The sequence below is a fragment of the Aythya fuligula genome, chromosome 6, assembly GCF_009819795.1.
Source record: "Aythya fuligula isolate bAytFul2 chromosome 6, bAytFul2.pri, whole genome shotgun sequence".
NCBI classification, from domain to species: domain Eukaryota; kingdom Metazoa; phylum Chordata; class Aves; order Anseriformes; family Anatidae; genus Aythya; species Aythya fuligula.
In genome coordinates this window covers 38,600,378-38,722,705 of record NC_045564.1, presented here as the reverse complement: position 1 = coordinate 38,722,705, position 122,328 = coordinate 38,600,378, and the positions used below count along the sequence as shown (strand labels likewise).

Here is a 122,328-nt window from a genome sequence, read left to right as displayed (position 1 = left end):
ACCGGGTTACACCGCCGCGGCTCCCTTCAGTTTGTGTCAGTTTTACTGATCAGCCTAATTACATTTACATCAGTTGGACAAACAGATTACGGTATCTTGGTAAGACAGAGCCAAGTTTGCCTTATTTAGTTAAATAAAGCCCATGGAGAAGAACTAATGACAGATCCAGTTGCAGCGCTGCCCCATCTCCGCTATTTGCGCTGGGGCTGAGCAGGCGCCTGCCACAGAGCGTGGTGCTCCTCGGAGATGCCCTGCCAGAGCAGGGCGTGCTTGGTGCGGTGCTACAAACCACATTTGCCATGGAATAACAACTGCCTGACCTGCTGCAGTCGGGGAAGCTGTAATCGAGTTACGCTCACCACCTCGGGCTGCAGGAGGCAGACAAAGCACCGAGCCTGGCATTGGCATTTGCCTAGGATCAAGTTCAGTTAAATGCACAGGAACAATAAAAAAAAAAATTGGGGGAAATGTTTATTTATTTATTTATTTACAGAAACAAGTCCCTCTGCTCATATTCAGCTGGGTAATCTGACATCATGACAGTTCTCGCAGAGGACTGTTGTGAAAAAACAGCAAGCTGCAGGCTTCCTCAGGGGAGCAAAATTTAATCTCTGCCTTCATTTGCAAAAAAAAAAAAAAAAAAAAAAAAAGCAAGATTAATCCAGCACACGCCTGCATTAGTGGCATCTTCAGAGTGAAGAAAGTATCGATTCTGCCATAAGTCTCATCTCCCAGCCCCAGCAGCGGCGCGCTCGCTTTGTGCGGTCCGTGCTGCGCCAGGATGCAGGCAGGCAGACCTGGGGGCGGGGGCACAAGGGGACAAGGACAACAAGCTGGAGGCAGAGCACAAGTCTGAAAGCCCCTCATTTTCAGTGAGGAGGAACAACACTTAGCAGCCAAGAGTCATCCTTACAGAAGACTGTTTTCTCTCCTCAACAGATGCAATCAGTTCATATTTGACACGGGAAACACCCAGTTCAAGCATCAACGCTTTAATATTAATGTCGCTATGATATTCTGTATTGTATTTCTAAAACGGGCTGCAGTGCACAAGTGAACATAAGTTGCAATAGATCAGGATTTTTAAACACTGAATGAAGAAGTGATGCAAAGACAGGGAACCCAGTCCCAAAATACTGCTCTAGAGGCTCCATTTCAGTACAAGTTTGGTGTTGAGTAGCAAAATTCAGGAGCATGACCCAAGCACTGCAAAATATTTGAGACAAAGATGACTATAGCCATCATTTTCTGACATATTACACACCACAGATGAGCTAAAATTCATAATCTTTGTAATTACGCTCCAGAGGTATCAGCCCTTTTTATTTCTGGGGGTTTCTGGGGGGGAAGGGGGGGGGGGAGGATATGGAGGGGAGCTATTCTGGCTGCACATACAAAACCCCCTCTGCTCAGCACAGCTACTACAATCGTGGAATATCCCTATTAGAAGTATAAATTAAAACCTATAAAATAATATGGAGATTATAAAATTTGTGTTAAAACTGATAACAGCTTTACTGATTTACTGACAATGAAAATATATAGCATTTTTTCTGTTGGAACATTTATCAACACATGGCAACCCTGGACTAACTTGACACATGAAATGATCAAAATGGATTATGAAATCTCTTCCATTCATTTCTATTGATTTTAGTTATGATAAAATTCATCAGTGTGCGAAGGAACACTTGCCTTGGATTTTGTTGCAGGAAAAAAAAAAGCCAGACACAATTGGCTGGCTGTAATTTTAGTACAAGACGGCCGTGCAGAATTCCTTACCCTGCGTGTCATCAGCAAACGCACACAGCTTCTACGTCCCGAGAATGCTAAAGTGCTGTGTTAACTCCTCATTTTCATTTTTAAACTACAAAGTGCTAAATTCTGAGCTAAAATGGGAAAACACGAACACAATCATGTCATGTTTCCTAAGAAGCATCTATTTGAATGTCTGGCTTTTAAAAATAAACTTTTTCAAGGCTAGCAGAAGTTGTTTCTGTAACTGCCATAAACTGCCAGTGAACGGACCATTTTTATTCAGTTTTATTGATTCATGCTTTCAGTTCTTACTCAGTTAAAAACAAGGCACATTAAATACATCCTCTTATTGCTCTATAAATGCATGCGGCTCATTCTGTATATCAAAAGTAATAAATAATGGCAGTAAAACACCAAGACAGTTATAAAAATGACAACCCAGCCTCAAACACAGTATTTAACAGTTCAGTCTAGAACAATAACTTAACAAAATACGTTAAGTGCCACATGTAAAACATGCAGTGTGCGTATGTGTATTTATACACACGCGCATGTACCCGCACTCCCCCCGTCATGCAGCTTATTGCATAAACAAAACGCCCCCTTCCACAAACCCAGCTCCCTCCTCAGAAGTCACAACACTATTTTTCCACCTGGGATCCGAACAATGCATGACAGTGACATCTACAACAACTGTTTCAGCAGTACATTCACATGGAAAAAAAAAAAAAAAAAAGAAAAAACCAGAAAAGCCAACGAACAAGAAAAGCTTTCCCAAAAACAAATGTGAAGTGATGAAATAAACGGTTCTAGAATTTTTTTTCCATGTATATATTCAGTTGTTTTAAGCAACACACACAATCTTCTCGTTACACAAGGCAGTCATACAAGATCTTGCTGTGCCATACAAAAGAGATCCATGAGAGTAAAGTGCCTAAGATGCAAAGCACATTCATATCGGAGGACACACATATAGCCAAGAAAATCCCAAAGTCACGTTCTGTGTGCAGTATTACTAAAACAATAGAACAAAATATACTTTGGGTACAAAGCAGAAAATCCTGGCTTCACAGGGAAACTCGTATTATTAATTCTTAACAGTGCCACTTACAGAGGAGTGGGAGAGGAGTTTTCTTTATACAATACAAGGGATGTTGAAGATTAAATATTTTTCTTTTTGTGGCCTAGAAAAGGTCTCATTACAATTTTTATTTTTATTTTAAATTAACAACAGTATCCTAAACCACTTCCCTCCTTACCTGGCTCCTGCTCACTGAACCAAAATAACCTGTGTATTGTACATCCATTTCCATCCAAGCCTGCAGTGTATGTAAAATCTTATTGTGTTCTTATTTGAGAAGGGTTTTGGTAATGTGAAGCTGTGCCAAACATTAGCATACTCACTTGAATAAACTAGAATATATTTCAAGAAAGTTTACAGTACCACAGAAACAAACCCTTTCATTCATAAAAATGTTTCTTATGCTGTCAAATGTGCTAACTCGTCATTCACATAGACTGTGCCTAACTTGTACAGGACTCAAAGCAAGAGTCAGAACCCCTTAACAACATCTGCATTTTCAGGCAGCTGAAATTTCAGTTAAATTTAAGTTAACATGCAAAAAATCAGTTAAAGGCATTTTACCCAATATTTCCAGAAATAAACCTGGAGAGGTTTTACCAATTGTTTGGGCTAAAAGAAATACACTAATTCACAGAATTACAGATGAGGCTTGCCCTCACTTTTTTTTTTTTTTTTCTAAGGTTTCAAAAACATTTGACTTTTTTAAAATTATTTTATTAAAAGGACTCTGCCTCTACAGCCACAAACATCTGTGCTTATTATACTATATACTAATATTCCTCAGCCTCTCCATTTCATTTAGACAATCATTTTCCCTTTTAAATACAGAAATAATCTTTGCTGTGTTATTGTGCTGATGTTTTTCATTAGTAAAAGTGGTGACAGCAGTTCAAGTATCAGATTTCACATAAGCAGAAATTCTGACCCCTTAGAACGGAGGTTTTTGAGTTGTGAACTGGTATTTATACTCAAACATAACAGAATAAGTTGATCAATAAACCACTCGTGTTTTTCCTTCCTTGTTCTACATCAGGCAAGAATCTTCCATCTGATCTTGAATTTAGTCGACCTAGCAGAAAGGCAAACAGCCAGTTGCAACACTGTTGAAAACAGATCAAGTGAGTGGTCCTAATTTTTTTATTTATTTTTCTTAATCTTTACATTAATCTGCAGAAAAATAGCCCTTTCACTTTTGCAGAAAATTTAGCGGAATGCAAAACAAGTTTCACTGTGTGACTTTGAGTTTTTAAATAAAAACTTGCGTTATCAAAACTGCCATGTTCTACATAGGACCAGTGTTTGTCTCAAACTGGAAACAGTACAAAGCGCTTCACAGCATAAAATGCCACCTGTTAGACAATGCTATTTATTAAAGGAAGCTTATTCTTATTAAGATGGGAGAAAGGAAAGCCATCCTCTAGTATTAACTGAATTATTAGTTTGGATGATCAACTGAGGTGTGTTGTAGTTTTCCAGCTTCATACTGCTGATACTTGTGTCTTGCTAAGTATAGATAGCACAGAAATAACAAAACACTCAAAAAGAGCAAAACCTACCATCAATGGAAGGTAGTATAAATAATCCTGACAGTTCTTTACTGAATTGTTCTGTTCCTTTTGTGATATTGTCTCGAAGCCAGAACATCAGCTTTCCCTCTACTGATCTTTGTTGAAGTGGACAGCCCTGCAGCTTTTAAGTACTAAAAGCATATTTACAAATCTCAACGCAATGCTTTCCTTAAAGGCAGGATTCACTTTTTCTTTAAAGGTAAAGGTGGTATAGAAGTTAATGAACAAGGCAGCACGTGCACGTGTTTGTGTGCACCCAGATCTTTCTGGACTGCATTCCAACTTCTTGTTAATAAACTTCTATGACTAAAGCATACCCAATCCGAAAGGCCACATGTTGGAGTGTTAAGAGCCGTACAGAAAATCATTAGTAAAACAAGTGCACCAGTGTATTTTTGTAAATGCTACACCAATGGACAAATACCAGTCACCTTGAACAAGCAAGGACAGTCGAAAGCACTGGAATGTTTTCAGCAGAGATGCAGCCACGCATACCCGTTAGCCGCGGCTGTGAACAGAGGCTGTGCTCGAGCTACAGCCCTCCACCACTGCGGTCCACCGGGATCACCACTCTCTGGCCCAAGTTCTCTTCGGCAGTCTTCATGAGGACAGCCAGCCGGCTTCCAGACACATGGCCCTTCTGAATGGCACTCATGAGCTGAAAGAAACAACACGGAGAGCATCCCGTTAACTTATCTGCAAGACAAAGAGCAGAGGCAGATGGTGCAGCCTCAGCCGTGCTACCACCTCCTCCACGCGAGAGATGTGCAAACATCACGGGATGTCCTGCCCCTTGGGCACCAGCACAGCTCCCGGGTAAACCATGGCTGAGCTGATTAGTTCATCCAAGAACCAGTGGCAAGTGTTATGTAGATACAAAACTGATTCTTCCACATATAAAGCAGAACTGTTGCATAGTTTCAGACTCCCCTCAAAGCTCAGCTGATATTTCTGGAAAATGTAAATAAAGTTTTGGCCAGGACTCAGTGGCAACAGAACCACCAGTTGTGACCCAATTTGAAGTAATAGTGCAGGTATCCATTAACACCATTTTTTTTTTCAGTGGCATTTAAAAAAGTAGGATAACCCATCTATTTCACAGGCTCCTCCCCCAACTTTTTTTTTTTTTTTTTTTTTTTTTTTTAAATCTGATGGAAACTTACAGAAGAACACAGTTCCTGATCCACTACTGACCCTGGACTACACCCTTTCACTCACATGCTCTTCTTTGTAGAGGTAGGGTACTTGACTTCCACAGTTCTTTCAAATCCAAATTTTTATAGACTTTTAAAAGTAATTTGCCTTTAAGTCCTTGAAACTGGACTCAGCTCTACCTTACCGAACACACACTAGCGCTAAGATTTTAGTTAATTCTTTTTTATCCCATGGATAAAGTGAGCATTAGACTTGAAATTACATGCAGTCAGCTTGTCAAAGACTACTGTGGAAAGCAATTGGCACTAACAAAATGCAATTTCTTACTCCCATTGAGTGCTTGGACTCCTTCAGATTTCTTCCCTTCTATAGGGAAGTATTATATCTGCAGCTGGACCTGCAGATAATCATTCAAAACAGGAATGTTTTGGATAATCATGTCAAAACAGGAATGATTACTCAGGAAGGGGAGGCACAGCCAGGTTGGAAAAACTTCCATGCCTTTTGGAGGCCTTTTGGTTACCCCGTGCGGCCTGAGGAAAGGCAGAGGTAGGAGGATGGGAAGCACAGACCAGCTGCAAGAGAGCAGCTACAGGCAGCAAGGGCAGTCCAGCATCGCTCAGACTTAGCATTATTCTCCCCTGCCTCCCTTCCTGCTTCTGAAGTGGTCCCTGCAGATGCTAACAAGGCTCTAGGAGTGGCGTTGCTGTTACACCTAATCCGCTCTGCTTCACAGACACTCCATGACCAGCCTTGGGGGTGGCTTGTCCAGCTATACTGCATGCTCTTCAGGGAAGAGACTGGACAAAAATATCTTAGCCCTCTGGCACTGCCATGAAAACAAAATTTTGGTATGCAAGCCTTCAGAAAAGCAATCGTTGTGGTAAGACAGGTGGTACAATGGTCAAAAAAATAAGTAGATGCCAGCAGGAGAAAATTCATTGCTAAAACTGTAAATCGGAACGACCTGTTAGTGTTAGATACGGATCAATTTGGCCTGCTTTCTATTTGTGAGACCCCTCCAAACACCAGTGGCTGCTGAGAGCGGTTCCCCACGACCAGCATTCGGGACACGCTGGCAGCCTGCAGCTGGGCTAAGGAAGCCACTTGGCATTGCTCTGCTCGCCACCTGGAAAGCAACGCCGCCACCCCGGGACAACGTGTTCCTATACTCTAATATGAAGGTCCACAAATATTTGCACACTGCTTTCCACAAGCATTCTGGCAGTACAATGTAATTACTTGAAAGTTTTCAGAGAGCAAACACAAAAGTATTGGGAGCTGACTTAACAGATCCATTAAAAAATTAAACAAACATTTAGCGTATTTTGTTCCTTCCATGGCAACCTCCTGCTAACGTTGTCACTGCACTTCCTAGCTCACTCCTGCTCAGCAGCTCCCTGCGTGCTGCTCCCTGCCCCTGCAGGAAGGGAGCGCATGGGTGCAAGCGACCCTTACTGCAGCGCCAGTCATCAGCTTTAAATACAGCTTACATTATGAAATGTTTAGGAACATTTTCTTCTCAAAGAGAAGCCAGTAGCCAAATAATTGCACAATTAAAAAATAAAAAAAAGTAACTTCGAAACTACAACAAAACAGTGACTTGTCACTTGTATTTTAGAGGTATTATGACTTTGGATAGGCAACCCCTAATGAGACTGTTATCAGAGTAAAGCAAAAAAAACAAGGCCACCACAGACAAATCCACAGCAGACATTAATTGCTGGTTGCTTTGACTTAACCACAGTGTATCCAAACTAACCAAATTATAGTTTAACACAGTCATTACAGTCAGTGGTGTAGGTTTTTTCCCCACTCTAATTGTAAGTTTTCTTATGCAAAGCGATGTAAGAGGGAGACCCTTCTCAATAGCCAGACAATCAGCTATGATTTTCTCTTATATCTCAGTAAGACGGTTCTGGGATATTATATATATATATATATCCATTTTTAAAAGTACATTCCAGTTACTCAGCTGAATTGCCACATTTTAAGTAAATAAACAGTCCTTTTTTTCTAATGCTGGACACAACCTGTGAAAATTTTCTGCATTTAGATTCAACAATGCTCGTCTTATCTACAGCTCATCTCAAGAGAGACAATTACCATTTCCTTTGCCTTGATCTTGTTTGTTTAACTTGACACAGTGAAGAAAGGGCTGACATTGACCAAAATCCCCAGCATTAATTTATCTCATGTTCGGCATTCATCATTGCCACCATGTAGGAAAGACATGGCAGTCACTTGAAATACCACACCAAGAAAAACTCTACAAAAACAAAGCTAACTGGCATCCTGCATATGCTAGAGGACCTGGGTGAACAAACATTTCAGTAGCACCTTTAATTTTCTTATTTTAAATCCCTGCAAAAAGCAGATGTACAGGTTGTCAACGTAATATCTTTCATACAAATGAAGGTATTGTTTATCAACCCAGGAGCTGAAATGGAATAATATGGACTGGATGTACCTTAACCGCAAACTTCTTTAGTACTTTCTAAGCTATTTTGAATACTTTAATCATTTTAACTGGCTTAGTTAAACGTCAGGGTGCATAACCACAATGTACCTTCTGACAGACAACTGTCTTGCTTTCAATATACTTAAGTATCATTTCTGTATTGAAAACCAAAATCAGATCTGTATTGCGGTGTACTTGGAAAATTGGACCTGTTCTTTGGGTCTAATTGTTTCTGCACAGGAATAAAATACAAGGATTTTACAGTTGCCTGGAGCTGGCTGTGTGTCATTTTTGTCTTGCAATCTGGCAAACAGCATCAATACTATCATGTTACCCAAGCATCATTTACCTCCTCTCCAACCCAGCTCTTCAGAACAGAGGGGAAAAATACCTATGCCTTTGTTTGTTAAATCTACAACTTTTTTTCAAAGAAATACCTACCTGCAGAAACTCAATGAGCTCAACCTGTCCATTTTTGTTCAGATCTACTTCATTTAGAATATCATGAAGTGTTTTTTCATCAATTTGTACACTGATGCTCTAGTCAAAAAAAGAAAACAAAACACAGAAGCGTCAATTGCATTGCTCAGTATGACTTATACCACACTGCAACGCAGGTAAGAGGCTTAAGAAAGAAACCAAAAGAACACAAGGAAACTTTACCTCCAAGACACGCTGCACATCCAGTATAGTAATAAAACCTTTCTTGTCCTTGTCAAACATATGGAATCGCTTCTTGTACCTGCAAGATAACGATTATCAGTGGGCAAAAACTATGTTCAATGGTATTAACTCCTAGCAACATAGGGAACTCTTATTTTACTTACCTTTCAATATCTGAAGGCACTAGAGTGATTTCAGAGCTGTCTGTTAATTGATCTGATTTTACTTTGTAGCCCATTTCGTAATACAGAAACTTTTTAGCAGCTTCAAGTTCTTCCTACGATAAATAAGAAAAAGCTGTCTTTATATCTGAGGAATAGTAAGTCCCTACACAGTTATTTTTAAAACTTAGTACTTTATTTGCTCTTTCCACGTAACAACAGTTTACCTAAGGTCCAACAATTAAGCAGATGGCAGCTGAAAAGTATTAAAAGAAGTTCATCTTAGTCACCTTTTAGTCTTTCAAAGAAGTATCAAGCCTAAAAAAGGCTTCTAATTACTGTGTAAATGCTTTTAGGATCACGGCATGCCTTCAGTCACATATGGAGTATCTATTTAATTCATTAAGAACGGTACTTGCAGATGAGGCCAACAAAATGCCATTTAACACAGCTGATATCACACTATTTCACTTATCTTTCAAAAACCACGAGTCTCAACATCAGGCATGTTCTTTGTTTCAAACAGTTTTTCATGGTAATAATATTAATCTGTTACCTGAGAGTTCCATGCAAGGTTTTTAAACCAAATTATATCTCATGAAGTACTGTAGAGCATGGTTCTTTTCTAGAGCTATGGGTACACCAAACAGTGTTCTAAGATAGTAATGCAAGCATCTGCCACAAAGAACATCACCATGAAAAGCCACAGCACAGATTACAAACAAGTGTAAGCATACTGAGTAATGGCTGCAGTAACAGGGACAGACTCCTAGGCACATGAATATAAACTGCTTCATCTAGCAGAGACTTGCTCTTGAAGACAGTCTGGAATAGTTTAGTTGATCTTCTGATCTTACATACTTCAGTATAAACACGCAAGTTACCCTTCAGCCCCAAACCAACAGGATGTCTACATCTAGGATTGGAGACAAAGATTTTGATGGTTTGTGGAATTCTAAATAGGGATGTAGGGTGTGACTCAATGCATGGGTATCAGGTGCCTTCATTTAAGGTAAGACATCTGAACTAAGCTCATTAACTACAGAGCAGGCACACAAAGGCTATCTCAAATAGACAGCCACTTTATCAGCACGGCAAGTAAAATGAGATGAGCCAGTCCTACAGTATGTTCGAGCACTGAACCACTGGGACAAAGGAAGCAAACAGTGGCCTTAAAAATAATTTAGGCCAAAGAATGGTAGCAAACTCAGTTATCACCGCTTTTCAAAAGACACAGCAGACAGAAAGGAGTGATACGAATTGCAAAATTCTCCTCTTCTACGATGGACCTGTTGAGAAGTGTCACTGAACATACTATCCTATTCATGTTGAAATATTAACACCAAGACTGCTTCATTTTTAGAAGAACAACAGGATACAGATCTTCACTTGCTCTCCACCCCTTGGCCGATACCAATGCATTTCACAGCTATTTTTATAAAGACTTTAGAATGAAATACACCAAGTGAATCATTCTCTCAGGAAGAAAGCATCATTGAAGTTTTCTATTCAACTAATTTAGACTGTCAACATGGAAACTACTGAAGAAAAAATAAGACTTTTAGATGAAAAAGGCCCTTTGTACCTTTTTTTTCTGTTCACTCCAGTTAAGTTCTTTGCCCATTATATCTACAATTCTTGGTAGAGCTTCCTCAGCAGCCTGAACATTCAGGAAGGCCAAGCGAGTCCGTCGGGAAATCATATCCACAGCAGTGCGGGCATATTCTTTTACACCATAGATGACCTAAATAGTAAGACAAGGGGGAAAAAACACAGGTGAGCATATATTGAATATAAATGTATAATGTAATATGCAATATATTTAATATATTTAATCATTTATCTATCTATCTATATAGAAATAAGCATGCTCAGGGGAAGTGAAGAAAATGAAAAAATCTGGACCTTAAAGGAAAGGACTTATGAAAGTGCTTTTCAGAGTGAGATGGACCTGCAGTAGAACCTGCTTGTTTCCAAAGAAATTACTCAGAGTATTAGGTAGTTTTTCTTACATACCTCAGCTTCAATATAAGGAAATTCAGACACAAGGCGTTTTCCAACAATAGGCCATCTCTTTCCTGTAACTTGGGCTATTTTGGCTACCTCAAAAGCCTTGTCACCATAGGTAGAAGCTAGATGCTGAGCCACCTGTGGAATTGAAAAATTCATTATGCTTTTGTAAGCACATAAAATATATGCCTTTTTTTTCTTGTCAGTTCTCTCATCACTAATAACAAAGAAGCTGTAGAGAGTATTAGATTTTGATCATGTGGGAGGAAACAGCTAATGCTGTCAATGGGTAAAACCAGCACTAATACTACTACATAGGTATCAATATAAACGACTAGCGATACTTCAACTCTTTTGCTACAATCTGATTGTATGTAAAGTATAGATTTTGTTGGGCTTAAGGAAGATAAGCACTAGTGTGTAATAATATTTTAAAGTAGAAAAAAAGTGAAGATTAGGAGGAAGGGAAAGAAAAAAATGTGTTTTGACAGTTTAAGAGAAAAGACAAGCAATTAGTAGGTGGGTTTTTGTATGTGTGTGTGGTGGCTTTTTATTTATTTTTTGATTTATTTGAAAAGCTATCCTTCCCCTAGTCAGATGAAAAGCTCTTATTGGTCTTAAGAGATTTAAGACACACAGTATACACACTGACACATATTACACACTATGCAGGTATTGTGTTTAGTGAAAAGACAAAACCCTCTAACACAGAAGTATCAGAGCATAAGCAATAACAAGGACTCACCTCACTTTCAAGCCCGTAGTCCTGTACCAACCTAATGTAGAGAGTAGGACTCCAGTCCTCAGCCCCTTGTAGCTGCAGCCCAATAGTTTTACTGGAACCCGCATTCAGATCATGTGCCTGAATAGCAGCATCAATGGTATCCTGTGCCATGGCACGGTAGGTCGTCCACTTCCCACCTGTAATCACACATTTCCTTCTTTATTTAGGGAAAGCAAAGGAAACCATGAAGTTGCGATGTACTACACATTTTGCATACCACATTATTCTTACCAGACTCATTTTAACAAGAGAGTCACACTGCCACAGATTGATCATTACCTGATTGTAGGAATGCAAAGAATTACCCTGTTGGAACAGAGTTTTGCATAAAATACAGTGGGGAAGCCCAAAGCCATACTTGAAATGATCTTCAGGTACCTGCTATTGTGACAAGGCCACTGTCACTGACAGTAACAACGTGATTCCGGGATATCGACTGAGTGTCTTTGGAGTTGGGGTCTGTGACCAGAGGACGAATGCCACTCCACGCTGCCAACACGTCTCCTCTTCTCACTGTCCAGAGGAAAGATCAGCCAAAATCAGTCATGAACAAATGTGTATTGCTTTCCTAAGGACTGCACCAATCAATACCATTATCAGACTCTAATCAGTCAGAGAGAAGTTCATTTTTCACACTGATTAAAAATTCACCTGAACAGGGAAATTCTGGGAACTGATCAGCCAAGACATTCAGCTGTCAAATTCTCTCATCAGCTCACCATACCAAACCCAACCCAACCCCACCTTATCACCACATCTTGTCCTTGCTTTTGCTAACAGAATAGTCCTTATGTGGCATTTTAAAAACCAAAATAACGCTCATTCCACATGGACATAACATTTGCTTTTAGGACTTTAAAGGTTTTTCTACAGCAAGTAAGTTATTTTCCCAGATTTTCCTCTTGATAGGTGATCTCTTATTTAGAGCCTCTGTCAGAAGTCCAATTGCACATTTGCACCTGGTAGGCTATAGCACATCCCCTAAGCTTCTGCCTCACCCAGATCTTTGACATTTGCTACTGCACAGCAACCCCAAATGGCCCAGCTAACTTGCCACAAACCATCTAGAAGCCCTCGCTGTCCTCACTCAGCCACCTCTTCCAGTGCTACCTTCCCAACCTTATTGTTTCAGATGCACTTTCACTCCTCACAAGAAACCTGACTAAATGGCCATTTACAGCCTGCCCTTCTCAGTCATACCCCTCTGCTTCCTGCCAGTTACAAGTTACAATCCCTAAAGCCAAACCTGACTTTTCAGAGAACTTGGAGGAACAAAACCTCAGGGCAACAAGTGGTTAAAAAGAGTCCTTAACAATTTTAGGAAAACAATCTAGCCTCTGAAAGCAACTTTTTTTTTTATTATATATATATAAAAGCATGTAACCAATAATTTAATGGAATTTTCTTGATTATTAAATTTACGATGTAAAAAATTCAACAATTTACTTTATATTGAAGCTCCAGAACATTTTTGAAATAAACTTTCAAATAACTGATAATTAAATAATAATAAAAATAATAATACTGATTTTTTTTTTTTTATTAACAGGGTGTAAAAATATCCCCCAAAGAACACAAAATAGATTTCAGAAATCAATGGTGCTCTGCCAGCATGTTTAACCTGCCAAAATGAAGTGTTAATCACAGAAATAAGATACCATATTACATTTATAAACTAATGAAACTAGAAAAAGCAGCATGCGTGACACTATAATTAAACAGTTGGAACACATCCAAGCCTGTGTAAGTTGATAACCCTGGCACTGTCTCTGGCAGCAAAAAGGCAGGTCTGCAGTGAGTTGATATGGCCAGCACAGTTGTTAATTCAATAACAGGCAATCTATAAACACTGCTAATTGCATATGTGAAAAACAGCATGCACCTAGGTAGGTTTCATTCAAAAAAAAAATTAAACACTTCATAATGCACTTCTGTAAAATACTGTGCAAAATTTCTGCCTTGTTCAGTCTTAATGTTACCAGCTACCTGTCTGGCCTACCACGCTTACACCTACTTCTGCTTAAGAAACCTAAAGGTACATTTCCTGAAAACCGTTTTTTGTGAATTTTGTAAAGTACAGAGCCACCAATTATCCATTTCAGGAATCAAGTAATCCAACATTTCCAATTGCTGGATAGCAAATTTCCTAAATCTAAGATATTGCAGTATTCCTGGAAAATAGTGTTGTTCAGATTTTTTTTTTTTAGTGCTGCTATTACAACAGAAACACAGCAGCACAAATGCTTTCACAGAACTGTTATAAAAAGTCTCACTACAAAGTAAAGAAGCCTCTCACTTTAAACAAGCACTCTGCATCCAAATGAGCCAGCATCTTACAATAAAAATGCTCTCAGCTCAGCTACTGAGGTGAACCACCATCACCAACTGATTTTTAAAAAAAAAAAAATCCCATTTCTGCCCATTATACTTCCCCCTCCAACTGAAAAACTATTAGGTATTTATCATATCATTAAGAGCAATTAAGAAAAGATGCCTACAAAATGGAGATAAAGACAAAGGTGCAAGACAAAGTCAGAACAACTTTTCCTTCAAGAAAAGTGTATTAATTCAAAAAGCATATTAATTCAATGCACTTGTATTGATGTATGACTGAACTGACCCATGTCAACAGAACTTTGCATCTGCCACACAAAAAGCCCAGAATGACTTGACTGCACAGCTGGACAGCTACTGCCAGTTAGATGAAAGGTATGTGAAATCTGAATGTGCAGATATCAACTACTTTCCATTTAAATAGTCCAAGAAAAGCAAGTATATCTGGAAAAGCCTCGTTGATAGCTCTGAAACAGATCAAGATGACGCTTATGTCCCACCAGAATCAGATGTACAAGAACCAAAGCTTTAGACAGACAGCACTGATTCAAACTGAATACTGCAGGTCCAGCCCTCCCATTGAAAACCCAGAACTCAAGGCCCTACCTTCAACATCAACACTAAGGTAGTTGCGCACTTCATTCAAAATGAAGTTTATATCTTCTTCTGTTGGTATCGGATGGGACGTAACATCAGTTGGGCTGTCCGTGGTGCCTGCAATAGTCATCTTCTCCCACGGCAGGAAGAAAATCACTCTACCATCGCTGGTGGCTGGGTCAAGCAGACCCATGTTGTCCGGGCTGAAATAAAGAAGGGACGTGAACAAGTCAGGCATCACCAGAGATCTGTTCCTGTACACCTTTAAGTATTAGAACATTATCTTTGCTCTTGGATCAGAAGATTAAAAAGTCAAATCAGATCTTGTATGCCACCGTGACCCAACTTTAAAAGGTAATCCCAGAAGACGTGAGAAATAAGGCCCTTTAATGTGATCACTGGAATCTGATTTCCTAAGGCAATTAGCAGGCCACATCCTCAGAGCAATCAGGCCTCTGGCACCTCCCATCTCCAATTATTCTTGAAAATCTTGCTACTCCAACTTCAAATACAAGGATCTGGAAACTTCAAAATAGCATTTACTTGAAACTCACATTATGGAATGAATAACTACTTTTAAAATAAATAATAAAAAAAAGACAACAACATATAACGCCACAGAGGAAAGCTAAAGCTGAAACAGTGCATGCATTAAAATGGAAGAACAGAACTCTGGCTCAGTTTCAATGGGTCTAAGTATGCAACAAGAAAAGTCTAAGACCACATATTAGTAATCCAATTTATCAATTAATTTTTGTCACCTATTTAGGGAGAAGATAAGACGTGCAAAAATCCAACGACTTTTATAACCTATATTTGCAGTAAAGGTTGGTGTAGGAGGGCAACATTAATAGCAAGAAGCAGAAAAAAATGAGAACAGAAATACTGAAGTCATAAGCATTACAAGTACATTAAAACAGTAAACTTATGATTCTACATTCTGAGTTTACCAACCAGGAACTGAAGCTCAGACTCACAAGGGATTTAGAGCAAGAAGTAAATTCCAAATACTTCCAGCTCTAGCTCTCACTATAGTGTTCATGAAGTGGGAACCATGGTTGGAGTGGAAAAAAGGCAAAAGTTACCACCTCCATAAAGGCTAATTGGATACTAATATTCAGAGACTTTTCACTCATTTCCACCAATGCTACAGAACATTTCAGTTTAATGAAATACAGTAGTTCTTCGTGCAGGAGATTTTAACTTATGTATCAGTGTTTTCTGATATAGCACAAAAATCCTCATGTATGAAAAAAACATCTTCATCACTTATATAGCACTGCTTATATTTCAGGAAACAAAAGGCATCTACAAACACTTCAAAAGTAGTTTCTATATAGGAGAATATTCAAGCTGCCTTTTTTTCTATTTGTTTTTGTTTAAAGGAAAGATGCTAATTTTGATTCTGGGTGCTGAAGTCCTCATAAAAACATCTGCAGTTTTAGCAATCTTCAGGCTCTGCACCTACTCCTGATAGCGGAAGGATGATTTAGGAAGCATATCTAAGTGCTAAGGAGCACCAGTGGGGAATAATTCAGTGGACTCAAATAACTACTAACACAATAAGCTGAAGGTAGACAGAGACCCAGTTGGATATGAATTACCTATTTAAGAGAGCTACAAGCTGAATCATTGAATATTTCATTTTTAGGAAATCTAAACTGATTACTGAAGGTAAGTTTTCAATATCTGGAAAGGCTAGGAGAAGCTGAAAATTTCATATATAGCATGTATATTAGAACATTTTTTAGATGATATTTATAGACAGCTTAGGCATACAGTTGGAAAAGTACAATTTAATAGGGGAAGTCAACACAGATTTGTGAAAGGTAAATCACGTCAGACAAATGATTACTTTTTAAAATGAAAAAGCTATTGATTTAGAGACAGGAAACTAGAGGTTTAATATACAGTATCAGAATATTCAGATAGCTTCAGACATTTTCAAAAGTATGATTTTTTTTTTTTTTTAATATGATTTAAGTAAGAACCATGAAAGAGAAACCAGTAAAGACTTAAAAATAAGTTTCACCATAACACCTATGGACTGAAGCATTTACAGTTGGGTAACACAGCAAACGATGAGAGAGGATGAAGCAGTCTTCCATATGCCAATTCACTTACCGATTTAATGGCTATCCTGGTAAGTTCCCTCTCAATCTCCTTTTGCTATGTGTATTCCATCTTAGCTAAATAACCAATGAGCCACCAAAAAAAGATTCCACAAACTGCCTGGTCCAGAATCATGCTGCTGTGTACCAGGAACCTACTGAAACCTTCTGAATCTACACATTTTTACACTCCTACAATTATGGAATTGATGTGACCACATGGTACAAGCTATAACAATATCACCCACTGTAAAATTTCTCTAGTGCTCTTTAAAGACCACTAAGACTACTAATATTAGGACTGCAAACTCTAAGATGAAATTGAAAGCAATACCTTTATATAGAGCAATAGTGGCAAACAGACACTGCCTAGGAGTATAATGCAGGCAGACCTGAAGTGTTTCTGACAGCAGACCAAGCATCAAAATACTCAGCCCTTTGTGAATAATGACAGAGCAATAGTAATAGTTAAACAGTTGACTTAAAACAACTGAAGGGGTTTGGAGCATGACTACTTTATATAAGCTTCATTTTCAAAAAGAACAGCAGCTTTATCGGACAATATGCAGAGAACATGACAAATGAGGAAATCTTTAGAACAGATTATTGAATTATACATAAGTATAAAAATGTAAGACACTACTAAATTGGTTAAAACTATTTAAATGAAGGACAAAGTTGAACTTTTGAGCTTGAAGCCAGTACGCGATTCTGGATGTTAGAATATGGCATTTTAAAGAGCTGAACAGAAGCATGAAAGATTTCTAGTGGAAGAAATATTTGAGCAAGACACCACAAATCTAAATAGAAAACAGGTGAATTTCAGTAAAGTAGATCTGAAGTTCAGCACACAAATGTGTTTGGAACCTAGAATGTGAAGTAGATCAGAAGATTTAAGGAAGACTGGAAATACCTGAAATTTGTTGGGTGAGAGGGAACACTGCATATATAGACCTCCTGCCCTACATGTGCCAGTCTAAACAAAGGTAGCCAGAATCCTCTTTCATTTTGGCAGATAAAGCACTTAAACAACAGTGAGTGAAAGAAGGTTGTTGCAGCTACTAGAATAGATGTGTACACTAAAACAATGAGAAGAAGAATACTGGGACTATTGATGAAGAACAAATGAGCAGGAATCCCATAGGAGGTTAATGTGTTAATGTTAACATTGATTTTACAAAATCTTAACTGTGTGTCGTGGTTTAACCCAGCCAGCAGCTGTGTTTAGATATAAAAAACTCTACCTGTTATATAATTTGTGCAAGTTCAGGACAAAGTTCTATAACACGTTTATGACAAAGGCAAGCATGAATATAGACGTGATACAAATGAGATTAAATACCATGCGTATTTTCTATTTAGTATACAGTTCCTTGGATTAAGCTACCCCACTTAAAGGAAGTTCTGTACAGTTTTGTTTCATCAGCTGTACTGTGGAGGCAGTATGTGGGCAGATACTATTTTACAAGAAAAGTAATGCCCACATGCTGACATACACAGGGGAACAAGGAGAACAAGAATTCTCTACGTTACTAATTACAATTATTAGGTAATTACAAAATACATAAATTAGAGCTCTCATGCATACCAAACAATCTTTGACTTTGAACCTACAAAGTGATTCAAAGTTTAAAAACTGACTGTAGCCCTACACTAAAAGCATGTAATTGTACATATGCTTGTCATAGTATACGAAGAAGCAAGGATTACAAGCTATTTATTGTCACTGCTAATGCTTTAAAGCAACTATCAGGTCATTTCCTGGTTTTCATGTGCAAAGACACAAGAGACTACAAGAATAATTATATACAAGACCAAAAATGCCTCAGTTTTATAGTGTATTGTTATGTCCTATCGGCACAACTTAGACAACAATATTTTGTACGCTGGAAATCTAATTTGGTATTCACAGAGGAGGGCAATGATCGTATGGAAGGCACCATTTTCAGTGCACTATCAACAGAACTGATTGAAGTCTATAAGCATAAATTGCCAATAGGAAACTAATGACTTCAGGAACCAAAGGTATTATTTGAGCTTCAACTGAAAAGGCTTACACGTACATGTATGTGGCAAGGAGTGCCACAGGAACCTCTTCTGTAACAAGGTCAGTGGAGGAATACAGGTTCTTTTCACCAAAACAGCCATGGGAGGGCCGGCACCCCTGTACAGTTTAATGCTACTTTGCTCTACACACTATGCTGCATACAGGCTGCGCTCATATTTACTATGAGTAGAGTCGATATAGACTAATACTAGTGGCAGAGTAACAGCAGATGTACTGTTTACTGATTACATTGCCTAGAGAGTCTGATAACAAATAGGAAAGAAAATTTTGCATGAAGGTGGCAACCTCTTTGGAAGGCTTTATACACTTGTTTTCTGAGGGGGGTGGTGAACAAGCAGTCAGTACGCTCAACCCACCCATTATTAGAAAAGCTTCCTTTCACAAGTCTGTGGCATATACTCTGCCTAGATGTCCTTCTGCTTCAACAGCACATCTGCCCTGGTAAGCTTCAACTACAAACTGTAAGACTTTAGTCTTTTTTCACTAGATAAAATTGGTATGTTAATAGGCATAGTGCCAGAACCTTCTCTTAAAGGAAAAAAAAAAAAGGAAGGAGAAAAAAGCATTCCAGTCTACCATAAAAACCACAACTGCGTCTCCACAAGCTTGTTTATTACAGACACCAGCAGAGATTGTTACAAATGGGTTAGGTTTTGAATATCGTTACCTGTAATAACCAGGCATCACAATATGCACGCCTGCACTTGGCTGACAGATGTTTGGTACTTCTTGATCATCCATTTTGCGCACAGAGTCTGTGAAAGGTCCTGTAGCATTGATAACACATTTGGCTTTGACATCAAATTCCTGCCCTGTGAAAGAAAACAGCATCAATCATGTGCACCATTTGTTTTCCTGCCCACTGACACTCTGTATTATTAATCTGCCTATGAACCTAACCTACTGTAAAGTATATTGTCTTTGTCTGAACAGCTGGAATTGTTTTGGAATATATATATATATTTTTTTTTAGAATATTAACAAAGTTTTTATTTAATACCAGATTTGAAAGAAAACCTTTTGCAGTAAAATTCTGTTTTGTCTGCAAAGGCAGGGTAGGAGACAGGGTAGAAGTTGAGCTGAAATCTGCCTCCCAGACGAGAGATTTCAGTCTCAACCCATAGACTCAGTAAATGGTATTATTACTGTACAACACAGCATTTTACAATATCATCTTTGCTTGACAGAAGGGTTTGGATGTAAAGCTCAGTCTACCCTGCCAAAACACTGGGATTTGAGTGAAAAATCTGACAGAAGTTAAAGATGATTGACACTAATGCTGTGCCACTGCACTCTGGGAAGATGGCTCCTTTGTCAGTTCATTGATATTTACCAACAGCCTTTCCCATTGCTCTTTGTTTTATGACTTCTGTTTCCTTAACGAGGAGCACACTCCCTTAAGAGTGCCCTTTCCTAGCAGCTAAAGCACAGTGATGCCTGCTGGAGAGCACCGTGGTGTTCACCAGCTGCGCAGCGCCAAGGGCGCACAGCGGGCACGGGGCACCCAGCCCTCGGTCCCACACCTCCGCCAGCAGCACCACGACACACGCACCTGTGAGGACGTCCCTGCAGCGTGCCCCGCACACGCGCTCCTTCCCGGTGCCCGGGTCCGTCGTCTTGAGCAAGCGCAGCACTTCAGCGTAATTGGCGGTGGCAGCGCCGTACCTGGCAGCAGTGAGGGCGATGGCGAGGTTCATCCGCGCGTCGTTGTGCTGTCCTGCAGCGGGGACGGGGACGGGGCCGGGGGAAGGACACGAGTCACCTCCAGCCACGGACTTGTGGCGTGGAAGTGTGTCAGAACCGATCTGTCACATCTGTCCCTGTCACATTGAATAGGCGTGATGGCTGCTCACGCCTCACAGGAATTATTTACAGATCCATCCTCCGTGCGGACCGGGGCATCCCAGCGCGGCACAGCCAGCACGGCCCTCGCCTTCCTCCCCCACAGGCACTGCCAGCAGTGGGGACCGCTTAACATCCTGCACCCCTGCACGTTATCAGACTGAGAATTACTACTTTCACCCCCAGTTTAGGGGCAGGCAAATCACTTTTTACCCTTCTGTGTGTGACCATGCTGTAATTCTGGTGCCAAACCCACGTATTTGTTTGACAATCCCACTACTATTAATCAACAATTCCCACTGGAAGTTGTACCAGACTACATGCACAACCCAAGAAGCAGTCTCTCAGACTGTGCTAAGTTAGTTTTCTGTAACTTAGAGTTTCATATGCATTTTAACTTCCCAACATACAACATAGAACCATCAAAAAGAAATAAGCAGACAAGAACTAATGAACAATTCTTAACATATATCATTAAAGATTTATTACTGAAATTTCCTCGTTAAAGAAAACCAAGAGTGAGGCGGAGGGACCGTGAGGGGAAGATGATTAATTACTTTAAAATACTGGCTTCACCTGAGACTTTTCCTATTTATTATTGCCACTGAAGTTAAAGTCCAGGATGCTGGCTAGAAAGAATTACTATACATTAAAGGGGCCAGGTTCTGTGTGTCCTGAATAATTAATTTACAGAAGGGCTAAGCTTCCTGAGACATGGTTCACTTACCCACATGTTTGGACCAGTTCTATCAAAGATAATACTGGTAAAATGATGAATTTGTAATAGATATTGTTGTTGATTTATGTTGCCAGCATTCCAAATGTTTAGTACAAATGGTTTATGCAAAGTTCGGTCCTTCTGATTCTGCCTGTGCATCTTGAACCACCGTGCAAATAATCTGCTTGTAACTAAAAGGGCAAAGTTATAAAGATGGGATCAATGGCCTCGAAGGTGCCACCTCCCCTCTCCAAACTTCTCATTCTAACCCAGCGCAGACGGTACAGCACCATCAGTCTTCAATCACAAGAAAAGTTATGCGAAGTGAACAGAAACAGTAATATGATAAAGCACCGATGAAGAAACAAACAGTAACTCCAATTCAGCGCCGCAAACAATGCCCAGAATAAACTGCAGAAAAGAACAGCAAAACAGCTTAGCGAGATGTCAAGGAAAGTTGCAGATGCTCCATCACAGCAGATGTATAAGATTAAACAGCCATCTGTCAGAAGTGGCAGGCAAATCATTAAACAAATGCATCAACATTTATGCTGCAGCAGTGTCAGGGAAGGGATGAAGTGACCTTATGAGGTCTCTCTCAAAACTCTGCGTTTTAACGAAGGGTGGAGAAGGTACAGTCTCATACACAAAGGGAGCAGAGCACTAGATGAAAGAGAGACAAAGAACAGCAAGAAGCTGTGTTACAGTACAGCAGAACACAGCGCATCCAGAAAACTCTTCTAGCCCAGGGTCAGAGGCTTTCAGAAGTGCAGTGATCTGGAAACATCCCTCTTCACTCTGGTGCTTGATTTGGGGGCTGCCTGGCCTATGGGATGCTGCAGCTCGTGGCAGCACAGAGCAAGAAATCCAGCTCAACAGAAACACTACCCTAGAAGAAGAGTGCCATCTATGTACGAATGAAACCCTGAAGGCCCTGTTTCATGCAGCAGAGTTTATTCTTTTATTTTAGAAGGGACTTAGGACCAAGAAGGCTTCCTCAGTTACTTTCTGAACCTTCATCAATTTGTTCTTAAGCTGGTAGCTGCTACAAACAGGTTTTCTGCAGGGTGCGGATTCACCCCACAGCAGCACAAGCTACAGCAACAGCTCGTAGCGGTTTTAGTAGTCTGTGGCAAGTCTTACTGTTCAAGTTTCTGCAAGCTTGCCTCTTCGCAGTTCCACGACTTGTTTGCCTTTGGTCTGGACAATCTGGAGAAGCCAGTCAGCAGAATAAATAATGTGAAAATGGGTGTAATTTCAAAAGAACAAGCGATTATTAATAATTACTTGTTAAGCCTAAAATCTCGGAGTTACGCAGCATTTTGTCCAAACTCCTAATTCTCAGAGTCAGAGTGAGCTAAGGATATTATGCTCAGTGCATTTCACAATTTGGACCACTCTCTTCAAGGTAGCATTTGCATGCTTCTCATCCATTTTCCCCTCATCATTATTCTGATGCAAGGAGCCCCTTGCTATTATTCAATTCTCAGCTGTCCAGAAGGAACTCTGAGTGCCAATGTAATGTATTTGCAGGAAGAGGACTGAGAAATAACCAGTTTCTGATTAACTACACACCTAGAAAAACCAGCTGGCTTCAGACCGAGGTAACCTATGGTGTGGAGTCCTGGATACTTCAGGGTACATGTGGCAGAGATCTGTGGGGGTCTAGATTTGGAAGCAATGAGGAGTGACTTAACCAGCTCAAAAATATATCATCTGTGGAGAACAATACCTCAACAGTTTGGTAGGATGGGGTCACAGTACAATCGCTTTTCTACTCAGGAGCATTTTTCTGTTGTTGTTTTGGAGGGGTTTTGGTCTTTTTTTTTTTTTTTTTTTTAAAAAAGGGCCCTTCAACTCCCATGCACACACATTTTCCCCCCAGGCAGTGACATTAAAACCCTGTACTTCCTACAGAGTTATCTTTTTCTTGACATCTGAAGTGGTTGCTGTTCCTCCATGCAAACCAGCTATCACAAAGGTATCGTAGCCAGATCAGTTCTCACTATAGCACCAGTCACGGTTGACAAAACATTTTTCACTGATTAAAGTAAAATAGCATGACTGAAAACAGCTAGGTTTGAAATAGTAATCATTCCCAGTTCCAAACAGGCTGGAATGTGTTCTGGTACTTCAATGATCCTTACCACTCTAGAGAGAGAGAGGACAAAAAGAAAAGCAAAAATTCTGCATCTCAATCTTTGTTTTTTAAAAAAACTTTTTATTTTTTAGTTAAATGCCAAAGATTCAGGTCCTCCAGAACTAAGATAAAAGCCTCTAAGCTTAGCTTTACATGCCTGTTCTGGAGAAGGTTTTCTTGACACTAGAGCTTCTACCATGTTCAGAAAGTGACCAGGAAACTCAAGGTATAGTTGTTATAGTTGTGTGATAAACAGCAAGGTAACCAACGGCTCCTGTGCCAGGTTCTGTATTATCTACTGAGGACGGCTTTGTATCCATTGTCCTTCATTATCAGTCACTGGTGCTCCAAAGCATAACAGAAGACAATTAATTCCCCTTGCCCACCTTTCTATTAAACCATGTGTTTCTTCCAAATGTGATAAAACAAGAAGTTGTTTTATAACAACAGAACAGCTATGGCCAATTAACTTGGGATTCTTTTTTGTATTAAGTTAGCTGCCAAAGATCTCGTAACTAACCTAAGGGTGATACAGTGGATTTATAATTACGAGATGCACCACCAACAGGTGTTTGCAGACACCCTGCCCCAGACAGGTGAGTGCTGTCCCAGTCCTGCTGCTCGAGGGCTCATTTTATAGGCACTTTGCTGTATTCCTGCCAGTTGTGGTCAGCTGGATGCACCTCAAGGTGATGCAAATGGCAGCCACACTTCAGCGTCTTTGGAACAAAGATCTAAGAGCCAACCACTGCAACATGCCAAATTTTCTTCATAACTCCTCCCGAGGTATTGCTCAAAATTAAGAGTGTGCTTAAATCCACTGAATTACTTCTACTAGGAAAAAGTGAAAGAACTGCCTTTCTCGTTATTTACTATTGTCATCTGCTCATTGTATAACAAAAGTTAACTTACCACAATTTTTGCTGAGGGTAGCCCACATTGCTGTTACCAAAACTCTGGCCTAACTGCTTTCATCAAAGTGACACCGAATCCTCTTAAAAAAAGGAAAACACCTTACTCTTAGAAGGCACACTGTTGAAGACATTTAGTGCCTGAAGACATTTCGTCAATGTGTTCCACATAATTTTAAGATCAACAGTGATGCCATTTGGTTTATAATTTTTCAGTAATTTAGGAAATTTCTATTTTCATTCCTTCGTAGCAAATGCTGTATTTCTTCAAATAAGAACAGACAATGCTTCCGTTGGCACTGAAAGAATCCTCCTACAGGGTGCACATAGTGTACATTCAATTTTATTTTTATCAGTGCTGAACCACAGCCAGTAGTGGTAACAAAGCCCACAGACTGTAGAAATTTGTCTATGACTGATTCAGTCGTATTGTGTGAAAACCACCACATTAATAAGGCATTCCGGTAGTTCTGGTATATTCTGTACTGTGTCACTCTGACACCTATTACTTTTATATCAGCTCCCGCTCTCTCCTCTGCAACTCTATTCAGTTGAAAATAAACACTCGGTAGCCAGTGACTGGGAGGCTGGAACCTCTATTAATCCTACCAGTAACATTTTATTCATACTAACTTTTTTTAAGCTAAGAACCAACACTTTGTTATTGAATAGAGCTGCTGCATGACATTTATTGATGTAAACGCACAGACGCTGCAACAACTGCCCCAAACACGCTTTGCAAAAAGACATACTACAACTATGCTGTTGCAGTAGAAACCAAACTTATTGGTTTAAGGAACAGGCTAGTCCCTGCAAGGGACACGGAAGCCTTCTCACCTTTTCTCAATTTAGTCTTCTCTATTTAGGCATATCTAGTTATTGCTGTGGATGTCAAGCTTAATACAGAATTGGAAATTAGCCATGCAAGAAGTTACATGACAATCCTGATGAAGTTTTTCAAGAGGACACATCTTACCATAGAAGCACCTACCAGGCTTCTTTAGAAAGGAAAAAGACATTAAAAGAAATATTTGCATGAGAGAACTGAGACCACAGTATAGCCACAACTTTGTATCTCCACATAAAGATGTTGTTTGTGTTCTGTTCTTTTAAAAACCTTCTGGGATAATAGCAAGCTAAATGCTTGCATGTTACTCCCCTACTGTTATCACTGAGCTCCACTTACTTAAAATACTTAACCTGCAAATCCAGGGTAGCCCCCTGGATTTGGAACATATCCAAAAAACATCATCTATATCAAGATGGGATATTGCTGGATCATCAAAACATTAGTGTCCATTGTACCTCAACGCACTGATGTTCTAAAAACCATTTGAAAAGCATACTTATGTTCCTATACATTACACTCCTACATCAACATTGCATGAGGTAACTGCATTCATACAGGAAAGAAAACAGTGCATGAAATCAAACATGTTTTATGTGCATAAGAGTGCTTTTTTTTTGTATATATAAAAGTCTTATCAAAACCTTACTAAACTTAAGGCTGATTTATAATTATAGATCAATGTACATAACTAAGATATCAGAGCTGCTTGCATCCACCAATTCTTAAATAGAAAGTGCTTAATTACATGAACATTTTTATTACAAGCATTAAAACAGGAACTCAACATCTGTTGTGGATACTGAAACCAGTTATTTCCAAGTTTAGGCATTGTGAATCAGCTGGAATGACTCAAAGATTGTTCCAGACTTCTTTCAGAAAGAACACAGTAAATTCTTTTCACCAAAACTACGTAGAATAAGTTGATATGTTAACATCAAATTTAACCCATGACTCAAGTAATTAAAAATGCCCTCAGATCCAAAATATTTCTCAACTCTGAATCACAAGAAACTTAAGCCAGGTCAAACGTTCACCAAAAACTAACAGACTTTCTAGCATACATAGCATACATGCATTTGTTCTTGGACTGCTTCAGAGGGAAGAGCGTTCTGACTCAGTTAAATCAGTTCCATCAACACCCACATCTAACACAGCAATATCATGCCAGACTGCTAATACTTCTTACACAAATCATGTATAATTTTTATTCTGCTTTCCAGTTAGTTATCCATGCTGCTGAAATATGTCCTAACCAAGTAAGAAAGATGATACACATCTAGCTATGTATTTTGCACTGGAGGAAAGAAAGATGCGTGACATTATTTTAATTATTTAAGATCTAACCAAAGATGCACACATTTGTGAGCTCTAACTTCACAGCAGCATTAATGAAAAGGAAAGCCTTGTGTTTGGCATTTGCACAGGTAAGTTTATTCAAACAGATTCAAATTCAGATTTGTATCAAATTTTTAAATACTACAGTAACAGTCACTTAAGTAAGTTCTTGCTTCCCCCATTTAGTACCAACTTAAACAATAAAAAAAAAAAAATAAACTTCCTCAATCCTATGAGTGAGGGAGAAATAGAAGGAACTATCAGCACCTGACTGCTGGGTTCCCCTCCTCAGAGGCATGAAGACAGAATGCCCATTCACTAATGAAGGCTACCTTTACACTAAGGCTACCTTTACTAAACCTTAACACCCAGCCTGAGAGTGCACAGCAAAGACCACCTAAGGTGGGCTATAAGCATTATTTCACAAGACAAACTCAGAAAAATAAAATTCAAGATTTTCATAAGGCAAATTTAAAGGAACGAAGAAAGCTGTAACCAAGAAAATTGCATATATGGATAAAAACAAAACAGGATCACAGTGAAGGTTAGAAAATGAAACTACAACACATTTCAACTGATGTACAACTATAAACAATGGAATACATAAAAACAGAAGGTCCATAAAAGCTTTAAAAATAAAAATCACAAGGCAACACCCTGAGAACATTCATCTATTCAACTGTACTATCATGGTATGGTACAGAAGCTAAAACTTGAATTGAAACTAAAGGTATCAGCATAAAAAAAAACACGGCATGGTACCAGGCGCACTAGGCAAGAGAAAATTTGAAACTGTTGTTCTGTGCTACTGCTTTCTGATTATGTTCTTTCCCACTTCTTTTGTATCAGCCTTCAACTTGTCACTGCAATCATATTGCAGTGTCAGTGTAAGTAAAAGCACAGTGTTAAAATGAAACTAAACATTGTCACTGTCAGTTTGTGGAAACTGTGCTAAAGTGTCACAGCGAACAACCGTCAGGGCAGGTCTGCTGCGGCCACGCCACCGTGCCGGGCAGGAGCGCCACGATGTCAGCACAGCGTGCTGCCTGCCCACACGGTGCGACACCCAGCTAGGGCTTGCGCTGCACCAGCTAACAGCTTCGGGTGGAGGCAAGCCTAAACTAGAGGCAACTTCTACTTTGCTCACCACAGTAGCTACATTTTAGGCATGAACCAACTCTGGACTAATTAGCTGGTTATGCACATGCTGTTTTCAAAGGACAGACAACAACCACTGCTGTACGACCCAAGAGAAACCTTCCCTTTCAAGTGAACAGGAAGTTGAGAAGACCCCAAATTGTGGGGACAGGGCCTGCAGTGCGCCATGGGGCTGGGCCAACGTATGCAGGGCAGCCATGAGGCAGGGAGCACCTATGGCCACCCCACTGCCCCCACAGGCCCAGGTGCCTTTGGCCTACACAAAGTGCCACCAGCACGAGGACAAGGAGCACTGAATGGTGCACTGCCCCATGTGCAGACAGCTTGCTCGTGGCCTCATAACCCTCCAAGCCAGGACAAGAGCAGGCCCCGTGCCCCCCAACAGCCTGGGCTGGCTCCTTCTCCTCAGCAGGATGGAAACATCCACACACACAACATCTCACACAAGGTGCAGCATCACGGGAACTACACCGTCCACTTTCCCTCAACATACCTATAATCCTAGCTACAGTATGGAACAGAGTACATGTTAACTAACGACCTACTATTAAGTTCACATAAAACGCACACATAAATTACAGCAGAGTTACATGCTTCGACGGAGTCTTCCCTCTAAAAGCCCCAGCACACTGGGGAATACTAAGGTGTTTGTGGCACAATGTGCAAATAATGTCATTTTGCTCAGGAATAATCCTAAATCTTTTAGGTAAGATGATCTGAAGAATTATTCCCCGTTCACTTCTTAAGGGACGCAGAAATCATCCTTCGCTTATACGAGTATTAAAAAAAAAGAAAAAAACAGAGGCATAGAATTCACTAGAATATTCATCATTTCCAACCTTAAACCCACAGCGTACAAACAGATGAATCCAGCAAGTCAGAGAGCAAAGCCAATTTAATCTGTGGCTCCCCTGAGGTAAATGTAGTTCACAGTCCTGCCCCCACCCCAACCTCAGCCATAATCCCTGGTTCCTGGAGGTAAGAAAGCACTGGAGTGAGGAAAATTCTGCAGCGGGATATAATGATCCAAAATGACAGGGACAATAATGACAATGAATTTCATGTCTCCCAGTCATGAGCTGGGGATGCTTGACTGGGCTGACTTACACAATTAAATTGTTACAGGTACAGCAGGAGATGCAGTTATCATCTGCATGCTTTTGGGAACGACGCCTCCGGAAAAAAAAAAGTGCTCTGGAATGCTCAGCCTTTTGTTGTGAGCAAAATACCGCTCCTGTAGGTACAGCTGTACCTTTTGACAGAGGAAAACTGGGTTAAAGATGCGAGCCATTTTAAGCTATTGATTTTATTCCTTTTGAAAAGGATAGAACGGGCTCTGATGGATAAAGCACTACATGATTCAAGTCACCTTGCACGGAGATGCAAGGCAAGTAAACAGAGACCCAGCTGATTTTATCAGAGAATTCAGAAGTACCATTTATGACAGATTACCTTCCCCACTAATATTTATACTAACGTCAGTAAAGAAAAATACCATTGCTTCTATAGGTTCAGCCAAAGACTTGCATTTCATTTTGCATGTATTCCACTAGAGGCAGCCAGTATTAGCTTTACAGGCTTTCTCATAGCAGGCTGCTGATTTTCTTCGGGATTTCACATACAACTCTATTATATATAACATGGGACAAAATGTATTTGAAAGTAACTGGATATGGAGAATACCGAGTCTTTTCCAGGTTGTACCTACAGTTAGTGTGCCTGCAAGGCTTCTCTCATTCATCTAGTTTCAATTTTGAAATACCAAGAAATATGGTTAGTGGTGTATTTCACCTATAGAAAAATCTTTTTAGTGACAAACTGTCAGAGAGTTTCTGTATCCAGGGAAGGAAAAAAAAAGTCATACAGTTGTCTGCATCTGTAATAGGGTAATACCCCTATTACAGCTCATAACATTCTCAAAATATTAATTTGTCAAATATGAATTATAAAGCTATAACATTTCATAATTCAGGACACACAAATACTAGGAAAATAGCTACAAGATCCTAAATAAAAAAAAAGCATTTATTCCATTTTTGACAGTTTAATGAATGCTCTACTCTTTTGCATTGATTTTTGTGTCCGTGTGTGTATGTGTGTGCGTGCACGGATGTGTGCCTAGGAAGGATTTCTCATGGGGTTTGCTGTAAACAAGGAGAGCTAAATCCTCTGCCAAAGCTTCTCTTTTCTATCTTTAAATAACCTTCATATTAAAATATTTCAGGAGAGAATAAGCACCGAGAATGCATGAATACAAAGAACAGCTACTTACATTCCAGTAAGTATACTGGAAATTTGTAAAGCAAGACATTAAGCAATCAAATACCTTGATGTGGCCAAACAGTGACAGAAGTAGTATACGCTAATTCCTGTTTTCAGAAAGTAACAGCAAATTCAAAGAGCAGAGTCAACAAAACCCTGAAATCTTAAATTCATGACTGACTCAAGAGCACAAATTTTCCTTACGTTCCTAAAGGCTCATCTTGAAAGACAAAATATGTAAACAAAAAAGTCTGCAAGCATCTAAAGATAGAAGACTTGTGCCACTTAGAATATTTGAACACTTTAAATAGTCTGGGCAGTTTTGTTTCTATATTAATGTATTCCCTAGTTTTTAACATAATGAACTATGTATGATTTAAATGGAGATTAATTCTTCCATTTAAAATGCTTTAAAATAATTCTGCGTATGATCTTGAAATCGCAGCCCCGTTCTGCATAGTGCTGCTTTTCCAATTTTCCTTGAGCTACATAAATGAAACTGACAGATCACTGCTCAGATAGCAGCCACATTCTTCCCCCAAAATGTTGCCTTTTTGCTATTCAGGAGTATCCTAATACCAACAAATGCTAAATTAAGTCTGACATGTACCCCTAAGAAACAAACTTGTAAGTTGTGGCTTCAAAGAAAACCTTGAATAAATAGGACACATTGTGTACACCCAGGCTAACATCCAACATATGCTTTAGTTTCCTGATGCTGAGACAGAGCAAGAATAGCCTCTGGTAAAGTCTGATTTGCTATTGCTGGTACTTCCAACATTTATAATGCACCATCTTTTTTTTTTGCCTGTAAAAACAATTTAAAAAATGTAATTAAGATGACCACAGCAATGTTTCAGAACACAAAATTTCCATGAATAATGGATCATTTGACATGCCAGTAGTTTGATCAACAATTACGAAACAAAACAAAGAGCATTTCTGATCTTTCCCTTGCAAAAGAACACTGCAACCAATATGTATATTGCTGGACAGGTGGTTTTATCCAGTTGAAAAGTAACCTACATAATGAGCATTTTAAATTCTTCCCTTTGGTGGTGGTGGCAGCAATCAACATGCCCAACAGTGAGATTCTGCTAGTAGATGTTATTTAGAACTACAGAAAAATACAAGTATGAGAGAGACAGGAATAGGGAAAACCAAGAAAATACGATAAAGCTGCATTTATACAACAGCTAAGACACTGTTCTTGAAAGACTAGTTTATCTACTCATTACATGGCAAAGACAGGGAAAGGAATGGACAGAGAAAGATGACCTATTCCAAGATTCAAACATTCTGATTTTTTTTTTTTGCCATTACTTAATGCTCTGGTTTATGACTATTTCTGGTAAAAGAACTAAAAGGAGTGTAATTCAACCTCATCTTCCCCTTCTCCACTTAAGTTCAAATCCTACTCCCTTTGTCCTCCATTTCTTTGGATTTAGAAGTATGAAAGTATAGTGTTAAAATTCAAATCAGAAATTTACAATTTAATGTGCTTGCTGACACATGACTTAAAGCAGACCCACTGTTAACAGAACACAGGTTAATTGTTCAAGATAAATCAGTTAACATGTTATAATCCAATGCGAGTCCATTTACGCTGCAGACCATAGGCTGACCTATGGAGGAAATAATATGGTGCACGTCTGTATACAAAATGTCATCCTGGAATGCAGCATGTTATAAATGTATACAACATCATAATCAAAGTTTTTATTCTGGACAACAGATAGCCTCACAGTTGCAGCACAAACTCAGAGGTGTGATACCTCAGCCTTTTGGAAGCTTCTTCTACACAGTGAGGTTTTGAGGAGCTACACATTTTGTTGTGTTTTTGAACTGCAAAGCTGTAATTCTCTAAATTCTAGAGAAAAAAAAATCTATAAAGTAATAAGACTCTGGGCAACTACAGATAACAAAAGCAAAATAAGGTCAGTTATGCTAGTATAAACAAGTAGTTTCCACTGGCAGCAAAACTTGAAGTCTGCTTTTAAGATCTCTCACCACATTACTCTGAAAGTCTTGCTAGCATTGCAGCTGTTCCACTGAAGGGAAATTAAGAGCCTGTCTGATACCTGTCTTTATTGAACTTGCACGAATAAACAGTGATTACACAATACGCATGCTTCATGCTAAAATGCCCTTCACTATTTGCACATTTCCATTTCTTCCCCTTTTTTCTTCTCCTTCTATTTTATACTTTGTTTTAAATACGCAGAACGTGAGTTTGTTTCCTATTGCTTGGGAATGCAAGAAAACCAGAGACATCTCGGTCTGAATGACTTGTGCATTGTATTGCTGCACAGATGTTTTCCACTAAAAGACCACATGGTATCTTAGTGATGAATTTTTAGATTTATTGCAACACTGTTTAAAACAATTATTCATCCAACAAACTTGAAGATCAACTTTAAGGTTATCTTGTAAATGCATATCCTTAGAATGCTGAAGTAGTAAATATCTGTGATATATCCAAACCATCTATTTAATCAGAAAAAAAGCTTCAATAGATTATAGATTGCCAAGTTATAATGCTCTTATGAGAAGTGCAATTACAGTTAAGAGAACCACTTCATTGTTCTTACATACTCCTGGGATCCCTTAACAGTCTAAGGGAAGGAATAGCTTATGATAATGAAAAACTAAATCTGAATTACTTCTATGTGACAGCAGCTCTTCTTACAGTACACAAAAGTTTTCATTTCTTCAGTTTGGCACAGCTGAAGCACCACATAACCCCAGATGAGGTTATTTAAAAAACAAGATTTGTTATTTTCCTCTCTGTCTTAAAAATAGAGAAGATTATTTTTACTTTATACTAAAGAATGCAAGTCCATCCTTTTAGTCTCACCTACTCCCAAATAAGAACCTATACAAGCATCCAGGTCTGTTTTTACTCCACTGGGCTCTGTACGAGACAGCTTACCATTACCAACATGCATGTTTGTCAGAAGCCACACAAATACTACCCAAGTCCAGTGTGTTTCAAGAATCCCTCCTACTTCTTCCTAGTACAAAAGCCCTTATTGATAAACTGATGAATAGTATAAATGTATTGCTAAAAAGGGAAAAACACTACCTTTAAAATCAATTGTGTGAAGACCCTTCTGGCTTCTAAAAGGTCAAAAACCACACATGCAGGTAAAAAGGTAAAATCTGTTCCACCTACTGAAGTCAGTGTTTTAAGCTATTTATTCTTTGGAGGAATTTGCGTCTTTTTTGCCCTACTATCCTCAACACATCTGACTTTTTGATATTTTTATATTATCAAGGAAGTTTTGCCAAAATTATTTTTTTTTTTTGAAAGTAAGTGGAAGAGAACTGGAGAAGGGGGAATAGAAATCCAACGCCAATGAAAACACACTACAGAACAGCATACAAGCCTGATGCAAAATACTGCAACTGCCAGAAATGTTAATGTAATGAAAAGCATCAAGAAAGTTACAACAGTATGCCCTAGTACTCCAACTTGAGTAGCGCTATTCATCATTTTGTTTTTCCTCTACAAAATTCAGCATTTAAGAATACTGATGTTCTGACAGTTCGGGGATAAAACTTGCATAACACTACAATGTACTGAGATACTGCAATATGGATAACGCTCAAGACAGCTGTGCGTAAGCAGACAAACTAATATCCTAGACAAGCAAAATTTCTAGGTAGCTATTTGTCAAGGAAGCCAACTAATCCCTTACCAATTTTGTTTACAGACTGTCTTGTATATCTGTAGATTCTGAAGGGACAGAGATGGGGTTAAGGTACTTTCTTTTAAGAAGATCCACCAAAGCACCTGTTGCTACAAAACTTTCCTACAGACTTACCACCAGAGACTTGTCTCATAGAACAAGACAAAAAGGCTCATCTGTTCTTGCATTACAAACATGAATCACAATCTTTCAAAATGTGAGGATGAGAATAAGTGTGAACACTTCTGAACATGAAAACTGCTGTTTCAAGACAACCACAATAGTAGGTTCTATTAAATCACTATTCTGTTCTCAGTGAACATTGTAAGACTTGCAGAAAGCATTTATGTTCTCTCTCAAGACACTGATTTTGTGTAAATGCTATACACAAACATACCCTACCTATTGTATCAAGCTGCAAGCATTTTTCCTCTCATGATTTTATAGAAACCCCTTCAAGTGAAAAGATCATAAGACTCAAACGGTTTCTGTTCAAGTCTATTTGATTAGAACTACAATGAAAGGTCTCTTTGCAGACCAGAGAGATGTATTGCCAGTACAAAAAAAAAAAATTCATCCAGACCTCATCCAACCGTGTGTAAGAACCACAACTAGGAGGCAGATCATCTGGTTTGAAAATAATTTAAAACCAGATTTAGAAGTACACAACAGTAAACAATTTGGCATTATTGGAATGACCACACTTGCCTGACAGACAATTACTCAGAGTAAGTGTTCTGTCTGAGAAGAGCTCAACCCCAAACACTTGCAAGTACGGTTCTACATAGTATGCTTTATACTAGGGTCATAACTATTTAAAACAAGGCAAAGCCCAAAGTAAACACAGGATTCTGAAACCTAATGATATATAACTATTAACTGACTAAGAATAGTTTTTACAGTATAGTCATGAGGATATTTGATTCTTCAGCCTGTTTTGTCTAAGAATTTAAGTACCACATATGTAGATTTGCAGCAGAAAAAAACTTGCCTCTCCAATGCAGCAAAGTCACACACAGCTGGATAGTTGTAGGGAATCACCAGAACACTAGGAGGCTTTCACATATCACTGTACCCACCAGCCAAGAAAACAGATATATTCTCTTGTACATTCCATAAGTTACGGTAGTGAGCAATATAGGCGCCCATTTGACAGACAGAAATTCAGATGCAAAATGAATGCTTTGAGATGTTGAATTTCCCTTTGCAGAATCAGTGTAGCTGCATAGGTGTGTTGTCCTCCCATCCCCCCCATCCCCAATACAGCACAAGGTAATAATGAAAGCACTGGAAGGGAACGTACCGTCATAGTAGACAATAGCTCCAACAAGCTTATCTTTGCGTAGCATTGGGAAGAGCTCCAAGGCCCTTGACTTGCTAAGGACATAACTGCTTTTCAGACACTGACTTCCTGCCACGAGGTCATACAGTTTTATTCCAACCCAGTAGTATGGCAATTGCCACCACCTGCAGGGGAAAAAGTTCCAATGAAGTGAAATAAGAAATGCATGCGTGCACTTGTTCTAATATAGAGCACACTGAGTAACACCGTATGCTATATTACACTAGTTTTGCTTTTGTATTATCACACAACTTTACAACATCAAGATACAGTGTAAATACACAAAAAGTTATGACGTATTGTTCACTTCTATTTTCAACTAATCTGCTCACTACAGGAAGTCAAGTACATTCAAGGCTGTATTCATTCTAGAATTAAGATCATAAATTGTTTTTCTACTTCAGTGTAAAATGAAAAAATAAAGCTGTCTTGAAGGAAGAACCAAACTTTTGGCAAAAGATGAAAGAGTTCCTGAAACGCACATCTCAGTAACACCTCCCCACAGACAAGATCAACTAAATACAGTCCACTGCAGACCTACGTGAGCTCCTACTATTACAAGCCCCCAAGACAGGAATAAGGCCATACATTAAGGTTAATCAAAAATTAAGATTAATCAAAAACTCACTTTTATAAGTAGCCTGTTCTACTGAATAACTGTCCTTACAGATACAAAAACACCTAACACAAATCACTTAGTGTCTCTCATAAGACAAAATTGTTCTCTTAACAAGAAGTAGTCACATACAGCAGAAGGCCAGCATGCTGGCTTATTGCACTGACACTGGTAATTGTTAGGACTACACAGTACCTTGTGAAGAAAACCGTGCTATAGCATGCATCGAAGGCAAGGATGTACTGGAAAGAACAGTAAGTAATATCCTGGGAATTACGAGTTCACTCCAGCTGTGAACTCCTCTCCTTCACACCTATTGTAACAGTAAAAATACACCACAGAGCTCACGTCCAAGCAGTGCTACTGGGCAGCTGTGATAGCAGATTGGTGCCATAAGAGAATTTCCTCTACTGCAATACGGCAACACCTCACCTCCTGGAGGACAAAGTCTGTGACAGGTTTAAAGACATGCTTGGAAGGAGACATGCGGAAACTTCTCTAGGGAAATTTCTCTAGGGGAATACCTTGCTTGTCAAAAGAAATGGTAAAGGAGAAGTACAATAGCAGAACTTACTTGTAAACAGGTAGCATTATAGGCAAAGGAGCTGATAGGTGAGGAGCAATTTCAAGCAGATTTGCACGCTCCTGAAGTGCTTCTTTCACCATCCTGTACTGTAAGAAGAGTGTATAGGTGAATTTTAAGTTACCCAGTTTTGTCTTAACATGCAACATTTAATGAAAAATTGCTTACCAATGCAAATATCTAACATAATTTTTACAGTTCTTTCAGAAACACTACCATTTGGTGAAAATTTCAAATATTAAAAATATCTTCCGAGCAAGTTGAGCACATTCATTCTGGTATCTTGGCACATCAGCTGAACAATTTTTCAGTTGAGCACAAAGGCCAATAAGCTATGTTACTGCTAACTATGAGCAGGAAGCCATTAAGGAGGTTTAGGAAACATCCCAAGGTATTGCTTCTATGCCGATTCCCACGATTTAATCCTGTACTAACTCTGAGTTGCAAATGCAGAAGTGTTCCTCTCCAAATCAATGAGTATCAATCAATATAAAGTTGCTCTTTGGGAGAAAAAGGAATACTGATTTCTATAGCTAGATAACTGTATGCTTTTTTTTTTACCCCAATTAGTCACCTTTTCTATCTAATGACCATTATAATGACCATATTATGACCATTAAAACATATTTTAAGTTAAAGAGGTTTCAGTAAGACAACAAATTCATTTCTCAAAACAAGAACATCATGCTTCCACCAGACTAAGACAACACAAAAATACATATAAATTAACATATAATTGCTTATTTACAGTATTTTCTTTATCCATTCTAAAAATCAATCAAGACAATTCCCCTCTCCCCTACCTCCCCAAATTCTTGTCTGGACAAGTAAGCTCTTTTTATTCTCAAGCCAACCCTGTTTCTGCCCTCCCTCCCCAATCTATACACACAGACTAAAAGGTACAGCTATTTGATTGCCTGCAAGTTAATTTATGCAGAGACGGCTGCACCAGTTTCCCTATTCTGGAAAGTTCAACTGGAGAATACATTTTCCTGTTTTGTACTGCACAGCCACTGTACTCAGTCAAGTATTAAAAAATAAAGAGGAGAAGTTGGATGTAATTGGGATAAGGGAAGTGTCTACTAGCAATTTTTGCTTAACAACCAGCATAAACAATTACCTGCTCAAAATCCAACTTCATGATGGCCTTCTGAAGATATCTCACTCCACCATGGATCAATTTAGTACTCCTGCTGCTGGTCCCTGATGAGAAATCATCTCTTTCTAGAAGGGCTGTTTTTAGTCCTGTGTTACCAGAAAACCAAATTAACTTCTTAAATTACACAATTTGTATGTAATTCATTAAAGACACTTCTCTAGGGTAGAGACAATCACAAGAAAAATTACTCTGTACATGGATAAATTTGTATTCAAAGTGTAGTGCACTGTCTATATTGTAATGAAAAATTTTAGCCTTCTTCCTAAGGGAAAAGTCAAAACAGAACTTAAACAGAAGCACATTAAAACCTGGATATTTCACAATAGAAAGGCATTACAGTACATTATAGGGGCCATGCTCCCTCAAGCAAATTATAGTTTGTATTCATGGCAGGAACAGAATATTTTCATGAATACTCTTAACTCTTTGCAGCAGAGCGCTCTAAATCTATCACACTAATAATTTCAACAGCATCCCAGCCAGGCAGACAACCAGCATCTTTGTCTTCTTTCTTCAGGTTTGCTTAAGAGGTGCCCAGTGATGGGATCTGCTGGCACTGATGTGCTCACGCTCAAGGAAGAGCCCACTGGATCAACACTTTGGAGACATCCCCACAATACCACTGTGAATCCTGGCACAGCCATTATTTTGCTCCCCAAGGAGTTTGCTCAAGAAAGCTGTGACACCCCAAACCAACCACCCAAGCCTTAATGCTCTTCTGCTGAAATAAGAGATTAAGGATTGGAGGAAGACTTGAAAGGAAAGGCATGGTGAACTTCACCAGCAGTGGCAGGGCTCCAATGCAACCTTATTTGTTTAACACACACAAAAAAAAAAGAGGGAGGTTTTCCTTAACATAGAAGATATGTATTAACTGAGCTAGGAACTGTAGGAAAGTGAAAAACTAAGTGTATCTGCAGCTTGCTGTGTACTTACTACAGCAGTGCCCATACAACAGACATCCTCCTTTTACACATTATATAGGCAAAGGGCACATACACAAAATGTTAGTTACTAGACACTACAAAGCATTTCAGACACATACTCAAAATGCATGACACTGCCAGGTGCTGACAGTTTCATGAGCACAAAACAGGGGTAACCACATGGCTCAGAAACATGCATACGAGTCCAGAACACACGGTGCTTTACCATGAACACTGAGCATTATAAGGCTTGTTCTGACAAACACTCAGAGAAGAGTTTGCATGTTTGTGTCCCCAGTTACACTGAAGGACTGGAAAAAAGCTTTCTGTGGGTGAAGGCACGCTGCCTCATACAGCAGTCACTATGACCCCACACACCCCTATGCTGTCTGCAGTACATCCTGCACATGAAGTGCTGATATCCTCGTTATGAAGGAGACTGGCATCAGGTTATTTGATGAAAGTTAAAAGAAAGATGAAAGATGTGTGATTAACAGGTGTTTTTTAACGATAAGATACAGGCAACAGCCTACAGAACAGCTATCACTGACTCCCAGGATCCAGCATTAAGTAAATGCAACTAAGAACAGCACCACAGGACAAGAACATGGCAATCTTTCACTTACAAAACGTATATAAACATATGTAGAAGGACAATCTGTTGCAGAAATTAGCATAGCAGACCCCCTCCGGCACTGGAGGAATCTTACAAGGCAAAAGGAGATTCAGCGACGCTGTTTCTGAAACCATCAGCAACATGACAGTGATGCCCAGGGAAGAGAGCACTACCTGCACTAGAAGCTGTCCCTCGGGTCCCTCCTTCACCGTCTTTGAGGAGTGATTCCTATTTTCAGTTGTTGAAAGTAGATTTTAACATCTGTTGATCTCCCAAAACTTACATCCTTAAATTATTACTGGTAACTTCCAAAGATCAGAGTAATTTATTTTTGTCAAATGTGACAAAGATTAATGGATATAATCAGAAATAATTTGGTGAAGATGTATCAAACACATGAAAAGCAAGATTTGTTGTTAAGTGAAGCAATCAGAATAAAAGAGCAAGTTCCATGAATGAACAGCAACAATACACAATTCATTAACCAAATGCCTAGGAATATTTCACACTTCAGAAGTCTACTGATATGACCAGAATATCTACTCAAAGGATAAATATAGGTTACCTATAATATTTTCTGTTTACATTTACAACTGCATTTTCCACCACAATGTAGCAAAGGCAGAAATTAAGATATCAAGTTACCTTTAATAATACATGAAAGGGTAATAAACTGATTTTGTATTCATCTCCCCATGATGCATACCTTACTGCTTAATCCATCTCAAAGCAATCACACCTTCTGGACAAGTGTTTTCTAATTCAGACTCCACATGACACTCCTGGAGTCGGGTGTTGCCTCTTACTTCTGACGTGACTACATGTTAAGAACCTGAAGAATTTTACAACTATGTACTACTTTTTGTACTGTATTCTTTCCCCACTTCAGTTCCAAGAACTGAAACAAGGTCAAAACACACAGACACTGAAGTAATGATTGATTTCCTTTCATTGGCCAATTCCACTAAAAAAATGGATAGACAATGCGCTAAGATAAGCTTTTCTCACAAGTCTTTACACAGCTTTTTGAATAAAAAGTACAACATAGCATTTTAACAGAACAGGAGTTGATGCTACGGCCTCTTTCGGAAACAGAAACTGTGCATTCTCACCTCCGTATCTACAGCTCTGTTTTCACTGAACTTGTAAAATCACCAATCATCTCTGAGAGCAGTCAAGTTTGACTAGGAGCTGCTGGCTACGGTTACCGTGCAAGGTGGATGACAGAGCAGGTGTTGGTGTCCTACATTTTCACCCCATAACCAGAACTCTGCACAGGACTGACAGGCTGCAGGAGCTGCCACACCATCCATCAAACCATCTATCAGAGAACAGATGAATGCTACTACACATTCTCAGCCTCTTGCAGAAGTCAGGTGAAAAGCATCATCTTCAACTCATTTTACTTCAAGCTTTTCCTAAGTTAAGGCTACACATAAGGTTAAGATTCAATTCCTCCACTTTAAGTAGCTTCTTAAACCAGTTACACAGCTAATCTCCCACAAGAGAAAAAAATCAGAGCACAGATCTACTCTGTGCACCTGCAGACTGAATGATGCATCTTTAATTGAAAATCCAAACAGACTTCTCTAAATCCGCAATATAACAGCCAGCTATAAAGCAACAGAAGCTGTATCTATCTCACGTTACAAGAAACGAGCTTGAAAGCCACTATGCCTCATCCAGAGTTCATGCTTGCTCCTTTCAATGTGCTTGCTAGAAGTGCTGTGCAAGTGTTGTCTTCTCTTTGCTGCAGACACAAGTGTGACTACAGATAAACCTAAGTAAGAAGCAACAGAAGATGAGAAGTCCCTCCAGGAGTGGCCAGCAAAAAGGCTCATGTTAACATGAACTGCACATAAGCATCTAGACAGCGAAGACCGCTGAAACAAAAATAATGACTTTTTTCTTTGAGTTCATTTCAACTTCTAAGATCAGAAGGAAGTTTTATAACCAGGCATTCAGAGGACATGTCCTCAACCTTCAAGTGATTTTGAGAAAGCCAATCTGATTAATTTATCATAAACCAAGTAATCCAAGAACAAAACACAATTTATTGTCAAGTCTTACCCCTGGTGACTGCATCTAAAGCACAGCCACATCCTGTCGCTCCTCCACCTATAACAAGGACATCAAATTCACGTGTGGTTTGTAGTGCCAAAATCTGCTCTTCTCTTGTGGGAAAATCGTGCTTTATTGGAACAGTCACTGCTTCTGCAGCTTGGACATTCACAAAGGTACCCTACAATGATCAAAAACAAAACATAAGGATCTGTATTTATTGTGTATACAAAAATATACGTGTACATGCAACAACAAGTCACAGCACTTTTTATAAACGTAAAGGAAAACTCAAATATTCCAAGTCACCTAACCTACATATGATGACAATGCTGTATTAAAACATTATGGAACGAATAGTATTAACAACAATAAGGGTTATCACACACTGAAGTAGATAAGATGAAGTAAATATAACGCTGTATTCAAGTGCTACTACTTATAACTAGGAACAGACTTATGTGAAACATTACAGGATGCACAGGAATACACAGGTTCTCAACTTTTTGCCAATAAAATCCATCAAGCAATGGACTTAAAAATTAACGTACATTTTAAAGTTGATTATTTGTACAATGGCATTAATCTAAGCTCAAGTTTGACCAAGTTCATAAGAGCACGTAGTTTTCTGTCAAATATAGTATACTAAAACACTGAAGAAGCTATTTCCATATTCTTTTTTAAAAATCTTCTAAACAAAGCAAAACTATATCCTTCAGCATGCTAAAGTAAAACTTTTCTTTACAGCAACAAAGGGCAGCATGGCAGTTTGCAGAGCAGTTCAGATTCTTCTGAAGTGGGTTGGGAATCTCTCCTGCACACTGCTGATTTCCCGCAGGCCACCCCTGCTCCTGGTCCAGTGACCCTGGTGAGAACGGCTGACATGCTTGCTTAGTCCACCAGCATGGGCTGTGGTTTAAATGTTCAGGTTTTAACTCGTTTCCAAAGGCCCTCTTCAGTTAATATAGATTTAAAATGAATTCTGGAAGCCTTTGCAGTCACTGAAAGTCAAACCTTATTACTGAGTACGTATTTCATAAAATATGAACCCTCAGCAATGCCTCATGTAACAGCATAGAAATTGTATATACAACAGGCTACAGGCAGGCATCAGTTATTCAAACAGTTAAATAGGATGCAAGATCCTAAGTCATGTGTGCTTTCTCTTTGATTTCAGCTCCAGGTCTTCTCCTTACAACTTTTCCTCATTCACCATTGTCCCTCATTCTGCACATAGCCAGGCTGTGACTTCCTCTCTTCACTATTTATTTACTGAATACACAAAGGATCCATCTTTTCCAAAAGACAGTAAATTTGTGTGACAAAATACTACTTTCTTACTATTATCTAAAACAATCTACTATTCAAATAATCTCTTTCCATTCACTACTTACAACCAGCATTAATTTGTCACTGGTAAAGAAGGAAGCTCCCTTATTTATTCAAGAAATGTTTGGAAGTAAAAACTTAAGCTGAACTGGATGACTCTCTCAGTTATAAAATAATTTTATTGCTTATTGCACTGTTATCTGTGAATTACAGTTCCTACAGAAATTGCTCCTAAGCGCTGCCCCACCATACCAACACCACCACATGCAGCTTGCCCTGCCTTGGTGTTTCGATCACGGCTCAGCTGATCTGCTGAGCTCCCCTGTAGTTGTGGAGAGCTACCTGCTCGTACAAGCCACCTTCAGGTTTTAATAGCTCCGAGCACTTCCCCTGGCACGTGCAATGGGAAGGGAATATCCACCTGCCATGGTGAAACAGCTTGACTGACAAAAGGTAACTCAGCCACTTGCAGCCATCTGTTCCTATCTGCAGCTGAGCGGCTTTCCAGAAGCTATCTGGCCAAGTGGTGCAGCTCCTCGTTAGCAGGCAGTTCGCTGGTTGTCACAGAGCTCTGCGAGCAGACCTGCTGAGTTAAAGGTAGGTGATTCTTGCAACACATCCACTCTAAGGTAACAGCCAGTTCAGCCATGCACATGAAGCCTAAACTCAGGTTCAGTTATTGAAGAGTATTTCTCAGCGTCCCTAAAAACTTAGTGCTACTGTACAACAGGAAAATAAAGACTATACGTAGCAGTCATGTCTAAAGGAAGTGCATATTCAAGAGAAAATTAGTGATCATGTTCATCCTGTAACCATGTGTTACATTGACTACAATGCAAACAGCTCATGCAAATCAGGGCAGCCACAACTACTTCTACCTTACGTGTAGAAGTTTCCTCAACGAGGAAAACTGGGCTAGACAAAGAGTGCTTAACTTTATTTCAGGGAAGATATGTTTCCTTACTATAATAAAAGGGTGAGATTTAAAACAAGCAAGCAGAAGGAGGTGGATCCTGATCAGCCTCCCCATGGTATCCCCTCCTCACTCCTGCACATCTACACCCATGGCAGCTGGCAGAGACCACCCAAGGGGGTACAAAGCCTTGGGGCTACACAGAAGCACCCCAGCACCTCTCTTCCTCCCTCCTCCTTGGGCTTCCCATCCCGAAGCAGCACGAGGGACCCAGGAGATGTTTTCCCTGTGTACAGCTGGTACCTGCACCACTGCAGCCTTCCTGCCTGCATCGGCAGGGTAACAGCCAGCACTGCATCCATGGCTCTCCTCAGCAAGCTGTTGCATTAAGCACACGTTTTAGAGGTGTATAAATGCAGGGAATATACACAGGCCACTGATACCAGCTTCCTACTTTCCCTAAATATCACCCTGTGACTAACAGATAATAGTGCTGAGAAGAAAGTTTAAGACAGATGCACCCGTGGCTTATTTCTGCATGCATTTTGGCTGATCAAGTTCAGCTACATATGTTCCACTTTATAAGCTTTAGAAGAAAATTGAAAATCCCCAGCTCAAGACGAAGTTTTACACTAGATGTCCAGATGTGCCTGCTTCAGCAAAATAGGTGACTATTTTCAAAGTATTTACCTTAACTTCAGGAAAACAGGAGAATACATGAAAAAAAAATCAGAGTCCAAGAAGTGCTGTCGTCATTAAAAAAAAAATGAAACAAAAAAACACAACAAAAATAGTTAAACTAAACACATTATCTACACCCAACATAGTAGAAGACAGACCAGAGTCCCAAGCAAATAGCCACTGGTACAGCAAGAGCATAGAAATCAGCACACCAGAAACTGAAATATAAGCAAAGTGATTAGCACACTAGGAATTGATAGAGATATGATTCATCTTGCTGTCAATTAAATGTGAGACTGAAGAAAAGCTGCATACAGGGATTCCATCTGCAATAACGTGATTAGTTTGGCAGTGAACAAGTATGTTTACTGAAATAAGCAATTGCTGTTTATATCTACAATTTCTCAGGCAAGAGTTCCTTGAATGGTTTTGATTACACTCTTAGCGAGAAGAAATGTAGTTTGGCAGTTTGAATTCAATCAAGAAGTTATAAAGTGATCTAGTAATCCATAAGCAAGCATTCTTGTTAATTTGGCTAATGCAAATCACCAGGTAGGTTCACAGAGCCAAATTCATCATCCATATTCATTAAAGAGAAAATGGAAGTAATTAAAAACCCAAAAGCAAGCCCTGATGCATTATCATATTATCACTCCCTGCACTGGATTCCCCGTGACAAGCAAGTCCTGACCGCCCAACAATGCACCTGCACACCAGGAGGAGAGAAGGATTGCTGGGTGGGCTTCGCTAGGGGGACAGCACTCTTACAACTCCAGAGCAAAGCAGTGCTTTTCCTTGGTGACTACAGAAAGAAGGACCATTAACCCCTGAATGGAAGCAAGCACGCTAAACTAAATAATACCCACATCACACCCAGTACTAGCCCGCTGGGCTCAATAAAGGCACACAAAGCACGAACACGACAGTGTTGTCAGCATCTACAAGAATGCATCACCCTTGCCAATCCTACCTTTCAGCTATCTGAAACTGGAGGCCAACACAATTATGTACACAGCCTGCGTGTTTCAAGTCTCACGTAGGAGTCCAACTTCACCTCAGGTGATGTGATTCTTTTCAGGAGCTCCTGATCATTAGGGAATGCACTGTACACACGTTGGAGAGCTGTCTGCATTGTTTAAGATAAATTTCATTTACAGTGGTAGCACTGAAAGAAATTTAAAAGTCTACACACATTTTTGCCTTATGTGAAAGTCATTCAGGAGGGACTAGTTTCTTCAGACCTCTGCACTACCATCTGCAGGGATTTCCCCAGCTGTTTCCCTTTCTCTGGAAAGGGATTTTTTTTTTTTTTAAATCTAAACCAAAAGCCTCCCTGTCAGACCTAGGCATTTGCCCTCAACATCTCAAGCCACCAAGACTGCGCAGAACACTCAACCACCTTCCTTAAGGCTAATAGTTACTCAATAGGAAAGAACACCTCCCGTGTGTTTACTGAAAGAGATTTTGCTTGAATTAGTGTCATTCCTACTTATTCCCTTACAGCACAGCATTAAACTAAGCCAGCTGATTAATTCAGTAAATACCCCAGCGATCAGGTTACCAGTCAAGACACAGAAGTGCAATATTCATCTATCAGCTTAGGAGTTAAATTCAACAACAGTTCTGTCATGTCAACACGTTCCCATCCTCCTCCTGCTCAGCAGGAGCTGTGTGTTGTCAAAAAACAACACACAATACGAGGAGTTGACTGAACCACTTGTATGCCTGCATATGCCATCCATAATCAGAGGATGTATATCTATATTGCCTCAGTTGCTGTTGCAGAAACATTCTCCCAAATGTCAGCATTTTAATCTGTGTGTGTATAGAAAAATAAGTTGGGATACACAACCTGAGAACCAGGACAGATCTGAGTCAGTGGTGTGTTTTATTTCCGAGGTGTAAACACCCTACAGTTGTTGATATACAGGCAAGGTTAACTGTGCTAACTGTGACATCTTCCTCACAGTCCAGCTTCAAACCTTAAACCTAGAGGGAACATCTGAAATTGCCAATACTCACCCCTTTCAGTAGGCAAACCACCCACTAATATGCTTGACTAACAAATCCAAGGGAACTCCCAGCCATTCTCGAGGGCCAGAAGCTTGCAACCCATTAGCTTTTTCCCTTGGAATTACCTGGGACAGCTGAGTTTCACAAACACCTAATATTAGCTGAGTGAACATGGAAAACAAAGAGAAATCAGTCAGCTATGTTGTGTGTACAGAATTATTTAAACAGGGTCTTTTTTTCTGTCAGTGGGTGCCCCTAATTCTGGGGTGCCAGCCACTACACGGGCACCCAGACGCAGCGGGTGAGGCAGTACTTACAGACATGGGGAAAGATGGAGCATGCCACTGCTCTTGCATTTTATTTTTATCTTATGTGATGGATTCTGTTCATGAAACAACAAACAGACTTCCCACAATGTGTAGCCAATTAGTGCACACCTTGGGGCAATATCCCTCCCTGGCACAGGAAGGGAAGATCTTTGCCCTAGCATATATTTGATTGGCAGGCATTATTAAAGAGAGTACACTTAGGCTGGGGGACATGCCCACAGCTTAGATATGTCAACACTACAAATGGACTGTCCTCCTTTGTGTCAATCCCTCCAGTTATGTTCCACCTGCTGCCCTATATTAGGTGTTTAAGGCAGCAGCTTTAAGGGACATCACGTGGGAAATGTGCAAGTTAGTACAACATGAAAACAACATGCTGTTCACTTGACAGATCCATTTGCTTACACATATGCTGGAAATTTTTCAGATCCTCTGTAGACAGACACTACACAATAGGTTCAGGAATCAAGGAACAAGTGGATATTTCATTCTGACACCATGATCACCTTCTGTAAAGCTTTGCTTTTTAAACTGCCTTTAAAAATTTGTAATAATCATCCAATAACAACAAAACTGGAAACTCTCTGAATCCTGTAACACTGCATATATGACAAATTAGCTATCCAGATCAGTCTTGCCTTCCAACTTTGCTTATTTAACAGTCCTAAGATTTGAAGCTGCAGTTTCTGACAGTAATGAAGCCAGAGTGTAAAATCCTGCGATAAAGACTCCAGAGAGAGTCAGAAACGGCATTAGCAGCTAGGCGCAAGACAGGCAGTCCAATGGGAAGCTCACTTATAAAGCTAGGATTTATTTTCTGCAACAGTATCTGAAGCTATAAGGATCCTGGCTTATCTACTTTCCAGCTAGGTTCCCCAGGAATGACTCATCTCATTTGCTTTACCATTATCTCAGCTGCTATTCCTCCTCCACACAGAAACAGCCAGAAGTTTCAGATTATCATCTATTCGGACCAGAAATGCACACCTTCATCGAGCTAAGTGCAGACTGCCTACCATCACTCACTGCTTTACCCCGAATTAAACCACTGAGATCACTTGTATTCCTGGCTGTCAGTTTTCCCATTTTGAATGGGAACCTACAGTAAGCGTGTGGCAGCTGGGCAGCTCAGGGTAACAGCCTGCCATTGATAAAGGGCTGACCAGATCCATTTCTATGGTGAGAAGCAGAAAGCTCAATGCAGAATGTGCACCTGCTCACTTAGCTGCTGAAACTGGTATGGTCTGAAAGGGAGGAGAAGGTACCCCCCCCCAGGGCTCAGGCTTCTTCCAAACCCAGGTGGACAGGCCAGAGCTCTGACTGCACCTACTCCAAACCCCATGGAACACAGATTGCAAATATTGTCAGCCAGGGGCGAGGTACCAGCCTCAAAGCTTACACGTAACAGCAGATAAGACGTGTCTCTTTATATGCATCTACTGACCCTGGAAAACAGTTATTTCATAACTCTAAAGCACAGCACAACTGCGTTAAAAATAAGAGATTGATTTGGTTAAAAATAGTAGCTGATCAACACCAGCTCTGCTTAAAACAATCCACAACTTTGCTTTTACTGATTTCTTTTACTGATTTTTTTTCCTTGGCTTCTGCATAGAGAAGTAGGGGAAAAAAACATAGCTGCTCCAATTTGGCTGGAAGAAGTAGTTATGACAGTGAATCTATTTTCTACTACAGAAAGAATCAATCCACAAACTGGATTGAAATCTACTGCATCTTTCAGCTACCACTATTTTACTTTAACAGTATGTTTTCAACATCAGCCTTTACTGCTCTGGAATTTTTATCTCATCAGCACGCCTTAATTACCTGAAATACAGCGCTGACCTGTGTCATGAACATACCAGCATCTAGGTTGTGCCCACCCAGACACCAATCACCACAAGAAACGGGAGCCTTGCAACTGACTTCTTTGGCACAGAGCCCATCCTGACACAGTTTTCAGTCTTCTGAACTGGCCAAGAGCTGCCACAATCACCGTCCTAAAGCTGAGATTTTTCAGAGGTAATCCTGGTGGTGACACTTCAAGCTGCCACGTTTGAAAACACCTTCCAAGCTATTTACTAAAACTTCAATCAATACTTTTCACTCCCGCAACTAAGTGAAACCCCTAGTAGTGTCCAAAAAACATTTTTTAAACATGAAAAGTGATTTACAAGAAAGACCTACAATAGCGAAACATCATTTAATGCCATCCTCCAGATAGCACCCAGCAGATCAAGCTGAGAAGCTCTTGGCATTCCTTTCCAAAGGAAACTATTCGTATAAGCCTAACATACGCTCAAACAGATTTTAAATTTCATATTTTATCAGAAGTCATAATTAATACTTACGTGTTTGTTTCTATACTGAGAAAATTGAGAGAGGCCAAAAACTGTTGCTATGGCACCTCCTCCAATGAGAACAGTTCCTTTCACTGCCTTCTGAAATGCCATTTTTTACTGTAAGAAAAGAAGATAAAAATTAATAGGCAGTTTTGCCATGTTAGAATCTAGGCTACACAGAATAGACCATTTGTAGAAGCTAATGACAATGTTTTGACAAGTTGAAATTTAGAGCAGCAATAGATTAATTAACGATTTTCACTGCAATACTAATGATTTCTAAACAAAATGTAGAGAGCGGCAAGCCAGAACACTCTGGTGTTTGCTACTGAAGCTGACTGACAAAAGAGTATTTAGACATACAGGTGGATGTGTACGTACGTACATATTTTGTGCTGTAAGCACTTGCCACATAACCGAGTACTTACAATACCATGGCAGAGGCAGAACGAGAGCACCCTGTCATCAAGCCAGATGGCCACCAAGTCCTCACCGCAACAGAGCAGCTGATCTGCTTGACAAGATCATCCTCAGCTACCCTCCATCCCATCAAAACTATTTCTACAACCAAGTTCGCCCAGCAGCACTCTACCCTGGATTCCCAGCAGGAATTACGATTCTGCCATTCGCAGTACACCGAAGCTTGTCCTACCCAGAGCGGTGCAGAACGCCAGTCAGGAAACAGGTCCTTCAGCAAGAAGCAGCCGAGACTGTGGACAAGACTAAGTGGCTTAAAACAAGCGCAGAACTTTATCATCTAGCTACAGAGGTATTAAAGCTGGGCCTATGTAGGTCAGGCAAATTCTTGAAAGGGCCAGTGTTTGGATGCTGAATGAAAAATTTGCATGGAACTGACCTGAATCTTAAGTAGGCACAGCCTAACCCATCTTCCCAGGAGCAAGGCAGCTCGCATCCCATAGAAACAACGTGCAACAGATTTGAGCAGCTTCAGTCAGGGCTCCAAGTCCTTAGGTTACGAGGACACCTTTGTCAGTGCCCCAGATTCACACAGCAGTCTCTACATAAGACATCCAGCACCATGAAGACTTTGAGCACAGGCAGGCGATGCACACAGCCCTGCACACAGCAGGTTTGCAGGGCAGCAGGGGTGGCTCTGGGCCCTATTTCTTCTTTCAGTCTGCATAATCATTACTCTTTCTTAAAAGAATTTAAAGCAAACGTGTTTAAAAACACAAGCCAAATAAGAAAACTTCATTTTTAGATGGCGTCAATCTTAACTTTGTTATCTGTGCACTCTGATTGCAGCACATCCATAGGAAAAAACAAATGCACAAGCAATTATTGTAGGCAAATATGTTAGGTATAGATGTCATGTGCTTGTATGCACTGGTTATTGTACAGAAAGCAAAGACTTGTACCTTCCCAGAAGGTTTTTGAAAGAGCAGCATGTATGTTCTTAGAGGTTCCCACCACAAAGACGCCTCTCTCAGTCTCTAGGTAGAGTATCACACAGTCCATTCAGTTCATGCTTGAGTTTTAAGAAGTACGAGTTTAATCTTTCCAGGACCTGGACGAGTCAAAGGGAAAGGCAACACAATCCCCCTGCAACATCTCAAAGCAAACTCACCGCAGCCTCAGAAGCCACAGCAGCCCTGCAGGGATGGGGCGAGCAGCGACCAGAGGCAGGGAGCAGCCCGCTACCCCAGCACAGTGCTCCAGCAAGGGGTGACCTATGGCAGCTGCAACGCTAGCAGGCCACCCCACACCTCCCCTGTGCTACCTAGAATTAATAGAGTGCCAGAACTGACATAAAACAGACCCCTACCACCTTCAGTCTGTCACTGATACAGCGTCTGCTCTACGTCTCTGGAAGTACCTATGGTACCCCTGAAGCCACAGCACAGCACGCACCTCACAGGAGTTGAGGTGTGCCATCACCACACTTTCAGCCTCCTGCAGAATATGAAAAACACACAAGACAATCAAATCAACATCAGCTCGCATACTGCCTATGGCTGCACAAAGCATATGGCGATGCTGCACACATACACAGCATCCAAGCACTCTGTGTACTATACGTTTCCACCAGACGGTTTCTTCAAGCCGCTAGAATAATAACTCAGCTTTCAGAATGCAAACTGGTGGCGAGCACGAAGCAGCTTCACACACCTTACGCAGCGGCAGAGAATCACTTCAAGTAGGACTACGAGACCCTAGCTTACAAATGCCTGCTCTGGGAACACAACATGCTCTATGATCCAAGATTGTTTTAAAAGAACAAATTAGCATCCTCCAACGAGCCAGCTTACATGTCTGAAAAGACGCTGGCTTTCAAGAAAACAAATGGAAGCAGGTCCATACGCTGCTTTTTGTAATCAAGTTCAGCAGCAACGAGTGATCGCTGAAGCACAAGTCCCTACTTTCCCAGTTCAGCTAACAATGAACAAACTAATTGCGAGCGCTGGCTCAGCAGCTGATACGAGGTGGCAAGAGCAGCCCGCAGGCTCCCCGCCAAGCACCGAATGGCCAGGCAGCCTCCAGCAACGGGGCCGGCACCAGCCTTAGGAGTAACAGAGCCCAGAGCAAGGGAAGGAAGCCCAGGAGACCAACTCCTGCCTCCCACTCATCGCCCTGCTCAAGCCCTCTCCAAGGCTCCCTCTACCCGAGGTGAACCACTGCATGCTCACCCATTGATTAAACACCAGCTCTCCCAGATAAGAGTTAAAACAATCCCCCACAACGACCACGAGAAGCCACCCACAACGCAAGCTTCCACTCAAAAAGCATCTGTCACCAGCTCTAACGCAATACTACACCGACACGCTAATAGCTTTTATTTAACCATTTCCTAAACAAAAACCTCTGCTAGGAACCCAGCAAACCCCACTGCCATTATGTGTAGTAAGTTCTCCTCCATATGCATAAGGAGCTTCAGAAGACTGACTGTCCTTTAGGAGCCGATCAGAAGGGAATGGAAGTTCAATTCAAAACTGGTTTCTAGAAATTTTGGATGAGAAATGCAGCATCTCTGTGGTATAATAGACGCCATTCTTTTGGCATACTAACCTTTTCCACCTCCAGATTTGTACTGGTGAAGTTTTTCACCCTACAGAGCCCAGTACAAGTTGCACAGCACATGCAGAGGCCTGCAGAGCCCCACTGCTGCCCGAGAACAATGATGCTTGGCCACAAGAAGTCAGACCCAGGGAGCTGAAATTCGCTGCCTGCCTGGCCACAGAGCTGGCCGCCTTGCATGGAGCCAGACAGGGGTGCAGGTAAGGGTGGCAGGGAAAAAGCAAGAGACAAAGGTTTGAGTGTACCTGTACACCAGGCTGCGAGTCACAGCAGCAAGGCAGCTGCTCAAAAGCTGAGGTAAAAGGAGGACCTGCCCAGGCAGCGGGCTGCAGCCACCTCTGCTGTCTGAGCTTCCCGTCCCTACAGGGCAGCGTGGCTGCCCACACAGCGATGTGGTGCAGTGGGATCCAGCTGCCCACCACCTCCCACGGCCGAGCAGCGTGCTGCCAGCACACATGCCAGGATTTGGAGGGCTGCAGCGAGCCTCCTCGCTCACACAGCCACCTCCCAGCCGCTGAGGCGGTGCCAGGAGGCAGCCCACACCGGCACATGTGCCTCAGGACTGCCTCACTGCTCCTGCACCCGGACCCAACACCATCCCACTGACCACACCAAAACAACGCGTGATGTGCCACTAGGGCAGTTCTGCCATGCTTTTGTTACTCGGTGACACCAGGAGGAGCCCAGCAGCTCGGTGCCCTCACCATGGCTGCAATTAGGGCCTCTGTCAGCACGGGGCCAGCCCTCACCCGCTGGGTGGCCGGCCCGGCCCTCGGGCAGGCCCCACACAGCTCCGCAGAGGACAGAATCAAATGGCCACGAGCACCTTGTTGGTATGAACAGCTTCTTCAGGGACAGAAAGGGAAGCACAGCTTAACGTAAGCCACTCCAACACGAAGCTGGACAGGCATCCAAACCTGCAGTCAGCACCTCAGCACCCAAAACGTCTCAGTTTCATCCCAGGAACCCGTTAGCCCATGTCCGAGCAGACGTATCTGGGTGAGGCTGCTTCACCTCGCGGCAAGCAGAGCCCAGGACAAACAGCCACGGATGATTTTTTGTCTTCGTGGTGGTTTTGCTGTCGCCTGCCCCTCCTGTGAGCAGGGCCCCATGGCAGCACGCAGCCGGCTCTGGTCCAGGTGGCTGGGGCTCTGCCGAGGCACCAACCTGCCTCAGCGCCACCAAAGGGAAATTACAGGCTCCCAAAGCACCTACCTGGGAGTTCTTCAAGGTATGTCCCAGGATTGATGCTAAGGACTGCTGCCAGCACAGAACAGGATAAACCAGAGAGCAGAAGGGGAAATGGGAAAGAATGCAGGGCACATAGCTATGGCAAGATTGTACATGAGTGCTAAGGACACAGACAGGAGTCTAAACTTAAAGGCTCACTTATTGCAATGGGTAATAAAACTCTTTCAAGCTGATACCAGTAACTTGTGATCAAAACTTCAGATTTTATAGCAATATATATTGTAACAGCACAGCACAAGAAGCAGTGCGGTCAGAAATACGTCACCTTTCTATAACACAAGCATTCTGAGTAATCAAACAGCATGCAGGGTTTTAATGCTGTAAGCCATCTGATGCTGTGATCACCAGGTCAGGCAAGCCTTATCCTTTGTTTCGATACAGGTTTTGATAAACAGCACCTTTAGACCCATGCCCTCAGCTCGAGGGCTGGCTGAAGTCCTTGACAGGCTGGGGAGCAGGCTCCGGCAGGAGCAAGGAGCCCTCTGCCGTCACAGGGCCGGCCAGGGGCACGCCACGAGGAGCGGGTGCAGCACACGGCGTGATCTGCCCAGAAGCAGGCCACCCACGGGAACCCTGCTCGGGAAGCCAGCTGAGCGCCGGCAGATGCACCGAGACATCAGCTCCGACTCGTAGCTACAGCAAGGCTCCTGATGGCAGCTCGGTGCTACCTGCTGAGGTTTAAGGGAAGAGAAAGAGCTGGTCCACGTGAAGGGGGAAGCACACAGAAGGTTCATCAGGACAGACTCATACTTTCAGTTTCCAAGGAGTCAACACAAGCTATCTTCACAGTAAGAACTGCTCCCTCCTGCACCGAATTTCTCAACGAGTAATAGAGGGCACACTCACCACGATCAAGACGCGTGGTTTTTCCCAAACTGCAGTCACTGCTGCCAGAAGCACCCGCTCCAGAGTTGCTGCCAGCGAGCCCCTGGGCTGAACCCCCACACCCACAGCCCCCCAGGCTCCCACACCACAGCCCAGGGCTGCACTCCACCCCCATTAACATGCCCCCCAGAGCAGAGCTCTCCTGCTCTGCTTTCAGCCCCACGTTTGAAAAAAGAAACCAAAACCATACAGAGTGCAACTTACATCCTGTTTTTTAAAAAATTATTTCAACACCCGTCTCCACCAGAAGCTTCTGTACAGGGCGCCCCATATGACAAGTATCTGCCTCCCTGCAGCTCTCAGCAGGCTGACAGAAGTCCTAGGAGGAACTCGTCTTCGTTTCCCGCAATGCCCAGCCCAGGCAGTTACCAGACAGCCTGCCTGTTGGCTGGGATCTTATTTTGGGTTGTGTAACGCTATGCAGCCTGCCAGCAGCATGCACACACACCTACCAGGTCCCCCACCCCCTCTCAAGGCAGCCGGTATTTCTGTGCTCAGGTACCTTCTAATTATCAAGGTGTTGGGCTAGACCTAAGGAGGGCACGGGGAAAGCTGGTGGAAGAATGAGAGGAATGGAGGAGGAGGGCGCGAAGGCAGCGAGGGAGGATTCAGACGCAGCGCCGCAAGTTGGAGATCAAAGAAAGACGACTACTTTAGCAAAAATGCAGGGACAGATGGATACAAACTGTAAAGCTTTGCAATAAGTGTGACGCCCTGTATGCTGCCATCAGACATGGTGTATGAGACGCAAAACCTGTTAAATTAAGAGAAGAAATCCAATCTGTTATGTTGTATATCTGAGTGCTTTACAAGGCCATTACCATGGAATCTGGATGCTTCGCATTCCGTTTTAAATGAACACATCTAATAAAGTGACTCACTCAATGAAGACTCAAAAATAGAAAACTTATAATCACCACCACTACAGTTTGCATAACTTGCCATTTGCACACTAGCATTGTCTCATGTTTTTCATTTTTCCCAAAAGCTTCTCAGGTGAATTTCAGATGAGAGCTCCGGGCTGAGCTGGGAATCTCGCGCTGCCTCTGCTTCTCCAAACAGCGAGAGACGCTACCCTCAGCTCCCTCTGATGCTGCTTTTGATCCTCCTTGCAGGAGGACTTAAAAGGTAGCCACTGTGATGGAGTGCAGAGCTGCAACAAGCCAGTCAAGCCATAATTAGCACTCTTACTACGGGTAGTTTACAAGTTTAAAGCAGTACTGCTCGGAGTGAGATGCTGACAGTCTGCAGCATGCATCAATGGAGGAACGGCCAAAGAGCACAAAGAAAGGATGTGACCATGTCGCATTAACACTCCCGTGATAACATCATCCACCAGCTCTCATGTAGCTGCTCTTGTTTGCTTTTAAGAGACCAAAGTGGTTAGGACATTACACAGCAAGTCAGACCACGCTAACTGAAGTAAGCATCTTAGAAGCAAGTAATTAAAGCTTCAATCAGCCAGCAGTGAAGAAGCCTGCCCTGCAGCACTCCGGGCCAGCAGGCGTACCTCTCCCCAGGTTACCTGGGTCCCACCTCCTGGGCCGCCCTGTGCTCTGTTACCTCCCCAGCAGTGACACAAGCAGAACAAAGCAGCACGCTCCGAGAGGCAACCAGAGTTTGTTATCTACCTCACTGGCTGCATGGGCTCTGACACACGCCCTCGTGACTTCTGGACCTAATTCCTGCAAGCCACAGCTATAAACAGAGCCACACACCAAGATAAGCTTCCAGTGGATACATAATGCAGCTGTCACGGAGACAGTACTGAAGATGAGTGCTCCAGATTCCCATCCTCCAGATCTTCTCCCAAAGCCTCTCATGTAGACTTCAAGTTCTTAAACACAAGTTATGGCACTTTAATTAAAGTAATTACCCCAGAACTGCCTCACCAACCAAGCACAGAAACATAACCCGTGATGTACCAGGACAGCTCGCAGGGCTACCAGCCCCTTTAAGCCACAGACCACACAAATTTGTGAATTCCCACACCCAAAACTTAGAAGCCCAAAACTCCCAGAGGCCAGCTTCCACTAATTAGTGGAAGCAAAGCAGCAGTTCAGCATATGGGGAAAGGCCTTCCCACGCGCAAGTAAGGCATCCAGCACGGCTACCATGCCCAGAAGTAGCTGCTTGGCATGTCATGCATAAAAATAAAGGAAAAACAAGGCAAAAATAGTCATACTACCCTCATCCTCCCTTTGGTTCCCACTGCTTCAAACTTCTTGAAGTGCCTTTTGTACTTAAGTGACCACGATCTTCCCACCAGGCATTAGATGACACGCCAACTGCTTTAAGCACTATCCTACAAGGAATAAACTTTGACTTCTCTCTCCTGTATTTATACTTTTAGACCTAACCACTTTTTCTCCTGTGTGGAGGGTGTCTCATTGATAAATACTTCTTGGGATTTCCGATAGCGATAATCTTGCCAGAAAAGGCAGCAGGTTTCTGACAAGGAGGTAATACATGCTTGCAGATGACAATTCCAAGCACTGTACCTCACAATTAACAGGAACATTAAGAAACACTGAGGCCATCTGTATTTTGGGCTTCCTCATCACAAACACCACAATATATTTTACAAGTTTTACCAAGGAAGTATTTAAATTCCTTCCAGTCCCACTGAAACATCACTTCAAACCCCAGCCACACAGGGAGCGAGAAGCCTAGTCTCCAGCCTGGTTACTGGCTACATTTACACAACAATTCTCGTACGTTTGTTTGCCGACATAGTCTTCCAGCTTCAATAGTTCAAAATAGTCATTCTAGCTCCCCACAAGTGAGGATTTATTCCAGCCATAAGTTCCACCACGCACAGACAATGCTAACTTGCACAGACTGCCAGCCAGCTGCTGCCATCAGAACTGCTCTCACTGCAGCCAGTTACTGGAGGGGCGTTCACCCTTCTTTTTGCATATTTATTCCTCAATCACTGCATATTTGATAGAGGTTTGGTTAGACAGCCCACCAGTTCAGCTCAATCCCAATACCTACCCATACCTACAGTTCCTTCCTTCCCTCCCTCTCCCCCAAGTCAGACACTGGAGGAAGCAAGGTTTAGTAAACTGTGGTTTGCTTATTACAAGATCGGGCACAGACCTGCATACACAGACAGGTACCTGCTCAAAAATAACTACAAATTAGGTAATTACTTAGGCGTGTCAAGGAAGTAGCCTAGTTTTGTACACTGGGCTGAAGACTGAGAAACCCGATAGCACATGCAAACCCAGCCCAAGCAGGAGAGGCACGCACTCAGTATCATTTTGAAGTCAGAACTAGCACTTGGTTTGAGAAACACTTTGCCAAGCAGAAGAGTCACAATCCAAGAGTCAGTACCCAGCCAGCAGAGAAACAGCAACTCGGCATCCATCAGCATTTCAATTTATAACTCGGGGTTGGCTCATCTGGCATTTGGAAACCCCCAAGACAGAGTTACAGTCACTGGGGAACCTAGCTCAAACACAGCTACTTAGGGACACAAAATGCTTCTCCTTCTGCACTGCCAAAACCAATAAAACAAATCAATGCTATGATACTGTAAAAGAGTTTTGATTGCAAAGTGTGTGTTCAGTATGTAATACAAAAACGTTCTCTAAAGCAGTGCTTTTTGGAAGCAAGAGTACCAGTACACCTACATTAGCAAGAGCTGCGACATGGCTGCAGCACAGCCCCACAGCAGAGGGCTGCTGCTGAGAACAGCCTCCACAATACACATGTGCACATGGCTTGTCAGCAAGCAGCTCCAGTCCAGGCCCATGAACACCCATGAAGCAGCTGAGATACACGAGACCTTCCTTATTTAAAGGGAGATCTTCCCACTTTTGTCTGATCTGCTTAAGATATTTTTTTTTCAGCCCCTATTCTAATTTTTATTTCATGTTCACCTCCATCCCCAGTCTCAGTCATCTCCCGACTGCTCGGTGCTCTCCAACTTCTGAGAGCACCCAGGGAAGGTCACAAGCCCGCAGGCAGGCAGGTCACGGGCACAGTTACCCACCTTCTGGGGGCAGATCCACGCAGCCCTGCTCCCACCAGCCGGGGCGGCACACCCGCGGTGACGCAGCTAATCCCCAGCAGGACAGGCACAAACTGCAGATGGGAAGCCAGGCAACATACAGGAGGACTCAACTGAGGTGTACTGCGCTGTCAGAGCCCTGTTTTAAATAAAGCACAGCATAGGCCCACGAACTTAAAGGTAAAATAACTCTTAAATCCTGTTTGCCAGCACGTAAACACGCACCACAACAAGGCACCTGACAGAAGCAAGCTGCTGCTTAACAGGGCTAGTCACAAACGAGCCCTTGTTTCAGAAACAGAGATATTTACCTGTGAAAGCAGAAAGTAACAGTTGCAAACTGGGCATTGTGGGAAAAAAGCACATTTATTTTAAATATTTGCTAAAGTTTGTAGAGAAATGTGAAGGCAAACTAGGGAGCAGAAAGGAACCTGTATGAGCTTTCATTTGGAAAACTGGTTTGCGCTGATGGCCTTTGAACCTATCCAGCTTTCTGAACTTCTAATAGGGACAGATTACAAGGCAGTAATGGATCTCCAGAGAAATTACTGTTATGTAGTAAGGGCCTAGGTCATGAAGTTGTTTTTACTCTACTTCTGCGTATGAGTACAATTACACAAAACAATGTGGACATCCGTTCTCTTTATGGTTACTATAGAAGAGCTTAAACTGGATTATACTTAACCAGCAACACTTACTGATCTTGAAATATCAGACTGAGTCATTACTAGCTGCTTATCAGTCACTGCTCCCCATCCCTAAACATTTCTGAGGAACTGTACCTATAACCCAATGAGCGAAAGGAAAGGCCTGATTAACTTCAGTTAAAAATATACCGTGCTCCTGACGGCTACCTCACCAAGCTTGTTCCTTATCCATGGTTAGGAGATTATCTTACAAAAGGACCTCAGAGTCTTCAGGCTAATGGCAGTGTAATTACACTTGAGCAAGCTTTGCACGCAGGGAGCTCCCTGGCTGGAAATACAGAACAGCAGTAACGGTTCGCAGAGGGCTCAGCACAGAGGCACACTACAGGTACACAGAAAGAAAATAAAACATGCAGAGAAGCACAGCCACAACCTGAGAACCAGCAGATGAGAAACGCAAGAGTCCACAGCGGTAACAGATCCACACACAGACCGCTCCAAGTCTCCAAAGCACGGCAGCCCCAGACTCTGCAGCTGCCCTGCCTTTTTTATCTACCAGTTGGCTGCAAGTGGCAGGCCTGGAGATGTGCTCCTGCGGCCGCTCCTCCCATGAATTCAATACCTTTGCCCCTTGAGAGGGCTCAGCGCAGCGGCAGCTCTCTGAAGCTAGGGCCTTGTACAGCAGTGAGGAAATATTACTAAATGCAGTGAGGAAACATTACTAAGTGCAGCTTGGCACTGGGCACAGCACAAGGACACAGCGAGTCCAGGGTGGAGAAGAGGGCTCCCATCTCCTGGCAGCAGGCAGAGAGGAGCTTGCTTTTGGAGCATCCTCCCTGCCAGGCTACTGAAAGCATGGTAAGTTCAGCAGGTACCAAGACTAGATGGTTTTAAAGTCCGGGACGCCACATGCACTCTTGTACCTTTTCCCCGCAGTAATGGCCTTACAAACGTTTACTGAGGTGACTGATTAGAAGAGATAAGCACTCAGAAGAAGCTCAAGAGTTACTTGCTTCACCAGAGCACTTTCACCCAGAAATGCTCACACGAAGGCGCCCGATGTGAGGTGGTAACCCTGCCTTCCTCCTCCAAAGCTCGACGTTACCACAGCCATGCCCATGTTGCGCCCAGCATCCACAGGCACAGCCCTTACGTGCTTCTTTCACAACAGCAGGCTGCTCCAGCAGGTCACCCAGAGACAGAAACCCCGGGAGAGGTCCCGCAGACAGGCCCCCACCCGGGCTGCGCACACCACGGAGCAGTGTCAGGGTGCTGAGCCCCAGCCGGGGGGCTGCCGAGGGGCTCCGGGCAGCCCCCCCCGAGAAGCACCGCCCGCTCGGAAGCCGTGCTCATCCCCTAACCCTCCCTTCCACCCCAGGGCTCCGCGCAGAGGGCGGGCAGCGCCGCACGGTGCCCGCACCGCCACCGGCCCCGCGGAGCCCCGCGGAGCCCCCCGGCCGCCGCCCAGCCCCGCCGCGAAGCCGCCTCCCCCCGCGGTCCCTTCCCGGCCGTGCCCGGTGCCGGTGCCCGGTGCAGGGCTGTCGCTAGGCCCCGGCCCTTACCGCTCGGCCGCCGCCGGTGCGGCTGCTCCCGGAGGCGGGCGCTAAGAGAGCGGCGCGGAGCGGAGCGGGGCGGCCTCCCCGCCCCGGGCTATATTGGGCGCGCCCGGGGCCGGGCCGCGGCTGCCCGGATGGCGCCGCTCGGGGCCGCCCTGCCCGGCACGGCCCTGCCCGGCCCCGCAGCCCCTCAGCCCGGGGAGCTGCTGGGGGCTCTCCTTGGCCCCGGGTGGGTTCCCAGCTGGGAGCGGGGAGCGGTCCCCGGGCTGTGGCAGGGGCACCACAGCCGGGATCCGGAGGGGTTACAGAGGAATTCGTGGAGTTCTTGCCCAGAACAGCACTGAACATCAGAGTTCATAAAATAGGTGCTGCATGTGGGGTGTGCAGAGCCAGGCTCACATTTCGTTACTTTCAGGTCACTTTCAGGTCACTTTCAGGTCACTTTCAGGTCTCTCCAGCAGCCCTCCTGTGCCCTGAAGCTGGTGCAGGAGCTGCATCTGTGGCTGCCTCGCTGAGCTGCTCCAGCTGCCCGCCTGCTGGAACTGCAGTCCTTACAGACCCCAGTGCCGTACTGGTTGTTACTGGGCCTGGCAGCAGCACCGTGTAGCAGTTAACCCCAGTCTTAGCAGATAAGAAGGCAGACTGCCCACCTTCAGGCGTGCTGCATTGGGGCACAGGTCACCAAGCCCACCCCAGGGGGATGCAAGGAAACACCCCCACAGGCGCTGGGGCAGGGGATCACACTCTGGGTTTGCAGGACACGGTGTGCAGGCTTGTGTGTCCCTGTTGAGGCTTTCCTGAGCTGCAAGCTTCCCAATTCCTTGGCTCTCCAAAATAGCAAATCTCCGATCTTGAACTTCCAGCAATTAAATGAGGCAGTTGCCCGGTGAGGCCTGGAAGTGGGTTGTGTGACATAGCAGGGGGCGACACCTGGAGACATTCTGAGTATCTTTGTGGTGTTCTCTGCCTTCTGTTTGGCCATAGGCAGGGGCAGGCCTGGGAAGAGCACCGGTGACAGGCTGTGGTTGGTAATGGCTCTCTGCTCCTTGTGGTCCCCATGCGCCAGGCTCCTAGGGACACTGCCAGCAAACACGGCTGCGTGTTTTTGGGACTCACCCAGGGACTCCTGGCTGTTGCTTTGGCAGCAAGAAAGCCAGACACATGATTGATAGTAATACACCAGGATCTTCCTCGCCCTCCAAGACCCATTGCTGAACTTTCGGCTGGGCTTTTCCCAGCAGCTGCACATTGTAGTGCCCTGCAGCTGTGGTTCCACAAGAGTTGGGGATCTCCTTTTCCATGCTAGACCAAAGCACTGGCTGATCCCGTGCCTGTGTCCCCAAACGCCCTGCCGTGCGTCTGTCTTTGTCCAGGCACAGCCTGCCTCAGCTGCCCGACACAGCCGGTGCCACAGACGCAGGGTCCCTGCGTGCCCCGGGCACGGCGCTGCCTGCCTGTCCCTGCTTTCCAGGCACACGGGCACCGGCTGTCTCTAACCGTGCTTCTTGGCTGCCTCCCAGCAAGCGCTTTTATTGCCGTTCTTCCGTGCTCACTGCTTAGTCAACATGCTTTACAGGCAGCATGAGACGTGTTTTCTATCAGGCACAGAAAAACAACCTGCTGCCGCGCTGAGCGGTGGGGCACAGCTCCCTCCCACACGGCCTCCTTGGGGCACGCTCCAGTCACCTGTTGGCCAGCTGAATGTCAGCGACAGGTCCCATCCGAGGAGGCCGCAGGAACCTAATCCCTCCCTCGGGGGTCAGATATAACTGCGTGAGCTAAATTGGACGCTGCAATAATAAATGTATGGCTATCAATTCTCTAGGTGGCATTTAAAGTCAGTAAACAACTGCAAGGGTTGGCTTTCAGAAGTTTTGCAAAGTAAGTGATATTCAGGCTGGAAGTAGTTTTTGCACCAGACAAATTAGGAGACTTGGTAGTGCTTTTAAAAGGAAACAAGATCTCCAGTGACAGAGGGAATTAGTGTGCTCCATAGATACCCAGGTTTAGAGTCCAAATGGACTCTAAATGGGAACACCTCAATTGAACAGAAGGAACAGAAAATGAAAGAAAAAGCCACAGAAGGTTATGGATTAATTCTTTTTCTTTTCTTTTTTTTTTTTTTTGTTTGTTTTCTCTTTCTCTCTCTCTCTCTTTTTTTTTTTTTTTTTTTCATGTTTCCTTTCCTTTCCTTTCCTTTCCTTTCCTTTCCTTTCCTTTCCTTTCCTTTCCTTTCCTTTCCTTTCCTTTCCTTTCCTTTCCTTTCCTTTCCTTTCCTTTCCTTTCCTTTCCTTTCCTTTCCTTTCCTTTCCTTTCCTTTCCAGTGTGAGAAAGGAATAAGAATAACTGGGCTAGGAAACAAGTATTTTCACTCCTAAATGTTGTCTGCCTGGATGTAGCTGCCTTGTCAGCATCAATTTATGGTAAATTTTGATCAATTCGAAACAAGACAGTGTATGGGTGTAAAATGTGTCTACACCCAGTTTCCAGGTCAGCACATAACACATCCCAGAAATTCTGCATTTCATGAACTCTTCCAAAACAACAAAATCAGAAGGGGGGTAGAAAATCCTGTGCTGCTTGTCACATAAAAGGGAAATACCAAGAAGCAGTGTAAACTTTTATGAGGATCACATCTCTTTAAGGATGGGTTCTTCAGACACTCCAGACCCAGCTACCAACAAATGAGGGAAGGACGGTTCTTTCCTTCCTTGATTAGGCTTTACACCAACAGCTGTGATTTTGTCTTGGTTACTGGTTGGTAAAAACAGGTCTTCATAAGTTTGAGTAGTGCAAGATTTTTACAAGGCTAAACAAAACCTGAAATGCCTTGATGTATCACAGAATTCATCCCTCTTGGTTTTTATTTAATGTCTGGATCAAAACATTACCTCCCTGGTCTGCGTGCGTGTGGCTTGGTCCCTGGGACACCTGCCAAGACAAGAATTTTGGATGCCTGCAATCATGTGCCCAGCAGGTGTAAATTGTGTTCAGGGAGAGTTCACCTCTTGTCCTTAACCCCAGAGGCAGTTTCTCTTCATTAGCAAGGGAAGATAGAGAAAGAGATTATCATCATTTCCTGACTGCATGCCAAAGTTATGTATCATAAGAGGAAAATCTGTTCATACATTCACAAATATGTTTTCTCCTAATCTGTCTTTAGGAAAATGTCTTTGTGAGGAGCGAGGGGTAATAATCATAGAGAAGTTGAAAGAAGTGACAGAAACAGAAACAGAAATGGAATCTCTCAGCTGCGATTTTTTTACAGCAGGATGCATGGTACGTCCCACCCCTGGAAAATAAAAGTACTTAGTCACGGCTGTGATTGAACATTTTACGTGTTCCCAGCTCTGGCTGCTGCTATTGGGTGTCATTCGGAAATACAACTGCATTGCTTCATACCACATACTCGGTTTACCAGCTGCAGCAGGGCTGTGTTGCTTGTGTTTAAATATTCCCCCCCCCATACTCAGCAGATAAAAGGCCCACCGTGTTTCTTTGTGTGTGCCCGTGTTTGTGTGCATGTCTGAAAAGAGAAAGAGGCTCGTTTTTCTACTAAAACGGAAGTAATGTGTTATCATCATAATTATGTCTTATTGTTTGCTGTTATATAAAGATAACAAATCAGGGCTGAGTCACAGAAGCAAATGCAAAAATTGCAGTTTTAAAAGAATAAGGTCACAGGTCACATTATTTGTTGCAGAACAAACACAGTAATTAATTGGCCTCTCCCTGCAATGGTAGCGCAGGCATCTTAACTACAGGAGAGCCAGGACGTGGTACGAAGCAATGTGCAGGAGTGCAGGCAGAGTGCCAGTATGTTTCTGGGGCTCAAACCTGAGCTAGGTCCAATAGAGGATACTGATTTCATTGGGAGAGAGAGTAAAAACGGGCGATACCTGTAGAAAGCAAGACTCTTTGGGCTATTTAAGTGTATATTTTCTGTTGTTTATAAGGATTTTTATTGTGGTGGAAAATGTGAAAAAAAGCCTTTAAAATGTATCTTCTCTTTACATATGCCAGAGGGAGGGATTATATTCAGAATATGGAATGGAAAAAGCTTTTTGGAATTTGTGCTTTATTATTTTTTTCTTGGAGACAATGACAGATCAGCACCGCTGATGTGAATACACCCATTTGCTTTTTTATCCAGACATTTTCACTATTGAATTGTTTAGGAAAAAAAAATTAGAAAACCTGTCCAAAGACATATATGATCACTTTCAAAGCTTTAGCCTAACATTTCAGTAATTAATGAAGAAATACAAGATTGGACTCTCTTGTTCTTTTTCTAATGTCTATTTCTCTAGCACTGCTTGGCTGATAGCTTTTGTTTGTCAGCATTTACGTATTATCTGGGACGAATATTTTCAGGGTGTCCACACAATTGTAAGTGACCTACGCAGATCACTAGAAAAAACAAACAAGCAAACAAACACAAAAAACACCAATAGTAGTGTTGGAAAAAGTTGTTTGAAATATCCACATATAACTTACCAGCTTGGGTTCTGTGACCTCCTGTAATACAGAACAATTCAGTTGAAAACAAAGGGAGTTGTGAAAATCTGGAAGTTTCCATTTCTCTTCCATTTGAAACACATAAACACTGCTAGATGTAAATGACTTCTGTTCGTGTGTGAAGCTTGTGGGTTTGATATCATGGCTCAGATGTTTTTTAGCACTGCTTTGGACTACACTCGCTCTCCTCCAGCTTCCCCATAATTTAATATCATACCTTTTTATCTACAGAAATATTTTCCCTGCAGATTTTAATAATTAATTGGGACAAGCCTAGTGGGTCTTGAGAGAAACGTAAAAGAGGCAGCAGATATGTGTGACCAAGTGACCTTTTGCTGTCCTACCAGTCCCTGTGCTCTCCTTGCGCTCAAAGGGACACTGTCAAAACTGCTAGTCCTTAGAGCTGTAACCTGCCCTGACAAGTTGTTCTGCATTATAAGTCTTGCCTAAAAGATCACCACAATTCTTTTGTTTGTTTTGTTTGAACAGTCTTTGCTGAAGGCTCTACAATACAGATTCATTTGTCTTTTTAGGTAAGTAGATATATTTTAAGTGCCCAACTTACTCCCTGACCTGTTAAAATCAAGTTGATATGCACGTATTGTGCTCAGCGGAGGAGCTGCCAAGGGATGGTATAAATTTTCTGCACTTTGGAAAGAGAGACAAGAGGACACGCTGGAAGCCTTTATTTAAGGAGGCTTTTAGAAACCATTTTGAAAGGCCTGCAGTTATTTACCATTATTTTGGGGCAGTAATAAGTGTTGTCTGGATTTTCCTGGTGCTATTAGGAATTAGGTACTGGTCAGTTAAGAAAGGGGTGACCAGGCCATTTCTTCTTACAAAGAGGTATTTTATGTTTGAGGTCAGTCTGAATTATTCCCTAAGAATTATTTCTAACAAGAACTCCTTTTTATTTTTATTTATTTATTTATTTATTTATTTTTTGCATACCAATACAGGGATTGATGCAACTGCAATTCAAATGTGGGTGGCTGCAGATCCATAACTGTGTTGTGTGACATGGGAATGTATGGCCATACCAGACGGAGAAGAGGGGATGAACGACATCCACTTACCATGCCCAGGGTAATTTGCAGCCACAGTATTAAGCTTGATTTGAGCTGTTTTACCACTGCCTGTCCGTCAATCCTTACCTTATACCTAATGCAGCTGTACCCCCTGAACGTGAGCTATTGGAGGCTATAAGTGCCCCTGAGCTACAGCATCCTCCTTAGAGGTGCACAGCAGGGTCAGCAGCAGTGCCTGGAACCCATCTGCTCTACCTTGCAGCAGCAGAGCCCCGTATGAAGATGCTGTGTCAAGAAGCAGCAAGATCAGAGCCCCGTTAAAGGAGACCTGGAATGGAAGGAAGTGTATTTGTCTCTTTTGGGGGGGACAACAAGGCCTCAGAAAATCCTTTTCTTTCTTCCTATAACAAGTTTTGCCTTCCTTGTTTCTGCTGAAGGTTTATAGCATCTCCTTAACCACCTGAAAGATTTTGAGCTAAAATGAAGGGAATGATGGCCCGAGTCTCTGAAAAGATAATCCTCCTCATCTGTTCATCAGGTATTGGTTATAAATGTATCAAGGTGTATTCAAAATAATCTCAGATGAAAGTAGCTCCCTTGATGTTGTACAAAGCTGGATTCTTGATGCCATTCAAGCCATCCACTGAACTTCTAAAATTATGCATGTTTTATGGATGAAAGCTACTGAACACATGTTTTTATGAACTGTTTGTACTTACATTTGTGGTAAGATAGTACTTTCACTTGATATTCCTGTAATGTTGTGGTAGCCTTACTGAAAACATACCCTTCTGCACTGGTTTTGCTGGGAACATTCTACAAGCCTTTGTGCTGATTAAGACAATAAACTCCGAAGGATTCCTTGTCTCATTGGAATAGGATGTAGATAATTAATCAGCTGAACCAATCTCATGAAATATTCACCACTTCTGTGACTCTGGACTGTCATTTTCTAATATTATAGGTCTTGATCCTCTCCATTCAGCAGTCTCCACTATACAGCCATTTTTAAAGGGAAGTTAAGTGTGGGCCTGTGTCATGCTGCTTGAAGAAGGGTTTGCAGAGCATGTTCTGGAGCAACATTCAAGCTCCAGCAAGCCAAACTCCTCCTGATTTACTGAGCTGTCTTCAGCCAGTGTCCACAGATGCAAAACATTGTCTAACAGACATGGGAAACAGTTCTCCAAATTACTGACTATGAGAGCAAGAACTGCTTTCATTTTGACTCTGGGAATGGTGTGTTGTTGATAATTGTGCTAAGTTTGTTACTGTGGTGACTGTCTGTGTGATGATTCTCTAACAAGCAGTAATTCCACAGAAACTCAGCCTCTTCTGTTCACTGCCTCGGTGGGCCAAGGAGATCCATCCCCCTGCCTGACCACCCCCTGTCAGCTCAGCAGAAGTGGAAGGAGGTAAGAGAATAAAAGTAGGGGGGAAACCATTTCATCAGCTATTGCTATTTACCTCGGCATGGCTGTCAGATATATTGAAATAGTAAATTAGGGTCTTCTCAGTATGAGTATGTTTCACATCTGCCTAACTTTTGTTTTTTTTTTCTGGTTCTGGGAAAACAGTTTTTTAGGGCTGACTGGTGGAATTGTAAGCAAAGGCCTAAATAATAATTATTACTTGAAGAATTTACTGTGTTGCTTTCTGACAAAGGAAAATAAGTTGAAGCTGAGAGGAAAAGGGAGCTGTGATGGCCTTGTTACGGGCCTGCATTGGTCCACTGGGTCAGGGGTGGCTGAAATACTGGCCCCTGGTATCTGACAGGCTGACAGGCAAACTGGTCTCACTTTTGTTTCCAGACTCACTGAGAGTACAAGTTTTGTTCAGGTTCTGCTTTATTTGTGCAGAAAAAAGTCCATCCTCTCCACAAAGTGAGCATGCAATTGGAACAGTTAGGTACTAACTCCAGGATTGATAAACACAGCTCTGCATAGGGAAGTCTCCGTTTTGGTATTGATATATGATCACACAGCAAATCAGGATGTAATCTGCAGTGTCAGACTGCTATTAATCCAAGAAGAAAATACCTGCAACCTTTCATGAGATGATTGGTTGTAGGAGTTCATCCTCTCGGGAGCGTGTGTTTTCACAGAGCTGTTGTTCTCATGCACACACCTTCATGTTTGCCCGGTGCAAAATGCTTAATGTTGCTTTTCCTTGAGTTCTTTGTCTTGTGCGTGGCTGTTCTTGGGAACTTGTCCAAGGCAAACTATATGCCAACACTGTACACAGTTCACAGTGGAACACGACATAATTACACCACAGTGCAAACCATCTCCTACTGTAACTGGTGGCCTCCTCTGGCAACGTAAGGAACGTAGAGGAACAAACCTAACCCTTTTGCTGCTTCTGCAGGCTTTTACATGTAAAGCATGCTGGGTTTATTATGCAGATTTATAGTTTTTTTTTTAATCTGTTAGAGGAAAAACGTATACAAGTATGGCTAACTTTCTGGGAGTGTTTTATCGTGGGGGTAAGGGCTGGAACTGCTCACGGTAGGGGTGAGGTTAGGGGCAGCAGCAGCAGCAGCAGCAGCAGGGCTGTACGCGCGGTGCAGGGTGCGGTAGGACGGAGCCCGAGGGGTGCTCGCAGCGCGCATTGGTGGTTCAGTGGTAGAATTCTCGCCTGCCACGCGGGAGGCCCGGGTTCGATTCCCGGCCAATGCAACGTCCTTTTTATTTATTTTTTTTCCATTCCGTGTCGCCGCAAGCCGCTCGCTTTTAACGCCCCAGCAGAGCCTCAGCCTCGCCGCGCTTTCCGTTACCCGCGGGCAAAAAGCGGAGCGGCGGAGCCCGGTCCCAGCCGTGTGGGAACGCGTTCTGCAAAAATAAGCCGCTGGAGATGCCGGGGATTGAACCCGGGACCTCACACATGCGAAGCGCGCGCTCTACCACTGAGCTACATCCCCGGCTGCTCGGGGCCTGCGCCGCGCGCTATGAGAGGGGCGGGGCGGGCCCGCCGCGCGCTGACGGGGCCGGGCCGGGCCCTGAGGCGCCGCCAGCCCCGGGCCCGGTGCCGGGCCCCAGGCCGCGGACCCGGAGCCCCCGCCCGGCCCTGACGGGGCCCGAGCGCCCCCGCTGGCGGCATCGCCACAGCCGCCAGGGCCCCGTGGGTCGAGGCCCGGTAGCCGAGGGGGCTGCCAACACGCAGCGGTCCCGTGTGTTACCGCACGCATCGTGTCAGCACCGCCTCCCGTTACCTTGGGTTTCCCTAACAAGTCTGCGGCCTCTTGAGTCAGCTTGAGTGACCAGATAACAGCCTAGCGTAAAACGCACCTCTCCTGGGCATGTTCCTGCCTAAATGTGGACTTGGTGAAAACAGAGCCCTGATACTAAAAGGAAAAAAAAAAACAAAAAAAAAAAAACCACCCATGCTCTTCTGGCTGTGCATTCCCAGTAAAACCAGCAACTTCCATTAGCTCTACTGGGAACTGCCTGGTCCCACACGCCTTCCAGATTTGTTTTCAGGATCTGAGCGCTGTCTGTCTCCATAGCAAGCACTATTCTGCCCTCAGTATGCATCCACACTGCAGCACGTAATACCAGAGTGTGTTTAATTTCTAGCACTATGACAAGCTGCCACACGCAGCCGTGGCAGTTTCAGCACTGCCCGCTGAGCACTGCTCCTCCGGTGCCACAGTTTGAAATCTGTAACCTCAACAACTCACATTCTGCCTTGTCTTTTAGCACAGGGCACAGAGTTACAGTGGCTCATCACAGGACTGAGTTAAAGGTGCAGAGCAGGTTGACAACACTCTCTGAAATAAAAGCACAAAGCTGTTAAAAACTTTTTTTTTTCCTCCTTTAATTTAGCCTTCTGTAGATCTTAGAATAGCAGAAAACAAATGTGGTACGAATGCAGGTATTACTGTGTCTTTATGGATGGCTGCTCTGATGGACAAACAACCCACCTGTGAAACTTCCTCCTTGGGAGGCAGGTCACAGCAGAGCACATCCAAGTTGCTGAGAAGAGCAGGTACAGATCCAAAGCATATTAGCAAGCATTTAATTAATATTCCTGTGTTGCCCGTGCAAGAGTTTATGTGCAGCTTGTATTATAGTGAAGCAAAGTCTGTATCGCTGCTAGATCTAAATATCCTATAGACCACCACCTAACAAATAAGGAATAAACTGAGGCATTCAGGCAAGACTCAACACGTGGATCCTACAGGCAGAAATAATTTGCCTTACACTGAACTATACAGTAAATCAAAATGACCCATTTATAGCTATAAATCTCCTCAGTGGTGAACTCAAGCCTACCAACACTGCATGTTCTTAAAACTTCAGAAAGCAGACATCGAGAGCTGTTGCTGCCGTAGGAGCAATAAAGTTCCCAGTGATACTGCACACGCATTTCATGATCCTGACTGTCCGCACAGCCCTGGTCTTGTCCAGATGTCTGGAGGCAGCCTCTGGTTCCAGGAAACACTTTGTCATCTTGCACGGAGTAGTTTTTAATTCTGCTGTATGCCTCGGCACAAACTCAACATTCAGCTTTCTCAACAGCTCTCTCATAGGACTACATTCACCTCTTTGTGTTTGGGTTTCTATGCTGACATCAGGGAAAAACAATGTCACTCTGTTATCTGGCCGTCCCTCCTCTTGCGTTTCTTAGTGGGATTAACTCATTCCTGGTACCTCACCAACTGAACTTGCGTTTAACGGAGGCCTTCATTGTCCCTGAGGATATGGTTTTCATTGAATCTGATCAGGTTTTTGCATTTTTCATCAATTCTCATTGAACACACGTTTAAGTTCACTCCCTATTTTCCACAGAATTTTTTCTCCAGGCTGATGGATTCCATGGATCCAGCCTGAAAAGAGCTCAGTTTCAAAGTTACCAACGTACAGACTTCAGAAGAACAATTCCAATAAAGCTGTGAGGGGAGAGGCATTTTTTTCTGATAGGGTTTCCTATGATTGCACTCATTCCCAGAATTAAATGTTTGCAGTCAAAATTCCTTCTTAAAATAAACACACTAATTCAATACAATACAGAACTAAAACACAGCAGCATAAAACAAATATGCAAAGATAGTTCATGTCATTGATCCCATTCACCCATCCACGTTCATGGCTTTACACAGTCACAAAGCTGCCTGGCCTGAACAAGATCTCTAGTCTGGGTGTGGGCCATCTTTCTCAATTTTTTGGTGCTGAAGGGCTGCGTACTGTCTCTTAGAAGTCTTGACCTATTGCCAGAGCCTGTTTTAATGGCACCAGACATTTATAAATATGCAGCTAAAGTTATTTTTCTTCTGTCACACGAATGTATTGTCCATGTGTTTGTGAGTACCCAGGTGAGTCAGTGCAGACTATTCACAGATCTCTGGCATTATTTATACCTTATTTAGCATTCCTGTCCTCCTTCAAAAAATGTTCCTGTCAGAGATCAGAAAAAACATAACCAAAGTGACAAATTACAGAGCTTATGAACAACACACTGACTACTTACTTATGAAACTTACCAACCTGTTTTTAAATAATAAATGTGTTAGAAAACAAAACAAACAAAACAACAACAAAAACAGGACAGAGTTGTGATTTGCAAAATTAAACTACTCAAAAATTTGCCAACTTTTGCACTTAGCAAATAGTTTTTCCCTGGTCCCATTAGTCAGGGAACACAGTGCTCAGAATAACAATGAGGAAGTTCTGCACATGCGCTACACCGAGTTGGAATGAAGTTACAGTCCTAAGTCCTCCGAATGCAAATCACTTTTTCTCCTGTATTTTCACATCTCCGCTTTTTATTGAGTTAACTCCCTTATTTGATGTGGTGGACCGCCAGAACTGGAGGAGTAAAGCAGGGAAGTGTTTCATTAGTTCCCAGGCATGCAATGCATACTACAGAATCTAAATATTTAGCTGTCTTTTTGTTATTCCCATTCAATAGTGAGAATTATGAAAGTTCAAGTCAAAAAGGAGATAAAAAGGCAGAAAACAGGATTAAAGCTCTGAACTGGGAGATTCATTAGGGTTGCAGACGGATAAGTAAATTATAGCCCTGAAGAAATTATTTGACTGGCAAATTAATTACACAATGTTACAATGGTTTTCTCAGCCAAATTTAGCCCTCAGGAAGCAGGTGGAAGTCTGGATGACTTAATAAAAGGAACCTCAACTGTTCTTCAGCGTAATAAGAGATGAAAATTAACGTTCCAGGATTTGATGCAAATAGGAATGTTGTTGTAAAGCTCAGGAAGACAGACAGAGCGTAGCACAATTATACAGGTTTACACAGACTATAAAGCTGAAGCACCCAGACAGCTAAATGCTGCTGCTTTCTGTACGGGCTTTAATTTACAGTCCTATCTGTGAGGCCAAGACAGAAGCTGATTTGGAAACCAGCATGGCATTCTCACAAGGACAGACAGGAAATTTTATATTTGTAAATAGAATGGCCGGTTACAATGCTCTGTAAGATATTGTACCCCAATCCTGCAAAAGTACACTGGTATTGTTATTTGTTAAAGCATTGACTTAAACACTGTGAGCCTTAGTCCACGGCTGCAGTTCTCACTCAGTCCCCAGCATGCAGAAACATACATAAGAAAAAAAATATATATTTATTTCCACTTGCTTGCTAAGTATCGCATTTTTAAGGAAGAGACGTTCTGAGCTCTCTCAGAACAAATCCTCTTTGTTGTTCCTGGAAAAGTTTTGGAAATACAAATGTGTCTCTATTGAAACCCATCACCTTCTGGTGCTAAGTATCAGATGACATGCGCATAAACCCAATCTGAACTACAGTGCCATTACAAATATTAGCTCAGATCCTTTATGGTTGTCTGAAATTACACAACAAGAAGGCAGGGCTCAAGCTCATCATCTTAAATCAAACATAACTCTTACTTCAAGTTACTACAGAGCATTTCAGCTTCCAGAGCTACGTTGTCTTCCGCAAGGAGAGTCTGCTGCTTCTCTGTTATTCCTGTTCTTCAGGTTACGTCTGGAATATAAAACATGCACGTTTTTTCAGGAGAAAAAAAAAAAAAAAAGCAAATATTTTGGAAATAAATAAATTACAGTACAGGATGAGGTGTGTAGCTTATCAAAGTGTATACAACCATACTGACCTGGAGATGCTGCCTCATATTAATAAGTGCTTTTTATGCACTTAATAACACTTGTTCATCATTGCTGATTACCACAGCCAACAATTTACTCTATGTATAATGCTGACTCTGAATATCACTAAAAGGTTTGATTTCTGCGTGGACAAAAGAAGTTAAACTGATTAATTCTGTCCGACATCCGTTTTGTCTATGCTCTCCTGCTAGCTGGAGGCAAGTTGCTTCAAGCATGGTTTAAGAATCCAAACCATTGCTTGTCCTTGGTAATTCAGACACCTTTCCTGGCAAGCATCTTCCTTTGTGCCCTCAGTTAAATGACCACAGTTTGCTAATTTCTTCTAATTTCTGCTAGTAGCCCTTGCAAAAGATACAGTTGGATTTTATTTCTGGTTTTAGGTTACTCTTGAGCTGGAAGCTTTACATTTATCTTGTTTCAGTAATGTTTAAGTATATAAAAAAGATCAGAATAACCGCTTTATTCCTGTGCACTAGTGCAAATAGCTTGACACCAGTACTGTCTTAGAGCAGCAGCTACAACTCATCTATCACACCCTGCCACGCTTCTGCTGCCAGGCAGCCGTAGTACAGCAAACGAACCTAAAAATAGCTGGAAAAGCATCATACACCAGAGGACAACATGATTTTTTTGTTAACAAAAAAGTGAGCAAAGTGAAAGCCTCGCTGGCAATGGATGCCAGGAGCGTGAGTAACTGAGAAACCCCTAGGACAGGAGTTTATTGCTGTTACTGAAGTGAACAAATTCCTAAGAGGGATATCACACACTAAGGCTCATGTTAATCTCGTGGAAGACAAACCAGTATCTGTTGCAGTAACTCCTCCAGTGGACCGTGAAGTTAAACTTTCCATTGGGTACGATGCTAAGATTAGTCAGAACGAGGAAGGAGCAACAGAAACAATGCTAATTCAGGCCTCGAATTCAGTGAGTAAGGAATGGTTTTCACTTCAGAGCTTAACTTAGATAAAGCAGTAATAACATGCAGTATTTGAAAAGAGCAAGATCCTGACCCATACCATCTCACCCTACATCCTTGGAATTCAGGCATCAGCTAAATAAAGGGATTTAGAAAGGATTGAGGCACGTAGAGGATATCTGCAAAGACTGGAGCTTTGGCAGCGCCGGATGCTTTAACCTGAGGGTTTTGGTTACCAGAACAAACCCCCAGGTGAGGCTGCTGGGCTTCCTCTGCATTGCACAGGGCACCGTGGCTGTTGCAGAGCCCAGAGGTGCCTGCTGTGCGTGCAGTGGGGCCGTGCTCGGGGCCGGCTGTCACGCTGCAACTCCCCAACCGCTGTGCAGCTGTGCTGGGCTAGAGCCGTGTCCAGGGAGCTCTCTAAAAATGTTGGTCATAATGTTTAGTACTTTGCCTGTTCATTGAGAATAGATAATTGTATTTTACTCATTAATCAGAGGCTCTTACGGCAATTTTCCCCCTTCATTTTACCTTCCCAGACTTACCTGATTTAGATGCCACTTGGAATTAAGCGTGCTATTAATAACAACACTTGACTCACGCCTTGATCTGAAGGTATTTTCCAGCTTTCCTCTGATTCCTTCATCAAAGTAAGCTCTGGTCGCTGATGGGGGTATTGATAATGAAAGTGGGTAGATCTGCACCTTCCACCTTGCTAAATATCGACAAGGCTTTTAAAAACAGTAATTCCCTCCTGCCTTTTTGCTTTCCACTACTCTGCATCCCTGCATACTCTCCTCCCAAAAATCCACCCTTCTTCTCTCCTGGTTGCTTCTGTCCCAGTGGCATTGACCATCCCAGGAAGGATGTTGTGTGACAGAGTCAAGAGTTTTGTTTTGTTTGCATTTTTTGATATACCAGCATATGCAGTTAATTCCTGCTCTGTTTTCCCCTGAATAAATTCCCCGAACTCTCTTTCCAGATGTTAACCTGTATATTTGACAGTGTAACAGACATGCAGATTTACTACTTTAGCAGATACTTTATTGTTCAGGTTTATCAAAGAGGTTTTCACTGGTCTAAGCATTTTCTCACACGCTAGTCGTGTTTGCTGGGAGCTTGCAGTGTCAAAGCATCTTGGCAGAAGGCTGAACAATAATTAGACACACAAGACAGTAACAGCCTGCGTTAAACAGGATCTTCTTACAACACAGAGAATAGATTCTTAGAAAGCCACTATGTGATGTTAAGTAAGTGGGGAGGACTAGAACTATTTCTTCAAAAGCCTTCATAAAGCAATTTTAGATTCTTGTGGAACAGCAGGGCTGGTACTCGTCCCTTTATGTTGAAGTCATCGACTCCAAAGAAACATCTGAGCCTTACAGCCCGGAGACTTGGGAACAGAAAATTGTCCCCTGCCTTGCTCTGCTACTGATCCAGGCTAATTCAACTTAGAGCAGTGCAGATTTTACATCAGTGAGAGAGCGCAGATTCTGCCCCGTGTGTGACACGTCAGAGAAGGGTGCCAAAGCCTGCCTAAACCCTGCCTTATCCAGAGCCTACCTCTGCAAGAGCAGATTTGTTCCCTTCCCTGTATCTTGTCCTACCACAGTGTAGCCTTAGTCAAGTAATACCTTGAGTGACTGTGGCAGTGGGGGATATTGTCACGAAGGCTTCGATCCCACAAAATGTTGTGCACAGCTCGCCCACCCCAACTTCACCAGGTCTGAGCAGCTCCATGCTCGGTGAGCTCTGCGGGGCGCTGGGTTGCCGTGAGCCAGAAAGCAATGTGTTTGTGTCTCGTGTCAATATGTCAATAGGGCTACTTCTGCAGATTTTCCTGCTGAAAAGTATGGGCTATTTTAATAGGAATTTGACTAATGTAAGAATTGACCTGTTTTTCCAATGGTTTCTTGTACCGGAATGTTGCGATCTGGAAACTATTATATTTCTTCCTGCTTATCGCATCGATACGGGCTGATTTTGTTGGCTTTTGTATTGAACATCTGGTAAATATTCAATCCGGGTTTTTTATAATACCTTTTACTATTAAAGCTCTGCCATCCACAAAATAACACATTTTTATTCACTAGGAATATTAATGGGATTCAATTTTTACTTCATTTTTAATCTTTGGGTTTTTTTTTGAAGAACTGGATCCCATTTAGTTAAAGCTGATAAAACAAACAGTGTTTCCTCCGTTCTGCGTGCAGGTTAAACTACAGTTCAAATATTTTTATTTAATATAATTCTTTCTCAAATCAGTGCTTATTGCTTACGGTGTTATCCAGGAGCTGCTGTGAAGCAAGGCCTGTAGGTGTGACCCAGTGCCACAGAAACACCCAGAGCAAACCACCAGGGAGGGACCAGAACATGCACACAAGTAATACGTTTCCTCGTGGAAGTAAAAATCAGTTTAAACTGGTATTCCACAGCAGCTTTGTGAAACTGATAATTAGAAAACAGACTTAACAATTGGTAAATCATTTTCAGCTTAGACTTCCTTTTTTGAAGCTCTGGAAATAATTAACTTCTTTAAATGCAACTGCTTCGTACTCTGTATTAGAGTCAGGCGTTTTAAAAAGCAAAATGATATTTTAATAACTATGTTCATAATTACAAACTACATTCTCTCCACAAGTCCTGTTTTCAATTAACAGTCTGCATTAATGGGCTTATTCTCCCTGCCATTTACCTCTAATAACAGCCACAGTCACACAGGCGAAGAGTTTTGCAGGTTCACATCTACCAGACGTTCTTTCCAGCTTTTCCCTGGCTTCGAGGCGCGCAGCCCTGTGTGTGCATGGCACCGCGCATGGTACCAGGCCCCCGCGAGGTGTTACATCCCACACGGGGCTGGTTTGTGGCCGCAGGGCGAGCTGCAGCGAGGGGCCGAGCTGGGAGCAGGCAGGCGCAGGGTGCTCACACTGATGTTCACATCATGGCACACAGCACAACCAAGGCCCCGCCGCGGGGTGCTGCCGTCGGTGATGTTAGCCGTGGAGAGAAGCCCTCTTGCCACAACGGGGCCGCATGGAGCCACCCCACCCGAGGGAGCATCTCGCTGGGGACGGGTCCCGGGGGACCTCTGCTCGTGTGAGATGCTCCAGGTGCCTCCCTCCCCGGGGGCCCGGAGGCTGGCAGCCCGCTCGTGGAGTCATTTCTCAGGGGCCAAGCCGGGGCTCGCAGCCCGGGGCCAAGCGCCCCACGTCGGGGGGGGGGAGCCGGCGGCACGGGGAGCTGCCGGGGGGGCTCCAGCGACCTGCGCCCGGTTCGGGGCTACGGGAGCCAGGCTCTGCGGTCCCCGCGCCCCCCCAGGCACGTCCCACGCGTGTGCGGGACGCGGGGCCGGGTCCCCGCGGCGCGCCCCGGGGGGGTCCCCGCCGGTCCCGGGGCCGCCGGCGGCGTCGGGCGGGGCGGGGCGCGGGCAGCCCCCGCGTGACGTCACCGCCCCCGCGGGGCCGTGCCGTGACGTCACGGAGCGCGGCGCCCGGCGGCCGCTGACGCGCGGCGGGGGCGGCGGCACCGGGCACGGAACCGGCACCGGGCACGGACCCGGACACGGACCCGGACCCGGAGCGCGACCCGGAGCCGGAGCCGGAGCCGGCCCGCACCGACCCGGCGGCACAGGCAGGTAGCGGCGGGACGGGGACGCGGGGGGGGGAACGGGGCCGGCACCGGGCGCGTCCCGGTGCAGCGGCGGGGCCGGGCACGGGCGGGACGGGGACGCGCCGGGAGCCCCCGCAGCGCCCAGCACCGGCCCCGTGTCCCGAGCGCAGCCCGGCCGGCAGCCGGTGCGCGGCGGCACCGAGCCGGGACCAGCCCCTGCCGGGGGCACCGCGCCGCCGGGGGAGCGCCAGGGGGGCCCCGTGGTACCCGGTGGTACCCGGTGGTAGCCCCGTGGTACCCTTGTAGCGCCCGGCACTGCCCAGCTCGGTGTCAGGTGTGCTCCGAGGGCAGGCAGGAGGAGTCGCTCCTTCAGCACCTGCAGGGAAATCGGGGGGTGCCCGTGGGACACAGCCTGGAGCATTCGCCCCGGCGTCAGGGCTCGCCCTGTGACCCCTCGCCCTGTGCCGTGGAAGCTCCCCAGGGAGTGCTCAGGGCCCATCCCACTGTCCCCGTGCATGTAGGGCACATCCCAGTGCCTGTAGGGTTTGTGCACCCAAAGGCAGCAAGGTGTGGGGCGGCTGTGGGGGCCCTGCCACAAACCTGCCCCATCGCAGGGCAGTGGTGTTGGCCCTAGCTGTGTTCTGGCACAATGCACAGCAGCCGCTGCCCCACGTCACACTGCCCATGTCAGGTACCTTGTGGGGGCCTTGAGCTCCTGCCCTGCTGAGGGGAAGCACGGTGCCTCTCCCAAAACAGGCTGGGATGGGGTGCAGGTGGTTTGGCCAGCGGGGGAGGCACGCTCACTGCCAGAACCAGGTCTCTTTGCTGCTGAGGACAGGATCAGCCCCCACGCCCACAGGCCCCCAGTGCTGCCCCACAGCCTCCAGAGGGAAGGAGCGAAGCTGCAGGAGCAGAGGAGCTGCAGGTGGAGCTGCCCACGTACCGAACGAGCGGTCACCTCCTGCATTACCCCTCCCTGCAATGATGCAAAGCCCAGGACTGCCAGACACATAACAGAGCTCACGCTTTATGCATTCATGCATCTTTTGGGGTAGGCACCTCACGGGATTTATGGTGCTTTGCGGTCACTGCTGGTGCTCGCTGCAGCGCTGACCGTGTGCTGCTGTGCGGGCTGCTGGCTCCGGCTGCAGCGCTGCCAGCAGGGCCTGGCCGCTACTTCTGCTGCTGTCACGGCCGGGGCAACCAGAGCTTCGTCACTGGGACTGACCCAGTGCGCTCCTTCTGCTGATAGAGGCACGAGTGCAGCAACCACAAGTCGCTTCGTGCCCTTCCTCATCTTAAACAAGCACCGTAACTTCCCCTTAGACCTCGTCAGTTTGCCTCTTGTCTGTGCTCACACACCGCAGAGACAGGAATGTTGTGCTTCTGCTGGAAATGCCAGTGGCTGAGCCAGGCCTCTGTCAGGAGTGTCCCAAAATGCAGGCTCTGGGGTGCGCTGCGGTGTGGCCCTTCTGCGGGAGTTCTGATGAGCTGCAAGCTGAAAAACCCCGTTAGTGGTTAGTTAGGCGAAGCCCTTCAGGAACGTGGGATTTTAATTTTTGCAGCACGCTCGGTTATGGCCCTTTCCTAGCATGTCAGAAGTGATCGCAATCCACCTGTTGTGGAACCACTGCTGGGGGCAGCAGGAATGGTGACAGCACATCTCTGCACGCGTGTGCCTGCGTGTGCATGTGTGTGCACGTGTGTGCCTGCACTCCCCGTGGGGCAGAGGGAGCTGGACAGCAGGACAGGAAGGGACAGCGGGTGGTGTGGCAGGACCCTGCTGCACCAGGCTCTTGCAGCCCTGGGGGAGCCCTCGGGGGCCTGGAGGTGCAGACGTGCCCCTGGCCTGCAACACCACCGCCTCTCCTTGCAGGAGCCATCAGAGGTGTTTTGGGGCTGCTTCTGTGCCTTGCTTTATTTTATTTTTCCCCAAGTATCGCTTTGCCAGGACAGCTCAGCCTGGCTACTTGTGCCCTGCGCAGGACTCGGGCAGGGGGCTGCGTTTCAGGGAGCCCCAGGTAGCACAGGGAGCACGGGGCGCTTCGGCTTCAGTACTTTAGGGGAAGAGTGACGGCTCCTTTTAATTAAATGTGTCCTTTGTGCTCGTGTATTTAGACACCGAAATACAGCATTTCGCCGCATGTATAAAATTGTGTTTGCATTTATTTAATTTAGAGTTCTTTTTTAAAAGCATGTAGTCTTGAATGTTTGTTCTCCGTTTTTTTTCACATCATTACTCTGATACCGCTTGATTAGCTCCCTCCCCAGTCATGATTGGTAATTAAAATAGGCATTAAAATTAGTCACTTAGCAATTTTGCTGTTCAATTGGCAATTAAATTACTTAATTGCAATTAAAGTCCTAATTTTAATTGGCAAAATGATAGATGTAGATTTAAGATAATATGTATAAATACTTTAATAAGTGTCTATATAAGGATTACTTAATTACTCAACTTCAAGTTTATGCTGTTAACTTTAGAACTTTTAAGTGAGTAATGAAATTTATATTACATCTATTCTAAGGATATGGTAATTAGATGTATTTCTTGTCCCTGCAAGGGTCTGTGCAGTGAGGTTCCTTCACCGTGGTGAAATTACAGCCAGGACTAACCGTGGGGTGGCACCGACACCGGCCCCCAGCCGGGCAGGGGGAGCGCCCTGTCTGCCCGCACCCGGCCCCCGCAGGCCCCGCGGGCAGCAGGCTGGGGGCTCCTGCAGCCTGTGGCTTCTTGGCTCGGTTGTGCCACCCCAGCTCCCTCCCGGCACACCTTGGCAGACACTTATCAGGGCAGGAGCATCACCACAAGCAAATGATCCTCCTGGATGCGCGCTGAGCGAAGCGGTCGGTCTGGGGCATCACGGAGGTTGTGTAGGTTGAGCTCAAAGGGAGAAGCATCGCCAGCGTGAGCACGATGATTTACCTGAGAGGGAATGATTGTAGTTTTGCATAAGCCATTCCTGTGTGAGTGCTTCATAGAGCTTTATGTAAGGAAGAATTTTGTGTCTGAAACGTTGGCGCTGTGTGTCCGGGCTGTGCTGCTTCAGGTGCACCGGGTCCTAACCTGAGCTGTACCGGGTGGTGCTGGCAGGCCGTGTGTGCAGGCAGCACCTCTCCCAGCCCTCGGAAAAAGAGTTCAGAGCAGGGCTCTTGCACACTCGGGTCTCCTGAACAAGGAGCGGGTTTCTGCTCTTTGTAAAACCCCTGCCAGTCCCCGCAGCGGGACCTGGTGTAACAGCCACTCGCCTCCTCCCCGAGCTGTGGAGAGGGAGCTGGACTCACTCGAGCTCTTTCTTTTTTCCAGGCAGAACTGCAGCAGGAGATGCAGCCTGACGAAGGGCGGCGATGACCCCGAGGTGCCCTGGCGTGGCCACGTGCTTCTGCACCCTCGCTGCTCCCATCACCTCCTGATGAGCAGCCCCGTGCCATCGCGGTGTGCCATCGCGGTGTGCCATCGCGGTGTGCCATCGCGGTGTGCCATCGCACCCACCTGCACGATCGGGCTGTGCTGGGCTGGGGGCAAGCATGGTGCTGTTGTTGGACTGAACGGGCCTCACCTGCCCGCATCGCTGCCCAGTCGCCGAGCACTGCTGCCCTTTGCGGCCCCCACTGACCCCTCTGGGGGTGCCGGTTCCGTGGGGGGAGTGGGCGCACGGTGGGCACCGAGCCCCGACGCCTGCTGGCACCGCGGTGCGGGGACGTGGGGGAGCGCGGGGCACGCGTAGCGCGCGGGGCCTGTACCGAGGGCACTCAATAAAGCGCTGCTGAACGGACACACGGCTCTGGGTGCCTGCGCTATTACGGGATAGCAGCCCCCTGCCTGCCCCGGGGGGGCCGCCCTGGAGCACCGGGGGGGAGCTGCGGGCCTGGGGCAGCGGGGACCCGGCGGGAGGAGAAGGAGGGTGCGGAGGATGAGGATGAGGAGGGAGGTCGGGGGCAGGACGGCAGCGAGCGGCCGCCAGGCGCGGCCCGGGGAGCCCCGACGGGGCGGCCCGGGACACCCCCGCGCCCCCCCCCCCTCCGGGGCTATTTTTGGCGCGCCGCGCGGTTGCGTCAATGGCGGCGTCCCCCTGCGTCACGCGCCGCCCCGCCCCGCCCCGCCCCGCGCTCACTTTTTCCCCCGGCCGCGGGCGGGTGACGCCGCCGCGCGCATGCAAATGAGCCCCGCCCACAGCCCCGCCCACAGCCCCGCCCCCGCTTAAGGTGCCGCGGGCCCGACGGGGCGCACCGGGGACCCCGCCCGCCTCCCGCCCCCGACGGGCGCCCCCCGCGCCGCGCTCCCGGAGCCTCCCGACGGCCGCGCCCCCCCCTGCGCGCCCCGCGCAGCGCCCGGCCCCGCCGGCGGCCGTCGGGGGGAGGCGGCGGAGCGGGCGGGCGGTGCCCGGAGCGGCGCGGGTGGCACCGTCGGGGGGCGCCGCCCTCTCCCCCCCCCCCCCGGCCCCCGGGAGCGCCGCCCGGCGGGCGGGCAGCCCGTGCCGTCGGGGGGCGGCCCGCGGGGCGCCGCGAGCGGCCGTGCCCACCTTAAGCGGCGGCGGGCGGTGATGTCACGTCGGAAATTTACCAAAGCGAGCGCTGGCCAACGGAGCGGGGAGGCCGGCCCCGCGGCGGGCTGATTGGGCGGGAGGCGCTGACGCGCGCTGACGCTCGGGGACTTTAGGTGCATGTTGGCTCGCGATGCGGAGCGCACATAAACAAAGGCACATTGCGGGGAAGGGCCACTCCGACCGCCTCGCTCGCACGGCGCGACGCTGCCGCCGCTGCCCCGCGCCGAGTCCCGCCGTGCCCGGCCGTGCCGAGCCGTGCCGAGCCGTGCCGTGCCCCGCCGCGCCGCCCGCCCCGCGCCCACCGCCGCCCGGCACTTGGATGCCCGCGCAGGTCTCCGCTCTCCGGTGAGTCCCGCGGCGCTCAGCCCCGCGCACGGCCCCGCGCCCGCCGCCGGCACGGGCCCCGCGCGCCCGGGCGCTGCCCGCGGGGATTCCGCGCACGGGGCGCGGAGCGGAGCCGCCGCCGTCGGGGGCGGCCGGGGGAGGCGCGGGGGTGGCGGCGGCTCCGCGCCCCGCACGCGTGTCCCGCCCGCGGAGCGCCCGTGGGAGCACCGTGCCGCGGGGGCCGGCGCCCGCCCGGCCGGGGCCGGCCCCGGGGGGCTCCGCGGTGTCCCGGCAGAGCCCCGATCCCGCTGGGGCCGGGCCGGGCCGCCCCCGGGAGCGCGTCCCCCCGTCTGTCCCGGCGGCGTGACGCGGAGAGCCCGGGCTGCCTGGCTGCGGCTCCCGTCTGGTTTGAATTAATCCGCGCTTGCTGTCAGCCGTGCCCTCCCCGGGCGGCGGCTGCGAGCCTCGCCGGGGCGCCGCGGTGGCACGGGAAGGTGCCGCGGGCCCCGCTCCGCGCCCGCCCCGCGGTGCTGCCCCTCGCGGTACCGCAGCGGCTGCTCTCCGCCGGAGAACGGGAGGGCAGGAGCGGCAGAGCGGCCGGGCGGCCCGCCTCCGGAAAGTTTTCCTCCCGCTGGGAAAGTCTCGGCGGGGCCCCGAGGAAGCCCCGGCTGCGGCCGCCGCTGCCCGAGCCCGTTCCCGGCGCTGTGCGGGGCTGGGGGCTCCTGCCGGGGCCGTGCCGTCGGAGCCCGGTGCCGAGCGCCGCCCGCCCCCCGCAGCCCTGACCCGCGCGCCCCGTGTGTGTGTTGCAGCGAGCGCACCGGGCAGGCTGGAGTCCGCCTCCGTTTGCTAAAATCGCGGAAACTTCGCTCCCCGCCGGACTCCGACGCTGTCCGCCTTTAGTTCCCTCGGAAACGCCTCTCCCTCGGCTGAAGGTTGGTGAGCGCCCTGCCCGGCACTGCCCGCCGCGCTCCGCGGGAGCCCCGCGGCCGAGCGGGACCGGGGGGACCCGGGGGGGGGGGATCCGGGGTCCGCGCCGTCGGGGCGGGCCGGGGGCGCGCAGCGGGGCCGCCGGCACCCGCGGCTCCCCCCGGCCGGGCGGGCTGCGCGCTCCGCGGGGCGGGGGCGGCGGGCGGCCCGCGGCGCGGGCACGAGGCGCGCAGTGGTCCGGGCTGAGCCTGTGTTGCCCTGTTTCGTTTCCAGCCATGCCCTGTGTTCAGGCTCAGTATGGGTCTTCGCCGCAAGGAGCCAGCCCAGCCTCCCAGAGCTACAGTTACCACTCTTCAGGAGAATACAGCTCCGATTTCTTAACTCCAGAGTTTGTCAAGTTTAGCATGGACCTCACCAACACTGAAATCACTGCCACCACTTCTCTCCCCAGCTTCAGTACCTTTATGGACAACTACAACACAAGCTACGACGTGAAGCCACCTTGCTTGTACCAAATGCCCCTGTCCGGACAGCAGTCCTCCATTAAGGTGGAAGACATTCAGATGCACAGCTACCAGCAGCACGGCCACCTGCCCCCCCAGTCCGAGGAGATGATGTCCCACTCGGGCTCCGTGTACTACAAGCCCTCGTCGCCCCCGACCCCCTCCACGCCCGGCTTCCAGGTGCAGCACGGCCCCATGTGGGACGACCCCGGCTCCCTGCACAACTTCCACCCCAACTACGTGGCCACCACGCACATGATCGAGCAGCGGAAGACGCCCGTCTCCCGCCTCTCGCTCTTCTCCTTCAAGCAGTCTCCCCCCGGCACGCCCGTCTCCAGCTGCCAGATGCGCTTCGACGGGCCCCTGCACGTGCCCATGAACCCCGAGCCGGCCGGGGCGCACCACGGCGTGGACGGGCAGGCCTTCGCCGTGCCCAACCCCATCCGCAAGCAGCCCTCCATGGCCTTCCCCGGGCTGCAGCTGGGCCACGCTCCCCAGCTGCTGGACAGCCAGGTGCCCTCGCCGCCCTCGCGGGGCTCCCCGTCCAACGAGGGGCTCTGCGCCGTCTGCGGGGACAACGCCGCCTGCCAGCACTACGGCGTGCGCACCTGCGAGGGCTGCAAGGGCTTCTTCAAGGTGAGCTGCGCCAGGGGACCGGGGGGCTAAGGGCGGGGGGTGGCAGGGGCCGAGGGTGCGGGGGACCGGGGGCGCGGGGAGCCTGGGGGCGCGGGGAGCTGAGGGTGCGGGTTGCTTTGCTGCCCGCTGGAGCGAGATTGGCCAGGACAGGGAGCCGTGTGTGAGCTAACCGAGTGGAACAGAATTCCCTGTGGTCAAATTAAGTGATCTCTTTATTTCGCCATCCTGATTGAATAATCTTATCATTTTAAATAGAGGAGGTCTCCAAGGAATGTAAATAATATGAATGCCCACGGATTTGTATTTACTGAGCGTCTCCTTCCCTTCTCTTGGCATATAAAACACTGCTAGGAGCTGCGGGGTTAGCTCAGATGTTAACGCTAGCAATTTTCTCCCGTTAAATGCCCTGGAAAAAAAAAAAAAAAAAAAAAGAGAAAAAAAAAAAAAAGGAGAAGGAAATAAAGGAATAGGGAAAAAAGCAGCCGTGGGGCCGGGAGCGGGGCCGGGCAGCCCGGCGGGGCGGCGGCACCTGCGGCCCCGAGGCTGACGCCGCCGTCCCCGTCCCCCCGGTCCGTCCCGCAGCGCACGGTGCAGAAGAACGCCAAGTACGTGTGCCTGGCCAACAAGAACTGCCCGGTGGACAAGCGCCGCCGGAACCGCTGCCAGTACTGCCGCTTCCAGAAGTGCCTCGCCGTCGGCATGGTCAAGGAGGGTGAGTCTCGGCGACCCTCTTGCCGTGCCGGGCCGTGCCGAGCCCGGCTGGGGGCTGAGCACCGCTTCTCTTGCAGTGGTTCGCACAGACAGCCTAAAAGGCCGGAGGGGTCGCTTGCCATCCAAACCGAAGAGCCCCCAGGAGCCCTCTCCCCCCTCTCCCCCGGTGAGTCTGATCAGTGCGCTGGTGAGAGCCCATGTCGACTCCAACCCGGCTATGACCAGCCTGGACTATTCCAGGGTAAGCTGGACCGAGCTCGCGGAGCCACCTCTCGCTGCGCCCGCCCGGGGAGCGGCCCCCGCCCGGCAGCGCCTCTGCCCGCCGGGGTGCGCGGGGCGCCGGGCGGGAGCCGGGCCGGGCCGAGCCGTGCCGGGTCCATCCGAGCCGAGCCGGGCCGAGCCGTGCCGGGCCGGCCCCGCCGCCGCTCCCCGCGGCCCCCGCCGCCGCCCCTGGCTTGCCGCTCGCTTTGCGCAGAGACGCGGCCGTCTCCCCGCGCGGGGCGGCCCTGGCTGCAGCCTGCACGGAAACGGCGATTTGCATATTTAAAGCAGCGACCTCGTAGCACCGTTCCTAATTGAATTAATTGCCCTGGAACATCTAATTTCCTTACTGGTCAGAGAGAGGTTTAATTGTTATAAAAACCTGGCTCCCCTACTAGAAATGGGGTTAGCAATTTCACGGGTTATATACTTTGGAGAACCTCATTAAGTGCTTTTTAAAATGAATTTCCAGTTCCAGGCTAACCCTGACTACCAGATGAGCGGAGATGACACTCAGCACATCCAGCAGTTCTATGATCTCTTGACCGGCTCCATGGAGATCATCCGAGGATGGGCAGAAAAAATTCCCGGCTTCACCGACCTTCCCAAAACAGACCAAGACCTGCTCTTTGAATCCGCCTTCCTGGAGCTGTTCGTGCTGCGGCTGGCTTACAGGTAAGCGGCCAAAATCCGAGGGGGGAACTTCTGGGCGATTATGAAATCAGATCCTTTCAAGGTCCACTGATCTGCGTTTTATTAACTCCTCGGTAATTAGGTGCCTCCTAAATCCTTCATTTATTGCTCCTCAAGTAATTAGTTGTTTAGCTTTTCTCCCCCATCTTCCCTTTTCTTTCTTTTCCTTTTTTTTTTTAAACGTGTCCATTTCTTTTTTCTTTATTTTTTACCTTTCTCTCTCATGCTTCCTCTCTTATCTCTCCCTTTCCCCCCTTCCTTTTGCTTTCTCTTTTTTCTCTTCTCTTTGCCTTTATGTTTTTCTTTCCTTTCTTTTTCTATCTATTTGTTTCTTTTACTCATTCATCTGTTCATGTTGGGGTTGTCATATTCCTTCCAGGTCAAATCCCGTGGAGGGCAAGCTTATCTTCTGCAACGGGGTGGTCCTGCACCGGTTGCAGTGCGTCCGGGGCTTTGGGGAATGGATTGATTCCATTGTTGAATTTTCCTCCAACTTGCAAAACATGAACATCGACATATCCGCGTTCTCTTGCATCGCTGCCCTGGCTATGGTGACAGGTCAGTGCCCTCTCTTTTTCGCTCAGCGCCACCAGGCAGCTCCTCTCCCCTCCTGCCTTCCCCGCAGTGTCAGACCTGTAATGTCCTGCATCCTTGTCTTTTGCAGAGAGGCATGGGCTTAAAGAACCCAAGAGGGTGGAAGAACTTCAAAACAAGATTGTAAATTGTCTCAAAGACCATGTGACTTTTAATAACGGGGGGTTGAATCGCCCCAATTATTTGTCCAAACTCTTGGGGAAGCTCCCTGAACTTCGCACGCTTTGCACGCAGGGGCTGCAGCGCATTTTCTACCTGAAACTGGAAGATTTGGTGCCACCACCAGCAATAATCGACAAACTTTTTCTGGACACTTTACCTTTTTAAGACTCTTCCCATGCACTTACACTGAACTTAAAAGAAACTTCACCTGTCTGAAGGGGAATTCATCTGGGCACAAGGCAGCACCTTTGGGTGCCAGATTCCCATCCCAAAAAGTGTTGCTAACTTCCTGCAGGCAGAACGTGAAGGGGCATTTTGGCTCTGGGGCATCATGGATGCAGATCATGGACTACACAAATACCATGGTATAAACTTTTTATTATCAGCTTATAAATGAATTTATTATTAAGGACTTCTGATTAAAAAGATGACCCTATCTGGCAACGCCAGGTGCGCAGCTAAGACTCGTAACGGTGACAAAGTATTAAGGTGACCCACAAGTCTCACCCTCCTAAAGACTAAAGTTTTCTGCTGTAAAAGAAAGCTGTAATATATACAAAACCTAAATGTTCTGTGGGTGGCATGTCATTAAAGAAGGCAAAGGCTTGTAAATTTATCAGATGCAGTTTGGCTTTTAAAAAATTATTCTGTGCCTATTTATGAATAAATACGGGAAACAATTCTAAAGAATTACAGAGAAAATCTAAAAGCATTTGCAAAAAAAAAAATAAAATAAAATAAAAGGAGAATAAAGAGAAAGAAAAGTAAATGACTCCGTACAAGGAAGGCATGATGATTCTAGGGTGACAATGTTATAGGCACTTGCTATTTCAGTAATGTCTATATTCTATAAATAGTATTTCAGACACTATGTAGTCTGTTAGCTTTTATAAAGACTGGTAGTTATCTAAGCTTCAAACATTTTCTCAATTGTAAAATAGGTGGGCACAAGTATTACAAAACCCGAAATCCTCGACAAAGGGACACATAGTGTTTGTAAACACCGTCCGACATTCCTTGTTTGTAAGTGTTGTATGTACTGTTGATGTTGATTAAAAAAGAAGTTTATATCTTGATTATTTTGTTGTCTAAAGCTAAACAAATCTTGCATGCAGCAGCTTTTGACTGTTTCCAGAGTGCTTATAATATACATAACTCCCTGGAAATTACTGAGCACTTTGAATTTATTTTTTTTTATGTCTAAAATTGTCGGTTAATATATTATTTTATGTTCGAGTAATATTTTTAATATTGCCATATTCTGTAGTATTTTTCTTTGTATATTCCCAGTATGGCACATTATACAAGTCACTGCCTTTTTTTCTATGGTGTATGACAGTTAGAAACGCTGATTTTTTTTTTTCCTGATAACTCTTTCTTTGAGAAAGACAATTTTAATGTTTACAACAATAAAACATGTAAACGAATAGAATTTCGTCTTCTTTCTGTCTAAGTGAGAAGCGCCAACACCAGCATCCATTGCAAATAAAGGAGAGTAGACTCTGACAGTGTAGTATTAAACTGCAAAGGAGAATGGATGGGGCGGTTTCATTTCAGTAACGCGTGCGGCAGAGCTCGCCGGCTGCGGGAGGACGGAGAGGACCGCCCGAGACTCAAAGGTCGGTCCTTTCGCGGATTTTTATCGCGGCAGGTCCCTGCGCTGCAGGAGCCGAGGGCTGCCCGTGCTGCACGGGGCCCCTCGGGCTCCCCGCCCGCCTCTGCTCGGGCGGCTCCGCGGGGCCGGGGGGGCGGCCTCGGGCTGTGGGGAAGCTGCTCGGGGCGGAGGGCAGCTCCTCTCGCAGCCGGCTTTGCAGGGATCCTCTGCGGTCAGCTCGTGCTTAGAAACTTTCCGAGCGGTTCGGGGACCGCCGGGGGCGGGCGGCGGCCGCGTCCCAGCCCCCGCGGTGTCGGCCCCGGGGCGCTGCGGGCTGCGGAGGGGCGCGGAGCGGGGGGGGGGCGGCGGGGCCGGGGGCGGCGGGCCCCGGGGGGAGGCGGAAATGAAACCCCCGGGGGCCCGCCTGGGAATTTTGGAAACTTCTGCCTCTTGCGTCAGGGAAACGAGAGGTGCCCGCGGGGCCGCACCCCGCAGCCTTTTCTAAACCTCTCCTCCGAGATGCGCCCCGCAGCCGCCCGCCGCGGTGCCGGCCCCGCAGGAGCAGCGGGAGGGGGCAGGTCCGGGCCCCCGTCGAGCCACGGCCGCTGGCGGGGGCCCCGCGGCCGCCCCGCTTTGCCCGTCGGGGGGCGGCGGCTCCCGGCCCCGAGCAGCCCCCGAGCCTCTGCCCGGCGGGGACGGGCGGCCCCGGGGCAGAGGCGGCCGCGCCGTCGGGGCTCCGGGAGCGGGCAGGGGCGGCCCGGGGAGAGCGCCCGCAGGTACCGGCCCCAGCCGGGGGAGCGGCCCCGGGATCGGCGGGGAGCTGGGGGCTCCCGGAGTCAGCCACGGGGCTGCTCGCGGCTCCCCCCGCCGTGCTCGAGGCCACCAAGGTGGGCACCGTGCCCCCGGCCGGCCCCAGCCCGGCCCCGCTGCCTCCCCGCCGCTGGCAGCCCGCTCCCGGAGCCCCGCAGCCCCCCGCCGTGCAGGGATGTTGCCCCCAGCCCGTCCCGGCCCCGGGCAGCCCCGGGTGTGCCCTGCCCCGACCCGATCTGTGCCGTGCTGTGCCGGGCCGAGCCGTGCTGCGCCGGGACCGCCGGCGTTGTTTGGTGCTGGCGTGACCGATGAAACGGACCCGTGGGGTTTGTCGGGGAAGGGATGTCACGGCTCGGTTAGGCGAGGGGCAATGGGTTCGTGGTAACCACGGGCAGGAATCCCAGTCCCGTGGCAGGCTGCTGCCGGTGCGGGGGTCCCGTCGGGGCGGAGGCGGCGGGGCGCTGCCCGGCCGGCTGCAGGGGCCGGGGCCGCGGAGGCTTTAACACCTCAGCGAAGGCTCCACCTGTTCGAAATCGGTCTTCAGGCTTTCGCTAAATACTTTCCCAGGGGGTTTTGCAGGAACTTTCCTAAGCCGCTTAGCCCCACGCACCGGGGCAGGGGCAGCAGCGGTCCCGATGCTGCGCCGGGCAGCGGCCGGGAGGAACGGGCTCCGCGATGGGGGCACGGCCACGGGCAGGGGCTGCTCGGGGCTGGGCGCCCCCGGGCCGGGAAGGGCGGCGGGGGCTGCGCTGCGCTCCCGGGAAGGATTTGGGGACAGCGGGGGAACAGCTTGGCGAGGGGAGCGAAGTTCAGCACAGGGTACGGAGCTGAAGGAGGAATTCTGAAATGGCAGTGTCGGTAGGATTTGTTAGTAAAAGATTTCACTTTTAGATGCGGAGTGTTCCAGATTAGTAACTGTATTAATTATTTTCGCTCCGTGCTGATCATTAAATTTGTTACTGCCTTTTCTGCATGGCTTGCGTGGGAAGGCAGACAAAACCGTCTTGCTTTGTTCCCTCAGCATTTCCTTTCTTCTAGTTTGTTGTCAGGCCGCTGGGTTGGTTTGAACCTAACTTTGCTGCTCGTACAATTGCACTGACTTCTAGGAGCTACTCCTTCAGTGCACCAATGCATATGAGTGGAGCCTGCTCGCTTTATTTATCCAAAAGACCTATTTCTGTTTCCAGTGAAGCCCGCTCAGTCACACTGCGGAGCGTCTCATTGTTCTTACCTTCTCCAGTGCTGGACACCTTTCTGTGTCTAATCTGGAAAGGTGAGAGGACTGGGCTAAAGTATAATTTTCCAAAACATGTTAGAGTTTACAAACTTGACAAACAAACTGGGGGTGAATTCAGGTCAGGTGTTTGCTAATACAGTACACTGTATTCATCTTCTGACATTTAATTTAAGCTTCATTTATCTGAGGGCCTGGATAGTATAATGTATGCCTCGCATGTGTTATGCTTCACGTTCCATAAAACTGTACTCGTCTGCAGTTATTCTGATGGAATTCACAATTGGTGACTTAGGGACAAGAAAGTGTCGCGACATATTCTGAAACTGCCTTTTCTGAACGTAGTATTGGAAAGATGAATTACTGTAGGCATGACACCCTCGCAGAGCTTTATTAGTTTTGGAATGCAATCAGCAACACTTGCTTTCTTAGCCCTTTACCTAATTATCCTCATTGCATATGTCACATGCATAGAGAACAGCCAGCAGGAATTTATGTCTAGGGTAGTCAAAGCTAGAAAATGCGCGTTTTATGTGATTTTAGCCTTCTGACTTTTCTATAGTGGTAGAAATCCCTGTTCTGGCTGCATACATAAAAGCACATCCGACGCACCTGTAGGTGATTTTTTATGTATTAGTAAACCCACTGCTGCATAATCTGCACTTGCTGAAACGTTAGCCCTAAGTAACCTTTATAGCTGGCTATGGTGCGGAGGGAGATGTTGGTATTCATGAATGTTTTGACATATTTGACATTTTATATATGGTGTGCTCTTTCTCTGTTTTTCTGATTTCCTCCTGTCTTCCCCCCTCCCCAATTTTTGCAGTAAATAGTAGCCTCTGCCACATCACTGGCGTGTGGGTTGGTGGGTGGGAGGCAGAAGGCTACGTCTGCAAAGAAACTTAAGCTTTGGTTTTTGATTTCAAAGTATGTGTCTGGGTAAATAATGGGATTATTGCATTTTAATGTGATGCTACTATAACCAGAAGAGCTCATTTTGACAAAACAGGTGATTTGTGTTCTCTTTCAAAAGAGGCACGTCTGGCATACAGATTTGTAAAAATCTGAAGGCAAGGGATTTCTGCATAACTAGGACTTAATGTAGATGCAATATAAATATATTAGGCTTATTACAGTACTAGCAAGACAGCGGCACTTAATTCAGCAAGGTGATTATATATCTGGAAATTGAGGACTTGTGATTGCCTGACTTTCCAATGCAATGTTTTCTGCAAGATGGAGAGTGTGCCAAACTACTGAATGACTGATGCTACAGAAAATTTTGGATAAATGTACACAATTCGTTTGTTGAGTAGGCCTCATACTTAGATTATTTTTAGTTTTTACCTGCATCTGTACCCAGTATTCTGCATGAAAGCCAGTCTCGTTGGTAAATTTGAGAGGACCTTCTCTGTGGCAGGAGAACTTTCACAGTGACAGGCAGGTGTTGTGGTTACACACCATTTTACTCCTCTTTAACAATTAAGTGGTTGTCGGGATGCAGATAGAGTTTAATATAGATATATGTTTCTATTTAATAGAAATGATACCTGAACAACTTTTGTGTGGATACACACAGCTTTCTAATGTAAATTTCCTCGGTGGGACTGAAGCCTGGTTCCTCTGCCTCGCAGCAGTTGTGGTTATTGCAGTTGTTTTCCTGTAGGCAGTGGCTGTTGATGTGTATGCTGGGTTAATGCTCTAAATCGCAGTGCTTCAGATCTGGTGATGGAAGTAATGGCTTTAATAGAACGAATCCATTCTACTGCACTGGCTCAGATAGTGTTTAATGCTTGCTGCATATCTTATTAAAGGCATATGGGCTTGTTCATGTTAATAAATAATAAATAATATTACTTAGCTAATTTTTCTTAGCCAACTTAGTTTTTTACAGAGACATCAATCTGAAATTTTAATTATTCTATCATTTTAATGTCACGTGTGAATTACATGGCATACTTTGATAACCCAGTCAGAATTACAGACAATAAAATGCAGCTGTAATCCAGCTGTAAAATAAATGGCAAAAAGTTCATCTGTATGTTCCCATCCTCCAACAAAACGTGTAAAAACAGTTGAGACCTGTGATCCTTGAATGCTGAGAAGGTGCCTGTGTTTACTTACCAAAACAGATACCCACTTCTTGATTTGGATTTGGTAACACACTTGTATTTGGCCCAAAGGTGAGATATCGCAGATGCATGCTGTAGTGTATGGCAAGGAAAAACGTTAGGCCTATGTTGATTGCCCGTCCTTATTAAATGGTTAAGGTACATACCTTACAACAAGAAACCCTCAAGCTTCTTCAGGAAGAACTAAAGAGAAGCGACAAGCTCTGCAGCAGAGCTCAAAAGGCCACCGAGGAGAAGCCGCGCTGGGGGCAGAGCGAGTGCTGCCGTGAGCCCCTCTGGAAATGTCCCGACTCTGGGGAGGGAAAGTCACCTTGAGCCTGGGATGGGCTCGTGTTGTGGTGGGAGGACTGGGACGGCTGCTGAAATATGCAGGGCCCACCTTTCAGATCACCAGCAGTGCCCTAGTTTCAGCCCAGTGATCCTCAGCATGAAGTTGGAAGGCAGAGAAGAGCCGGGACATTTGGCAAGCGAAGTGGGGTGAACCCTCTGGGTGGTGGACGTGGCAGCCGTCACAGTGATCAGGCCTGGGGCCAGCAGACGAGCCCCCAAGTTTGGCCCAACCACGGCTGTGGTGTGCTGCGGTGTGCAGGGGTTGTGCCTGTGCACTGCTGGTGCTTGTGCCCGCGTGCCACCGAGATGTGCTAACGCTGTAAGTGCTAGCATTTTGAAAGAAAAAGTGCAATCTTTGTTCCTTTGCTGCACAGAAGCAGCGTGCCAGGCTCGTTGTGGGCAGATGCCAGTGCCTGTCGCTGTGAGAGGCCTGTCAGGAAGTTCTGCAGGTAATTCGGTACCTTAACGGAGCGATCACTCTTCCTTAACACTGACATGGCTAATTCTTTAGGATTACTTCTAAATGTTATTCTCCTTAAGACTGCCCCCGAGTTTGTAAGGTCTGACATTTTTTCGTCCCAGATATTTCTCCTGTTTTCATCTCCACTTACTTCTTGTCAGCCGCCGTGACAGCTCCGTCCCCCCAGGTGGAAGGGCAGGTGAGCCGCTTTCCCCGGCAGTGGTGTCAGGGCTGCTTTGCTTCACGGGGCTGCCGGGAGTGGGAGCTCCGCGTGCCACCCGGCCGCGCTCCCCGCGGTGGGATGCATCACCGTGCTGACGTGCCCGGCTTCGGTGGCCTGGGGTCGGGGGTCCTGAGTGCACCCGCCGTCTGCGGGGAGGAGCACTGCCTGCCAGCTGCGTGAGCCAGTCTGCTGGCATTAAGGGATCACCACGGACTCGGGAAGTGTCCTCATGAACTCTGTTTTTTTTTGTTACCTGCATCCAGTTTTAAAAATCGTCCCTGTAAGCAGCAGTAGCAGTAATTAACTTGCTGGGTAATTGTGTTTCAGAGCGGGTTTTGTAGGCTAGGATCTGTAGTTTTGACAACTTTACTGCCGTAAGAAATAGCAAGAGGAGAAGTGTAAAAGTGGGAATCTGCTGAGTCCGCTGAAGCAGAACTCGCTGCTCCTGTAAGCGCTGTTTTCTGTTTGGTTTGGTAACTGGAGGCATTTAGTGAAGGTTCAGGACTATCATTTTCAAAACAATATTTCCCTGCATCTACAATTAAGCATTTTGTGAAGACAAATGACTAGATACTATAGTAACCCTTTTCTTTTTTTTAAAGTAAAATTGGATATTTCCCTGTATGGTGCTTCTGGCGAGCATGGATGAGATTCTCGAGTGCTGTGATAAGACCTCTGTATCCTCCTGCAAACTTTGCTTTACAACAGGAGTCTGATTGTGCAGACCTTGGGCAGATGAATATACTAGCACTGATAGACTTCTAAAGCTAAGGATTTGTTAGTCAGAGTAACATCATCCCATAATGTGTATGTGTAGTAAATAGTAGAGGCTCCCAAAGAACAGAAACCTATGAGGTTTATGGTGAGAATAATCTACTATGTGACTGAGAGCATAAGCACGGATAATAAAACAGTTAAGTGTATTACAAATTAATTTCAAGCCACATACTAATGAAAAACCTTTCTAAAAATCAGTTGTTTTTTTTTGTGGTAATTTCTAATGGAACTTTTAGAACTTGAAGTAAAAATTTTAGTTCTTTATTTTCTAACAAAACCAAATCATTTTCATGTGTTCACATTACTTCCATAATCCCTTGAAAGTGAGCAATATGGCTGTGACTCAGAAATATACATTTTCCACATTACATTTGTTTCAGAGTTGTACTTTAGCAGAATTGCAGAACAAATGTGGAACAATGACATAGTTATTTGGTATCAGAGACAACAGGGCAAGGTTGTTGTTAGCTAAAATAAACTGTAATCATCTGCTATCTATTCCTTTGTTAAAATCATAGGAAAGAAAGCCCCAGCTTCAGTAAGCGAGGATGGAAACCATTACTTCTGGAACGTGAGAAATACCTGTTGTGGGAACTTTGGCCAGGTTCATTCTCAGCGGTGAGCAGGGGATGTACAGTCCCCGAGAACGCCTGCAGATGTTACCGCACTTGAGCACAATTTCAAAAAGAAACCTTGTGGGTGTTTTTATTTTTACATTCACGATTCCCTTGAAAGTTAAGCAAATATTTAGCTAGGTTTAATGCAGCAGTGCTCCTTTTTCAGACAGACATGAAATGTTAAAAGAACAGTAAGGTTTTAGTGTAAGAGCAACTATGCTATCAAATCCAATCATTGTTGTGGTCTGAATTACAAAGGCAGCGCATGAAAAAGCAGAAGACAGCAAAACATTTGATCATTTAATGCCGTGCCTCACAAAATCTTTCCTGAAAGATTCATTAAAGCTGGGGAGCCAGCAGCAGCCTGGCATGGCTGAGGGCCAGCTGAAGGGCTGATACCAGGGTGCTGGGGCTGGCTGCTCGGCACAGAGCTTGGGTTGAGTGTCCGGGGCGAGCTGCTGCCGTGCCTGGCATCGAGCTCCCTGGGTTTGAGCAAGGTACTTTGGAAGATAAACAGCAAAAGCATCATGCTTCTAGACGGAATGTTTTTCAAGAAATCAAGATGGTTAGAGATGATCAGCACATATAGGGCCCTGCAGAAGTTGGGAGGGTTTCCCCTGTGACAAGCAGGGACTGGGAACTGGGACCAGGGTCAGCATGACTTTGTTTTCCCTTGATGGATTAACTCATACTTTGCCATTTAGTATGGAAATCACACAGAACACAGCTACTGGTGAGAAGGAAGCAACTGTAAAGAAAATGTTAAATCAGAGCTGGAAGGAAATGTAACACTTCAATGAATTTGTCATGGGATGCACAGGCAAAATTAAAATTGGAAGTGTGATTTGAGGTGGAAAGGCGAGATGGACCAGCCGACTCCGTTCCTCTCTTTCAGAGTGTGATGAATCCTGATACGATGGAGTGGAAGTCCAGCAGAGCTGCGGAATGAAACACCAAGTAACCCGTTTAAACGTGGGTGTTGTATTTGAGGTAGAGTCAATATTAACATTTCTGTTAAACTCATACTCTGTCAAGCTCCTGCTATTGCGGGATTGTTTCCTGTGCTGTTTGTGGTTGTGTTTGCTGAAGCCAGTGGCTATAAAACACAGAAGGTGAGGAAAACAAGCCTGCCATAACCATGGGCTGGTGAAACTTTCCTGTTTAACTCAAGTGGGTTTTTCCTGTATGATTTTTTTTTTTTTTTTTTTTAATGGATTCTGTTCAGTCAACAGACTCTTTGCTTGGATATTTCATAGGATCCGATTTTAATGAGAAAAATAATTCAGGTGAGGCTGCTATGAGCTCATGGAGAATATTTACTGCCAACTCATAAAGCCCTTGGAAAACTGATTTTTAAATGAAAGTGTTAATATAGCTATAAGTATGTTGTTGTAGAACTGTATAATTTTACTCACTGCCATTTGAAAAGACCTGTTTTCAAATCCTGCTCGAGTCACAAACAGAAGTGATCTTGAGAGTCCTCCTAATCCCTACTGGATATCCCTCTGTTTCATAAATAATAATAAAAACTCTCTGCCACATGGTTTGGCACAGCGAGGCACAATTGGCAGCTCCTGCACAGCAGAGGGCTGGGACTGGATGAGCAGATGTGTTGCAAGTCTGCTCCATGGTGCAGTGGCACAGCTGTGTGAGGAAGCCTGTACAACAAATGAATGCATGGGCTTGGCTCCCGTTTGCAGTTCCTACAGCTAGACATCTTGCTTTTGTAAGCAGTAGAATCTATAAAGGTAAGATATTGGCCAGTGCTTTTTCTTTGCAGTATTTGCAAATAGCGACAGCATAAACAGATGATACTGTAGAACTGTCTTTAATGAACGTGTTTTGCAGAAACATTCATCTTAGAAGGTAATAGAAAAAAAAGGAACAGTTGTTCATGCTAAAAGTACTTATTAATTAAACTTACAATTTTATGGAAAACTGAAAGCTGTGATTTTTGTCATAAGTGTACTGATGATGATTGACTTCGAGTGCCAGCGGAGCTTTGTAATGCCAAGTGCCGATGTGCTCCTCTAGCCCTTTTTCTGAGTGGAGGGGCCACCCACCTGCTGTTGTGGGCTACGAAAGCATGGAGCCACGGCGACTTAAATTAACGGTGTGTTCTTTCCCTTTTCTGTGATGTTAAACCTCCACACACCTGTCAAAAGCGTAGCATCAAGGCCTTCATACAGAAACTCAGACTTCTGTTTGCCTTCATGCTCAGTGAATAGCTCTGCTGCAATTAATTCAGCGGTTCCCAAACACGGAGCGAATCCCGGGTCTTCGGTCAGCCTTACTGGTACCGCCGGTGCCGTGTGTCCCTGCAGGAGGACGTGCTGGCAGTGGCTGAGGTGGAATGCCTGGTATTGTACGTGCTGTCAGGAGAGGGCAGATGCTCAGGAGAAATAATGTTTCCGTGTAGGCAGCCCTTCTGTCTTGCGTTGATTTTGGCAGCTCCTGCAACATCCAGGGAAAGCAATACTGGCCACTGCTAACACAGCGAGCAGGTTAAATTCAGAAATCTAAACGAGCACCAGCAGAAGGGAGCTAAAATCTTATTTTTTATTTTATTTATTTATTTATTTTTCGATTTTCTTTGCATGTATCTACACTGCTGGGCTATTGTAAAGTTTATGCTCCCTGTTAATGTATTAAAATGTGACTTCATCTGCTACTCTTTCTCTAAGATATTTGCAAAGCTGATGACCTTCCTTACGGGAATGTGTGATAGACGTTGCTGCTAGGGGATGCCTGCATTTTCAAAATCCTTCACAGATAGCGAAACTTGGCATTATGCTATGCACCTTTTTTTTTTTTTTTTTTTTTTCTTTTTTCTTTCTTTCTCCTTTTTTCTTGTTTTCTCTCAGATAAATCTCATTGAAAGCTGAGACATGTGACTTTCCTCAACAGAACAAAGGCAGGCTGCCAGTATTGGTTTCGACTAGGGCAAGTTTGGTTGGACAGACATAGTTGTTCAGGAAAATGTCCCGCGTAACCCCCTTGTCCCAGTTCCTCCTTCAGTGACGAAGTAGTATTTGCTGTGCTGTGGAAGCAAGGCATTTTACCCAGCAGGATGGGGAGAAAAAGTGTTTTCTCTGTGACTCACTGAGCTTTTTTTCAGGATTTTAATCAAGCGAGTTAACACTTGGATAAAGGGAAAGCTTTACTTTCAATTGTCTGTCCATGTTTTAATTTTATTTTTTTTCCCCCCTGTACCACAGCAGTAGTTAGTCTCATGTGTCAAAGGCTGTTTCCACAATTATGGTTTGCCTAATGGTCCTTTTGTTATAATTCATAGGCTAATAGAAGTCAGAGATGGAAAAGACCTATTAGATTATTGAGTCAATGCCCTGCAAATGCAGGATATAATCTCCTAGATAGAGGATGTATCGGATATTATTAAACAGATTTTACACTTGATCTTAGCTAAATTGTGGTTAGTAGTCATTCGATTCCTTGAACGGTGTAATAACAATAGCTTAATTTCAGGTTTTGGGAGAGTATATCTGTATTTAAGTTTACCATTTGGCATTTCCTTATATCGCCTGTAGATGTACAGACTTTCTGAAGGAAAAATTATATATTCCTAACAGACAGCAACGTGGAAAAAAATCAGTCAAATATCTCTAAAAATCCTGAGTTAAAACCATGCAAAATATCGACTTTGTAGGGAAAAGAAAGCTGGAGCAGGAAAAAATGCTCATCAACATAAGCATCAGCAGCAAGTCTTTATGAAAGCCAGCTGGTTTGGCTTCAGTTTTGAGATGACCTGTGAATACCTCTTGATATGGGCATGAGTGAATTCAGAATATTAAGGAAGGCTCATTTAAAACAAAACAAAACAAAAAAACAAACAAAAAACCAAACAACAACAAAAAAACAACACAGAGAACCAACATAAGCAAACTGGATTTAATGATTTCATCTTGATATTTTCAGTTCAATGCAAGAGTAACACCTTGCCAAAGCCAGAGCCAGCCTGGGGACATGCTGACCAGAAGTGCTGACCTGCTTCATTCTCCACTCCCCAGCTAGGTCCCTCTCATATTTAGATAGTTATTTACAGTAAGGCTACGTAGCTGTCAATAACAACTGTCGATAAAGCTAAGCAAATACAAATCAGCAATGGCTGAGAAACTTGAAATTTTGTTAACTTCCTGAAGCAGACGTAGCAGTATTTGAACTTTGGGTTTCAGTGAATTAAACACATCGTAGCTTACATTAACCTCACTAGGACCACATGGCTCATGATAGTGAACTAACGGGAGAACTGTCTGTTTAGATAACTCCTGTTCTAAATATTTGTAAACTGGGAAAATGGAATGTTTTCGCTTTGAGTGCCTTCTTTATAAAGTGTTACTGAAATCAGATGTTTTCTGGTATACTTGCAGTGCTACCTTGTAACTACACTGGTTCTGGTTGTGTAAAGCCAGTGTAACTTTAACTAAGAGAGTAAAATGCTTTTTTTTTTTTAATTATTATTTTTTTCTCCTGAGAAAATGTCTTGGGAAAGAACACCTGGTATTTGTCTTGTTTCTTCTAAGCTGGAGATCATGAATGTAAGAACTGCTGAAGCTTGAATAGTAAGCTTATTTGGTGGGTGGTAATATTGGATTTATCTTGGTTATCACCAATAATTCTTTCTTTCTAATAATCACCAAATTCTTTCTTTCATTTGTTCGTTTGTTCGTTCGTTTCATTTTTTTTTTTCACATAGCTGTTTAGAAGAATCAGCCCAATTAACATGTGGGATGCAACTGCTCTACCTTCATCACCCTATATATCTAGCCACCCTTTTTCAGTTTCTTTCGGTACGAGGTGAGGTATGTGAGTAGTGCCCCATGAGTTTTTGGTGTGTGATGAGCATCTGGCTGCAGCGCCTCGGCCTGCCAGCTGGGCACAGCTGCCAGCAAGGCAGGGCTGGGAGAAGGCCTGGGGAAGGGACACTTGTTTGGGGTGGGTTAACATCTCGCCTTCTATTACTTATGTGAACTGGTGTAAAACATGGCATAAAACCATTACTCCAGGCCTCTCGTGGCTGAGGGAAGCTCCCCTGACGCTGAGGTGTGTGGAGGTGCCTGTGGAGGCTGAGTGCCTGTGGCTGTCTTCCCCGCGTTAGATTTTCTTGGCTTACTTCAGCTGAGCAGAGTTTGGTTACATAAAACTAATATATAACATAAATTTGACCTCTGAATTATTTTCAGTACTGCTTTCAACAGCTTTTCCTGTAGTATATGTCCTCTGTAATATCTCAGTAAAAGTCTGACTTCTGCTGTTAAAGAACAGTTGTCATCGAATACATGAAAAAAATGGAACATATGCACGAATACTGCAAATATTGAGTGGAAAGTTCTGAGATTTTTAGATGGCATTGTAGAAACAGAAATTATTACAGCAGTAGGTTTATGTACTTTATAATCTCATGTATCTGAAAAAATAATGTTCAGAACATTAACTGCTTTACAGCATGTTTTCATTACTGTCGCTATTACTGCAGGATCCCTTGTTAGCCTAACAGATATTGTCTTGAAGAGAATAACAAAGTCTTTTGTTGAGAATTGTTAATTACAAAAAAAAAAATATATATATATTACATGTTGACATAGACCTTTTTTTTTTTTTTTTTTCTTGAAAGTGAGTAAAGACTCCAGGTACTTGCATCTGGACATACATGTACTAGAGATAAAGTAGTTTCTTGGAGGAAATCCTCCCCATGAGATGTTCTGAAGTTACGTGCATAAAAATACTCACCATTCAAGACAATGTAAACTTTTCATCTTCGCTGGATTGATGAACAAGCAGAAAGACTTTTTAAAATGCTTCTAGACTTTCCTGGAGCTACTATGAAGTACCTTGATTGCTATACAAAAGGATTTATTTTTAAGTACATTATTTCAAATATGAGAAAGATATTTGTGATACAGTTTGTTGTTTATTTGTTTGTTTTCCTTAGTCTGCAGTTTCTGCAGCTGATCTGCACAGTAACAAGGTGACAATGAGGAAGACAGCACAAAAGGAGTAAGGTGGTGCTTATACTTAAAGTAAGTGAAATGATATTTTTCCTGATAGGTAGTAAGGAATGCTTGAAAAAACATTTGCAAGGGAGACATCTTTCTGCATGGCATAGAAAGGGTTTTCTACATTGTGAACACATTCCCCCTGTAGCAGGTATGCTTATGGAGTCTTCAGAATGCCCTTTACCTGTCAAACTTTATTTGATCTAAGTTTTCCTCCCTAGGGTCCATAATAAGCTTTAAAAACAAATATATGAAGTGTGCCCTGAGGACCCCAAAACATTGGAAGCCACGGTTCCTGAAGCATTTATAGGGGAAAAACTGATGCCTCTCCTGAAGTCATTTGTGTTTACCCACTGTTGCAATGTGTCTGAGAAGCATATGGTATGCATGCTAGGAAAGGAAGCCTATTTTGTTTCAGGGGCAGAAAGAACATTTTTTCTTTTCTTTTACTGATTCCCCTACCTGGATGGTAACTGGATGAACGTTTACTACTTGGGTGATACAGTGCAGTGCAATTATGTCTCTCTTGTAACATTCTGATTTGCCAATCCCATTACAGAGAGAGACACCATTAGAAGACTTCAAAAGCTTTCAAAATTATTATGGTATGTGAAGATACAAAGGACATGGATGATGATGAAATTTGTTAGATTTTGGATGCCTGCTGTAGAATGTTGTGTGCAGGTTCTCTTGAACAGCTCGGTCCTGTCTTTGGAGAAAAACCAACAGATTATTTATGATTAATTATATCTCTGACTCAAAATTAACTTTATAGCTTGAAGTAAAATTATATTTATTAATACAGTTAGAGGCTCCATATATATGTGTGTGTGCGTGTGTGTGTGTGTGTATACACATAAGGTAAACATGAAACCAAAAATCTCAGCAAAAACTTCTAAAATAAGTTTGCTTCTGTTTTCCTAACGCATGTATGTGCATCAGGGATGCAAGGTAGGGTGTGTGCACAGTGTGGTTTGTTTTATACCTTTGTAGTCCCTGCATTTCTAGGGTAGTCAGGGCTCCTGGTGTAAATTCAGGGAGTTGCGAGGTTGTGTCCATTTACCTTCTGCTCCCTGTACTCCTGGGGAGCAGCTGCAGTGGGATGCTTCAGGGGCAGGCTATGATGGCAATGGGGAGGGCATGGTGTTAAGGTGTCCCAAACTCAGGAGGTGAAATGTTTTGCTTATCTGCCCTATGACATCCATGACAGCAGAAACTTCAGGGTGTGACTGCAGCACACACAGCCTGAGGTTTCTTGCAGCTGGGGAACGCTGGGAGTGACTGGAGGTACCGACGAGTAGTGCTGCTGTTACCTGTTGCCCGATTGGTTTTACACTGCTACCAAGACTGCTCATCCAGATCCATCTGCAAGGAAGCTTCCCTTGGCGGTGCATTGTGCAGGTGAAACCCCATTTCATGCAGTTCCATTCCCAAGGAAGCTCTCTGTAAATGAAAACCATGCTATTGCTGCAGATGCAATGATGTTTCGTAGTCCTGCACTTTTCTCCAACCCGGTATCTATTGCAGTAGTCATTATAACAATCTTTCTTTTTTGATGATGTAGGTGAAATCAATTATTTTTTTCACTACTCATAAATAATACTACAGTAACAATTGCATTTCTATGCAGAAGGAGAAAAATCTGATTTCTAATTTGGGATTTCTTAAGGGCAATTGCTGTAAAAATCTGTGAGCCAAAAATAATTAAACACAAATTACAAACTATACTTCTGAGTGCTTTAAGGTTTTGAACTGAGAAGCCAGGAAACACTCTGCACAGATACGAACAAGAATCCCAGGCAGTACTTTCAGTGTTAGAACTATTGAATAGGTAAGATTAATTCCTTAGATAAGATGAAGCCCTGGTAGGACTGGCAAATTTCTGGCCTACCTATCTCCTTTATCTCAGTAGAAAAGCACAGATTGCAAAATGATTTTTTTTATTTTTATTTTTATTTTTATTTGTTTATTTCAATGCCCAATTTGTTTAAACCTGCAGCCAGAGCTAAGGTATAGATATTCTATGCTGGTTGTAAAGTTTCCCAGTGTATTAAGTTTGGCCTTCTTTTGTTGGACCTGACTGACTGGTAGCAGTTGCCTCCTGATACCACTGATACTTCATCCTGACAGCTGGGGCTGGTGCTGGGAGAGCGGTGAGTGATTCTGCTGACTGCACGCACGAGTCTGCTGAATGCGCCTTTTGGATACTAAAGGGCACACGTGGCTCCTTAGACCTGTGTGTGTGTGTACACAGGCTCCTCAAGGCGTGGCTTGTTCAATCCTAATACTATCAATCTTAAGGGGAAGCAGTTCAGGGTTTGTGTTAATGAAGCCAAGCCCAGGACTGGATGCAGCTAAATGAGCCTATGGCGGGTGGCTCTAGGTACATGCGGGTAGGTGAGGACGGTGTTTCTGCTCATAGCCAGGATGTCTGCAGGAATGATGGAATGCCTCAGTACACGCAGAATATCCAAAAATTAACTGCAGACTTTTCAGATACAGCAGCCTGCCTCATGGTCAGCATTTGTACTATCTGCCCTGCAAGCACATAAACGTGTTTTCTGTTCTGTCTGTTGTCACAGATAACGTGAGCACATCTATATGTCCTGTGTATGCTGTAGCTGTGGGCTCAAAATCAGACATATAGCAGTACCATCTTTAAAAATATCAAAAGATTCCACTTAATGAATGACTGGAGTGGTTGTCTCTAATTTGCTTGCAAATATTGCCCTTAACTTGGCAAGATACTCTTGTCATTTTCCAGAATGTATTAAGTTCAAAGCTGTGGGCCAACCTGAAATGACTAATGAAAACCAATGAAAGCAAAGCTGGGATGTAACTAGTAATATGAAAGTAACTAGTAATATGATTTTTTTTTTTTATGGGTTTATTGTACCATGCTTGGTTACATTAGGAAGTACATACTTAATTCTTAACACAGGCAGACTTCAGCTTCAGTAGGAATGGGCACCAGTAGTGAATAAATTAAAATGGAAGTTTTGGAGTCTGATTTTGCTCTGTTCCAGGGGAGTATTAATAATTTATTAATACCTGAGATTAATAAATACAAATTTAAGAGAACAAATTATAAGCACAAAATCACTAAGTTTAAGACATAAATGCCAGTTCTCTAGTGCAGATCTTGAAATCTGAAAATTTCAGAGGAGTTAACCATCAGTCTTGTTATTTCTAAATTATTGCAGGCACTTTCTCATCACTCAGCTCTCCTCTAAGGACTCATTAAAGTTGGTCTCTCAGCCCCATACACCAATCCCCTTAGCAGGGATAACTTATCAAGTGATAAACTGTACCCCTTTGCAACAAACCCCGATCACGAGGTGAGGTGGTCCTCCCTCAGTGGCCTGGATTCTCCTTTTGTCCTCCATCAGCAGCAGGTGGATTTATTTTCAACAACTCATTCCTTATGGTAATCTCTGTCCTGGTTAATGCTGTTTGGAAATACAGATGTACTCACTGAAATTCCATATATTTAGAGATAACATACTCCAAGAAAGATGTATGTAATGTGAAAGAGTAGCTTTTAAATAATATATGGCTATATTTATAGCTGCATCCTAGAAAAGCAAAAAGGCTGTCTCTTCCATAGGCTTGCATCCTTTTGTTTTGGCTTGATAGAAACTCTTTAAAAGTTAGTTGTAGTTCTTAATTCCCTGTCTTTAAGCACAAATTAAAGTGCATATTGTTTGCCTAGAATCTAATTTGAGGATGCAAAGAGTTATGGAAGAATACTGAGAAAACTGTGCCTACGTGGTAGGATGTACATAAGACACTACAAAAAAGTTAGATTGTAATTAGACATTTAGATTTCTAGAGTACATATTTCAAAGCTGGGTGCAGACTCTGTGCAGGAGGTCGATGCTGTAGTTGTGCTGTCCTCCTTTGCGGTGTCCTGTAGAGCACCCAGGAGCTCCTAGCCTGCTCAGTCGGTAAAATGCTCAGTCTGCATCACTTGGGGGAAATGAGTTGAGGCGGATATGGGTGTTGGTGTCAGATTCCTGCCTGGCACGTGTGTGACCCCTCTCTTGAATGCTTGGTTGTGGAGCTGACCCGTGGGAAGTGGTGATTGTGTCTTCCCATTCACAGGGCTGCTGAGCCTTGCTTCTGCTGGCTCGGCTCAGGCAGCCCAGGAGCCTCAGCCTTCCATGCACAGCTCTGCCAGACTGAAACTGTTTTTTTTTCCACCTAATTGTATGAAAGTCCTTCTTTGAATTAAACCAGCTCTCGCCTACAAATGTTTAACAAACATTCAGGAAATAAATACCCAAGCATTATTTAATTACACTGGAGATAGGACTTTGCTTGTGTGTATCACCTGCTGTGTCTGAAGACCATGTGAATGGACGGGTGGTTGTTATTCCTGATAGGTTATCACTTAGAAGAATTTGACAATTTCTTTCTGCTGACCAGTTGGGCTAGGAATACAAGTACATGTAGGCCATTCAGAATAGATTATCTGCAGTGGCTAGCAGAACTAAATATTAGTCCATGTATAGCTTTATAAAGCAAATTTGGTTTTTAGTTTTACAAGGTGCTTTGCCACATTTTAAAAAATCAAAGCAAACAAAACCAACAAGATAACCCCAACACTCAGCCCCCGATATACTCACCCCCTAGATATTTAAATAATTCATAAGGTAGGTACAGACCCTTTCTTGTTTTGTAGTAATTAGTTTTGAAAGGTGCTCTAATGTAAACTAACTCTGCTATAATGCATGTTGTGTCTGTTACTCCTTTGACAGTACTGTCCTGGTAAACAGGCAGGCAGTTCTCTGCTTTCTGGTGAATATTGAATTGGTGTTCCTAGAACCTCCAGTGCTTTACTCTTTGGTGATACTGCTCTGAAGCATGACCAGGAACATTTCAAAATCTGCAAACCAGGCTTGCTTCGTGGCAAAGAACCTTAATAAGCCACAGCTTCCTGGTTGCCAGAACACATTTAATACTTCTGCTCCATAAAAGATCATTTCTTTCTAGGGAGAATTAAAGCAAACGGAATGAGAAAGGTCCATATGTATAAACCATGTACGGTTATTCCTACAATTACAAGAAAGATGGTGATAATTACCATGGCAATTTGCTTCTTTATGGATGAGATTTCTTCAAATAGATGCAGAAATATCTCCTCTCTGTCTCTGTATCCTTATGTTTAGCTTTTATCTGAGATAATGGTTTCACAGCAAACATTTTAAGGAAATTGATGGTGCTTACAGGAAAGCCTCGTTTTTAAAAATGTTAACATTTTTCACTAGTCATGTAACTATCTGTAAATAAAAATTTGGCCTTAATAGTTTCCATTTCACATTTAATATCCAAGGGGGATCTTGGTAACTAACCAAACTAGGGGAAACATACAAGTGCGTCATCATCCATATTGCTGCTTTAAATTAGTGTAGGTTACTAGCAGCTGAAAGTTAGCAGGGCTGCTCTGTGGCCCTGCGGATTTGCTGATCTTGGCTTACACCCTCCTCTGTGGAGGCAGGTGGTGCCTCCACCGTGGCCATCTCGGCAGGGGTGAAGGAATGTGGAAGAGCGATGCAGGATGCCCTTCCCCACCATCAGGATGCCTTCTGTGGGGCAGCAGAGGTCCAGGAGCTGGGGTCTCTGCTCTGCAGAAATCCATCCATGTTCACTGTGACTTGTAAGACGTATCCTGCACACCCTATTCACCTGCTTTCCTGTAGTAGCCAAACCCCTGAACACTGTAAGAGGCTCTTGGTCCCTACTAATTTGTCAGTGCCAGATGCTTTTTTAGGTTTCCCTTAATTTACCTGCTAACCCACCCTGGCTTTCTTTTCCTCTGCTTTTGTACTAAACACCATTAGTACCAAAAGAAGGATTAGTTTTGCTCACACAGACATTGATGTGATCCAGAAGTGGTTACTTACCAGAAGAATTGATTCGTCGAGTACATTTTTCAGTAAAGAAGGCAAATTAAAATGAATAACATGTTTTAACAAATATAATCCGACTGGCTTTGTTTTGCATGTTCACAACACTAGCAGTGGCTCTGTCTTTTCATTTAGGTTCCCACGCTCAGTTACTTGGTAATACAAATTTGGATTTCTGCATCCACTTCTGGAATTTCATTCTTTGCTCTTAACTTCTTAGATACCAGTATTACTTTCGTTAGTTAACAGCAATTCTATAATCCATGTTATTTAGCAGCTGGTAAAATTGACTTTGGTTATAATTAAACCATGTTTTTTGGAAGAATCGTTCATATGTTTTTCTATGCAGGGATTTATAAAGTTAATTTTTTTCCTACAGGGATCATCAGAACCTTGTCTTTTCACTTGAACCCAGAAAAGAGCCTCTCAAAATATATTTACAATACAAGCTTGAAGCTTATTCTTTTTATTCCTCTGTATGTGAAGAGTGATGCTCTGAAGCCTAACAAACACACTTTTGAGATCAGATGTACTAATTCAGCATCCCATGCAATGTTTAGAGCTGTAGGGTTTTCCAAGTGCAGTGCCAGCATCATTCCTGACATGTGCCATCAGGTGTCCTGTCACAAGGGCTTATTTGTAGTGCATGAGCAATACAGGCAGTGAAAAGAAAGGGGCTTCTCCACTCAGTGCTTCAGATCGCCAGAGCCAGGAGCCACCCTTTTGCTGCTGACCATTCTGGTAACCTGAAAGTAAATACTGAGGGTGAATTAAAGCAAATTCCTCAAGTGCTGTATTGGGAAACTTTAAAATTTGACTGGTCCTCGCTCTTAGTGTGTTGGTGGGCAGTAGCTCGGAGCATGTAACATCCTGCAGGTAACTCCGTGCATTCCCTCCTGCCAGCCCCAGCCTCGGGGCTGTGAGCTGTGCGAGCCCTGCTGGCTGTAACCACATCAGAAGTCTTGCATTTCACATGTTCCTCAAAAGTCACGGAGAGGAGAGCTGCTGGCTTCCTGATGGTGTGTTTCATTGTGGTATTCATAATTGGTAGGAATTGCTTTCTCTAGGCCTGTTATGTTTTTAAAAAGTGATTTTTCTCTTTGTCATTAGAATCTGGTTCTGATTTCCTTACAGTAAAGATTTTTGGTAGATTGTATCGCCAGAAAGACAAATCTGTTAGGTCAACTTTGATTACATCGGGGAGACATATTCCATTATATAATTCACTGGGGTCTGTACTATTCTAAAAGCAAAATATAAAGCTACCTCAAATGTCAGAGTTTGATAGATTCAAAATGCGTCCCCTCCAAACTCCATTAGGCCTTCTAATCTTTAAAGCTCTTCTAGTTCCTCCCACCCGTGCCTTCCAGGATCTTATTCCCTGTCAGAGGCACTTCTCCCAATAAACACTCTGGACAATTTAATCTTGCTTCCATGATTTGGCTGGGATGAATGTCATGTTCAGCATAAGGGAGGGAACAATACGGTAGACATTTAAGTGGCTTTTTTCTTTATATCTAAGCATAATTAAATATTTTGAGGGTATAACCCAAAATACACAAATGCAAAGCTATGCATACAGAATAATACAAAAAAAAAAAAAAAAAAAAAAAAAGAACAAAAAGAACAAACGTGACTGATCAGGTAGGTACAGACTGAAAAGGTGTCTGCGTAACGATGTATTATACTATGACATGCTTAGCAAAATAAACACTATAGATCACAGTGTACGGATGCTGAGAACAATTGCAAAATTTTAAGATTTTTTTTTTTTTTTTTTTGAGGGGGGACATCAGTGATCTAGATAGTAAAATAAATGGAAAGCATGCACAAAAAGAGCAAGTTAAAGTGAGAGGAGGCAAATCCTGCAAAAATACTTGCACAAATATTCATTTATAGATCTAACAAAAGAGGATCCAGATAAATTGTTTAAAAACCCCCACCCATATAAGGAATTAGCATGTGGAAATGAGAGCTTATCATGGCACTTACATATGGAAGATTTTTGTGCCCAGTATTATTATTTTTTAACTATATTTAGTTGCAGTTTTGTTTATCTAATTATTCCATATAAAATCAAAATCAGCCTTTTTTACTCTTTTGCTAGATACAATGGAAAAGTTTTGCCTTTGTCAAGGCAAAAGCTTGTCATGACTATGCTTTGTTTTTGCCAGCCTGTCAAATAGATTGCTTTTGAAAAAACATGCACATAATAGTGCAAATAGTGCAGCTCTGAGCAACTGAAATTCTGAAGGGGTGAGCTTTTGTGAGGATCTGCATTTGGCCAGCCCCTAAACCTATTCTCCATACTAACATCCCAGGCATGTCTATTTGGTAGTTTTTGATATAGCTACATAAGAATTTATTTCCCTATTGGTATGTGCATTTCTTTTCTGTTGGGCAATGTCTAGTTCATCAGTAATTAATGCATATAAAACTCGATGACATCCACAGAGACTGAGACTGCAGATTCATTGTTATTTCTACAGTTTTAGTAAAGGTTAGCAAGTGAATGTCTTCTGCAAGAACATCCATGAAACTGTCTGATTCTATCATTGGTTCTATGGTAAAAAAGATCAAGATATTATAAAGGTGCATTACAGGATAAATACCCCTTGCATTGGAAGCAAATTTTTTTTTTTTTTCCCTGGTGGAAGAGCACTGTAAAATAGTACTGTATTAAACAGATCTCTGTTTTCTCAAGCTGAGCCAAAATTATTGAAAATGACAATTGTACAAAGTACAGCATTTTAAAAATGGGCAAGATTGAGATGCAATGTTTTACTCAGTTTGGTAATCTTTTTATCATTTAATATAATCTTAGAATTACACATTTGGATGTATGAGATGTGTTTGTCATGTGAAATACAAATTGTTTGTGTTTCAGAACAAACCTTGTCACTTCAGATTGCAGGAAAAAAAGACAATTTATCTCCTTTTTTGGAAGAAAGCACACTGATTAGAACACACTCTTACCCTGGGTATTCTGTAAAGGAAGGGTTTGTTTAGTGATGCTGATTTAAAGCCCTATTGAAATGATATGAGCAGCAGAAGTCTTGGACTTGTCTCCTCTGCCAAATGAGATACAGGCACAGCAAGGAAAAGAGAGGAAACCACGTTACATCACTAATCATTTTTTTTTTTAACGGAGTCCAACAAGACTGTACAGAATGTGGAGGAGGAAACAAGCTGTAGCACTCACAGGTTATCATGCTGCTTGTAGCACAGTTTGGAGAAGCCCAGGGATTGTCTCACACTGCACTAGAAATTAACTGCTCCTAGGAAGTCACCTTTCAAGACTTTCCCTGCTATGGCAGGCAAAGTGATTTTGCAGAAGCTTATTGGATTAACATAGATGAAGACTAGTATGAATAAACTCATGACAGCCCTAGAGAGTATTGCAAAACCTTTCCCTCCCCTGAACTTTTTACCTCTGTGATTTCTGTATTTTTGAGAAGCAACTCAAAGTTTGGTCGGTGGGAGCTTCTTGCTGTGTCTGTGGAATCTCTGTTGAGATTTGTTTGAATCGTGTGACGTTGAAAATTGCCCTTTGTCTCTGCATTTATTCTCCTCCTGACATTTTGGTTGAGGTATTTTCTCTTATGTCATAAATGTCATAAACATCTAGACCTGAGAAATCTGGAAGTGTTTTGGACTTCTTTGATTTGAACTACAGGTGAACCTCTCTTCTCTCTATACTTTGTTTATTTATGCCTGAATGTACTAACCATGAGAGGATAGGGTAACTGTTAGATGTAACATCAGTGGTTGTTCTTTGAAGTCAGTACTAGCTTCTGTTATGAAAATGCTCAGGTTTTGGTCACTCACTATTTAAAGGCAGTCTTTATTAATTCTTCCAGAACTGCTGTTTCTCAGATACCACCTTCATCTTCCTGTGAGCTGAATATCAGCAAGACCTGGTAAATACTGGGGTGTTTTGGTTAATGGTGAGTTCTACAAGGTGTCATTAAGTAGGAAACACGTTCACATGTATTGTGGCTTTCTAACCCACTAATGTGCTAAAAAAAAGTCATTATTAACATGTCTAAGCTTTCTGGTAGTCATTATTGAGACATTCATTATAAAGCCAACTTTCTGTCTCAGATCTCTGATGTATGAGATACTGAAGTATTGTTGCAGTGATCAGCTTCAGTATTTCCAAAACAACAGCATGCTGATAAGAGAACAACCTTCTCTCATGCTTTCTGGTTATCAGTTTCTTTAGAGATACTTGTCCCTTGATGCTTGTTTTGCCTCAAACACCCTTTCCTCAGCCCATAACTCCTCCCTCCTGAGCCAAAAAGGAATTAAAAGGAAGAAACAGTTTCATGAGCTAAGCGTTGAAAAGACTTTCTCTCTCAGCTATGAAATTTGTCATAATACAGAGGTTATGCAAAGGTGCCTCACTGTGTAAACTCCATGTTGAAGCCTTCAAGCGGACTAGAGAACCTTGTTTGTGTTCTGTGCCCAAGAGTGAATTTCATCCTAGATATTATTAAAAGTTCCTGTGCTTAACTGTGGCATAGCTAACAGCAAATGATCACTTAAATCTCCAAAGTAATAAAGATAGATAAATTACAGTAATATGAAAATCTGTGCTTCTGCAAAAAAAAATCCCCTAGTATTCTTTGGATTGCATCTGACCCACAAGTACTTGGATAGGAATCTTTCAAAACTGAAATGAAACTTAGTGTGAATTTAACTGTTCCAGGAAATTCAAGTTGAGTCATGGTGTCTGAACAAAAACATACAATTAAATACCATCAACAGCAAAAACACATGCCACTTGTTCCGTCTGAATAGGTTGTGGTTTCTGAGCTGGAAGTTGGAAATGCTTGTTACCACCTAACATTACCCTTTCCAGGAGTCTTGTAGCACTAGGGTACCTCACCAAGAGGCATTCACTTATATACAGGGCATAAAAGGTTGATAAATCACAAAAAAAGACATACTTCTATGTGGAAAAAAATGCATTCAGCATTTTTCCTGAGTAAAGTATGCAGAAAAACTGCTTAAATGGGGCATATAATTTTTAATGAATCAGGCCTTTTCTCTAAGGAAATGAAGCAAGTATGATAAATATGATGGAAACTGGTGAGTATGTAGGGTCTAGTAATCATATCATCATATTTGAAATCCACCTGAGGGTTGATACAAAAGGTAGTAGCTCAAAAGGATCATTCTTTAGACTAGCAGACTTTGAGGAATGTGGAATAAATTGAAGAAATTTGATTGTAATCAATTAACAAAAAATCTGCTACTGAAAATAGGGAGATACTAGAGGAACAATTAGAAAGACACGAGGCACATTAATTTCAATAAAACAAGTGCCCTGTTACTTAAAAAAAATAATATTTTGAAGGAATCGAGGTATTACTTTCTTGGAAATGCCTACCTTGCAGTAAAACTTCCCTTATCTGGTTCCTTTACTTGTTCCTTGAATACAAGCAACACAAGTTATAAAAATCCTTGCAAGAGGAATTTCTTCCACTTCAGGCCGGTGCCGCAGCCTCTGTTAGGAGCTGGCCACTTCTGCAGGCATCTGTAGTCCTTCAGAGACGTGTAGCAGGGCTGTGGACATCGTTCCAAGTGGTGATGGAAGAGGAGGACCAAGTGGTCAAAGGAGATGATGTTTGAACAATTTAAATGATGTACCTGTCGGAAATAAAATTATTAAAAAAAAAAAAAAAATTGTTCTTTTTACTACAGCACTTGATAAAAGTGTGAGGAAGAAACTTCAGCTGAACAGATGCTGGAATTTCTGTTGAGGTTTGAGATGGGTTAATGAGGAACAAAAATTAACATCAGCAAAGTATCAGTGAGGATGAAGGACTTATTTCCATTGCTACTTAAATTAGGGCGTCAAAGCTGTTTTTGTCATACATAGAACTTAGATATGAGGTGAAACTATTGCAAGGTTGAACTTACAACTGTTGGACTACTGCTGTCTATTACAGTGGATTCATAGTAAAATATTCTAGGATTGTGGTCAGGACAGTAAGTTCATAACACCAAAAACTTCACAGCCATACAGTTAGATTACAGTGACTGTATAGAACCCCGTGGATTGCATTGCACAAAAAATGCAGAGGTTTTACTTTATGTGTTTTAAAATGGTCCTAACAACAGATTTTCAAGTGTTTTAAGTCTATTTTTACCTCAGCTTCTAACCGTGACCTTAATTCAGAGCTGATTCAAAATGAGAAGGAAAAAGAGTAACTGCTATAGATATTCTTTTAAATCTATTGTTTGATGGAGAATGGATTTTTAGAGTTGTGCATGTGGCAGCAATTGTATAAATATTAAAAAAAAAATGTTTATCTTGATCTGCACAAGCAATTCTACACTGAACAGCACATTTTCTCTGATTCTGTGAATCAACCCCACTGGTAGTTCCTAAACAACTGCATTCCTGTAGCTGCCCATTGAGTACGAAGAGGATATTTTTCTTCAGTTTGGTCCTTTTCAGACATGTAGAGTTTTCTCAAGAACAATATATAGAAAACTCCTGATTCCTTGGGAGAACTTTGGACAGATATTGGAAGTTTACGGGGGTATTAATATATAGTTTACATTTTGTTAGTTTTCTGTTTAGCTCTGGCATCAAATGTATGCTAGGTATGGTAAATTAAAGAGGTGTCAGCAGATGAAGAAAAATGGAACTTCACAACTTTTAGACATTAAATCTACTCGTGTATTTATGTATTTCTGGAAATGTACATAGACTTGTTGATACTGTGTTCCTTATTTGGAGCTCATGTTTCAGATTGGATATTCATTTTCTGCAGAACATGCTGATTGGCAAAGATGAAGTCAGAGCAGCATACAGCATTTGCATACCTCTTATGAAGATAATGAGGCCAATAAAATAATTCGTTACTTTTAATAATACATTCATATAAATGGAGACTACAAAGAAATAAAGGATTTCTGGCAGCACAAACCCCTCATTTTACAGAAACCAGAAGGGAAATTAAATAATGGCCATCAGTATTGAATAATCAGGGTTGCATTTTTGTTTTATCAGGCCATCAACTAGCCATAAACATTAGGAAGTATTTGTCTGGGATAGCGTAATCCCTGTGACTTTTTAAGTGCTTGGGAAAAAAAAACAACCACTACGCAACCCCTCTGGAAAATCCACCCTAGTGGAAATCCAACACTATGCCTCTTTTTTAGTGTACTTATTTGTTTTAGGATACACTAGGGTTCAAAAGTAATAAAAAAAAAAATTACATCCAGCTAGAAGAACCCCAAAGGGTACATAAAATTTTTAACAGCTGGAGGGTTGTACTATCACCCTTATCTTCAACCCACTTTTTTTTTTTTTTTTTTTTTTTTTTTAATTTATAGGGATGGCAGACATCAACATGGTCTGAGTAGATGTATCTCAAAGTACATTCTCCTCAGGCATAACTGTAACTGCATAAATTCACCCATCCTAATGTAGGCATATCATGAGCTGCAGTCCATGGTAGTGAAGAAAATCTATTTTTTTTTTTTTTTGGTCCTGTCTTTATTTTATAAAGGAGAAAAATTCAGAAACCCAGGTGAAAGGCCTTACCTTCTGAGTTGCTTATCTTCAGTGGTAAAAGAGAGTACTCAAACTGAAAGCTATAGTAAAAATATGCTCACAAAATTTCTTCAAATTCTTAGCAAGAAGGTAGTTTTTTTCTTGTTTTGCTTGTTCTATATCTGTTTCTGTATCATGAGGTTTATCTACCTGTATATAATGAAAGAAATCAAAATGCCCCACACCTGACCCATATGTAATAGCTGTGAGTTTTATTGCTCATTATGTCATAATTAACAGGACTACAGTGCTTAAAGGATTTGTGATAAGAGCATGTTCTTTCTGGACAAATTAAACCAGTTACTTGAGAAGAAAGGTAGCAAAAGAAATTCAGTGGAAACACTAAGGTTGTTTAATATTGCTTACAAACGCTGAAGGTTTTGAGACTGCCAATGCAGATATCAGGCTTGAGGGCTAAGGAAGTTAGTCCTTTCTTATCACTGACTCTTCATATTGGAAAGCTATATAAGGGTGCATTTTGGATATTTTGGGAATTTTAACTGGCATATAGAAGCTCTCCTCATGACTAAAACTGTCATTACCATTAGAATTGCCAAGTAGAATAATTTGACAGGTTGGTTTGGAAAGACCCCATCACCATGTATTCGGCTGGGGTAGATCTGCCTCTCTCTAAAATTGTGAATGGAGCTATCTGAATTTAACCTGTGGATAACCTGCTTCTTGCACGTGGTTGACATTTCATCCACAGAAGATTACCTGTTGTCTCTGAAACCAGGCCATGCATTAATATTCATCTGTAAGGATTTGTAGTCCTTGGAAAAATGTCTTGTTTCTTCCAAGTGGAAACAAATCCAAAGTGCAACGCTATGCTGAATGTCCTACTGTTACTTCTAGTCCCTGTTTCCCCACAGAAGTTCTTAACTAAAATCCAGGCTAGTGATGCTTTCTGACATCTAGTAAATAGTTCATAGGACTACCTATTAAACTTCTCAGGTCTGGCCTTTCCCCTGCTAGACCATATTGTCTTCTGTAGTCTTATGCAGAGTGTCAGCCCTGTTCATGGGCCCAAATCATCCCTGTTTTTAGACCAACAACAAATTCCAGGCTAAAAATCAAAATGCACAGTGTTGACCAATACATTTTTAGCAGTAGAATTGGCACCAAAGCAGTGAAATCCCAGTGAAACACCTATAAATATGTGTTCTTGCCAATACGAGGCTGTGACTATGGCATTTGTGTACTCCTGGGACAGGTTTTACCCTGAAGCCCCAACTTCTCCAATTTCCAACAGTAAATCTAGCTCTGATTCCTAAAAGCTTAGGAAATGATACTTTGCAGAATTGGAAATACTGAAATTTGAAGAGATGGAGATTGTGGAAAAAGTAAGGGGGCAGTTTTTCAGGTCATGTGGAGTTTCATAGCAATTGTAAGTGGTGGGTTAGAGTCCTGTGTCAGAGGATGTCTTCATGAACAGTACTGGAAAAGGGATTGCAAAATGCTGGGCTTTCAAATGGGAAAAGAGTCACCAAAATGGTGCTTCCACAAAACTTATATTTATTCTTCTTGTATGCATTTTGCAAATTCAAAGAACATGTATATAATTGGGCTGTAGAAATTCTTGCTGTGGATAAATCAGTAAGTTCCTACCAGTAAATTGTAACTTTGCAACAAAACATTTTCTGAACTTCACACATCCTAGACTGGTAGTGCTTCCACATTGACCCACAGCCAGAGAGCACGCAAGGGTAACAAGTGCTGAGAATATGATCACAGAAATGCCAGCACTGGCACAGCAAACTGATGAGTCACTTTCACAGGAGTTTTTCATAACTAATTACTCTTTAAGCATTAACTATAATGCTGTCCTCACAGTAGTAAAAAATGTTTTAGTGAAAAAGAGGCATCTATATGGCAAACAAATCGTTAAGTCTAGAACCAAACAGTATGTTCCATTAATTCCAGTGGGACCACTGGTCTACTAAGATCTGCTTTGTGTGGATAGGTTAATATTATTTGTGAATAATTATTCAAAGGCAAATAGCCAAAATTTCCTGTGCATCCTCTTTGGCATAAATTTCTCAACTAGTAAGAGAAAGCATTAAGTAAATTCTACAAGATTTGATCTTAGAAGCAGAAAAATGTTTGCAAATGCATTTGTTTAGAAACAGTGGGCAAATTACACCTATTAATATCTTTACAGTTTCTCAGTAGGGTCTGAGGAAGGGCCCTCACTTTTAAGCATGTAATGGTCAAGAGTTAATCGATGTATCTCCTAGCTGTCTGCACAGCTTAAGTTTCAAACTGGGAATTGTGCCTGGTGAAGTGCCTGTCTGCGCTATGAACTGGAGTGACTTACTGCTCCCTGACTATAAGGAGATGTATGAACATGGACTTTTTCTGGGCCACAGAAAAAAACGTGCTAACAATTAACAATTTTTTTTTTTTTTTTTTTTTTTTTTTTTTTCCCTTCTCTTACTGAGACACCTGAGGTCACCAGATCACTATATGCGACTCAGACCAAGAAAACTGCCTTTAATAAATTAGGAGTTCAAAAGTGTCAATTTCCAGGAGCTGGAAATAGGATGTAGAGAAGCGATTCATATCTCGCATCTGGTATGTGTTTTTTCACATCCAGATGCTGGAGTAAACTTGAATACTTGAAAAAAAAAATGCCCTGTGAATACTTAGGATAGAAGGTATATCTGTTAATAAATCTGCAGAACAGTCAGTGATCCTGTGTTCTCTGTACTGCATACAGCATAAGTACTCGTGATTTGTTATTGCCTTGCCTGGTGATTTGCATGCAGGGGATCACTGTTGATCATGGTAATTCCAAAATAAAAATAACTTGCATTTCAAAAGAATATTTTATGTCTCATTTGTAATTCTCCCATGCAAATTATAACAATTCAACAATTCTACTTTCGTATGTGTATTGCACAGAAAGCATATGAGATGCATTCATACACTATTTATTGTAATTGACTGCTTTTCATTGGCAGGATGATTGCATTTTCTCAACTTACTTATAAGAAGTATTTTCTAATATTGGACTCACACTTTAATCATTTGCCACTTATGCTTTTATCTTAGCATATATTTATTGCATTCCTCTTTGACATTTTTAAAAACCCTACACTCTACAGAAACTTTTTGGATTTTATAGCTCCTCACTTTATGATTATTTCTTTTTCTGAGATTAAATACTTTAATGGGAGTTTTAAAAAGGTAAGATACTTTTACCAGTCTTGCTGTGATTCTGGCATCTTTGGGGAGAGCAGTGACAGAAGAATGTGTGGTTTTGTATTTAAACTTGTCTGTCATGGATCTTCAGTAAAATATATTACTTGGGACAGTGAAAAGGATATCAAAGATCTAAGTTTTAAAATGGTGTTCATGAGGCCTGGCCTCTGTATCAGATATAGCTGAAGTGTTAGGGAATTTGTTAGATTTAGGACATATGCATATGACAAATCTTTTAATATGTCATCTCTTTCCTTACAGTCTGCATCTATTTCAAACTTACTTTAAAATCCCTGTGATATTATTAATGTAGTGTTCTTAAACTGGCTAAGCATGAGCTTACATTTTATGAGAGGGTTAAAATGCCTTCAGTCTACCTGCTACGTTCATTCAGAACAAATTTAGAGGTGCTTTAGGCATAAATCTGAAGCCTGAACTGTTCTGAATTTCATGCGTTTACACGGGTTTGGACTTGATGTACTTATTTAAAAGACAGTGCTTTGTATTGAATGCAGTGTGGAAAAAGAGTGGCACTAGAACACAATGAAGTTGTGCGGGCAAGCTCTTCCAGGTGAATACATGGGACAACAGATAGTGTCACATTTTAAAATTAAACAGTGGTGATCCTGAAGCTAGAAAAAAGTAACACAGATCTGATATTTTATGATGAAGATTCAATGAGGATTTCAACTTGGCTGCAGCATTAAATCGGCTTCTGTATGGTGTTCTCATACTTCTGGAGAGTTCTGAAATTCTTTTGATTAGAGAGGAATTTTTTTAAGGTTTGGGGGATAAATTTCATGTTTTGAAGAATTAATATAAAAGAGTAGCTAGAATATTGTTAAACCTAGAATGTTTTTCTCTCATGCAAGTTTAGGATAACCGGCACTTGCACACCATTCTTTGCTACTGTAAGCAGCTCTCCACCTCACCTTTAGCAGTTCATTTTCTTGTTTTGCTATTTGTTATTTTAGGATTGTAGTAGGACAGCCACAGTTTTAGGGTTTATTGAAGTATGTGTGCTGTCTCCACTTTCTTTTCCTACATGCAAGCACTTCTACTGAGATCTGTTCATTTAAGGGCAACGTTATTGCACCCTTAAAGCATCATCGGTGTTCTTTCAGAGCTTCCTACAAGACCATCTCCTTTCAAAGTCCCTATTAATGCAGGTGTTAATTAAAAATCAGTTTGATCCATAGATTTGTGCCGAGCAGAATTCAGAAATCAGACTACCACACAGGTGGGACCTTGAAAGCAGCCTATTTGCAGTCGCCCATGCTGTGCGCCTCACCCTGCATGAGTGTTTCTGCCATGGCAAATCCTGCGGAGCACTGCAGACCATACGGATTGTCCACGTACAGACATTTTGCCTGGCATTTATCTTTCTGAAGTGGCGTGGGGGAGATCGGTGACATTTTCTGTGGCTGCCTGGAATCTGGGGATGTGTGAATGAACCCAGGGCCGGTGGCCAACGTTCCTGTGAGGTGAAGGTTGTGCTTCATCTTCCCCCACGCTGGTCCCTCCCTGAGCTGGAATCACTGAGCCCGACCTAGGGATATTTTGAGGTTGATCATGCTGCACTCCTGTGAACTTTCCCTGGCCTAGTCCAAACTGTAAGTATGTGTTTGCAGGCATTTGAAGAGTTTTTGCTGAGTCTCCTTTCTGTGACCAGTCTACCCATGTATCTAGGTGAGCAGTGAGCTGAAGGTCTTCTGTTGAGAGCATAGATTAATTCAGCTGGTGGGCTGTATATTTATGAGAACGTTTGCAGAGGAGTGAATGACTTCACAGAGTTCTGAGTTGTGTTGGCAGCTCTGTTGCTCACTGTAGGACAATGTTTTCTCCTTTGCAATCTCTGAACGATCAGGGCCATCTGCTTGGAGCTGGAGCTTGGCCCTCACAGACCTCCCTTCAGCAGTTCAGCACGTGCCGTGGGTGTCCCTCTTTGTTTGTTTTGGATGACACATTCCAAAACATGTATGCTTCCAATGACATAATTAATTTTGAAGGTATGTGGATGTTGGATAAGAAATATTAGACAATGATAGCATTATGTGATCAAATCTTTGAGTTTTCTTCGAAGGGAAAGAACAGCTCTTGTCTGAAAGTGGGAGCGAAGCCCAAAGGCAGCATAAATTCGGGGGCACAGTCCCCGCAGTACTTTTCTGCCTGGGGGCTGACTTTCAGGCACGCCCAGGCTATTCACGTTAAGCAAATTTGCCCTTCCCCAGCACCCAGCCCAAGCCTGTCCCCTGAGCTCTCAGCACCGAGCTGCGCCCCTCGCTCCGGCACCTGCCCAAGGGGGCACCGGGGGCGCCGGGACACGGCCGGGCCGGGCCGGGCAGGGGGCGGCGGGGCCGCTCCGCATCCCGAGCGCAGCCCCCGGCCCGGCGGGGCCGCCGCCGCCCTCTGCCGCCCTCTGCCGGCGGCCGGGGGACCCGGGGGGGCCAGGGCCGAGGGTCTCGGTCCCGGTGCCGATGCCGGTGCCGGTGCCGGGCGGTGCTGGGGCGCCCGGAGCTTTGCAGCTGCCGGAGCTGCTGCTCGCAGGATCGCGGTCAGTCTGGCGTGCAGGGCTGGGGCAGAGCGGCTCTGAGCGTTTGGTGTTTGCTTTAAGAGAGAAACATCCTTTTTATTTTATTTTTTTTCTAATGCAATGAATGGTAATCTGAGTAGAACTATTTTATTTTTGCTTACTAGTTACAGTTTTTGAGCGCTAATAAGAGCCGCCGGAGCCCAGCGCCCCTCCGCTGGCCCCGGGGCAAATGGGTGCAGCGGGGGCCCGCAGGGTGCTGAGGTGGGGCAGGCAGCCACCAGCTGCTGGGAGGCTCTTCTAGTTTAATTAATTAATTTATTTATTTAAATTTGAGGCTCAGGGTATACCTGAGAATGGAGAAAACCGTCGATGTGTTATTTGTTCAGAAATCCTGTATGACGTGGTGATTATGCTCCGTTACAATACGTGTGCTGCGTCTCCCCTGTCTTTGTAACCCGTGCCAGGATCACAGGCGATGCCCGGCTGCCTGGTTTTTATGTACCCGTAATATGCAGGCCGTTTTTATAAACAACCGCGATGCAGCCAAGCGAGTCCTATTAGATTGTTTGTTTTGATCTTACTAGTTTCAGGAGCAGAGCAGTGGAGCTGCAGAGCGATTGCACTTTGTCCACGCAGATCAGAGGGATCCATGCACAGAGGCAAGGTTATGTGTTAAAATGTTTTAAAAATATGATGCATTGAGCTATTTAAAATATGTATATTGTCAGAATTTAATGTTAAAAAAGCAAAACACCACAAAGCATCTCCCTCAAAACAAACAAACAAACAAAAAACACCAAAAACACCCCAGAACAATCCAACTCAAGCCCTCTCCTCTTGCATTAAATGAGCTCCATGGTAGAGGGCGAAATGAAGTAAAGTTACCCTCAGTTTTTTAGAGCTGGTTTGCCTGAAGACTGAGTGGACAGCTTTTCTGTGCTGGGCCAACTGGAGTGTTTCCTGATGCCTGCTATTTACACGCAGGTAATATCCATCATCTCCCAAGCCTGGTGTATAGAAGCTATGTGAACTTGAAGGTTTGAGTTATTCATTGTACGTAACTTGGCTTCCCACGTCACGTAAGACAGACTGCAGCTGTGACTCAGCCACAGAAGCATTTATTTACTCACAGTACTTTACCAGTCCTCCTGAACCATTATTTCGGGCTCAGAATTATTCCAATCAGCTGCTTGTTTAAATCACATATTTTAGTTCTTGGTCTCATGATCTTTTTTCTTAATCCTTAGGTAGTTTGGGTCACCGTGCACACGACGCCACTGAGGCAGAGGTAGTAAATTGGGATTTTACACAGTAAAGGTGTTCAAGAGGCGAGCTGAGAATCTGGCCCTTAATAGCCATATAGAAGTGGGGCCTCTTCTTTTGAAGGTTTTGCCCAAAAGCTTCCTGACTTAGTAAACTGCATGGAAATGAATGAATTTCCTTTCAGAAGAAGAAATGAGGGAAGTGGCTCTGGAATTTAATTTTTCAGTTCAGAAAATATATATATTTTAAACCCAATACTTGAAGCTCCTTTTGCTGCTCAAGGTAGTCACAGTAAAATATGCTAACTATATTTTCAATGTAAATTGCCAGTGATGGCAGAATGGTGAAAAGTTGTTTAGCACATTGGTCAAAAGATGGATAACTGTTCACTTTTTAAACTTCAAGTCTGTTGACCAGAAGAAATCAGAGGTTGCTGAGTTGAGCTGATAATGTTAACATTTCTCAGCCTTCTGTTCATTTGAAGGCATTCACTGTTTTTAACCCTTTTCCAAGAACTTTCGTACTGAGTTGCTCACAAGCAAAGCATGTTGAAAGCATGTGTACTTCCATGCACGTTAGTGTTGGACAAGTCGCATATCCCTTTGAAATACTCTTTGGATTGGGAAACATTTCATAGGGTGCAGATACTGCCATGCCTGGTCACCACGTTCACTGCTAGCAGAAAGTGCTGCTTGTAATCTCTCTAGGTTGAAGTACGGTTTCATGAACTTCTGGACTAATTGCAGACTGTGAATGAATGAGGGCGTGCTAAAGTCTTCATAGTTAATGGAAGAAAATGAAAACTGTAACTGTTTAGAATATGTTTTTCTCCTGCATGTGCTCGTATTTTCAGTTTTTATCATTTTATTTATTTTTTTAATGGTAGTCTAGCTTTGCTCTGGTTGACCGCTGTCTGCATTTGAAAATAGCCTCGTGGTAATTGACAGGTGTGCTGGCAAATCCAGTGGGATCGAGGTGGAATGGGTGTGGGTATGTGCTGGCAAATCCCAGGGCAGCACTGCCACGGGGAAGCTAGCAGCTCTGGGTCTGTGGGGTGGTATCACACTGAAAATGGGGAATTTCAGTCTGCACAGCTCTTGGGGTGGCCTTCCTCCCAGGGGTTTCAAAAGAAGATATCGGGGAGTGATTCATAAGGCT

The 122,328-nt window shown here is 44.1% G+C and overlaps 2 protein-coding genes and 2 non-coding genes across 8 annotated transcripts; 2 read left to right on the top strand and 2 right to left on the bottom strand.

Annotated features, from left to right (window-relative positions):
* Positions 1-2,573: 2,573 nt before the first annotated feature.
* Positions 2,574-60,053, bottom strand: GPD2 (glycerol-3-phosphate dehydrogenase 2). Of its 5 annotated transcripts, XM_032190083.1 has the most exons (18): positions 59,972-60,051; positions 48,582-48,689; positions 40,975-41,146; positions 37,324-37,448; positions 36,195-36,292; positions 34,966-35,129; positions 20,307-20,471; positions 19,422-19,566; positions 14,585-14,778; positions 12,023-12,157; positions 11,606-11,781; positions 10,867-10,998; positions 10,436-10,594; positions 8,854-8,966; positions 8,690-8,768; positions 8,468-8,566; positions 4,906-5,068; positions 2,574-3,911 (listed from the first exon to the last, which is right to left on the bottom strand). In XM_032190083.1, the coding sequence occupies exons 2-17, from the start codon at positions 48,681-48,683 to the stop codon at positions 4,943-4,945; spliced, it is 2,184 nt and encodes a 727-aa protein (XP_032045974.1). In that variant the 5' UTR covers positions 48,684-48,689; positions 59,972-60,051; the 3' UTR covers positions 2,574-3,911; positions 4,906-4,942. The 5 variants fall into 5 exon arrangements, with proteins under 5 accessions (XP_032045974.1, XP_032045971.1, XP_032045972.1 ...); XM_032190080.1 differs by having other exon boundaries at positions 2,574-5,068; XM_032190081.1 differs by lacking the exon at positions 59,972-60,051 and adding an exon at positions 57,745-57,901 and having other exon boundaries at positions 2,574-5,068.
* An 8,062-nt stretch (positions 60,054-68,115) lies between these two features.
* TRNAG-GCC lies at positions 68,116-68,186 on the top strand. Its single transcript has one exon. It is a non-coding gene; the product is annotated as a tRNA-Gly (tRNA).
* A 170-nt stretch (positions 68,187-68,356) lies between these two features.
* On the bottom strand, positions 68,357-68,428 carry TRNAA-CGC. The gene has a single exon. It is a non-coding gene; the product is annotated as a tRNA-Ala (tRNA).
* Positions 68,429-81,973: 13,545 nt separating this feature from the next.
* NR4A2 (nuclear receptor subfamily 4 group A member 2) lies at positions 81,974-87,225 on the top strand. Its single transcript, XM_032190600.1, has 8 exons — positions 81,974-82,031; positions 82,820-82,942; positions 83,211-84,076; positions 84,659-84,788; positions 84,865-85,028; positions 85,521-85,723; positions 86,121-86,299; positions 86,406-87,225. Exons 3-8 carry the CDS (start codon positions 83,213-83,215, stop codon positions 86,660-86,662), a joined length of 1,797 nt encoding a protein of 598 aa, XP_032046491.1. The 5' UTR covers positions 81,974-82,031; positions 82,820-82,942; positions 83,211-83,212; the 3' UTR covers positions 86,663-87,225.
* The last annotated feature ends 35,103 nt before the right edge of the window (positions 87,226-122,328 follow it).

Excerpts from the sequence above, each read along its gene's own strand:
- GPD2 (XM_032190080.1), bottom strand. The coding sequence starts at position 48,683 with ATGGCATTTCAGAAGGCAGTGAAAGGAACTGTTCTCATTGGAGGAGGT. Across the intron at positions 11,782-12,022 it reads TGGCCTTGTCACAATAGCAG|GTGGGAAGTGGACGACCTAC; the intron begins GTACCTGAAGAT and ends GTGTGATTACAG. Across the intron at positions 8,967-10,435 it reads GGAGTGAACAGAAAAAAAAG|GAAGAACTTGAAGCTGCTAA; the intron begins GTACAAAGGGCC and ends TATTTATCGTAG.
- NR4A2 (XM_032190600.1), top strand. The coding sequence starts at position 83,213 with ATGCCCTGTGTTCAGGCTCAGTATGGGTCTTCGCCGCAAGGAGCCAGC. Across the intron at positions 84,077-84,658 it reads GCTGCAAGGGCTTCTTCAAG|CGCACGGTGCAGAAGAACGC; the intron begins GTGAGCTGCGCC and ends TCCGTCCCGCAG. Across the intron at positions 84,789-84,864 it reads CGTCGGCATGGTCAAGGAGG|TGGTTCGCACAGACAGCCTA; the intron begins GTGAGTCTCGGC and ends CTTCTCTTGCAG.